The following is a 138,344-nucleotide window of genomic DNA, read 5'->3' as shown; positions in this document are numbered from 1 at the left end:
CTCCCAACTCTTCTACATTTCCACACACTGTAAATAGATGTTTCTATTGTGTTATTGACTGTACATTTGTTTATGGGTAACTCTGTGTTGTTGTTTTTGTCGCACTGCTTTGCTTTATCTTGGCCAGGTCGCAGTTGTAAATGAGAACTTGTTCTCAACTGGCCTACCTGGCTAAATAAAGGTGAAATAAAATTTAATAAAAACAAAAAAGACTAGCAGTGAAATGCTTACTTGCGCATCCTTTTCCAAAATTGCAGAGTTAATTGAGGCTGCCCTCAGAACAGCCTCAATTTGTCGGGCATGGACTGAACAAGGTGTTAAGAGTTCCACAGGGATGCTGGCTCCAATGCTTGACTCCAATGCTTCCTACAGTTGTGTCATGTTGGCTGGATGTCCTTTGGGTGGTGGACCATTCTTGATACACACGGGGAACTGTTGAAAAACCCAGTAACGTTGCGGTTCTTGTCACAAACCGGTGCGCATGGCACCTACTAACATACCCCGTTCAAAGGCACTTACAATACCTTTAGAAAGTATTCAAACCCCTTGACTTATTCCACATTTTGCTGTGTTACAGCCTGAATACAAAATTGATTAAAATGTTTTTTTCTTCTCACCCATCTATACATTATACTCCATAATGACAAAGTGAACAGATGTTTTTCGAAATGTTTGCTCATTTATTGACAATTATGTTCAGAAATATCAATTTTACATACGTATTCACACCCCTGAGTCAGTACTTGGAAGAAGCACCTTTGGCAGTGATTTCAGCTGTGATTTTTTTCTGGTGTTATCAGTTGATGTTATTCTTCAATAACACAGACCCCAAAGCAAATCAAGGGGATTTGAAAAATAGGTTTATTCAAGGAGGACAAATCATGAATGTTATGCTGGGAAGAAGATGGTTCATTCTCCCCTGTCCTCGGTGACTTTATCAACAGAACAAGAAAACAGGGTGTAATTTATGACCTCCAACCCTAGCCTGTGGTTGACCAATTAGAATTCCTTGCAGTAAAATTGGGCCAATGGCCAAATATAAAGTATCCTGTTTCATGCTCAATGTACATACAATTCAGACCAATGAAAATGTGATACACGTAGCTATGAGTCCAGGACTGACATTCCTACACAGATTCTAAACAGATGTTGAACTGAAAACCAACCATTTCCATTGATCATTAATTCCCTATTGACCGTTAGTACACTGCGTTGTGTTTTATCTTAAAATATTCTTACACTGTGTACGTCTCTAAAAGATTTCCATAGATATTCAAGTAGATGTTTAAGTCAAAAATGTAACTCAGCAACTCAGGAACATTCACTGTCTTCTTGTTAAGCAACTCCAGTGTAGATATCCCAGCAGAAAGGTCAATTCATCTCCCAGTGTCTGGTGGAAAGCACACTGAACCAGGGTCTCCACTAGGATTTTGGCTGTGCTTAGCTCCATTCGATTTCGTTTTAATCCTGACAAACTCCCCAGTCCTTAACGATTACAAGCATACCTACAACATGATGCAGCCACCACCATGCTTGAACATATGGAGAGTGGTACTCAGTAATGTGATGTATTGGGTTTGCCCCAAACATAACACTTTGTATTCAGGACAAAAAGTGTATTTCTTTTCCCCATTTTTTGCAGGATGTATGTTTTGGAATATTTTTATTCTGTACAGGCTTCCTTCTGTCACTTAGGTTAGTATTGTGGAGGACTAGGGAGAGCTTTGTTTGCGTCTCTGTGTATGGAGTAAAGGTGCACTAGAGATTTGTTCCCTCTAGTTGCACAGATGAAATGAGGTAAAACAGATTTAAGTTTTCCTGTATTAAAATCACCAACCACTAGAAGGCCCTGTATGGCCCTATATAGGTAGATAGAGGTTATATAGAGGTTTTTGTGCCATCATTGGTGTGTGGTGGTAAATAGATGGCTACGAAAAATATTGATGAAAACTCTTGGTAAATAGTATGGTCTACAACTCTTGAGGTATTCTAACTCAGGCGAACACAACCTCGAGACTTAATATAGATATTAATATTAGATATTGCGCACCAGCTGTTGTTCACAAAGAGACACACTCCCCCGCCTTTGAGTTTACAAGACACTGTTATTCTGTCCTGCCGATGCATAGAAAAAACAACCATGTCCTCGCTCAGCTACGACTCTGTGAAGCATAGGATATTACCGTTTTTTTGGTCCAGTTGATAGGATAGTCTCGAACGGAGCTAGTCTAATTTGTTCTCCAGTGATTGTACAGTCGCCGATAGAACAGAGGGTAGTGGTGGTTTATTTGCTCACCGCCGTAGTTTCATCAGGCTGCCCCGACATCAGCCTCTATATCCCCGTCTTTTCCTCTTCCAAGTGTCAGGGATTAGAGCCTGTTCCCGGGTGAGCAATATGTTCTGCGCCGAGTCATTGAATTAGAATTATTCATCCAAATTGATGTCCAAAAGCTCTTCGGCCATGGGAATCGACGGTGGAGACATTATGTACAAAAAAAGTTTCAATCACAGCAAAAAAAACACACAAAATAACATAATTGCTCAGGAGCCTGCTGTAAAACGGCCACTATACATCCCTGTGTGTGTGTGTGTGTGTGTGTGTGTGTGTGTGTGTGTGTGTGTGTGTGTGTGTGTGTGTGTGTGTGTGTGTGTGTGTGTGTGTGTGTGTGTGTGTGTGTGTGTGTATTTGAGTGTCAGTGTAGTGAGTGTGTGGGTAGAGTCCAGTGAGTGTATAGAGCCAGTGTGCAAGAGAGTCAGTGAAAGAAAAGGGGTTCAATGCAAATAGTCTGGGTAGCCATTTCATCAACAGTTCAGCAGTTTTATGGCTTGGGGGTAGAAGCTGTTCAGGAGCCTTTTGGTGCCTGGTACCAAAAAGCCCACGCCGTTGATCTGAAAAATATAACCATGCAGACACAACACTTGTATCATTGCTGCCATGACTGCACTATGTTACTAACGATAAGTTAAATTCAATATGCAATAACCTTATTAAACACAAAAAGTCAAAACTCAGAGTGAAGTTCAATTGTTTAATACCAAATATGCAACAGCTGTAATGCGCACCCCTCGAGTGGCACAGCTGTATACATACTGTACGTCTCGAGTGGCGTAGGATTTTCTTCCACTCCCCTCCCCCCCAAACTTCTTCAGCAGTTTTCCACTGTGGTTGACTTTCACCATGATTTAAGACCCCGTCTGACAATAGTTTAATCATCATTTGTGCCACATCCTGTTCTCGTCCTACTATTGCTCCAGATAACATGTTGGAGGTCTCCAGTCACCGGGAGTACACAGACATTTTTTTAAACCGACACACTCAATTTCAGCATAACACTATTCTCTTTCACTATGACTTTGTAAGACAAAACATCCCAGAGACTTGAGCCATCATTCTACTTCTCCTTAATCACGCAAAAGCCATTAATCCCACAAACGGCACTTATTTACAATGTATCACTTTCTATAGTCTCAGTAGTGCATAACGCACCATAGTGGTTCCCATTAAGAACCAAAATAATGTGTGGGAAAATAAAGACAGGATTAGGCCTACTTTGAGCTACCACTAGGAGACCTAGGATATGGATTACTGGCATGAAACAGAGTGTGTTGAACTGTCTTACCAGGGAAGCTAACCCCAGCTTACCAGGGAAGCTAACCCCAGCTGTGCTGTTTGTGGTTCTCTCTTCTTCACATCCCGCCCTGCCCCTAATTCTGCTGGCTAGCGGTGCATTGACTCATCAATAACTGGGCCTATACCTTTCATTTCACAGATAACTTTGTGTCTTTTATTTTCAAGGGTGTTGTTAGATTTGTATAGGCAGTAAGACACCCATCTACTGTGAGTGTAAAGGGATAATTGCCTCTGGGGAGTACTGGTGCAATCTGGGTCCCATGACTTCAAACTTCTCAGTCAGAGGATCCCCTGCTGTTACTGCCTGTCCTCACGAACCTTGATCATGAAATTCAGTCATCCATAACTAGAACCTGTTGGCCCAATTCAAAATCCTTAAGCAATAAAGCGCACTACTGTCTTTTGTTCAACATTCCCTTTGTATTCTTGGTATATTCATGCAGAAATCCTTGCTTCTCAAATCCGAAGCAGCAGCTTCTCCACCCTCACCTACTCATCCTCAGTTAGGAAGTTTTTATGGAGTTGCTGTCATTCGCCTTTGATTTCTGCTCTGACATTTTCTCAACTGTTATTGTTTGGTAAGGAGTGGCATAGATGCCAACCCTAAAATGCAATTGTATTATCATGATGAGGAAAGAGATATGCATCCTGCAGTCCATAGGCCCTTGTAACTGTTTACTTTAAAATTATATATATTATTGATTTGCTGTTGCGTTTACTAACAAATTGAAAGAAGAGGCTGGAATATTTCTGGTAGCTATGATTCATTTATCAGTTTTCACGACAATTCGTAGTACAGTGCTCACATATGACAATTCTAATGTACATCTGTATTGAGGCAGTCGTAACTGCATTATGTGCTGATTTTGTGCGAAATCATGTGCGTGATATATGTAATGATAGCCAAAACATGGCAGTCTAAAAGAGCAAGACATCTCAGAGGTCATTGTGGAAGCGAGCGAGTGAAATGTTTTTCACTTCCAATTTACAGCACATCAAGAGACAGCAGGGCCCTGACAGCGTCAATAAATAAACAGAAGGGTTTTACTACCCAAAACACAATATCCTGCCCCGTTCCATAATAGTGTGGCATTAAAACAATATTACCATGTTTTATTTCCAGATTAGATTCCAGCCGTGTGCTGCAGGTTGAGGAGAATGGCATGCTTTATCTCTGTCATCTAGCAGTGACAGCATGCGGTCAGGACAGGCGCAGGGAGGAAGGGCCGCACTTTTTATTCAGACAGAAAACACACATGGGGGATTGATCTAGCCTAACTCTGTGTGATAACATCCAGTCAATTTCCTTTACATCAACTGTGAGTTATTTGCATGGGCTCACCCCTCTTCCCGGGATGACTATTTCTGCTTATTTTGAGGCCGTGACTGTATAAAATATGCCAGGGTTGAATTAGACTACCAAGAATGATACATTTGCTGTGATTATCCATTTCCCCAATATCAATATAATAATTTAGGTACCACCTAATGACAATATTTGATAACCATACACTTTACATAAACACAAACTATTGTTATCTGTGGGGGAAATTTGATCCATTATGAAAATGTCTCCATACTGCTAAGTGCTACTCAATGGGGTATGTCTTACCATGCAAATCATGTAGTATGTTTAAATTGTTTCATTAAACTTTCGGTATTTTTGCCAATATCACATCCTCTGTTTTCATTCCCCCAGCTGTCCGAAAGCAGCAAAGTCTACGTCCAGCTTCAAGGTAAGCTCTGCAGGATGAAGTATTCACTGCCAATAGCTCTGCTTCTCTATCTGTCTGTGGCAGTATTTGCTGTTGAATTAAGCAGCTTTAGCAGTTCTCCCACAATTATAACTTGCTGCAGTAGAGTATTTTGAGTCGCTCTTGCCATTGGCTGTCTGTCACACCACATGGGTCAGCCCAAAGCAGCACAGAGCAGTGTAGGTCTCCAAGCCACAAATCTGCTGAGCCAATAGTGCCCCAGCTCAGCCCCACCGAAACAGACCAGATCTGCTAACCAACTGTATTACCTACTAAACATGTTGGAGTGGCAAAAAAAAACACCCGGAGAAATACCGCAATGACTCATGCGTGTTATACCCCTGTTAGCAGGTAGCAATCCCAGGTGTGTCATCTTACCTCATTTATATGTCACACAGTGGTTGCTAATTCTCATCACCCCATGTGGAGTATGTGTGAGAAGTTGCACGGAGATTCAGAGCACATTAGCCTGTTCATTTGGAGGAGGCTAAGCTGATGATACTGTAACTCTATAATTGTAATTACAATGACCTTTCACAGACACACTATTTTCTTTGGTTCTGAAGCTCAGAGCTTCAGCTGGTGTGAATTTCTAAGGAACTAAGGTGCTGTCCCTTTTTCGCAACAGTTAACCTGGAGACAAACGGGGAAAAAACCATAGATGACACATTTTTAGGCAATGGCGTTCCAGAAGACCTGAAGACCTTTCTTTCTTTCTTTCTTTCTTTCTTTCTTTCTTTCTTTCTTTCTTTCTTTCTTTCTTTCTTTCTTTCTTTCTTTCTTTCTCTCTCTCTCTCTCTCTCTCTCTCTCTCTGTGTCTCTCTGTCTCTCTCTCTGTGTCCCTCTCTCGGTCTTTCTCTCTCTCGGTCTCTCTCTCTCTCTCTGTGCGTGTGTGTCTCTCTCTGTCTCTCTCCCTCTCTCTCTCTCTCACTGTCTCTCTCTGTATCTCTCTGTCTGTCTGTCTCTCGCACTCTCTCTCTCGCACTCTCTCTCTGTCTCTCTGTGTCTCTCTCTCTCTGTATCTCTCTCTGTCTGTCTCTCTCTCTCTGTATCTCTCTCTCTCTCTCTCTCTCTCTCTGTCTCTCGCTCTGTCTCTCTGTGTCTCTCTCTCTCTCTGTCTCTCTCTCTGTCTCTCTCTCTCTCTCTCTCTCTCTCTCTCACTGTCTCTCTCTGTATCTCTCTCTGTCTGTATCTCTCTCGCACTCTCTCTCTGTCTCTCTGTGTCTCTCTCTCTCTCTGTCTCTCTCGCTCTGTCTCTCTCTCTCTCCCTCACTCTCGCACTCTCTCTCTGTCTCTCTGTGTCTCTCTCGCTCTCTCTCGTTCTCTCTTTAGATCTACTCATCTCTTTCTTGCCCCCCCCCACTCTCTCTGTCAGCCCCTCATCTCACCACCATAGTAAATGTATGTCATTACTCAAAGCAGCTTCCCCACGGCCCTGACTTTAAATTTAAAATTGTGGGCCGATTTCCATCCCAGGTACATCAGAGCTCAGAGCTGTTCAGGGATGCAGCTCTCCAACACCCTGTGATTAATAGCTCTCTCATACAGGGCGATTCCTCACCAAGTTTCTACACTGGTGCAAGTAGTACTGTCCACTCCAGGAAGGCCTGAAAATATTTTGGGTTTCTCAGATTGTTCTGGCAATTCTCACATAGAAACTTCATTGGGAGGAAGGATATTTGATATGCTTTTTACATTTGTATCACAAATAATTTGAGAACATACCCACAATATTTTGGGCCTCCCTGGCGTGGAATTACCCAACAGTCACTACCCCAATCAATATACAGTATATGAGAGAAGAGTCTCTGCCAGCTCAGCTGTTGTGTTTTCTATTTAATATAGCTTCTGTATGATTCTTTATAGTGACATGACTGCATGTGTGTTTCTCTGCATGTATGTCTGAGAAAGAATAGAGTACCTTGCAACATGTCAACCAGAATTAATTAACAGTTTCAAATTGGTAAGATTTTTTTTTTGTTCAGTGTCAGAAAGGGAGTTGATTTTAATGCAGTCTTGTGGTTGTTATTAGACCCTTGTTAGATGCCTTTGTGTCCATGTTGTTTACCAGATTAGTTGTTCTAGTCCCTCTTTTGAGCCTTGACACGCGGAGGCCCTATTTCTCCTCCCAGAATAATTCATATTCATCCTTCATAACTTTATTTCTCGGCTCTTCTCAGACACAACAAAACGCGCTGTCAGAATCAACGCCTCCAGTATCAGAAAGAGATCAAACCCTTAGCCTGTCCTGTCAACATTTATCCCCTCCATGTCTTCACACTCAGGCACAGTGGGGGACACTTTCTCATCTGCCTGTTTTCCTTTTCAATATTATTTTGTTTACATTTGTTTTTGTTTTGTTCAGAGTAGATCAGAGCATGTTCTGCCAAACAGGGCTTGTTTTGCCCTCCTGTGCGATTGCGCAATGACACAAAGTATAAAAATGACAGATACCTAAAACTCTTCTCTTGTATTGTAGGCAGGTTAGAATAGGCCCATTTAAGCTCCAAAATGTGGAAGAGTCTTGGCACAGGGAGCACACTCCAAGATACCTCCTCAGTGAAACATGATAGAGGCCCAGGCATCCCAGCTGCCTGATTGAAGAGGTGTCTCTCTCTGTGTTACCCTTTGGTTGTGGTGAAACCTCCAAGGGCAGAGTGTAGTGTTAGGACAATCCAGAGGCTGCAGGTCCATCTAAGAGGCCCGGTATCAGTGGAGTGTGTTGCCCCCCTGCTTAGTGCACTGTGTGGAGGGGGTAGATGGGTGCTGGGCCGGGGAGAGCAAGCTGGTGAGTGACAGGGCCGGTTACAGGCTAGTCTTCTAAGGTGGAGCAGGCTAATCTAGTCTTCTGAGGTGGAGCAGGTTTTAGCAGGTTTTAGAAAGCAGGTTTTATAAACAATATTCTGTTGATTTCCTCCAGTGCTGCCACATCTTGAGAGTAAAAAGTGTGTAAGAGTCGTATATTTCCTGGCAGTTATTGGGAATATTCTTGGTGGAAATCAGTTCCAAGTCTAACTCCCTATAATTTGCCCTAAATTCGGTTTAAATAATATTTGAAAGCTGCAGTGTTTCAGAAGCTCTTATTTAGCCTCTGTGTTCAGTGTCTCAAACTGTGGAAGTCTCCAGGCGTACTGACAAAAGCCGCAGAACACACACACACACACACACACACACACACACACACACACACACACACACACACACACACACACACACACACACACACGCAATGACAGGGAGCTATGCAAAGTGTCCCTCAATATCAAAGGCAGAAGAACAAAACAGTGTTTCTGCGATACAAGGGACAGGAGACAGGCCCAAAAAAACGCTGCTGGCACAACAGACAATTTATCCAATTCGGTTTCTCCCCTTAAGAAAGATGAATAGTTTCTAAATCTCTGAGGAATTCTATTTTCTCTATTTATATTGAGTTCTTCTGCTTGCTTTTACAGACCTGCAAATACATTTTCCTCCATTCTTTCTCTATTTCCTAGAAAATATTTGGCATGGGTCCTCAGATCCTCAAAAAGTTCTACAGCTGCATGATCGAGAGCATCCTGACTGGTTGCATCACTGCCTGGTACGGCAACTGCTCGGCCTCCGACCGCAATGCACTACAGAAGGTAGTCCGAATGGCCCAGTACATCACTGGAGCCATGCTTCCTGCCATCCAGGACCACTATACCAGGCGGTGTCAGAGGAAGGCCCTAAAAATTGACTCCAGTCACCCTGTTCTCTCTGCTACCGCACGGGAAGCGGTACCGGAGTGCCAAGTCTAGGTCCAAAAGACTTCTTAACAGCTTCTTAACAGCTTCTACCCTCAAGCCATAAGACTGCTGAACAACTAATCAAATTGCTACCAGGACTACTTGCAACCCCCCCCCCCCCCCCCCTTTAAGCTGCTGCTAGTCTCTGTTTGTTATCTATGCATAGTCACTTTAACTCTACCTACATGTACATGTTACCTCAATTACCTCGACTAACCGGTGCCCCGGTTAACCAACAAACTGCATTTGGTTAACCTTGTAAGTCAGCATTTCACTGTAAGATTCACACCTGCTGTATTTGATTTGATCTGAAGTTGTGAAAAGGTTATACCCTTTTGTCGACACCGTTTGTCCTCCCCTAAATTGGTGGGATGCAATTCAGCTCAAATCTAACATTGTATCTTTTCTCTATTGCATCATAAGCCTGTGAACATTTCACAAGGCCCTTCGTTACAAGCTCTAAGAAAGTCATAAGAACAGGCTGAGAGAGCGAAGGAGAAACCAAGCATTGCTGCCGCGCCAGGTTTCCATGTCCCTGCTGCAGAGGCCTCTGCGGCACAGACGGGAGATTTTGCTGATCTCACAAACCAATACCCCAGGTTACACAGCTTTTTTTATTGCTTTGTTTTATATTAATTGAAGATGTGATACTGTAGGGTCCTTGCTTCCTCCCTCAGCTCCAGCAGGTCCAGGGTTAGTGGCATGCCTGTCACACTCTGTACTGTCATTTTAAGATGTTCTGTAATAGCGTTAAAAGAGCTGCCTTATCCTCCTGATCTGGCCTTATCTAGACTGGTAGGAAGGGATTTCACTGTAGCACGGTCACGTGTTTACTGGTACTGTGTATGTGCAAGCAAATGTATTTATTTGCTTGTGAGTGAAATCATATTTTATTGTGAGTCTATGTTAGGGGTTAGTATGTACACTGAGTGTACAAAACATTAAGATATCGAGTTGCATCCCCATCCCCTTTTGCCCTCAGAAAACCCTTAATTCAATAGGGCATGGACTCTACAAGGTGTCGAAAGCGTTCCACGGGGATGCTGGCACATGTTGACTCCAATGCTTCCCACAGTTGTGTCAAACCGGTGTTCCTGAGACCTACTACCATACCCCGTTCAAAGACACTTCAATATTTTGTCTGCCCATTCACCCTCTCTCTGAATGGCACACTTAGAAAAAACGTCTCAATTATCTCAAGGCTTAAAAATCCTTATTTAACTTGTCTCCTCCCATTCTTCTACACTGATTTTAAGTGGATTTAACTGACATCAATAAGGGATCATAGCTCTAACCTGGATTCACCTGGTCAGTCTATGTCATGGAAAGAGTAAGTGTCCTTAATGTTTTGTACACTCAGTGTTTGGTATGTGTACTTGAGGTATAGATTTGTTACGAATTGATTGGTAACCTATTATTATCTTATATCCATATTAATGTTTAATATTATATTATGATAATATCTATTATCCATATAATTATATTCTAAATTAGAGAATTAAGTAATTGTAGACAATTATAAACCAAGAGTTCAAGTGTGGGAATTGGAGAATACCTCGACACAGAAATTGAATTCTGGGAATTTCTATAGGTTGTTTCTGGTAAGGGCACTCTCAATTGTATCCTGGGTGCCTGCAACCTATACCTTGACACAACAGTAACCCCCTACCTACAGTCCTGCATTCTCCTGAAAGACTTTGTCCTGAACAACTCATTATACTTACTGTAGCAGAATTTCTACCATTGCTGGTCCCTTTTGTCACATTGAATGACACATGGGTAATGCTACTAGGAGTGTCATACTGTTGACAGAGAGTCACACTGCAGTGCCTAGTAGGCCAAAGTGTGTTATTTAGGGCCAGGAGTTATTTAGGGAAATTGTGTTTTGATCTGCTTGGCAGGCCAAGTGCAGTGGTAGCTGGCATGGAAGTCCAGGCCCACTGCAGGCCAGCCAGTCCCCCACTAATCTGGGGGAGGGGGGGAGCATGGAAGGTGGATGATCTGGGAAAAGAGAAGATTAAGTCTGCATCTCAATTAAGGTCGTTTCTACAAAAACACTGATGTGGTTAGTCTGATATGGAGTCAGTCAAATTCTATTTAGGAATTAAATGCATCAATGCACCAAATTCTGTATTGTACATTTCGATGAAACTGATTTGTCTGTAGTTGTTTTGTTTTCATGACTCACAGCTTGTAGTACAACTTCCCAACTTCCACCACTTCTCTTCTCCGTCGATGTTTCTGCTGTGATCTAAGAGTTATGTTAGAGCATTAGTCACTGCTGTCTCCTTCTCCTCATGACCTTGGCTGATGAATGGCTCTCATTATCTGCTGTGGTAGTTTCGCTGTTCATTATAATGGGTTGTGATACACTCTGCCATCTGTCTGTCTGTGTGCCTGTCTGTGTGCCTGTCTGTCTGTTCCCAGGTGTGAGTGGGGAGGATGTGCATGTGTTCCTGCTGGTCTGTGGCCTGAGGAGGGAGAGAGAGGATCCTTCAATCTGCTGGAGGCAACCTCAGGATTACCCCGTAGCCCCAATATGCTGCCCTAAATAGATCCTCTGCCTTGACTTTCACTGGACAGAAGCCCTGCCACAATTACATTATCTAATCTGGTACCTGAGCTATTCTTATAATTGCATTTCCACACAGAAGCAAAGGGAAAGAAAGTAACTTGAATTCTGGTTGGCTGTCAGCCACTGTCTCTGGTTGATGTCTTTCAGAGTGGCACACTGAGAATCCCCTGGTAGTGCTCATCATCATCGGGCTTAAGGTGAGTGACCATAATAGGATCAGGGTGATTGTACAGCTGAGAGGTCAAGCCTCCTGTGCCTCCTTTACTGTCTGCGTTGGTCTGTTAGAGCAGATCATTGCATGGACTGCAACGTGCCTCCGGAGCCAGGTCAAAGGTTCCTCTAATTGGATGTAGCATAGATAACAGCATTAGCCGGCATTAAACTGGAATAACGGGCGACATTGAGCATCTCCCGAGCTGCACCCTAGGAGCCAGGGGCAAGTTACCGTTTCAGTGCTGAGCTGACCCACCTGCCTGACTCCCTGCCTGTTCTCTCAGAGCAGCCAGCCCACTGTGGAGCTGCAGTGCAACCGCTTGACGAGCCACAGCACCAGGACATGTGGCCCGTCGGGTGTTTCTACCCTGCCTGGGGTAAGGTCACACTCCACTGGGCACCAGTGTCATAAAGGGCAGCATGGGATCAGGCCACTGATGTCACTCTCTCTCTCTGTCACATACAGTATTGTGTTAACTGAGGGAAATGGTATTAATGAGCAGTGGTGTGAAGTACTTAAGTAAAAATACTTTTAAGTACTACTTAAGTAGTTTTTGGGGGGGTATCTGTACTCTACTATTTATATTTTTTACAACTTTTAGTTTTACTTCACTACATTCCTTTAGAAAATATTGTACTTTGCACTCCAAACATTTTCCTTGACACCCAAAACAACTTCTTACATTTTGAATGCTTAGCAGGACACGGAAATGGTCCAATACACACACTTACCAACAGAACATCCCTGGTCATCCCTACTGCCTCTAATCTGGCAGACTCACTAAACACACATGCTTCGTTTGTAAATTACGTCTGAAGGTTGGAGTGTGCCCCTGGCTATTCACAAATTTAAAAAACAAGAAAATGGTGCCATCTGGTTTGCTTAATATAAAGAATTTTAAATTATTTATACTTTTCTTTTGATACTTAAGTATATTTTAAACCAAATACTTTTAGACTTTACTCAAGAATAATTTTACTGGGTAACTTTTACTTTAACTTGAGTCATTTTCTATTAAGGCATCTTTACTTTTACTCAAGTATGACAATTAGGTAGTTTTTCCACCACTGTTAATGAGAGGTCCTGGCACAATCACGCCGAGGGCTACACAGGATGTCTGGGAAGGAGGATAAGTAGAGAGCCTATATATTGTTGTATTGTTGTATGTGTCGAATTGCTATGCTTTATCTTGGCCAGTTGCAAATGAGAACTGGTTCTCAACTAGCCTACCTGGTTAAATAAAGGTGAAATAAAAAATAAAATAAAACATGTTCTGAGATTCCTTTTGGTGGCTTCGGCTGTCATGTGCCTTTTACTGAGGAGTGGCTTCCGTCAGGCCACTCTACTGTAAAGGCCTGATTGGTGGAGTGCTGCAGAGATGTTTGTCCTTCTGAAAGGTTCTCCCATCTCCAGAGAGGAACTCTGGAGCTCTGTCAGAGTGACTTTATGGTTCTTGGTCACCTCCCTGACTTAGGCCCTTCTCCCCCGATTGCTCAGTTTGGCCGGGCGGCCAGCTCTAGGAAAAGTCTTGGGGACCTTCAATGCTGGAGAAATGTTTTAGTACCATTCCCCAGATCTGTGCCTTGACACAATCCTGTCCCGGACAGGTGTGCCTTTCCAAATCATGTCCAATCAATTGAATTTACCACAGGGGGACTCCAATCAAGTTGTAGAAACATTTCAAGGATGATCAATGGAAACAGGATGCACCTGACCTCAAAGAGTCTCATGGCAAAGTGTCTGAATACTTGTGTAAATAAGGCATACTGTTTTTTATTTTAAATAAATATGAAAAATTTCTAAAAAACTGTTTTTGCTTTCTTATTATGGGGTATTGTGTGTAGATTTATGAGGATTTTTTATTGATTTAAACCATTATAAACTCATAAACTTCCTCTCACTGTCAACTGTGGTTATTTTCAGCAAACTTAACATGTGTAAATATTTGTATGAATATAACAAGCTCCACAGACATGTGAGGGGGGGGGGGGGGGTCAAAATCAAAAGTAACAGTCAATATCTGGTGTGGCCACCAGCTGCATTAAGTACTGCAGTGCATCTCCTCCTCGTGGACTGCACCAGATTTGACAGTTCTTACTGAGAGATGTTACCCCACTCTTCCACTAAGGCACCTGCAAGTTCCCAGACATTTCTGGGGGGAATGGCTCTAGCCCTCACCCTCTGATCCAACAGGTCCCAGACGTGCTCAATTTGGATTGAGATCCGGGCTCTTCTCTGGCCATGGCAGAACACTGACATTCCTGTCTTGCAGATATTCACGCACAGAACGAGCAGGATGGCTGGTGGCATTGTCATGATGGAGGGTCATGTCAGGATGAGTCTGCAGGAAGGGTACCACATGAGGGAAGAGGATGATGTCTTCCCTGCAACGCACAGCATTGAGATTGCCTGCAATGACAACAAGCTCAATCCAATGATGTGTGACACACCGCCCCAGACCACGACGGACCCTCCACCTCTAAATTGATCCCGCTCCAGAGTACAGGCCTCGGTGTAACGCTCAATCTTTCGACAATAAACGCAAATCCGACCATCACCCTAGTGGAACAAAACCGCGACTCGTCAGTGAAGAACACTTTTTGCCAGTCCTGTCTGGTCCAGCGACGGTTGGTTTGTGCCCATAGGCGACGTTGTTGCTGGTGATGTCTGGTGAAAATCTGCTTTACAACAGGCCTACAAGCCCTCAGTCCAGCCTCTCTTAGCCTATTGCGGACAGTTTGAGCACTGAAGGAGGGATTGTGCATTCCTGGTGTAACTCGGGCAGTTATTGTTGCCATCCTGTACCTGTCCCGCTGGTGTGATGTTTGGATATACCGATCCTGTGCAGGTGTTGTTACACGTGGTCTGCCACTGCGAAGACGATCAGCTGTCCGTCCTGTCTCCCTGTAGCGCTGTCTTTGGTGTCTCACAGTACGGACATTGCAATTTATCCAGATCTGCAGTCCTCATGCCTCCTTGCAGCATGCCTAAGGCACGTTCCAACAGATGAGCAGGGACCCTGGGCATCTTTCTTTTGGTGTTTTTCAGAGTCAGTTGAAAGGCCTCTTTAGTGTCCTAAGTTTTCATAACTGTGTCCTTAATTGCCTACCGCCTGTAAGCTGTTAGTGTCTTAACGACCTTTCCACAGGTGCATGTTCGTTAATTGTTAATGGTTCATTGAGCAAGCATGGGAAACAGTGTTTAAACCCTTTACAATGAAGATCTGTGAAGTTATTTGGATTATTACGAATTATCTTTGAAGGACAGGGTCCTGAAAAAGGGACGTTTCTTTTTTTTGCTGAGTGTAGAATAAGGCTGTAACTTAACAAAACGTGAAAAAAGTGAAAGGGTCTGAACACTTTCCGAATGCAGTAGAATTGGCCAGGGTTACACCACTGTCTAAACTGATGTTTTACTGGTGCTTCCTCCTCTGTTGTAGTTTGTGTTGTTGTTTGATAAAAAATATTCAGTGAAAGCAGAGCCTTTCGTGATTCATGTAGATGACATCAAATGAACCACAGTGGTGTCTGTGCTCACACTTAGATATGAAAGCAACAACATATCCATCTGTTTTAAACATAACAGTATGCTGGCGATGTATTGCTAATTATTTAATGCAAGATAATGGAGTTGTTTAAGGTTGATCAGGGAAGGGAGGGTATATATGCGTATGATGATGTCTTTCTGCAAACAATTTCACACAGGTTCTGTTATTCTGTCCACTAAAGTTACCATATTGATATCTGTATCATGATTATCATTGACTAGTAATCACTGATGTCATACTTTATATTGTCTCCCTGACCCTTCTATCTTTGTAAATCCCAGCGTTGCTTCTGGACGATGAGTATTTTCAAGTAAGATAATTTGCATGTGATACACATGCGCATCAAATATCACATTTAAATTCTGAACGCGATAAGCATGACAATAAAACAAAGAAAAGAAAACAGCAGCTTGCTTGCAGCGTCTTTGACCTAAATTGCTATGTTGCTAGGACTTTGCAGTGGGCCAGCTAATGCACGCAGATCCCACAGCACAATTAATCAGATTGGGCACCCCACCCTGACCCCAATCTCTGAAAATACAGGATTAATCTCTGAAAATACAGGATTTTCAGAGAATGATTTGGCTATGTTAGAAATGATAAGCTGTGCCATTGTTGTGTATCTTATGGTCATGATTAAGGCATGGCTGTCATTATCTCATGGAGGGTAGAGGTATGGACCCAGAACTGTAAAAAGGTAGAAGTATGCACTATGCAGTACCTAGGCTACTACTCAATTCTAGGTCTCTGTAGCCTACAGTATTCAGTACAGATCAGAACAGTCCTCTTCCCAAGGAAGTCACATATTCCTTTTGTAAAGTGCCCTGCATGTATTTCATCACATTCTTGAAAAATCAACAAATGCTCAAGATTAATACATAGTTGAACAGCATAAAGTCTAACCTGCTTTGACTGGAATGTAGAAACTATTTACCAACAGATTAATCATGTCAAAAGGTAGATTTTAAAATGGTTATTTTCTCAGATTTTTGTCTTAGATTGATTCTTTTTTTTTTATTGAAGAAGTAAAAGCAATCAGTAAAAGGTAAAGCCTTTGAAACTTTTCTTTCATGGTTATCAGTTAAGTAGAACTTTAGGGCTGACTAAAGATATGCCAAACTGATCTAGAGCCTGCCATTTCTGAGAGAAATTCAAAGACGCCCCGCCCGGCTTATCTTACGCTTTATCTTGTGTGACCCAAGAGAGCATGTAAACAAACGTTGCTTATGTCTGCTGTAGTGTTAGCAGAATGCAAATTAAAAAGAGGTAATCTAACTTGTTATCATGCATCATGCCGTGCATCACGCCCTGCCACTCCTCCTGCCCATTATTCACTGCTGTGTGAGCCCCGAGGTGAGTCCTGTGGTGAGTCCCGTGGTGAGTCCCGTGGTGAGTCCCGTGGTGAGTCCCGTGGTGAGTTCCGTGGTGAGCCCCGAGGTGAGCCCCGTGGTGAGCCCTGTGGTGAGCCCTGTGTCACACAGTGCGCTGCTACTGCTGTGTTTCTCCAGGTAAACAGGGGGTCTACCTGTCCCAGGACAGAAGCCCTGGTTAACAGTTCAGTCTCAGAGGGGATGTCCTCGGAGAGTGAGGGATCACTATATAGGGCATAGTCAGGAAACATATTTTTATCATCATAGTCATCATTGTCATAATTTTCAGTGGCATGCTCCGCCCCAAAAATATATCACAATGTATATTTTGTATCCAGCTCAGTTGGTGTAACGTGTAGTTCTTTCAAGGCACCAATATTCATTACTACTCCAACTTGAGGACCTCATTATTTGCTTAGTGTTATCTGACCTGTGCCAGAACAATTATAATAATGAATAGCTTGTCATACTATCTTTTTATTCTTCTCATAGAGAATGGGGTGTAATCCTGTTAATCTGTTTTAATTACTGTAGATTAAAACGATCCACAGAAGGCTTAAACCCTGATTAGCATGTTTCACTTCAACAACCTGCTGAGGGGGTATTACCTGAATTAATTACAATGAAGTCCCAAGGGGATACCTACAAGTAAAGTCAATAAAGGCAGGTAGATATCTAGCTAGCTAACAATAGTAGTTGTCAGGAGTGTGGGGTTTGATGTAGCTGTGTCCGTTTCATGTTCTGTGTTGTTCAGGCAATGGATCTGGAGGTACCAGTGGAAATGCAGAAGAAAGACATAGCCACCAGCTGTAGCAACATAACTGAGCATAGCAGCACTTTTGGCTACTTGGCTACTTAGGTATGAAGAGAGAGGCTTACGACCACTGAGGTGTATCAGACCCACTTAGAATGGGACGGTCTTTCCCCTGACACAGTCTGCTGTTTCTGAGGATTAACCTACTGAACTAGACACACTCTCCTCATGCTACTGTTTTTTGTAAGGCTTAAAATTACAACCATAATTTGACATGTCTCAGAGGCTTAGACTTTCGTGAGAATGTACACTCAGGTGAAAGAGTCAAGATACAATAGTATCCACTGAACTATACAGTATAATGGTGCACATTAGCAACCAAGCATGTGGAGAAAAAGAGAGTTCCTTGAAGGGTCTCTTTAACTGCTCATAGAGAGGTTTGATGTGAAAAGAGTAAAGGTAGGTGTCAGCCGGCAGGGGATACGTTCTCAGCCTGGCGTAGTGGCAGGCAGGAGGGCAACATTAGCGTGATGCTACTATGATGCCATGAGATAAGGGACTGTACATTATTTATAATGAGGGATACCTGGAGAAAATCGGATCTCTCTGAAATGAAAATGGATGGCCCTCTCTTCAGTGAAATATATTTTTATCCGACCCTACCTGAACGCTTGAAAACAAAAAGTGACCCTATCCTATACCCAAAATATGAATGAAAACATAAAGTGGAAAGCAGAGAACATGCCAACCATTTAACCTCACTCCTAGTACAGACCAGAGCCTTGCAGTTTTAGAAACTGTTCTTTGTTTTTTAAGCATTACATGACAAAGTAGCCAAAAGGTTGTGGATTCGCAAACCACCGCGGACAAAGGTGAAAAGATATCCATTAAAAACACTGCATGAATTTATCTTATTTGTGGTCTGAGAAAAAAACTGCCTTTAATAAACGCATTTCATGCAATTATACCTCATTTCACATGACTGGAGACAAGCAGAATATTTTTTTAATACCACAACAGAGCATGACAACAAATGAGCTTATGCTGCAGCGCCGGAGACGTTTTGATATCTATACAGGCTGTTGTTTAAAAAGAGGACAGTCTAAGTTTGGAACAGTGCTAAAGTTGTCTATCAACTTCAAAAATGTAGAACAACAGAACCAGCTACAGATACTGAAGTATCTGATCATCAATGATTTTGAGAAAAAGCCATTCAACACAGCAACCACATATTATCAGGTAATGCACTTGTAACTTTTTTAATTTGGGAAACTATCATTTTCTAATTTATTCTATTTTACTCAATGATATTGTTGTTACAACAGATTTGTGTTGACTGTGATTAGGGCATGGGAATATAAGAGCATCTGCTGGGCTAAATTAACAAACTAGGAATGCATAGCTCACCTCTCCGGGGAAGGTCACGACGCAAGTGCTCAGCTGAGCCATGGAGAAATCACTCTAACGGTGAACCTCACACACAGATGGCTGCAGAGACGAGGGTAAGCTAAACCATGACCTCTACCTAGTTTCAATTGGAACTCTCTCTGGCTGACACAACTTTCTCACACAGGATAATTTGCATGTTGCACAAGCCTTTCCCAGCACTGGCAATGTGTTATCAGCCATTCATTCATTTGTGGTGTTGACTTGTTCATTTGATACACAACAAACACTCCTCAAGAGTGTTGGAAAGGCACTATAGATCAAGCACTTGAATGCCTGGAGCCAGAACAACTGTAGTATATTTATTATAGAGTCCATTGATTATAGCATACTGCTCATAACTTGTCGTTTAATTGTATTGACCAGCAAGATGGCGCCAACGATGGTTGCCCTCTTGCTAGCGCCTAGCCGATGTTGCAGTCTTTTGTTTCAGTACAGGGACATGGAATCGCTTTTCAACAGCTCCGGCGCGAGATGCATGTGGCAAGGACTAGAAACCATTACGGATTTCAAAGGGAAAACCAGCTGCGCGGCAAACACCGATGCCTCTCTCCAAGACGAGCAAAAACACTTTCTAAGCTCGCTTACAGGTAATCAACACTGATCCTCCTACGAGAGCCCCCACTGCTGAAGAGGACAGTGAGCTCTCAATATCTGTGGCCGACCTAAGGCCTTCAAGCGTGTGCATACTCGCAAATCAGCCGGCCCAGACGGTATCCCCGGGCGCGTCGTCAGAGCATGCAAAGACAAGCGGGCGGGAGTGTTTACAGACATATTCAATCTCTCCCTGTAACAGTCTGTGATCACCACATGCTTCAAGATGTCCACCATTTTGTCTATACCCAAGCAAACTAAGAAACTGGTCAAGGACCATATCAGCTCCACCTTATCTGACACCATGGGCCACGTCCAATTTGCATAACGCCCAAAAAGATCCACAGATGATGCAATCGCCATTGCTCTGCACAATGCTCTATCCCACTTGGACAAACAGACACCTATGTGGAATACTGCTCCTCAACTTCAGCTCAGCTTTCAACGCCATAGTCCTCTCCAAGCTCCAAGCTCAGCATGTGCCCTCAGATCCTCAAGAAGTTCTACAGCTGCACAATCTAGAGGGTCTTGGCCGGCTCCATCACTGCCTTGTACAGCAACTGCACCACCCTCAGCCGGAAGGCTCTACAGAGGGTGGAACAGACGGCCAAATACATCACTGGGGGCGAGCTCCCTGCCCTCCAGGACATCTACACCAGACGGTCTGAGGAAGGCCTGAAATTTTGTCAAGGATTCCAGTCAACCGAGCCACAGATTGTTCACTCTGTTACCATCTGGCAAGAGGTATCAGAGCATCAGGCCGTGGTCCAACAGGCTCCGTGACAGCTTCTACCACCAGGCCATCAGGCTGCTGAACAGCTAACCCTAGCTGTCACCTTGCACAGACCTGCACCTTAGAGACTATTTGAACCTTAAGGACTATCTGCACCTTAGAGATGATTTTCGCTGACCAACACCCCCAACCATTACACCCAAACTTACACACAAACACCCACTCGCACACATAAACACCCATAAACACACACACAATAATATTTGGGGCGGCAGGGTAGCCTAGTGGTTAGAGTGTTGGACTAGTAACCGGAAGATTGCAAGTTCAAATCCTTGAGCTGACAAGGTACAAATCTGTCCTTTTGCCCCTGAACAGGCAGTTAACACACTATTCCTAGGTCGTCATTGAAAATAAGAAATTGTTCTTAACTGACTTGCCTAGTTAAATAAAAATATACATGCACTCAGAACTCTTTCTCACACACCACAACACTGGTATTCTGTTACACAGTGCATTCGGAAAGTATTCAGACCCCTTGACTTCATCCACATTTTGTTACGTTACAGCCTTATTCTAAAATGGATTAAATAAATAATGTTCTTCTTCAATCTGATATAATGATGAAGTGAAAACAGGTTAAAAAAATGTTTTGAAACTTAATTACAGAATTATTCAGACCCTTTACTATGAGACTCGAAATTGAGCTCAGGTGCATCCTGTTTCCATAGATCATCCTTGAGATGTTTCCACAACTTGATTGGAGTCAACCTGTTGTAAATTAAATTGATTGGAAATTATTTGGAAAGGCACACACCTGTCTATATAAGGTCCCGCAGTCGATAGTGCAGTCAGAGCAAAAACCAAGCCATGAGGTCGAAGGAATTGAGGTAGAGATCCGAGACAGTATTGTGTCGAGGCACAGATCTGGGGAAGGGTACCAAAACATTTCTGCAGCACTCAAGGTCCCCAAGAACACAGTTGCCTACATCATTCTTAAATGGAAGAATTTTGAAACCCCCGAGACTCTTCCTAGAGCTGACCGCAGAGCCAAACTGAGAAATTGGGGGAGAAGGGTCTTGGTCAGGGAGGTGACCAAGAACCCGATTGTCACTCTGACAGAGCTCCAGAGTTCCTCTGTGGAGATGGAAGAACCTTCAAGAAGGACAGTCATCTCTGCAGCACTCCACCAATTAGGCCTTTGTGGTAGAGTAGCCAGACGGTAGCCACTCATCAGTAAAAGGCACATGACAGCCCGACTCTCAGAGCATGAGAAACAATATTCTCTGGTCTGATGAAATGAAGATTGAACTCTTTGGCTTAAATGCCAAGTGTCACGTGTGGAGGAAACCTGGCACCATCCATACGGTGAAGCATGGTGGTAGCAGCATCATGCTGTGGGGATGTTTTTCAGCGGCAGGGACTGGGAGACTAGTCAGGATTGAGGCAAAGATGAACGTAGGAAAGTACAGAGAGCCTTGATGAAAATCTGCTCCAGAGCGCTCAGGACCTCAGACTGGGGCGAAGGTTCACCTTCCAACAGGACAATGACCCGAAGCACACAGCCAAGACAACACAGGAGTGGCTTCGGGACAAGTCTTTGAATGTCCTTGAAAATATCTGCAGAGACCTGAAAATAGAAGCATGTGCAGCGACGCTCCCCATCCAACCTGACAAAGCTTGAGAGGATCTGCAATAGAAGAATGGGAGAAACTCCCCAAATACAGGTGTGCCAAGCTTGTAGCATCATACCAAAAATATTTGAGGCTGTAATCTCTACCAAAGGTCCTTCAACAAAGTACTGATTAAAGGGTCTGAATACTTATGTAAATGTGATATTTCTTCTTTTTTTTTTTTTTACATTTCTTTGCAAACATTTCTAAAACTCTGTTTTTGCTTTGTCATTATGGGGTATTGTGTGTAGAATGATGAGGGAAAAAAATATTTAAATCAATTTTAGAGTAAGGCTGTAACGTAACAAAATGTGGGAAACGTCAAGGGGTCTGAATACTTTCCGAATGCACTGTATACTATTTGTCATTACCCACTTCATATTTTTAAATACAGTGCATTATTACTATGCATACTACATCTTCCATTACTTCTAACACTTCTGATTTTTGACTTGACTGCACCTTTTATACCTGCTGTGAATTGTGTATGTGACTAATACAGTTTTATTGTATTTATTGCTGGGAATTAATGGCTTCCTCGTATGGCTCCATCTCAAATGAAAATGCCCTCCAAACATGATCACATCACTTGAGTGAAGTGAAACAGCCTGCTGTTCTGGCGTTGGCTGCAGCTCTGTTTACCCACAAGGCTCTTTGCTCCAGGAGATCTTGGCTGCAGTGCCGGAGCAGGAGTCCTCACTGAACGGCTGTGTGAGTCTGTATTATGTTACGGGTCTGGTCCCAGCCTCCCAGGCCACTAAATGAGCTGCCAGAATCCAAAAAGGACCTTATGGGCTCCAAACATTTCCACCGGCGCTCAGGGATAATGTCATTACTCATTTCATAATTGCTTGATATTTCTCCCCATCTCCTCCATCTCCTCCTGACAGCTGGTGTGGCAGGGCCATTAAATAGCATCAGACAGACACGGTTTGTGTTCTGCTCCCTTCATAAGCAAATAGGAAGCGGCAGACATCAGAATAGGTTGCAAAGGGCCATTGCACAGGCCTATTTGGAACTGGTCACAGATATCTCCATCAATTAGCAAGGCAAAGCACATTCAATTTGAGTTTACCTTTCAGAATAGCAACACTCCCTCATGTTATTCACTGCTGTGGTTGTTTACACCTCATAAACTCACTGCTTTCATGGGCTCTTAGAGGCTTGTTTCATAACAATTTTTTTTAGCAAGTAGTTTACTTTTGGGTAAAATACGAGTAAATATTTATACTGAAGCATTGATTTTACTTGTCCCTCCTCCTCCAGGAATTTGTGCATGTGTCCCAGAGGGTGCTGGTAGATGGGGAGCTGAGGGAGCTTTTGGTGAGGAATGGGAAGCGCTATGTTGAGGAGCACCACTGCCTGGACCATGAGAGGGAGGTCTACCAGCGGCTGGTGGACATAATGCACTGAGGCTGAGGCAGCCTTACTGTCTCTCAGGAATAACACCAACGCTGACCTAGACCTTCTCTCCATCTGGGGCTTAACACATCACCGTGTGCTCATATATGAACTCTGCTGCTCCCTAACTACGCAGAGTTACAGCTCGGTTACACTTAAATCAGAAAGTTCAAAAGAGAGGCATTATTTTAATGATCAGGTACACAACATGGCCAAAAGTAAAAGGACACCCCTTCAAATTAGTACATTTGGTTAATTCAGCCACACCCACTGCTGACAGGTGTATACAATAGAGCACACAGCCCATAGACAAACATGGGCAGTAAAATGGCCATGAAGAGCTGATCAATGTGGCACTTTCATAGGATGCCACCTTTCCAACAAGTCAGTTCGTCAAATTTCTGCCCTGGTCAACTGTAAGTGCTGTGGGTCTAGGAGCTACAACAGCTCAGCCGCAAAGTAGTAGGCCACAAGCTCACAGAATAGGACCACCAAGTGCTGAAGCTGAAACACTCACTACTGAATTCCAAACTGTCTCTGGAAGCAACGTCAGCACAAGAACTGTTCGTCAGGAGCTTCATGAAGTGGGTTTCAATGTCCGAGCAGCCGCACATAAGCCTAAGATCACCATGTGCAATGCCATGTGTCCGATCAGGCGGTGTAAAGCATGCCACCATTGGACTCTGGAGTAGTGGAAACGCATTCACCACTTATACCTTGTCAGCTCGGGGGTTTGAACTTGCAACCTTCCGGTTACTAGTCCAACTCTCTAACCACTAGGCTACCCTGCCGCCCCAACCATTAGGCTACCATCTGGCAGTCCGAAAAAGGAATCTGGGTTTGGCGGATGCCAGGAGAACGCGACCTGCCCGAATGCATAGTGCCAACTAGAAAGTTTGGTTGATTAAGAATAAGGGTCTAGGGTTGTTTTCCGTGGTTCAGGCTAGGCCCCTTAGTTCCAGTGAAGAGAAATCTTAACACTACAGCATACTATACTAGACGATTCTGGGCTTCCAACTTTGTGGTAACAGTTTGGGGAAGGCCCTTTCTTCTTTCAGCATGACAATGCCTCCGTGCACAAAGCGAGGTCCATACAAAAATGGTTTGTTGAGATCGGTGTGGAATAACTTGACTGGCCTGCACAGAGCCCTGACCTCAACCCTATCGAACAACTTTGGGATGAATTGGAACGCAGAGTGCGAGCCGAATCTCCCTACACTAATGCTCTTGCGGCTGAATGGAAGCACGTCCCTGCAGCAATGTTCCAACATCTAGTGGAAAGTCTTCCCAGATGAGTGGAGGTCATAGCAGGAAGGGGGGACCAACTCCATATTAATGCCCATGATTTTGGAATGAGATGTTCGACGAGTAGGTGTCCACATCGCTTGTCTTTTTTACAGGTATCTATAAAAATCTACACTGCACAATCAAACCTGATTAGCCAAATGTACTTTAGGTACTGAAGGTGGCTGTTAACTTTTTATTCAGAACACAACAGTAGTCTTATTGAATAACTGGGTGAATTGGTGTCCATTGAAAGAAATATGTTCTGTGCTGCTACTCTATCATGCTTACTTTGCTTGATATATTCCAAGTAGCCTACAGAAAAACAATTTTTACTTATTTATTGACAGGTTGTAATGAAAGTTAATCTATGAAAAATATGTATATTCTGCTTCTTACTGATGTATCATGTTCAATAACATATGGTTAAATGATGCGTTGCTTTTGGTTAGGTGTCTATCCTTTAAAATGAATCATTGAACAAATTGAGATCATAATCAGTCAACGTCTCTATGAAAGTCCTCCATATTTAGGTTGCCAATGGTCCTACAATGTATAACAACGACACTACAGTACCTCAGTGTCCACCTACAGTAGCATACATTTTTCAAAGTGCAGAGGTTTGTGTCGTGCCAGATTACTCACATTCAAAGTCCCTACTATGGATACTCAATCTAGTTCCAAAGGGTAACTGGGCACTAAAGGTCGATCTAATTTATGGTCTGAAATTATTATCTTTCCTGCAAGTCAGAGAAAGGAAAGTTCTCTCATTCGTATGTTTGTAAAATGTATTCATTCATAGAGGACAACACAGAGGTGGCAACATTCATTTTACTTCACTCAAAAGCTTGTGTCCACAATGAGCATACAGAGGAAGTATTGTGTTCATTTAAAGGATCAATCAAATGTCCTTTGCAGAACATCTTAGACAGGGCTTTGGCCTGCCGTAGACTGTCTCAGTCTAACAACTATACTGAACAAAAACATAAAAATCAACATGTAACAATATCAAAGATTTTACATAGAGTTACAGTTCATAATTTAAATAAATTCATTTGGCCCTAATCTCTAATCTCTGGATTTCACATGACATGGAATGCAGAAATGCATATTTTGGTCGCAGACACAAAAACAAAATGGGTCTCACAATGGGCCTCAGGATCTCGTCACGGTATCGCTGCGTTCAAATTGCCATCGATAAAATGCAATTGTGTTTGTTGTCCTTAGCTTATGCCTGTCCATACCATTAACCCACCGCCACCATGGGGCACGCTGTTTACAACATTGACATCAATAAAACGTTCACTCAAACAACACCATACACATGGTCTGTGGTTGTGAGGCCGGCTGGACGTACTGCCAAATTCTCTAAAACAACGTTGACGGCAGCTTATGGTCGAGAAATTAACAATAAATTCTCTGGCAAACTCTCAGTTGGACAGGTAGCAGGTGTGTGTAATGATGGGGAGCAGGTGTGCGTAATGATGGGGAGCAGGTGGGCGTAATGATGGGGAGCAGGTGTGCATAATGATAGGGAGCAGGTGTGCATAATGATGGTTGTCAGTCATGGTGGTTAGTAGACCGGCAACGTCGAGTGCTTGAGAGGGGGAGCGGGAGTAGGCGTAATGGCATTGTGCCATTGTGGATTTGTTTTGTGTGACAAAGCTACACATTTTAGAGTGGCCTTTTATTGTCCCAGCACAAGGTGCACCTGTGTAATGATTATGCTGTTCAATCCGCTTCTGGATATGCCACACCTATCAAGTGGGTGGATTATCTTGGCAAATAATAAACGCTCACTAACATGTATGTAAACACATTTGTGCAAAAAATCTTTAATTTCAGCTCATGAAACATGGTACCAACACTTTACATGTTACGATTATATTTTTGTGCAGTGAATATAAACTCCCTATAGATTTGATTTAAAAAAACGCATCAACATTTACAGTAGCCTAATTCATACTGTGACATGGTGCATGGGGTGAAACTGTCTCTAAAATGTGAAGCTTAAAATAATAGAATTATTCAGGAATAAATCCTGTCTAGAAATGGTCATTCCCAGAGGCCCGATCCCAACCAGATTTGGAACATAATTCCCTTTTATGCACTTCTCTCTCTATGCATATTCTGACCTTGAACTCAAGCATGAGAATTGTGTGCTATTCACCTGCTATTCGTCAATGGAATTGAATTCCCTTTTTATACACAATTCCCTTTTTATGCGCTTTTCTCTATGCTATTCTGACCATGAACTTAAGCATGAGAATAGCATGCTATTCACCCACTATTCGTTTGAGGTGGAAATCAAATAAATGAAGGTCAGGTGGAGGTGTCTACAGATACACCATATTCTGACTTTGACTTAATTCCCTAAAACTGAGCGAGGAAACCATGAATAAGGTCAAGCGAACCTACCGGTTCCAAGTGGAAAAAGCATTTACTTTAGTTTTTCTGATAGAAATAACAGCATTCTCCATGCACTGCAATGTATAAATGGATAAGGGCTATTGATAAGAGCTAGGTAAGTGAGTAATCCATTTGGAGAAGGGGATTGTAAATACACAACATTTGTTTTAGATGACTTTTCCTTATGGTCCCTGGGGAAGAATGTGTAACCAGTCATATGGAAGCAAACTGAAAATCATACCAACATGACATGCATTGCAACCCCTTTTCCACTGTGAAGTAGGCTATAAATGGCTGCACCTTTCTTCAGAACTGTTATTGCGTGCCCTCATAATTTGCATGGATGAAATTTGGACACCCAAGCTACAGTCTTCTGTAGGACTAAACCTTGATGTATGCGCTTTAGAATGTTTTAAGTGTGGCCTATGCCACGGCGTTTCTCAGTTATATTTTACAAGGTGTATAATGTTAAATAAAAGCCACTATCGAGCATCCGTGCTAGAATTAGTGGATCATATTAAGCTGGTGTTGCGCAATGATTTGGGACATGTAGCCTATTTGAATCATTATGGAATTCAGACCACACCTAGCAGGTTCAACCTGAAGACTGTTGCATGGTTCACGACGTCTTACAGTTTCATGATTAGTGAGAATTAGGGTAGATTTATAGGACTTTCTTCCCACCTTCCAATATTTCATGAAGTGAACTTGAAATTGACATCTTTCAGGATCCATCAAACTACTGTATTTTTGATTCATCAATATATTTAATGTGTAAAGTCTCTCCAAAACATTTTTTTGTATGATTTATACTTTACTAACCCTACAATTTGCCTAAATAATCTAATCTCAGCAAAAAAAAGAAACGTCCCTTTTTCAGGACCCTGTCTTTCAAAGACAGGCCTAGTTACGGTAAGGGAGAGCAAAGTTTGATTTATAATAAAGCTAAATCATTTTCTGCTCTCTCTTGTTCCCATTGGGATTCACTCATTAATTTATAACTTTTTGCACAAGATACAGTCACTCACCCACAAGTGGGTCACTTCAAGTGACCTAGTATCAAGAGTAGGAGCATGCAATATTATCCCCAAAAAAGCAGGAGAGTGCTCGCCTTCTCTGTAAATCAAATGGGGTTGTGACAGGTTAGCAGCTCTGCCAATCACCACAGTAGGAGCTGTGCCCTTACATAGGGGGTGGGGTGATGATGTGGGCTCGTGACACAGGAGTGTGATATCGGCTGACACAGCAGTCCCAATGCTTAGCAAGCTGATGTGAAAGGTCAGAAGCTCTGGTTTATAGCAACCTGCTGTAGGCATCGGCACGAGGGAGAAGAGATATACAAACCCACTGGGCACAGACATCAATTAAATGTCTATACCACGTTGGTTTAATGTAATTTAATTAAAATTATGTGCAAACAACGTTGATTCAATCTGTGTGCCCCCCCAGTGGGACAAATATTAGAAACATTAGCCTCGCCCTCGTCAGCGTCTGCAAACAACTGTACAGCAACGAGTCAGTCTTTTTGGGTGGCACTCCAGACATACACATAGAAACAAACCCAGTCTACACAGACACAAACAACATATGTGTCATGTTATAATGTTACATAACATATTTCAAAGTGTCAGACAGAGTCATGTACACAACCTTCCCCATAGTTCTTCAGGAGCCGACAGACACGCTATGTCCATCGTCTTACCTTAGCCCCAGGCCCAGGCCTACTCATGTGACACCAGGCTGTGACCCCGGACCCCTCGTCCCCCTGTTCCTGGATGCCTGGGCGTGATTTGTGGGGCCTGGGGTCTGGTGCATTGGTCAACAAATCAGGAGGGCCAATCTGTTTGTGGCTGACAGCTTTACATTTCAGGGTCCTGGTCACAGATTACAGCCTCCATGACTTATGTCTCCCCCCAACTACTCCTCACCAGACTAGAGCTGACAGGTGTCCATTATAAATGTCCACAAGTTCCCTGTTATTGATCCCACTGAACTTTGTGTGAGTGAGATGCACAACAGGCAAATTGCACCCTTTGCTCACTTGCTGTTTAGGGTATAATGGACGTTCAAAGAAATCCAGCTGTGTACATAGTTATTGTTTTATACTGAGGTAATTTAAGGCGATTTAAGCCAATAACCTTGTCTCAAACCATTTTGTATTATTCTGTACAGAAATCTGAGACACACCATTTTAACTCAGCAAAAAAGAAACGGCCCTTTTTCAGGACCCTGTCTTTCAAAGATAATTAGTAAAAATCCAAATAACTTCACAGATCTTCATTATAAAGGGTTTAAACACTGTTTCCCATGCTTGTTCAATGAACCATAAACAATTAATGAACATGCACCTGTGGAACGGTCGTTAAGACACTAACAGCTTACAGACGGTAGGCAATTAAGGTCACAGTTATGAAAACTGACACTAAAGAGGCCTTTCTACTGACTCTGAAAAACACCAAAAGAAAGATGCCCAGGTTCCCTGCTCATCTGTGTGAACGTGCCTTAGGCATGCTGCAAGGAGGCATGAGGACTGCAGATGTGGCCAGGGCAATAAATTGCAATGTCCGTACTGTGAGACGCCTAAGACAACGCTACAGGGAGACAAGATGGACAGCTGATCGTCCTCGCAGTAGCAGACCATGTGTAACAACACCTGCATAGGATCGGTACATGCGAACATCACACCTGGGTGACAGGTACATGGTGGCAACAATAACTGCCCGAGTTACATCAAGAGCAAACAATCCCTCCATCAATGCTCAGACTGTTGAGAGAGGCTGGACTGAGGGCTTATAGGCCTGTTGTAAGGCAGGTTCTCACCAGACACCCCCGGCAACAACGTCGCCTGTTGGCACAAACCCACCGTCGCTGGACCAGACAGGACTGGCAAAAAGTGCTCTTCACTGACGAGTTGCGATTTTGTTCCACCAGGGGTGATGGTCAGATTCGCGTTTATTGCCGAAGGAATGAGCATTACACCGAGGCCTGTACTCTGGAGCGGGATCAATTTGGAAGTGGAGGGTCCGTCATGGTCTGGGGCTGTGTGTCACAGCATCATCGGATTGAGCTTGTTGTCATTACAGTCAATCTCAACGCTGTGAGTTACAGGGAAGACATCCTCCTCCCTCATGTGGTACCCTTCCTGCAAGCTCAACCGGACATGACCCTCCATCATGACAATGCCACCAGCCACACAGCTCGTTCTGTGAGTGAACTGCAAGACAGGAATGTCAGTGTTCTTTCATGGCCAGCGAAGAGCCCAGATCTCAATCCCATTGAGCACGTCTGGGACCTGTTGGATCGGAGGGTGAGGGCTAAAGCCATTCCCCCCAGACATGTCTGGGAACTCTCAGGTGCCTTGGTGGAAGAGTGGGGTAACATCTCATAGCAAGAACTGGCAAATCTGGTGCAGTCCATGAGGAGGAGATGCACTGCAGTACTTAATGCAGCTGGTGGCCACACAAGATACTGACTGTTACTTTATATTTTGACCCCCCCCCCCTTTGTTCAGGGACACATTATTCAATTTGTGTTAGTCACATGTCTGTGGAACTTGTTCAGTTTATGTCTCACTTGTTGAATCTAGTTATGTTCATACAAATATTTACACATGTTAAGTTTCCTGAAAATAAATGCAGTTGACAGTGAGTTTCTTTTTCTGCTGAGTTTACAAAATCAGAGCGTTTTTAAATCTACCAGTTGGTGCTAAATTTTTAGATGAAGATGCATAGATAGCATTCTTTCATTGATCATATATTCTGAACACATTCTCTCTATGTAGTCTATTGAGGCTGTGGACAAAATCCTAATTAAAGATACACTATTTTTAAATTAAAGGGATGGCTTAAGATACATTTACTGAAAACCCTATTAAATTAAAACTATTAGCCAGAAAATCTGTTGGCCAGCAAGCGGGAGGGTTTTCAGCAGTAGGTAGCCATACCTGCAGAGTGTGAACACCAAATACTGAGAAGTGTGTAGGAAAGGTGTAAATTACTAAATCGGAAATTGCCCCAGACTGCAAAATAAATCACGAGTTCTAGGACTAACAGATTAGTCGAGTGCAGTATCTAGTCTACAATCATCTGATAGATCACATGATCAATACCATAGAACTAAATATATTATAGTGGAACTCTATGGAATACACACATCATTGAGATATATCTTTAATGAAAAATCATATCAGACACAATCAAAAAACAAATCAAACATGAATGTACACAATATGAAGACATAAACAGTGCATATAGAAAAATACCACTTGCTTATGTTTAGTACCTTTAGGAGTGGCTCATATAATCACTCTGGATAAATTGTTTGTAAAGCGTGTCCATTTATGTGTGAGGGGGATACCACCATGTGAGTGTAAAAGGGAAGAGAATAAAAATGTTCACATGCAACAAAGACTCTCTTTAGCCCCGTTTATACTTGGTTCTAACATGCATTCTTTGTCCTGATCTAGTCCACAACTTCTGATTGATTTTCAGACAGGTGTAGACGATTAAAATATGCATTGTAATCTGATCTTCCTAACCACCTCTGGAGGTAGTCAGTGACCCGCTGTTACCTTACAAGTGTGGACGGATCCCGCTTTATAAAATGATTGACGTATGGCATCAATATGGGTCTTAAAATAAATAAATATAATTTTGAAAGAACAGCTGTCAAACTATTTGCATACAGAGAGGGACCAGGAAATCTCGTCACGATGCGGACAGATATGACACACCTTTCAATACCATGTGTAGACATATTTCTGAAAATGTGGGCACAATCAGAATGTGGACAAAGCAGGAAAAAAGACACATGTTAGCACCAGGTATAAAAGAGGCTTTTGTGTCTATAAGCTTGGTAAAAATAAATCCTTCAACTAGTCAAACGGTTAAACCTCTCTCCACCACACAAAGTGCCATCAGTCAGTTTATGACAAGCATCCTCACACGTATTCACAGCATTTTGTCCAATATCTAATATAAAAATGTATCTCACAAACCATTTGAGATATTTACATGTACAATAAGACGCCTTTACAGATATTGAAACGAAGAAGGATCTTTGCATAATCACATATAATGAATAAGTATAACCAGTAGTAGTGATGCTCCTTATGTTGTCTGCTTTTATCCATGAATAAAGGCATTGAGGTGATCGAAGCCACATATACACCCACAGTTGGGGTGAAACGGTCCCGATACGTATTATAAATGGTCCACGGGCTCTGTGATGGGCACTTGGGGTTCAACACAGTTCTCTTCCTTCCCCACCCAGTGGATCCCATGGCCGTTCTCTCTGGGGGGTTGTGGGGAGTGCTGACGGTCCAGAGAGGCAAAGGTGGTGAACTGGACCCTCTTCCTCTTGCTGGTGGGCGAATGGATGGACTCGTTGCGGTTCATGGGCTTGGCCCTGACGGAGCCCCCACAGCCCAGAGGAGAGGAGGGGCTGGAGGAGACTAGGCAGCTGGGTCGCCTGGGCAGAGAGGCAGTCTTATCAGACCCAATGTCTATGACTGTGGTGGCGCTTTGGTTGTCTTGCTGGGGAGGACTGCCAGGCACATTCATCACCAGCTCAGCGTCCGTGCCCAGCCACACCCAGTCGTGCCTGTGCCCCGTGGGCTCCTGGCCATGAGAGGGGGGCTGTTTGTGCCTGAACTTTACCACATAGGAGATGCAGTTCACCAGGAATACCAAGATGGCCAGACAGAAGACCCCCAGCAGGGCGTACATGCCAATCTCCAAGTCTGAGAGAGGCCGGTTGGACAGCATGTCCTCGCTGCCCATGTCCACCCCCATTGGCTCCTGGTCAGGCACCTCCTCTTGATAGGGGTTATTGTAGTTGACCAGGTTACCAGGTGCCTTCACAGTGCTACTGACTGCAACACTACCTATATCTTCAAGTAGCCCACTGTCTGTCCCCTCAGCTGTCCTATAGTCACTAGGGCTACTATAATCACTGTCATTGATAGGGCTGGCAGGGCTGTTGAGGGTTCCAGCATTTAAGAAACTTCCTGTTTCAATGACTCCGTCTACACCGCCTTGGCTGCTTCCATCACTGGACACGCCTGGAGCGGAGTCACGCTCGGTGGATTTGGCGGTGGTGGTGACCTTGCGCATGGCACTCTCCTCCCGCTCAGAGGCAGAACTACTGGGCAGGGTCTGCTGGGGCTTCTGCTGCTTCCTCTCACTGTCCACCTCCTCCCCATCGTTCCCATAGTCACTGCTGCTGTCCTTACTTCTGCCACCGCCACCGCCAACCCCACCTCCACCTCCACCTCCACTACTGCTGCTGCTGTTGCTGCTGTCAAAGCGCCGGCTGTTGACCTGGAACTTGACCTTGAGGCTGCCACTGCCCACAGCAAGGGTGCTCTTCCGTTTGGACTTCTGGCAGGCCTCACAGATGGCCATCTCCACCCTGACCAGTACTCCCTGTCCTTCACCCTCTGCCACCACTGCAGGCGGGGAGCCCTGCACCGACACCACGCCCTCATCCAGAGAGGTCACCGTCACACGGTAGTAGGCAGGGTCATAGATGTCCAGAGGGGTCATGGAGTCATCGCTGAATTGGACCCAGGAACTAACCACAGCCTCCTGATGAGAACAAATAGCAATATTATTTATTACTTGAATTGAATATCATTAAACTCTACAGTGCACCGGTGTCTGATCTGATTGACATTCAAGAAGATCGTAAACAGCACCTGTTTGGGGCTCTGCAGTACTTCCTGTGTGGTTGCCGTGGCGAGGATGGCCCTGTTGCTTCCTGGGCTGAGCTGCAGGGACAGAGCCAGGCCAGTGACCAGCTGCACCCCCAGCTCTGTGATGGTCACTTTGTCATCTACCACCGTCACAGTCTTCTCTGCCAGGATGGAGTCAGACAGCGGGGAGAACACCTGCTCAGGCACAAAACACAGGCAGCATTAGATATCCTATCATTTCAATATACAATGTCACATCTCTGGATGAAGGCCCAGTTAAATATTCAGTTAAACAGGCAATCAGCCATGCTTCCAATCAGACCTGATGGTTACCATACCTGGATGGAGGTGCTCCCCACGTCTCGTCCTGACAGCACCCTGCCTGCCTGCAGTCTGGCGATGTGAGGGTCCTCCACCTTGAGGAAGTAACGCACCAGCCTGGTAACGTCCACCTGCCAGTCTGAGCCCAGGAAGTAGGCCTGTGGCTCCCGGGGGTCCGACTGCTCCGCTATAAAGTGTGTGATCACACGCACCAGGGCATGCTGGAACTGTAACATGCAGCCTTTGCTCTTCTTATCCTCCTCCTTCTCCTCGCTGTTCCAGCTGAGCCTAGGGAATGAAGAGAAACACTGTATTACGTTACAGCACAGGGCACACCTGTCTCAACACACCCGGGCATGCACGCACACAGACTCTTCCCTGTTAATCTCATCACTGTTTGTCATTGTCATTCTCTTACTCTGTAGATCCAAATAAAAAAATAAAAAATTGAAATCGGATCACATTGAGGTATTGTAATACATTAGGTAATGGTATTAAAACACAAGCCTGAGCTCTTTGCAAAGTATTATTTTTGATAAAAATGTAGACTCATTTTAGAGATAAGGCTGCCTTTCAGGCAAGTAGACCTCTATACTGGTCCCTTTACCCACTGTACCTACAGTATGTACGTACACTAGTATGTACAGTGGGTGAAGGTTTTACTGTGTGACAGGAATGGGGGGTGGCTGTTGTGTGGGTCCTACTGTACCTCTTGGTGGTGATGATGGGCACTCTCCACCCCTTGATCTGGCTGAGCTCTGTGTCAGACACCTCGATCTGGAGGGGCAGCCGTGGGATCCACACGTTCATCTCCAGCTGAGCACTCAGGTAGCTGTAGGTGAAGTTCACCATCATCCTCACCTTGCCCTTCATCTCCTTCCCATTCACAAACACATAGTCACACCTATCCGACACCTGTACACAGGAGGAGCAGAAAAAATAACAATGGCTAAATCATCAAAACAGGTCTAACCAAAAACATACATTTCCTGTCATATGATATTCATGGGTAAATACTCAAGTAAAAATACTTAAGTAAAAATACTTTAAAGTACTACTGAAGTAGTATTCATATTTTTGGCAACTTTTACTTCACTACATTCCCGAAGGAAAATAATGTACTTTTTACTCAATACCTAAAAGTATTCATTACATTTTGACAGGAAAATTGTCCAATTCACACACTTATCAAGATAACATTCACACGAAACACAAAGCACAGGTCATAACAAGATATAACATTGCAAATTTATATTAATTCAATAACACACTGTGCTATATTGGACATCAAAACACACAGAAAACACATTCATTACATTTGAATTTAATGTAACCTTGGCGAGTAGTTTCTGTCAGCCCATTGAGAAATCTCATGTGCTTTTTGAAACCCTGGAAGACATCGTGCAGAGTCGGCTTGGTTCTATCAACATCCCTTGTTTTAATCAATTGGATCATTTACGGAGCATTGAAATACAGTTGTCATTGGCTCCCGTAAGTGCTCAGCGTAGCAAGATCAGTGACTTTGACAGACGGCTCAAGGAGGAATGCAAATGACAGAGATTGCTTATCTATCTATTCATGAATTTAGCAATTAGAAGATGTACTGTCAGAGTAATGTCCTGTTGGTTGTGGGGGGGGGGGTCCTGTGACATCCTTTGACAATAATTAGCTTGCACTCATTAACTAAAATGGTGTTCTGGTTAAATGACTCTACCCCGATTCAACATGGAGAATTGAGTTGGAAAGGGAGTAAAAAGGTTCTGCAGCTACCTCATCTAATCAAGCACTTATGTAACATTAGGGCCCACAATGCAGTTATGCAAAATTATGAACAACTGTCCGTGCTATTATGCACTGATCTTTTTTCAATGAGATCATCAAGAGTTTTCATCCAGGCGGTAGACGAGGTCAGACAATCATCCTTAATCTGAGAGCATCTGTTCAGCCTGAGGCTCCCAGGTAAGAGTCCTCGTCCTCTCATCTCCAAAATACGCCATTTAGTTAACGCTCATTGAATCACAAACCCTTCCATATTAACATGGCAACATAATCAAATCATTTCCCAAAAATATTTAATATACACTACATTACCATAAGTATGTGGACACCTGCTCATCGAACATCTCATTCCAAAGTCATGGACATTAATATGGAGTTGATACCCCCTTTGCGGCCATAACAGCCTCGACTCTTCTGGGAAGGCTTTCCACTAGATGTTGGAAGATTGAAAGCAAGTCCCTGAAGCATTCAGCCACAGGAGCATTAGTGAGGTTGGGCACTGATGTTGGGAGATTAGGCCTGGCTCACAGTTGGCATTCCAATTCACCCGAAAGGTTTTTGATGGGGTTGAGGTCAGGGCTCTGTGCAGACCAGTCAAGTTCTTCCACACTGATCTCGACAAACTATTTCTATATAGACCTCGCTTTGTGCACAGGGGCATTGTTATGCTGAAACAGGAAAGGGCCTTCCCAAACTGTTGGCACAAAGTCGGTTGACAAAGAATCGTCTAGAATGTCATTGTGTGCTGTAGCATTAAGATTTCCCTTCACTGGAACTAAGACACCTAGCCCAAACCATTAAAAACATTCCCAGACCATTATTCCTCCTCCACCAAACTTTACAGTTGGCCCTATGTATTCGGGCAGGTAGAATTCTCCTGGCATCTACCAAACCTAGATTTGTCAATCAGACTGCCAGATGGTGAAGTGTAATTCATCACTCCAGAGAACGCGTTTCCATTGCTCCAGAGTTCAGTGGCGGTGAGCTTTACACCACTCCAGCTGGCGCTTGGCATTGTGCATGGTGATCTTAGGCTTGTGTGCGGTTGCTCGGCTATGGAGACCCATTTCATGAAATTCCCGACGCACAGTCCTTGTGCTGATGTTGCTTCCAGAGGCAGTTTGGAACTCGGTAGTGAGTGTTGCAACAGAGGACAGGCAATTTTTGGCCGCTACGCACCTTAGCACTCAGTTGTCAAATTCTGTGAGCTTGTGTGGCCTACCACTTCACAACTGAGCCGTTGTTGCTCCTGGACATTTCCACTTCACAATAACAATTACAATTGACCAGGGCAGCTCTAGCAAGGCAGAAATTTGACCAACTGACTTGTTGGAAAGGTGGCATCCTATGGCGGTGCCACGTTGAAAGTCACTGAGCTCCTCAGTAACGGCCATTCTACTGCCAATGTTTGTCTATGGAGATTGCATCTCTGTGTGCTCGATTTTATACAACTGTCAGCAATGGGTGTGGCTGAAATAGCCAAATCCCCTAATAGTTTTGTATATACAGTGTATATAATAATATATGCCATTTAGCAGACACTTTTATCCGCTTTTATTCACAGTCATGCGTACATACAATTGAAGTACAGTGGTCCCGGGAATCAAGCTTTCTATCCTCCCGAGTGTCGCAGTGGTCTAAGACACTGCATCTCAGTGCTAAGAGGTGTCACTGCAGTCCCTGGTTCGAATCCAGGCTGCATCACATCCAGCCATGATTGAGAGTACCATAGGATGGTGCACACTTGGTCTGGGTTGGCCGGGGTAGGCTGTCGTTGTAAATAAAAATGTGTTCTAAACTGACTTGCCTACTAAAATAAAGGTTACATAAAAAAAACTAAAATCCTGACGTTGCAAGTGCCGTGCTCTACCAACTGAGCTACAGAGGATCATTTTATATCAATGTTGAGTTTTGCAGTGCAGAGCCAAGTCTCCTGCAAGGCTCCAAAGACACAATCTCAACATGGAGCACAGAATATAACTCAGTGTTGTACCATGTCTGAAAGTTACGTTTCATTTGATGTTACTGATAAATGTTTGTGAGTCAAGTGAAAGATGCAAATGAAATTCATCTTGTTGACCTGAAAGAGAGATGATCTCACTCTCCCTTGATACTGAGTGAAGTGAAGAAAGACAGTGTGTGAAGTGATGAAAGACAAGTGGCATAGCAGTGAAAATATCTCTCTTTCAGGTCAACAAAATTCATTTCATCTTTCTCTCGACTCACAAACATTTATCAGTAACTGTGCTGACAGGGTGGATACCAACTGCATGGATTAGTGATCGTCCAAATAACCATCAAAGGTTGCAGTGAGTATACTGTATTCATGACACAAGATCCTAAAAATGTACAGAGAATATACTTTTATTAATAGCCATTTGACATTGTGCTTGATTTTGATGTTTGATGTGCCAGATTATTCTTAATCTCATTGTTTTTCACAAAAGTACCCATTACTCTCTTCACACATAACTGACAAGGCAAATGTTTCCATACTTATTAAAAGCCTCTTTATCATCACAGATTTGACCTTGTTTTGGCATTTCAGCCCAGAATTATTTTTATGGAATAAAGCCTTGCCATTTATCATCTGTAGATCTCATACTTTTTTTCACTTGCATCATAAGAGCAAAGATATCTGAGTAGAGCCGCTAAACCAAGAAGCTTAGGGCAAATGTTGCGACTCAAACTTACTGATATCTGATCAGCAAACAAACACACACAGCTTGGGGGGTCATAAAGGGTCATACATTTTTTGAAATGCATGAACAGTGATTTACATTCTGTTGTCACTATCATAATCCCACTGATCTCATATCTAAAACATTACATTATATTACACAACAGACACTACATATTTCCAGTGGTCATGTACTAATGGGTCTCCTAAAATACAGAATAACAATAAAGAAATGTGTCTTGGATAAGCATTTGTTATATTGTATAATTATACTTATACTGGCCGAATGGCTGTAATAACAAAGTGACATTGTGCAACAATAACAAAAAGGAATATGAGTTTAGTTTTTCCTTTGTTTCCCTGTCATTTCCTGTTATGTGTCCATTTCAGCAGCTGATTGGCTTGACATCACTGGAGTGTCACTCACTCTTTTGTTTTCTGATGTGGTAGAGAGAATGTGGAGAGGTGACTTTGGTACAACTTCTTTGCCTTTAGCAGTCTCTCCTCCCCTCTTACACCCACCCTAAATGGCCCTCCTGTCTCATTGGAGCCAGACAGGAAAAACATACATCCAGCACTATACTCCCTCCTAACCACAGTTAAAACAGTCTCGTCTTCATATGACCTCAAATCACCTCCTTGGTTATTGGACATGTTTGTTCACCCCACAGACCTGCAAAGTACCTGTCATGGCACTGACACCTGTACAAAAAGGTCCCTATAGGAGAACCCTTTGAAGAACCCTTTTGTGTTCCACATAGAACCCTTTCCACAGAGGGTTCTACATGGAACCCAAACGTGTTCTTCCTGGAACCAAACATTTTCTGAGGACAGCCAAAGAACCTGAGAGTGTATCTAAGAGTGTATGTACAGTAAAGTTGTTTTCAGTGAAAGAAATGAAGGTGAATGTTAGAGTAGCCCCAAAACCTCTGTGTTGCAATGCTCTGTGTTTAGCAACTCTCAGTCTGACATCTTCAGGTCTACACGTTGAAGAAACACACTCTCACTTTCTTATTTGTGTGTGTTAAAGTGCCAAGTACTTCCACCACTAAGATGAGGTTTTAAAACACATACACCTTCTACACAACTGTAAATGCTAGGTACCACTGTGGCATCAAGTGGCAGGCAGCCTGCTGTACAGTACCTTCAGGATGTCCTCATCAGTGGAGCTGCAGTCGGTGAAGTCTGAGACATCAGTGACTGACCCATCCTCCTCCACAGCCACGGTCCTGACAGGCATCACCACCTTCTTCCCAGTTAGCACAGCCGTGTTCAGGATCGCTGAGTCCTAAAGGGAACACATCATCAGTCTGGCTATACACTAAGTGTACAAAACATTAGGAACACCTTCCTAATAGTGAGTTGCACCCCATTTTGCCCTCAGAACAGACTCAATTCGTTGAGGTAATGGATTCTATAAGGCATCGAAGGCATTCCACAGGCATGCTGACTCCAATGCCTCCCACAGTTGTGTCAAGTTGGCTGGATATCCTTTGGGTGTTGGACCATTCTTGATGCACACCGGAAACTGTTGAGCGTGAAAAACCCAGCAGCATTGCAGTTCTTAACACACTCAAACTGGCACCTACTAGCATACCCCGTTTAAAGGCACTTAAATATTTTGTGTTTCCCATTCACCCTCTCATTGGCACACATATACAATCCATGTCTCAATTGTCTCAAGGCTTAAAACTCCTTCTTTAACCTGTCTCCTCCCCTTCATCTACACTGATTGAAGTGGATTTAACATCAATAAGGGATCATAGCTGTCAACTGGATTTACCTGGTCAGTCTTTGTCATGGAAAGAGCATGTTTTGTACACTCGGTGTAGGTTTAATGAGATATCAGCCCACTGTAACCTCCTAACTACTGATGCTTAAGATATACAGTGCCTTCAGAAAGTAATCATACCCCTTGACTTATTCCACGTTTTGTTGTGATACAGCCTGAATTCAAAATAAATGGACTCAATTGAAAACATGTTTTCACACATTTTTACTCCTGAATTTATTTAGGCGTGCCATAACAAAGGGGTTGAATACTTATTGACTCAAGACATTTCGGCATTTCATTTTTTATTCATTTCCAAAAACATAATTCCACTTTGATATTATGGGGTATTTGTGTGAGCCAGTGACACAAAATCTCAATTTAATGAATTTTAAATTCAGGCTGTAACACAACAAAATGTGGAAAAAGACAAGGGGTTTGAATACTTTCTGAAGGCACTGTAGGCTTGTTGTATGTAGGAAACGGGAGCAGGGGAGGATTGCGTGTGGAAACATGACCTGATGTTGTGAGTTCCCATCGCTGGTAGAAATATAGATTTTGGAATTAAACTGTGATATCAAAATTCCAGAAACCACATCGGTGCCAGAAAATACAAGCAATCAGTATAAATCCTAATTTTATTAGCAATATAACTGTAGCTCCAACCAGTATTGAACAACATTCAGCAGCATAGTAATGAGTGCTAGATCAGTCTAGACCTAATGGCCCCTCTGGCCAAACATCAAATCTCCTCATGTTTGGCTCGCAGACTGAGGTCACCATCTAATCCATGATTGAGATGGACCATATCAAACAACCTAGTCTCAGAGCATTTTGTATTATTTTGTAGGTAAATCCGAGACTCTCCATTTGTATGTTATGTGTTCGTTTGTGGATGTCCATCATCCATTTTGTATGATGTGATTTAGCCAAAAGTAACATTTGTTACACATTTTCTAAATGTACAATATGTTACAAATGATGATACAAAATGATATGTTATGAATTCCAATTTGTTGTGGCTAATTTTAGCGAGCTGGCTAGTGCCAACGTTAGCTAGCTGGCTAACATTAGCTAGGCTAGGGTTTAGGGATAGGGCTTAGGGTCAAGGTTAGGAGTTAGGTTGAAGGGTTAAGGGAGAGTTAGCTAAAAGGGTTAAGGTTAGGGAAAGGGTTAGATAACATGCTAAGTAGTTGCAAAGTAGCTAAAAAGTAGTTGAAAAGTTACTAATTAGCTAAAATTCTAAGGTTGTCCGTGATGAGATTCGAACATACAACCGTTGGGTTGTGTTCGCGAGACAAATTGGTGGCAGGGTAGCCTAGTGGTTAGAGCATTGGACTAATAACTGGAAAGTTGCAAGTTCAAACCCTCAAGCTGACAAGGTACAAATCTGTCATTCTGCCCTAGAACAGGCAGTTAACCCACTGTTCCTAGGCCGTCATTGAAAATAAGAATATGTTCTTAACTGACTTGCCTAGTTAAATAAAGGTAAAAAAAACATCCACCAAACACCCTCCTTAAGTACCTCTAGTCTTATGTAATCATACATATTATACTAATTTGAGTGTCCCGGATTTCATTTACTATGTTACATATAGTCCATGAGACCAGGCTGTGTCAAATTTCAAACCAAAATCAAGTTTCCAATGCCTTTATATTTCAGTGCCTTTCAACTGTATCATATTCAAAATACTGTCTATTGTATGATACAGACAGAGTGATTCAACGACAGTCAAGGTTTTTACTGTTCTCAAACATTAATTTACAAGTACAGTGCCTTGCGAAAGTATTCGGCCCCCTTGAACTTTGCGACCTTTTGCCACATTTCAGGCTTCAAACATAAAGATATAAAACTGTATTTTTTTGTGAAGAATCAACAACAAGTGGGACACAATCATGAAGTGGAACGACATTTATTGGATATTTCAAACTTTTTTAACAAATCAAAAACTGAAAAATTCCGTGCTCACCATGACAAGTGCGGCTAGGCCCACAAAGTCTCTCTGGGTTGTGCAAAATGATTCAGCCCCTTTACTTTCAGTGCAGCAAACTCTCTCCAGAAGTTCAGTGAGGATCTCTGAATGATCCAATGTTGACCTAAATGACTAATGATGATAAACACAATCCACCTGTGTGTAATCAAGTCTCCGTATAAATGCACCTGCACTGTGATAGTCTCAGAGGTCCGTTAAAAGCGCAGAGAGCATCATGAAGAACAAGGAACACACCAGGCAGGTCCGAGATACTGTTGTGAAGAAGTTTAAAGCCGGATTTGGATACAAAAAGATTTCCCAAGCTTTAAACATCCCAAGGAGCACTGTGCAAGCGATAATATTGAAATGGAAGGAGTATCAGACCACTGCAAATCTACCAAGACCTGGCCGTCCCTCTAAACTTTCAGCTCATACAAGGAGAAGACTGAACAGAGATGCAGCCAAGAGGCCCATGATCACTCTGGATGAACTGCAGAGATCTACAGCTGAGGTGGGAGACTCTGTCCATAGGACAACAATCAGTCGTATATTGCACAAATCTGGCCTTTATGGAAGAGTGGCAAGAAGAAAGCCATTTCTTAAAGATATCCATAAAAAGTGTTGTTTAAAGTTTGCCACAAGCCACCTGGGAGACACACCAAACATGTGGAAGAAGGTGCTCTGGTCAGATGAAACCAAAATTGAACTTTTTGGCAACAATGTAAAACGTTATGTTTGGCGTAAAAGCAACACAGCTGAACACACCATCCCCACTGTCAAACATGGTGGTGGCAGCATCATGGTTTGGGCCTGCTTTTCTTCAGCAGGGACAGGGAAGATGGTTAAAATTGATGGGAAGATGGATGGAGCCAAATACAGGACCATTCTGGAGGAAAACCTGATGGAGTCTGCAAAAGACCTGAGACTGGGACGGAGATTTGTCTTCCAACAAGACAATGATCCAAAACATGAAGCAAAATCTACAATGGAATGGTTCAAAAATAAACATATCCAGGTGTTAGAATGGCCAAGTCAAAGTCCAGACCTGAATCCAATCGAGAATCTGTGGAAAGAACTGAAAACTGCTGTTCACAAATGCTCTCCATCCAACCTCACTGAGCTCGAGCTGTTTTGCAAGGAGGAATGAGAAAAAATGTCAGTCTCTCGATGTGCAAAACTGATAGAGACATACCCCAAGCGACTTACAGCTGTAATCGCAGCAAAAGGTGGCGCTACAAAGTATTAACTTAAGGGGGCTGAATAATTTTGCACGCCCAATTTTTCAGTTTTTGATTTGTTAAAAAAGTTTGAAATATCCAATAAATGTCGTTCCACTTCATGATTGTGTCCCACTTGTTGTTGATTCTTCACAAAAAAATACAGTTTTATATCTTTATGTTTGAAGCCTGAAATGTGGCAAAAGGTCGCAAAGTTCAAGGGGGCCGAATACTTTCGCAAGGCACTGTATCTATTAAATATTTTTTTTTGTAAGTAAATGGACAAACAAATGATCATAAAAGATGGAACATTTTGAAAGATATAATGTTGAAAATATTACTAGGCAGATATTGTAAATCTCCCATGAAAAGAAAATGGCTTAAAAGTCAAGGGCCTTGATTGTCGTAGCACAAAGGGCTAATGGCAGATTGGATATTGTAATGCAAATTGCTCCCACAATTTATAACATTCACTATTTAGTGACAGAGATTATATGATGGATTAATTGCAGGAGTCCTATATTAAAAGATACAACATAGAAAAATTTAAAATAGAGAAGCAGCAGTCAAAGATTGACAACCTCCTGGTAAATCATGTCACAGGCATCAATTAGCATTTCGCTACACCAGCAATAATATCTGCTAAATATGTGTATGTGACCAATACAATTTGATTTGAATGTCAAGAATACAGAGTGCATTACGTCACAGTACCCACATGCTGGAGGCCACATCCAAGACCAAACACAACATTTGCAAATGCAAATGTCACAGGGGAAAATACTATATGCATATGGATGCTAGAAATTAATTGTTAGTCCGTGCTCACCATGACAAGTGGGGCTAGGCCCACAAAGTCTCTCTGGGTTGTGTAGATCCTCATGGAACCTTCTTTCTGTCCCCCATCCCTGGTGTTTGGTGGCAACTCCAGGTGCCATGTGATCACCTGGCTGTCTGATTGGCTGCTCAGCTCCTCTACCTCAAAGTCCATCTGTAGGACCTCCAGTAGACTGCTGTCTAGCCTGAGAGAAGATAGAAGAGTCAGGATCAGACGAGGTATCTCACTGCCAGAGGAACACACTCAGCTCAAGCTATTATCTTTGATACTACATTGAATACATACAGTATGTGATTGTAGTACGGTGAGATAAACATTACAGAGGGACGGGTAGTGAGCATTTAAAAAAAAAGGAAAAGCAGGCAAGGTGGGACAGCCAAGCCCAAAGTAATCAAGGTGGCACAGCAGTGATCCTGACACATCAATCACAGAGTAAACAGAAAAAAGCGAAGCAATAAAGAACAGAAAGTGGAGGGTGGGAGGATCTGGGTTCCTCAGTCAGATATGCAATGGGACACACTATTGGCTGTTATCAATTGTGTATGCTCCAAGGACAGACTGCAAAGCATCGTCCAGGTTGCAGAGGGTCATCGGCTGCCACCTGCCCTCCATCGAGGTCCTGCATGACTGCAGGGCAAGGAAACAAGCATGGAGGCGGAGGTGTGATGATGTGGGGGTGCTTTGCTGGTGACACTGTGATTTATTTAGAATTCAAGGCACATTTAACCAGCATGGCTCCCACAGCATTCTGCAGCAATACGCCATTCTATCTGGATTGCGCTTTGTGGGACTATCATTTGTTTTTCAACAGGACAGTGACCCAAAACACACCTCTAGGCTATTTGACAAAGAAGGAGAGTGATCAAACTCTCTCAATTGTCAATATGCCTTGTATACTGTTGTGCAGGTTAGTTATCATTGTTTTAGTTTACAATGGAGCCCCTAGTTCCACTCTTTATACCCCTGATACCTCCTTTGTCCCACCCCCCACACATGCGGTGACCTCACCCATTACAACCAGCATGTCCAGAGATACAACCTCTCTCATCATCACCCAGTGCCTGGGCTTACCTCCGCTGTACCCGCACCCCACCATACCCCTGTTTGCGCATTATGCCCTGAATATATTCTACCATGCCCAGAAACCTGCTCCTCTTATTCTCTGTCCCCAACGCCCTAGGCGACCAGTTTTGATAGCCTTCAGCCGCACCCTCATACTACTCCTTCTCTGTTCCGCGGGTGATGTGGAGGTAAACCCAGGCCCTGCATGTCCCCAGGCACCCTCATTTGTTGACTTCTGTGATCGAAAAAGCCTTGGTTTCATGCACGTCAACATCAGAAGCCTCCTCCCTAAGTGTGTCTTACTCACTGCTCTAGCACACTCTGCTAACCCTGATGTCCTTGCCGTGTCTGAATCCTGGCTCAGGAAGGCCACCAAAAATTCTGAGATTTCCATACCCAACTATAACATCTTCCGTCAAGATAGAACTGCCAAAGGGGGAGGAGTTGCAGTCTACTGCAGAGATAGCCTGCAAAGTAATGTCATACTCTCCAGGTCCATACCCAAACAGTTCGAACTACTAATTTTGAAAATTACTCTCTCCAGAAATAAGTCTCTCACTGTTGCCGCCTGCTACCGACCCCCCTCAGCTCCCAGCTGTGCCCTGGACACCATTTGTGAATTGATCGCCCCCCATCTAGCTTCAGAGTTTGTTCTGTTAGGTGACCTAAACTGGGATATGCTTAACACCCCGGCAGTCCTACAATCTAAGCTAGATGCCCTCAATCTCACTCAAATCATCAAGGAACCCACCAGGTACAACCCTAACTCTGTAAACAAGGGCACCCTCATTGACGTCATCCTGACCAACTGGCCCTCCAAATACACCTCCGCTGTCTACAACCAGGATCTCAGCGATCACTGCCTCATTGCCTGTATCCGCTACGGAGCCGCAGTCAAACGACCACCCCTCATCACTGTCAAACGCTCCCTAAAACACTTCTGTGAGCAGGCCTTTCTAATCGACCTGGCCCGGGTATCCTGGAAGGACATTGACCTCATCCCGTCAGTTGAGGATGCCTGGTCTTTCTTTAAAAGTAACTTCCTCACCATTTTAGATAAGCATGCTCCGTTCAAAAAATGCAGAACTAAGAACAGATATAGCCCCTGGTTCACTCCAGACCTGACTGCCCTCGACCAGCACAAAAACATCCTGTGGCGGACTGCGCTAACATCGAATAGTCCCCGCGATATGCAACTGTTCAGGGAAGTCAGGAACCAATACACACAGTCAGTCAGGAAAGCTAAAGCCAACTTCTTCAGGCAGAAGTTTGCATCCTGTAGCTCCAACTCCAAAAAGTTCTGGGACACTGTGAAGTCCATGGAGAACAAGAGCACCTCCTCCCAGCTGCCCACTGCACTGAGACTAGGTAACATGGTCACCACCGATAAATCCATGATTATCGAAAACTTCAACAAGCATTTCTCAACGGCTGGCCATGCCTTCCGCCTGGCTACTCCAACCTCGGACAACAGCCCCCCCCCCCCCGCAGCTACTCGCCCAAGCCTCTCCAGGTTCTCCTTTACCCAAATCCAGATAGCAGATGTCCTGAAAGAGCTGCAAAACCTGGACCCGTACAAATCAGCTGGGCTGGACAATCTGGACCCTCTATTCCTGAAACTATCCGCCGCCATTGTCGCAACCCCTATTACCAGCCTGTTCAACCTCTCTTTCATATCGTCTGAGATCCCCAAGGATTGGAAAGCTGCCGCAGTCATCCCCCTCTTCAAAGGGGGCGACACCCTGGACCCAAACTGTTACAGACCTATATCCATCCTGCCCTGCCTATCTAAGGTCTTCGAAAGCCAAGTCAACAAACAGGTCACTGACCATCTTGAATCCCACCGTACCTTCTCCGCTGTGCAATCTGGTTTCCGAGCCGGTCACGGGTGTACCTCAGCCACGCTCAAGGTACTAAACGATATCATAACCGCCATCGATAAAAGACAGTACTGTGCAGCCGTCTTCATAGACCTTGCCAAGGCTTTCGACTCTGTCAATCACCGTATTCTTATCGGCAGACTCAGTAGCCTCGGTTTTTCGGATGACTGCCTTGCCTGGTTCACCAATTACTTTGCAGACAGAGTTCAGTGTGTCAAATCGGAGGGCATGCTGTCCGGTCCTCTGGCAGTCTCTATGGGGGTGCCACAGGGTTCAATTCTCGGGCCGACTCTTTTCTCTGTATATATCAATGATGTTTCTCATGCTGCGGGCGATTCCCTGATCCACCTCTACGCAGACGACACCATTCTATATACTTCCGGCCCGTCCTTGGACACTGTGCTATCTAACCTCCAAACGAGCTTCAATGCCATACAGCACTCCTTCCGTGGCCTCCAACTGCTCTTAAACGCTAGTAAAACCAAATGCATGCTTTTCAACCGTTCGCTGCCTGCACCCGCACGCCTGACCAGCATCACCACCCTGGATGGTTCCGACCTTGAATATGTGGACATCTATAAGTACCTAGGTGTCTGGCTAGACTCTAAACTCTCCTTCCAGACCCATATCAAACATCTCCAATCGAAAATCAAATCAAGAGTCGGCTTTCTATTCCGCAACAAAGCCTCCTTCACTCACGCCGCCAAACTTACCCTAGTAAAACTGACTATCCTACCGATCCTCGACTTCGGCGACGTCATCTACAAAATTGCTTCCAACACTCTACTCAGCAAACTGGATGCAGTTTATCACAGTGCCATCCGTTTTGTCACTAAAGCACCTTATACCACCCACCACTGCGACTTGTATGCTCTAGTCGGCTGGCCCTCGCTACATATTCGTCGCCAGACCCACTGGCTCCAGGTCATCTACAAGTCCATGCTAGGTAAAGCTCCGCCTTATCTCAGTTCACTGGTTACGATGGCAACACCCATCCGTAGCACGCGCTCCAGCAGGTGTATCTCACTGATCATCCCTAAAGCCAACACCTCATTTGGCCGCCTTTCGTTCCAGTTCTCTGCTGCCTGTGACTGGAACGAATTGCAAAAATCGCTGAAGTTGGAGACTTTTATCTCCCTCACCAACTTCAAACATCTGCTATCCGAGCAGCTAACCGATCGCTGCAGCTGTACATAGTCTATTGGTAAATAGCCCACCCATTTTCACCTACCTCATCCCCATACTGTTTTTATTTATTTATTTTTATTTTTCTGCTCTTTTGCACACCAATCTCTACCTGTACATAACCATCTGATCATTTATCACTCCAGTGTTAATCTGCATAATTGTAATTATTTGCCTACCTTCTCATGCCTTTTGCACACAATGTATATATAGACTCCCCTTTTTTCTACTGTGTTATTGACTTGTTAATTGTTTACTCCATGTGTAACTCTGTGTTGTCTGTTCACACTGCTATGCCTTATCTTGGCCAGGTCGCAGTTGCAAATGAGAACTTGTTCTCAACTAGCCTACCTGGTTAAATAAAGGTGAAATAAAAATAAATAAAAAAATCTAATCAAATTGTATTTGTCACATGCGCCGAATACAACAGGTTTAGTAGACCTTACAGTGAAATGCTTACTTACAAGCCCTTAAAATTTCTTTGGGATAGGGGGCGGTATTTTGACGTCCGGATGAAAAGCGGGCCCAAAGTAAACTACCTGCTACTCAGGCCCAGAAGCTAGGATCTGCATATAGTCGGTACATTTGGATAGAAAACACTCTAAAGTTTCTAAAACGGTTAAAATAATGTCCGTGAGTAAAACAGAACTGAAATGGCAGGCAAACCCCCCCCCCCCCCCAAAAAAAAAAATATCCTACCACTGGTTTCAATGACTGGCACTTTTATAATAGGGCGAAATCGTGCCCGATTGCAGTTCCTAGGGCTTCCACTAGATGTCAACAGTCTTTAGAAAGAGTTTTAGGCTGGTTTTTGGAAAAATTAGGGAGAAGAAGTCGTTTTTCACCGGACCTATCCCAAAGAAGTTTTAAACAACAATTCAGTTAACCTCTCTTGGGTAGGGGGCAGTATTTTGACGTCCGGATGAAAAGCGTGCCCAAAGTAAACTGCCTGTTACTCAGGCCCAGAAGCTAGGATATGCATATAATTGGTAGATTTGGATAGAAAACACTCTAAAACTGTTAAAATGATGTCTGAGTATAACAGAATTGATATGGCAGGCGAAACCCCGAGGACAAACCATCCCCCCCAAAACAATTCGGCCTAGCTCTATTTTCAATGGCTGTCACTTTAATTATAAGGCCAAGTCCTCCCAGATTGCAGTTCCTAGGGCTTCCACTAGATGTCAACAGTCTTCAGAAAGAGTTTCAGGCTGGTTTTAGGAAAAATGAGCCAGAAATGTTAGTTTTTCTAGGTGGCTCACATTTTGGCTGTAGTGTTTCCAAGCGTGTGGAAGAGAGTGTATTCTTTGGTATTTGTCTCCGGTAAAGACAATAATGATTCTCCGTCTTAAATTGTATTGTTTATTTACATATCAGGGTACCTAAGGTTTGATTATAAACGTTGTTTGACTTGTTTGGAAAAGTTTATTAGTAATGTTTGGGATTCATTTTGTATGCATTTTGATGGAAGGAAACTGAGGGGATTATTGACTGACGCGCGCCAGCTAAACTGAGTTTTTATGGATATAAAGAAGGACATCGTGGCGGCAGAGTAGCCTGGTGGTTAGAGCGTTGGACTAGTAACTGAAAGGTTGCAAGTTCAAATCCCTGAGCTGACAAGGTACAAATGTTGTCGTTCTGCCCCTGAACAGGCAGTTAACCCACTGTTCCTGGCCAGTCAAAATACAAATGTTGTATTAACTGACTAGCCTAGTTAAATAAAGGTAAAAATTATCAAACAAAAGGACCATTTGTGATGTAATTGGTACCTTTTGGAGTGCCAACACAAGAAGATCATCAAAGGTAAGGCATTTTTTATATCGATATTCAGACTTTTGTGTCGCACCTGCCTGGTTGAAATATGTTTTTCATGTGTTTGTATGCAGGGGGCTGTCCTCAGATAATCGCATGGTTTGCTTTCTCCGTAACTCCTTTTTTAAATCTGACACAGCGGCTGAATTAACAAGAAGTTAAGCTTTATTTTGATGTATTACACTTGTGATTTTATGAAAGTTAAATATTTATAATACTGTAGTTTGAATTTCGCGCTCTGCAATTTCACCGGATGTTGGCCATAACAAATAATTAAAGAGCAGCAGTAAAGACAGTAGCAACATTACAGTAGCAAGGCTATATACAGAGGGTACCAGAGTCAATGTGCATGGGCACTGGTTAGTTGAGGTAATTGAGGTACTATGTACATGTAGGTAGTTAAAGTGACTATGCATAGATAATAAATAGAGAGCAGCAGCAGCGTAAAGGGGGCGGGGCGGCAATGCAAATAGTCTGGGTAGCCACTTGAGTAGCTATTCATGAACCTTTTGGACCTAGATTTGGTGCTCCGGTACAGCGTGCCGTGCGGTAGAAGAGAGAACAGTGTATGACTAGGGTGGCTGGAGTTTTTGACCATTTTTGGTGCCTTCCACTGACACCGCCTGGTATAGGAGGTCCTGGATGGCAGGAAGCTTACCCTCTGTAGTGCCTTGCGGTTGAAGGCCGAGCAGTTGCAATACCAGGCTGTGATGTAACCATGCTCTCAATGGTGCAGCTGTAGAACTTGGTGCAGCTGTAGAACTCTGAGGACCCATTCCAAAGCTTTTCGGTCTCCCGAGGGGGAATAGTGTCACACTCTGATCTGTTTCACCTGTCCTTGTGATTGTCTCCACCCCCTCCAGGTGTCGCTTATTTTCCCTGGTCTATGTATCCCTGTGTTCCCTGTCTCTCTGTGCCAGTTAGTGTTATATTCAAGTCAACCAGTGTGTTTTTTCCCATGCTCAAACTTTTCTATTCTCTTCTACTAGTCCTCCCGGTTTTGACCTTTGCCTGTTTTCTGGACACCATTTCCGCATGCCTGACCATTCTGCCTGCCTTGACCTCGTGCCTGCCTGCCATTCTGTACCTCTGGATCTCTGAACTGGTTTCGACCTTTTGCCTGTCCACAACCATTCTCTTGCCTACCCCTTTTGGACTGTTAATAAACATCTTGGAGTCAAACCATCTGCCTCCTGTGTCTGCATCTGGGTCTCACCTTGTGCCCTTATAAATAGGCTTGGTCATGCCCTTTTCACAACTGTCTTGGTGTGTTTGGACCATGATAGTTTGTTGGTGATGTGGACACCAAGGAACTTGAAGCTCTCAACCTGCTCCACTACAGCCCCGTCGATCAGAATGGGGGCGGGCTCGGTCCTCCTTTTCCTGTAGTCCACAATCATCTCCTTTGTCTTATTCACTTTGATGGAGAGGTTGTTATTCTGGCACCACACGGCTATGTCTCTGACCTCCTTCCTATAGGCTGTCTCATCGTTGTTGGTGATCAGGCCTGTTGTATCATCTGCAAACTTAATGATGGTGTTGGAGTCATGCCTGGCCATGCAGTCATGAGTTAACAGGGAGTACAGGAGGGGACTGAGCACACACCCTTCAGGGGCCCCGCTGTTGATGATCAGCGTGGCAGATGTGTTGTTACCTACCCATCAAGAAGTCCAGGATCCAGTTGCAGAGGGAGGTGTTTAGTCCCAAGTTCTTATCTTAGTGATTAACTTTGAGGGCACTATGGTGTTGAACACTGAGCTGTAGTCAATGAATAGCATTCTCACATAGGTGTTCCTTTTGTCCAGGTGGGAAAGGGCAGTGTGGAGTGGAATAGAGATTGCATCATCTTAGTCCTGATTCAATCTTAGTCCTGCATTAACGCTTTGCCTGTTTGATGGTTCGTCTGAGGGCATAGCGGGATTTGTTATAAGCTTCCGGGTTATAGTCCCGCTCCTTGAAAGCGGCAGCTCTGCCCTTTAGCTCAGTGCGGATGTTGCCTGTAATCCATGGCTTCTGGTTCGGGTATGTACGTACAGTCACTGTGGGGACGACGTCATTGATGCACTTATTGATGAAGCCAGTGACTGATGTGGTGCACTCCTCAATGCCATCGGAAGAGTCCCGGAACTTATTCCAGTCTGTCCTGGAAAACAGTTTTGTAGCTTAGCATCTGCTTCATCTGACCACTTTTTTATTGACCGACTCACTGGTGGAGGAGGATAGCATTATTGGTCAGATTTGCTAAATGGAGGGCGAAGGAGAGCTTTGTATGCATCTTTGTGTGTGGAGTAAAGGTGGTCTAGAATTTGTTTCACTCTGATTGCACATTTAACATGATGGTAGAAATGAGGTAAAACGGATTTAAGTTTCCTTGCATTTAAGTCTACGGCCACTAGGAGCACCGCCTCTGGATGAGTGTTTTCCTGTTTGCTTATGGCTGTATACAGTTCATTGAGTGCGGTCTTAGTGCCAGTATCGGTTTGTGGTGGTAAATAGACCACAACAAAGAATGTAAATAGTGTGAATAGTGTGTTCTACAGCTTATCATGAGATAGTCTACCTCAGGCGTGCAAAACCTTGAGACTTCATTAGATTTCGTGCACCAGCTGTTGTTTACAAATATACATAGACCGCCACCCCTTGTCTTACCAGAGGCGGCTGTTCTATACTGCTGATACAGCGTAAAACCCGCCAGCTGTATGTTATTCATGTCGTCGTTTTGCCACGACTCGCAGAAACATAAGATATTACAGTTTTTTATGTCCCGTTGGTAGGATCGTAGTTAGTCTATTTCATTATCCAATGGTTGTACTTTGGCTAATGGTGCTGCATCAGATGACCTGGCCTCCACAATCACCCGCCCTCATCCCAATTGAGATGGTGTGGGATGAGTTGTCATCAAGGCAAAGGGTGGCTACTTTGAAGAATATAAAATATAAAATATATTTTGATTTGTTTAACACGTGTTTGGTTACTACATGATTCCGTATGTGTTATTTCAATATTTGATATATTCACTATTATTCTACAAAGTAGAACATAGTAAAAATAAAGAAAAACTGTTGAATGAGTAGGTGTGTCCGGACTTTTGACTGGTACTGTATTCATACTGATATTGTAAAATTGCACAACCACTGTATATCCACTGCTCATCCTCTTATAGCTCTATGCTCACTCACCCTAGTTGTATATAATGTATGTATACTTTGTTTAAACTTCCCTGTCTGTATTTAATCTCTAAATGTTGTCAATCACTAGCAGCACCATATCACCAAATAAAATTTGGAGTGTATGTAAATGTACTTGGTGAATAAAGGTGATTCTGATTCTGAAGCGTTGTTTTAACCGAGGAGGAAAAACAGGAGGAATCCAGTTTATTAACCCTAACCTTGCCTCTGTGATAGACTTCACTGCATTGTAAAAGCTTATGTCTTACATGTACCGTATGTTTAGTATAATAAACAACATCAGCATTGTCAAAGTGACTTCCTACACATGCCTAATAAGAAAACAACTAATTTATGATTCTGTTGTTTTTTTCAGTCTGTTTTAATATCCAATAATTACTTATTTCCTTGGTCTTTTGTTCTTCATCAAAATAACAACAAAACACTTCAGCTTCTCACCGTCAGTAGCATAAAACAAGATTATCCACAGAGGGTGTCATTTAATATTCTTTCCCACATTAATGTCCTGTTATTGTAAAGTAATCACATTGTTTGTGCACATGTAAGGTATGACTAGCTGAGCATGTCAAATGAGCATCAGGGATTTGATTGTGAGACAGATTAATGAGATGCACAATCTCTCGGCTCCACTGAAACCTATTACCCCTGAACAGACACACATGTCACTGCAGGCGTCAGGCTGAAGGAGAATGCATGCATGGGCTAAATAGGATAGATAGCTTGTAGCAGCAAAGTTCTCTGATAGCCTGATCCTCTCATTGTATATGATAAAGCCTTGAATAGGACTTGGATAGGATCCCCTCTAATCTGATGAATCGGTTCAAAGTCTCTAAAGCGAAACATCTTTAAAGCATTACTGAAAGTGTTCGGCCTGTTTTAACTGACAGTACTTTAGATCATCATAAACATGGGGATTTACAAGAATGGGTAAGTGCAGTGATGGGTTTAGACAGCTTTTAACTATGGACTTTGAACTCGGAGTCAAGTGAGGTGCAATGAATTCATGAGATCTCCCTTGACTTCTAATATTAAGCAGCTGGAATATTGCACAATTTGCACAGCTGGAACATTGACTATAAAGAATATCCATCCTATCCCAAGCCCTATCCCTGTGAAACACACTACTGAATAGGACCACATCCACTCACTCTCAAGTAAGACAGTCCTGTATCTGGCACACACCCTCCCTTCGCCACATCAAACACTTACACACAACCAACTGTCAAATATTTTCAAATGTACTGTGTGTGTCCCTTCAAAGCCAAATGCAAGCACAAAGCTACTTCTGATGAGTTCTCTATCATTTATTCTCTAAGAGCTTTTTAAGTTCTGCACAACACATGAAAAGACGTAACAAGAGAGATTTACTGTAATTGAATCATCTTAGAATATTGCACAAAAACACACCGAAACACAAACCAACTGTAACAGTGTTTTAGTCAAGTATCAAAACTGTAACGGTTTTCGTCTTCATACGAAGGAGAGTCGGACCAAAATGCAGCGTGTCGATTGCGATTCATGTTTAATGAAAAAAAACACACTAAACACAAACACTACAAAAACAATAAACGTAACGAAAACCTAAACAGCCTATCTGGTGAAAACACATAGACAGGAACAATCACCCACAAACACACAGTGAAACCCAGGCTACCTAAATATGGTTCCCAATCAGAGACAATGACTAACACCTGCCTCTGATTGAGAACCATATCAGGCCAGACATAGAAATAGACAAACAAGACATCCAACATAGAATGCCCACCCAGATCACACCCTGACCAATCAAAACATAGAAAATACAAAGTAAACTATGGTCAGGGCGTGACAGTACCCCCCCCCCCCAAGGTGCGGACTCCGGCCGCAAAACCTGAACCTATAGGGGAGGGTCTGGGTGGGCATCTGTCCGCGGTGGCGGCTCTGGCGCTGGACGTGGACCCCACTCCATGACAGTTTTAATCCCCCTCCTAAACGTCCCTAAATAGGTTACCCACCACAATGATAACATGGGACAGAGGGACAGCTCGGGACAGAGGTAACTCGGGACAGATGGGTAGCTCAGCACTGAGAGGAAGCTCAGCACTGAGAAGAAGCTCAGCACTGAGAGGAAGCCCAGGCAGGTAGTAGAAACTACCAGAACCTGGCTGGCTGGCGGTTTCAGCAGATCCTGGTCGACTAGCGGATCTGGAAGAATCTGGTCGACTGGCGGATCTGGGAGAATCTGGTCGACTGGCGGATCTGGGAGAATCTGGTCGACTGGCGGATCTGGGAGAATCTGGTCGACTGGCAGATCTGAGAGAGTCTGGACGACTGGCAGATCTGAGAGAGTCTGGACGACTGGCAGATCTGAGAGAGTCTGGACGACTGGCAGATCTGAGAGAGTCTGGACGACTGGCAGATCTGAGAGAGTCTGGACGACTGGCAGATCTGGAAGAGTCTGGTCGACTGGCAGATCTGGAAGAGTCTGGTCGACTGGCAGATCTGGAAGAGTCTGGTCGACTGGCAGATCTGGAAGAGTCTGGTCGACTGGCAGATCTGGAAGAGTCTGGTCGACTGGCAGATCTGGAAGAGTCTGGTCGACTGGCAGATCTGGAAGAGTCTGGACGACTGGCAGATCTGGAAGAGTCTGGACGACTGGCAGATCTGGAAGAGTCTGGACGACTGGCAGATCTGGAAGAGTCTGGACGACTGGCAGATCTGGAAGAGTCTGGACGACGGGCAGATCTGGAAGAGTCTGGTCGACTGGCAGATCTGGAAGAGTCTGGTCGACTGGCAGATCTGGAAGAGTCTGGACGACTGGCAGATCTGGAAGAGTCTGGACGACTGGCAGATCTGGAAGAGTCTGGACGACTGGCAGATCTGGAAGAGTCTGGTCGACACAGACTGGCAGCTCTGGCTGCTCCATGCTGACTGACTGCTCCATGCTGACTGGCAGCTCTGGCTGCTCCATGCTGACTGGCTGCTCCATGCTGACTGGCAGCTCTGGCTGCTCCATGCTGACTGGCTGCTCTGGCTGCTCCATGCTGACTGGCTGCTCCATGCTGACTGGCTGCTCCATGCTGACTGGTGGCCCTGGCTGCTCCATGCTGACTGGCGGCCCTGGCTGCTCCATGCTGACTGGCGGCCCTGGCTGCTCCATGCTAACTGGCAGCTCTGGCGGCTCCTTGCAGACTGGCAGCTCTGGCGGCTCCTTGCAGACTGGCAGCTTTGGCGGCATCCTGCAGACAGGCAGCTCTGGCGGCTCCTTGCAGACTGGCAGCTCTATGCAGACTGGCAGCTCCTTGCAGACTGGCAGCTCCTTGCTAACTGGCAGCTCTATGCTAACTGGCAGCTCTATGCTAACTGGCAGCTCTATGCTAACTGGCAGCTCTATGCTAACTGGCAGCTCTATGCTAACTGGCAGCTCTATGCTAACTGGCAGTTCTGAACAGGCGGGAGACTCCGGCAGCGCTGTAGAGAAGGAAGGCTCTAACAGCGCTAAACAGGCGGGAGACTCCGACAGCGCTGGAGAGGAGGAGGGCTCCGACAGCGCTGGACAGGTGAGGCGCACTGTAGGCCTGATGCGTGGTGCTGGCACTGGTGGTACTGGGCCGAGGACACGCACAGGAAGCCTGGTACGGGGAGCTGCTACCGGAGGGCTGGGGTGTGGAGGTGGTACTGGAAAAACCGGACCGTGCAGGCGCACTGGAGCTCTTGAGCACCGAGCCTGCCCAACCTTACCTGGTTGAATGCTCACGGTCGCCCTGCCAGTGCGGCGAGGTGGAATAGCCCGCACTGGACTATGCAGGCGAACCGGAGACACCGAGCGCAAGGCTGGTGCCATGTAAACCGGCCCAAGGAGACGCACTGGGGACCAGCTGCGTAGAGCCGGCTTCATGGCATTAGGCTCGACGCTCAATCTAGCCCGGCAGACACGCGGAGCTGGAATATACCGCACCGGGCTATGCACCCGCACTGGAGACACCGTGCGCACCACTGCATAACACGGTGCCTGTCCGGTCTCTCTAGCCCCCCGGTAAGCACAGGGAGTCTGCCCAGGTCTCCTACCTGGCATAGCCATACTCCCTGTTAGCCCCCCCCCCAAGAAATTTTTGGGGCTGCCTCTCAGGCTTCCATCCGCGTCGCCGTGCTGCCTTCTCATACCAGCGCCTCTCTGCTTTCACCGCCTCCATTCTACGGTAACCTTCCTCGCACTGCTCCAGCGAATCCCAGGCGGGCTCCGGCACTCTCCCTGGGTCGGCCGCCCACCTGTCGATCTCCTCCCAAGTAGTATACTCCATACTGTACTCCTCCTTGGGCTGTTCCTGTTGTTTCTTCTCCCGCTGCACCTTAGTGCGGCTACACTCCCCTGGTTTAGCCCAGGGTCCTCTCCCGTCGAGGATTTCCTCCCATGTCCAGAAATCCTTATTGCGCTTCTCCTCGCGCTGCTCCTGCCTGTTGACACGCTGCTTGGTCCGTTGGTGGTGGGTGATTCTGTAACGGTTTTCGTCTTCATACGAAGGAGAGTCGGACCAAAATGCAGCGTGTCGATTGCGATTCATGTTTAATGAAAAAAAACACACTAAACACAAACACTACAAAAACAATAAACGTAACGAAAACCTAAACAGCCTATCTGGTGAAAACACATAGACAGGAACAATCACCCACAAACACACAGTGAAACCCAGGCTACCTAAATATGGTTCCCAATCAGAGACAATGACTAACACCTGCCTCTGATTGAGAACCATATCAGGCCAGACATAGAAATAGACAAACAAGACATCCAACATAGAATGCCCACCCAGATCACACCCTGACCAATCAAAACATAGAAAATACAAAGTAAACTATGGTCAGGGCGTGACAAAAACAAGATGTGCAAGGGGGTCTCTATCCCCTAAAGTATACATTAAAACAGATTTTGCTGTTTTAATCTGGCATTACAGTGAAAAGGGGGACACCATTATAGCCTTCTGTCATTCTTGTGGGTGAAGCAGTGAAGTACTCCAAACCCCAGATTATTAAAGGGACAGCACTCTCACTAAGTGGCCATCTTAAATCTGATGCAATGTATTGTCAAACAGAGGATAAAAACATTGTTAATATCCAGATAGCCGCATAAACACTCACAGTGTGTTAGGAAGCTAAGAGCCAAAGTCCATAAAAAACCAAAGAGGTGTGACATTAGACAGCCCCTGCAGGGGGTCTAGTAAGTTAAATTACATTTTAAGATGGATTATCCCAAACAAACTATTCTTCATCCACAAATATGTTCACAAAAACCTGTTCGATAAAGAATGGAATAATCCCCATCACATGGGGAAAACAAGAAAATGAGGCCAACCCAATAATAACTTCCTTTTACCAGGTCAGTGTTTCTATCACTCCGTGCTTATCAGTGTGAAGTGTATCCTGCTTGCCACGCTCAATGCAATCATGGACGCCATAATGCTCCAATTAAAATGACAAACTACAAAGATGTCCCACCTTTAAATTCACATGAACATCTCATAGGCTATAAATACCTGGGGCCACAGCAGATCATAAAGGTCAGCCAAGTCACAGAGTTGGTCAATTACATGGAATGTCAATGGAAGGTCCTGTTCCTTCATGGACAGGTTCCTAAATCTGGTCTATTGTCCAGAACTCCAAGGTAAATTGTCCTCAAGCAAGGTAAAGGTTACACTTCAGAAAGAGCACCATGACTCCAGATGTCTTTGTGACAGCAGCAATGGTACCAGAAACAGATCCCACAGGCTTCTAGGAACGGAAGAGGTATTAACAAAGCCACATATTCACATTGACTGGGCACACTCATGTTTAATTAATTGTTAATAATAATAATTGTTTAGTATTTGCCAAAGGTTTTAGCAACATACTGTAAAGGAGACAGAAACACTTTAATATACTGAAAAGGGAAGATAAATACTTTTTAAAATCCTTTATTTAACTAGGCAAGTCAGTTAAGAACAAATTCGTATTTACAATGACGGCCTACTACCGACACTGGGCCAATTGCGCAGCCCTATGGGACTCCCAATCACAGCCAGATGTGATGCAGCCTGGATTCAAACCAGGTACTACAGTGACACCTCTTGCACTGAGATGCAGTGTCTTAGACCACTGCACCACTCGGGAGCCCTTCATGTGAACTATACACAAAACAATAAAAACACCGTCCTAACATTAAGAACCCCCCCCCCCCCCCCCCCCCCCACCCACCACCACCACCACCACCACCACCCACCCACTCTTTGTTAAGAGTGAAAAACCCAGCAGTGTTGGAGTTCTTGACACAAACCGGTGTCAGGAACGTCAAGAATGCATGGCACCTACTACCCTACCCCGTTCAAAGGCACTGTAAATATTTTGTCACCATCTGAATGGCACACATACAAAATCCATGTCTCAATTGTCTCAAGGCTTAAAAATCCTTCTTTAACCTGTCTCCTCCCCTTCATCTACACTGATTGAAGTGGATTTAACAAGTGACTTCAATAAGAGATCCTAGCTATCACCTGGATTCATCTGGTCAGTCTATGTCATGGAAAGAGCAAGTGTCCTTAATGTTTTGTACACTCAATATAGATAAGCAATTAGAGACTTCCAGAGATTTTCTTACAGACGTAGCACTACTTAATGACTTGCGAGGACAGTGGCCTCTTTAAGAAGCAGATTTACTTAAGCTTTTCTCAGCAGTAGACCTGTGCTTGTATAGCATAAGATTTCTTCTCAGGTCAGATAGCCTAAGCCCCAGTCAAAATGCCATCGTGTGTGAGTGCTATTTATTCTGAGTCGTTAGCCTACTCATTGTATCACATATGCAAACTATTTTCAACTTACTCAGGCAAAATGGAAGTAACTAACCCTCTGTATCATGTACACTACTATTAAAATGAATTAACTAACAAACCCATGACATTAACACCTTATAGAGTACAGTAATGTTTATTCAAGAGTATGTGTACAGCTGTCTATGAGCAGCCATATTTGAAGGGTCCAGCCAATGGTTGAACACATAGTGGGTTTAACGGCGTTCGCTGATAGTATATTGGGGGGGGATTGTTGTGTATGTTCAGCAGACTTGCCTTTTTCCAGGTATGGCAGATTTCCTCTGACAAACAACAGCGATGGTGCCATCCGCTCCAGAGTCCAGCGTGATGTCCCACAACAACGAGTTACTGGGTGTTGCTGTGCGAAACGACACTCCTTTTTTTACAATCGCTCTAACAATGGAGACAATAAAAAGAGAGACAGGAATAAGACACATGTTAAACAAACCAAGGTAACTAGAAAGTAAACTCTAAATCCTACACCTAGCAGTAAGTCCAATGGACATGGCTAACATGATGTTGGCTCCCATAGCTTGGGGCCTTGAAATGATTCATTCCTAAGACCTTCAGTCAATCAGAGTCCACTTTGCTCATAGCAAAGCCCTGCAATTTAAGAGGATTGGGCAAATCCCTGGGGATAGGTTTCAATAGACTGAGGAAAAATGCATTTTGAATGTTTAGTATTCCTCATATACTATGGGCCTCTTTGTTCCTGATTCGTACACAAATTATTCATGGTGTACTAATGGCTTGTTGGCCTGCTGGCCTCTCATTTGTAAATGATAAGCATTATCTAATGCAGCTGAACACTTACACTGTTCCAGTAGACAGCCACACTAGGGAGCTGAATGCTAATTCAAACATTACCCTGCAATTAATGACTAGTGTAAAAGGTCCTACAAGGGACTTAGTGTAGCGTAAGAGTGGAGGTAGGTTAGATATATACTATGGATATATACATCCATAGTGTTGTGCAGGAGAGGCATCCCACTGTCCATCCTCTGACACTGTACAGGATTACAACACCGCACTCATTTGTCTCTCTCTAGAGCCATTCAAAGCATGTTTCCATAACAATTGAGCACCACCAAGTTGTTTCTTCATAAAATATTATTATAGTGCTGAATATTATCACTATAGTAGGGTGATTGCTCACAAAACTAGAACCAAAAAGATTTTGGGGATTTTCAAAAACTGTAATCAATAGAAGGAACCTTTGGTGGAAGTATTGTTGACATACAGTATATTTGACATTTGTATCTTAAAGCATAATTGAGAAATAATTTATTGAAGTTGAAACATTTGTGACATTTTGGCCTTACTCAGGCCTCCTTTAAGACTATGTTAAAAAGAAAAATGCTATTGCAACCTCTTTGCAATAAGGAATTGAGACCAAAAGCTCAAGAGAAGTTTCAAGGATACAGTCAGGTAGCAACACATCTGCCACGCTGATCCTCAACACTGGAGCTCCCCAGGGGTGCGTGCTCAGTCCCCTCCTGTACTCCCTGTTCACCCACGACTGCATGGCCAGGCACGACTCCAACACCATCATTAATTTTGCAGACGACACAACAGTGGTAGGCCTGATTACCGACAACGACGAGACAGCCTATAGGGAGGAGGTCAGAGACCTGGCCGGGTGGTGCCAGAATAACAACCTATCCCTCAACTTAACCAAGACTAAGGAGATGATTGTGGACTACAGGAAAAGGAGGAACGAGCACGCCCCCATTCTCATCGACGGGGCTGTAGTGGAGCAGGTTGAGAGCTTCAAGTTCCTTGGTGTCCACATCAACAACAAACTAGAATGGTCCAAACACACCAAGACAGAGATCCTCAAAAGGTTCTACAGAAGCAACATCACTGCCTGTATCACTGCCTGGTACGGTAACTGCTCGGCCTCTGACCGCAAGGCACTACAGAGGGTAGTGTGTACGGCCCAGTACATCACTGGGGTTAAGCTGCCTGCCATCCAGAACCTCTACACCAGGCGGTGTCAGAGGAAGGCCCTAAAAATGGTCAAAGGCCCCAGCTATTTGCATTGTGTCCCGCCACCCACCACCCCCAACCCCTCTTTTACGTTACGCTATTTTGTTAGAAGAAAATAAATCAACAAATAAATAAACATTTTCAATATATTGTTGCACTGTATACTCTACGGGCATTTCAAAGCTCCAGAGTGGGATCTCTGCTACTTTTAGAGTTATGCTCCAATTTGTAAGCATTACCAAAAGAGTGAACTTGAAAATGGATTCAAAATGGTCGCTCTCTGCTGGTAAAAAGATGGCTGTAATTGGTTACGTTGGCTACTATGCTAATTTATCTGTTTAAAACAGCCATATATGTTAAACTAGCAGAGATCCCACTTTAGAATTTTGGAGTACCTGTAGTATATTATGTTTGACAATGTATATATATTTAAATAAAATCAAAATTCAAAATTGTATATTTTCAATATTCATGTTTATATTTGTCAATATTCATAAAATAAAGTAGGAAAATTGTTATTAAATTCAAAATACTACTCATATTACAGAGCAAGCGGTAAAGCTTCATATGACACCAACAGATCAATCATTATGGAGCCTTAAGGAGGCCTGGGTATGGCCAAAATGTCACAAAACAATTAATCATAATCAACAAATCATAATTTCTCAATTATGCTTTAAGATACAAATGTCAAATATGAATGAAAGTTATTGAAAATCCCCAAAATCATGGTCTTTTTAAAATGTATTTTTACCCCAGCTAACAATTTTAGGGAGAAAGAACGTTTTTGTAATGTTTCTCATAATGTTCCACTAATGTTTGAGTGTCCATGTTTCTGTTAGTTAGGGGAACATTATATCTATGTTAGCAAAAACCTTCTGAGAAACTTTATAGCATGTTCTGGTGTTAAAGTTAGAACATTATCTTAATGTAAAGCAAAATATACCTAGAGCGTGGTTACACTGTTCTCAGAACATGCAACATTAATGTTGTAGATTAGTTTTATGGGACATGTCCAGTTAGGGGGTTAGGAGAATATCCCATCCACATTCCACCAAACATACACAGAACATTGTTGCCATGTTCTCACAATATGATATATTAATGTTCTAGACATGTTTCGTGGGAACCTTGCAATATTTCAGTAAACTTGTTACTGTTGCCAAGCCCATCAAGGCTGACTGGTCAACTAGTCAATAGTCAAATGATCTTTCACCTGACTGGTGAAACACTGATCCATTCACAGCTCTGTTTGAGATGTTCACATAGAGTGCTTTTAACATACAATGTTTTCAATTGACATATTTGACATACATGATTATATTGTACGTTTTCATAGTCATTATTATTCAACATGTCCTTAACTGGGATTTGAACTCACAACCTCTTGGTTCACAGATTCCCAATCTTCCTACTATACCACCCTATCCGTGTAAGATATCAGATCATTTGACTATTCTCTCATTATTGATTTGATTGACTAATTTCAACAATTTAAGGGCTTTCTGTATAGCTATTAACAAAAGGCCAAGCTTGAGAGCCAATATATTTATTTCATTTCATTTGTGATTTTCATGAATAGTTAACGTTGCGTTATGCTAATGAGCTTGAGGCTATACTTAAGATCCAGGGTACGGGATTGCTCGTCGCTAGAGGTTAAATGTTGGTGGAGAATATTAATAATATTAATTCTAATGATTAATTAAAGTTTTTCTTGACTGTAGTTTTAACAGAGCTGAGATTTACTGAACTTGACGCAATGTTTTTGCCAGGATCCCATGAATTGTGTCTAGAACATTCAAATATTCTGTTCTGAAAACATGGCAACCATGTCCCGTGTATGTTTAGTGGGATGTTGACGTAATAGTCCCTGAAGAAGGCTCAGTGACGCAGAAACGTTGGTGGTTTACCCAATACATTACTGGGAGCTTGTATATAGAGTGTGTAACTCAGTTTACTCACCGTTAGTCAGCAACTCTACACAAATATTTTCTGGGTGTGCGCCAGCTCATGCTTTTTATTAGACTGAAAACTTGGCCACCATGTTCTTCTGTATATTTGGTGGGATGTTGATGGAATATTCTCCTAACCCACAGAAAACTGGACACATGAATGTTCTTGCAACGTTCCCATTTAACGTATCTAGAACATTAATATCTTATGTACTAAGCACAATGTTACCACGTTCTGGATAAATTCCATTTGACATTAAGGGAATGGTCTCTGGGAAACATTCCTTGCACATCACGGGAACATTCATATGAACATTTTAGCAAATGACCTAATGCAACACTTAACATTTGTTGTTATCTGGGACTCTATATTGTTATGTGCAACATCATGTGTAGCCTAACGCTTCTCAGGAGTTAATCCCAGACTCTTCCATGTATACGTTATGGCAGTAAAACTAATTCTGAGCGCATTATGGGTCTCTCGGGGGGGGGGGGGGGGGTATAATCTACAATATAAGCATCCATCTGATCTTCCCTACTTCCCCTCCTGGTTGAGGGGGGGAGTGTACATTCAAGGTCATAGACAGATGCTCTACTCACGCTACTGCCATGCACAAAAACCAATGTACTCATCCCATTTAAAAACAAATTTGAGTTATTGTAATTTGCCTTTGTGTGTTTGTGAGTGTTTTGTGTGCATAAGTGTGCATGTGGTGTGTGTGTGTGTGTGTGTGTGTGTGTGTGTGTGTGTGTGTGTGTGTGTGTGTGTGTGTGTGTGTGTGTGTGTGTGTGTGTGTGTATGTGTGTGTCTATGCATATTTGTGTAAGCATCTGCACATACAGCTCTTCCTAGATGAAATCTGATGCACCCGTTGAAAGCTCAAGGGAGAACTAATCTTGGCATGGAGGTTGCTGAAATTGTCCTGTGATGCTGCCACATGGCGCACTGAAATGACCCAATGCCTTCGGCTCTCTCTCTCTCTCTCTCGCTCTCTCGCTCCGTGAGGGGACATACTTGTGAGACAGGGACTCAGACATTCCAGCAAAATTTCACTGATCCTTCCATGTTACTGCTACAATCTCTATCCAACAAAGTGCTAACAGTACTTACTAGACTGGCAAAGGTTAGAGGAGAATTACACATCCCCAAAGGGGCTGGATAATGTAAAAAGAGTTGCAAACAGCAAAAAATTCAGTTTGGGCAAGACAGTGAAGGTGAAGGTAGAGTAACCAACACAGTTCTCAATGTGGGTTTGTGCATGTGTCTGTCTGTCTGTCTGTCTGTCTGTCTGTCCGTCCGTCTGTCTGTCTGTCTGTGTGTCTGTGTGTGTGTGTGTGTGTGTGTGTGTGTGTGTGTAGGTGACCTGCCTCTCTTTGTACTGTCAGAGAGGGGCCCTCACTCAATTGTTAGCAGGAACCAGCAGGTTCTATGGAGGAAGCAGGAACAAAGGCACAGGGGACTGACAGGCTCTGAGGGGAAAGGGGAGAAGAGGAGCAGAGCAGCAGCCTCTGATTAACAGGGGGACAGGGACTGTGAGTGGGGGTGACTGGGTTAAAGGGGACATGCTGAGTCACTGGCTTACTGGTGCTCTTCCATGCCGTCCCTAGGAGGGGTGCATCACTTGAGTGGGTTGAGTCACTGACGTGATCTTCCTGTCTGGGTTGGCGCCCCCCCCTTGGGTTGTGCCCGTGGCGGAGATCTTTGTGGGCTATACACGGCCTTGTCTCAGGATGGTAAGTTGGTGGTTGAAAAAATCCCTCTAGTGATGTGGGGGCTGTGCTTTGGCAAAGTGGGTGGAGTTATATCCTGCCTGTTTGACCCTGTCCGGGCGTCTCATCGGATGGGGCCACAGTGTCTCCTGACCCCTCCCGTCTCAGCCTCCAGTATTTATGCTGCAGCAGTTTATGTGTCGGGGGGCTAGGGTCAGTCTGTTATATCTGGAGTACTTCTCCTGTCTTATCCGGTGTCGTGTGTGAATTTAAGTATGCTCTCTCTAATTCTCTCTTTCTTTCTTTCTTTCTTTCTTTCTTTCTCTCTCTCGGAGGACCTGAGCCCTAGGACCATGCCTCAGGACTACCTGGCATGATGACTCCTTGCTGTCCCCAGTCCACCTGGCCGTGCTGCTGCTCCAGTTTCAACTGTTCTGCCTGCGGCTATGGAACCCCGACCTGTTCACCGGATGTGCTACCTGTCCCAGACCTGCTGTTTTCAACTCTCTAGAGACAGCAGGAGCGGTAGAGATACTCTCAATGATCGGCTATGAAAAGCCAACTGACATTTACTCCTGAGGTGCTGACATGTTGCACCCTCAACAACTACTGTGATTATTATTATTTGACCATGCTGGTCATTTATGAACATTAGAACATCTTGGCCATGTTCTGTTATAATCTCCACCCGGCACAGCCAGAAGAGGACTGGCCGTCCCTCATAGCCTGGTTCCTCTCTAGGTTTCTTCCTAGGTTTTGACCTTTCTAGGGAGTTTTTCCTAGCCACAGTGCTTCTACGCCTGTAGTGCTTGCTGTTTGGGGTTTTAGGCTGGGTTTCTGTACAGCACTTTGTGACATCAGCTGATGTAAGAAGGGCTATATAAATACATTTGATTTGATTTGATGCCTGTCACCATACATCTTTCCTGACCACAACAACACTCCCGGAGCCAGGAAGACCTTGAGGTAACCTTGAGGCCTCTACAACCTCTGGGATAAAGGTATAGTACTAACTAACCAACAGTACCTGAAGATAAAAATGCTATTAAAAATAATTGTATAACTGGAGATAAAAAACCATAACATCCTGCCTCCACATGAACTTCTGTTAGTTTAGCAGTAACTATAGGAACAGGTCACAGCATCAGTCTGTCTCATAAGGATTTGCTGGAATCATAGTGGTAATACCAACAATGCTATTATTTGCCATCACTGAAACGGCATGTATTACAAAAAAAAAATGTACTGATGACACACTTCTTGTCTTGTAATAAGAAGTTAGAAAACCTCTGAGAACAGTTCATCTAGTAATGGCATTCTAAATCCACTCATGCTATTCGTGGGTTGTACGTTTTGTCACATTAGTTAATAGGACTGAAGCACGACTGAGCATTCTACTCAACGCAGTGTCAATTGGCGCTGATGAAGATTGAATCTAAAGTGCATTACGGTGGCTTGGAAATACAATTACATTCCTAAAGGAGGCAAATAATTATTAGGAAAATCTTTTGTCGTCATTGTGATGTCACCAGATTGACTTTAGATGCAGTATAACTTTAGCTAGCTAGCTAAGATTGACCACCGGATTTTAGCTATCTAACGTTTGCATTGCCAGCTATTTTTGATGAACTTTGCTAGCTATTGACAACATTGCCATCTGTCTAAAGTAAATTTGACGATTGATGATTAGTTGACAAGGTGAATCAGATGTACTTGTCCAGGGCTACAACAAAAAATATGTGCTGTTGGGGGTACTTGAGGACTGGAGTTTGTAAAAAAAAAACTGGTGTGGGATTTACTTAATAAAAAGGGATTGTTACAAGATTACCTATCTGAAGCCTTTTCTCCTCCAGGCCCTCTGGGCTCTAAGGGTGGAGGGGTTTTTGCAGGAACCATAGCAGTCAGTGGCTGTGGTTAGCCAGCGCTGACTGGAGAGGCAGGAGGAAGACGAGGCACCGAGGCACCAGGGCAGGGAAGATAGATTGGCCCATAGACTGGAACTGACAGTGTGTGAGAAAATCAGCTCTCAGGTGCTGCACCTACCATCCATCTCACTTCTCTCCAAGTGAGGTTTGGGTGGCGGACTAATGCTGTGTATTTTGCATACCGGTTCCCCACCACCCGACCTCCCCGTAACCACACTGCCACAGGAAGCCATGACCTCCCTCACCTCTGTCACACACACTCATGGCCCTCGGCCCCTGGTCCGCTCCAGTCAGAAACCCCCTCCCTTGTGCTTGTTTTCTCTTCTCTATAAGCCTTATTTGTCTCAGACATAATAGAGAGAGTGAATAATGGCTAAGACCTGAAAATCAAGCAAACAATCTTAAATGTAGCGCTGATATAATTTGCCATATAATTCAACATTTTAGTTGCTGTTTGTGAGTAATGAAATGCCACTCTTCGACCAATAATACCAATATTGTTGTTAAAATACCAATAACACAATCATTAAATGTAAGTATATGATTCTATGGATGATTGTATGAATATAAAAAAAAACATATCCTAATCAGCATCAATCAGTATGGGCATGATGCTCCCCATCATCAATTGACCTGGTCTTGAGGAAACCCGAGAGCAGTGTTCCCAGTAAGACCCATTCTGCAGGCAGGCCCACCTGTTCTACTGCTGCCCAGGGGTTACAATCCCCCCCCGATTCACTCTGCCTTCACATCCCTGGCTCTGTACAGATGAATCACTGCAGAGACATGGGGCCAATACTGAACGCAAATGCAATCTCAAACAGATGCAATCTTTAATTATGCAAGCAAATAACCATCGTTCAGCCACTCTGATGCTCCGCCAGTCATCAATGACGTGCTTGTCATTCTTATGGGGCAGTTTAGGGAGTTAGAGAGACTTTTAGGGCAATGTTAACGCCAGATGGCCAGGAATAAAAACACAGTAAATGGGATGAAAAAGTCCTATTTGTCAGACAGATGAATGATCGGTAGCCCACTGACCGCATCCACTGGATAGCAAAGCTTATTGTTTTTTATCCATGAGGCTGTCTTTGAATAGAATACATGTTATCAGAGAAAAATGTATTAAATGGTGTTTGATCAGATATCATCACGTTTTAATCATTTAATCATTTAATCATTGCCTAAAAAATAATCTGTGATCTGGGGTTTTGCCAACTCAATCTGTATACTAGCTAGCTCATGGTGCACAGACTAAACACATTTCCTATAGCAATCTGATTCCCCCTCATGTAATTGGGGCTCCCGAGCGGCACAGAGGTCTAAGGCACTACATCGCAGTGCTAGAGATGTCACTACAGACCCTGGTTCGATCCCGGGCTGTATCACAATCGGCCGTGATCGGGAGTCCCAAGAATTTGTTCTTAACTGACTTGCCTAGATAAATAAAATTTAAAACAATAATCATAATTTGACTATGCAGCATAGGGAGGTGATGGCATGGCATTACATTGTCAATATGACCGGTAATAAAGCTGTAATAGAGAGTTGACAGCTGCAAAAATAACATCTCATGGAAATCTAATGAAACTATCAGGTATGGTTTGACCATGTTATCACACTGATTAGATCCCTGGTCCTCTTGTCACTAGCTATCACCAACACTGGGATCATCATGTTGACGACTGAGCATTAAGCCTGACTTAATGGGACACTTGAACAGTGACAAAACAGCCAGACAGCTGCTGAGGCCCAGACTAGAAGAGACACTGGCTGCGTGATGATGAAAAGGAGGGCTAGAACACGGGCTGTGTTGGCAGGGTGGTGAACAGTACAGAGACAGACACATACACATACACACATACAGTGGGGCAAAAAAGTATTTAGTCAGCCACCAATTGTATAAGTTCTCCCACTTAAAAGGATGAGAGAAGCCTGTAATTTTCATCATAGGTACACTTCAACTATGACAGACAAAATGAGAAAAGAAAATCCAGAAAATCACATTGTAGGATTTTTAATGAATTGATTTGCAAATTATGGTGGAAAATAAGTATTTGGTCAATAACAAAAGTTTATCTCAATACTTTGTTATATACCCTTTGTTGGCAATGACAGAGGTCAAATGTTTTCTTTAAGTCTTCACAAGGTTTTCACACACTGTTGCTGGTATTTTGTCCCATTCCTCCATGCAGATCTCCTCTAGAGTAGTGATGTTTTGGGGCTGTTGCTGGGCAACACAGACTTTCAACTCCCTACAAAGATTTTCTATGGGGTTGAGATCTGGAAACTGGCTAGGCCACTCCAGGACCTTGAAAAGCTTCTTACGAAGCCACTCCTTTGTTGCCCGGGCGGTGTGTTTGGGATCATTGTCATGCTGAAAGACCCAGCCACGTTTCATCTTCAATGCCCTTGCTGATGGAAGGAGGTTTTCCCTCAAAATCTCACGATACATGACCCCATTCATTCTTTAGTTAACACGGATCAGTCGTCCTGGTCCCTTTGCAGAGAAACAGCCCCAAAGCATGATGTTTCCACCCCCATGCTTTACAGTAGGTATGGTGTTCTTTGGATGCAACTCAGCATTCTTTGTCCTCCAAACACCACGAGTTGAGTTTTTACCAAAAAGTTATATTTTGGTTTCATCTGACCATATGACATTCTCCCAATCTTCTTCTGGATCATCCAAATGCTCTCTAGCAAACTTCAGACGGGCCTGGACATGTACTGGCTTAAGCAGGGGGACACGTCTGCCACTGCAGGATTTGAGTCCCTGGCGGCGTAGTGTGTTACTGATGGTAGGCTTTGTTACTTTGGTCCCAGCTCTCTGTAGGTCATTCACTAGGCCCCCCCGTGTGGTTCTGGGATTTTTGCTCACCGTTCTTGTGTTCATTTTGACCCCACGAGGTGAGATCTTGCGTGGAGCCCCAGATCAAAGGAGATTATCAGTGGTCTTGTATGTCTTCCATTTCCTAATAATTGTTCCCACAGTTGATTTCTTCAAACCAAGCTGCTTACCTATTGCAGATTCAGTCTTCCCAGCCTGGTGCAGGTCTACAATTTTGTTTCTGGTGTCCTTTGACAGCTCTTTAGTCTTGGCCATAGTGGAGTTTGGAGTGTGACTGTTTGAGGTTGTAGACAGGTGTCTTTTATACTGATAACAAGTTCAAACAGTTGCCATTAATACAGGTAACGAGTGGATGACAGAGGAGCCTCTTAAAGAAGAAGTTACAGGTCTGTGAGAGACAGAAATCTTGCTTGTTTGTAGGTGACCAAATACTTATTTTCCACCATAATTTGCAAATAAATTCATTAAACATCCTACAATGTGATTTTCTGGATTTTTTCCCTTCATTTTGTCTGTCATAGTTGAAGTGTACCTATGATGAAAATTACAGGCCTCTCATATTTTTAAGTGGGAGAACTTGCACAATTGGTGGCTGACTAAATACTTTTTTGTACTCTTCTGTTTATGAGAGGCAAGGTGATTCAGGTTAAAGGGGAGAAATGACTTGAGGGAAAGGAGAAATTACTTGAGGAAGAGGAGAGGAGAAATTACTTGAGGGAGAGGAGAGGAGAAATGACTTGAGGGAGATAAGAAATTACATGAGGTAGATGAGAGGAGCTCCTACCATTGCTCCTGTTCCTTTACTCTACTTGTTGTTGTTATGTGACCATTGACCCCATGAGGCAGAGACTGTGAGCAAGAGGCAATTTGAATTCAAACTAAAGCAAAGGGGATTAAGATACATGGGCACTGGGGTGGGTGAGCGAGAGAGCGAGAACCCAGGGAAAAGGCTTATTTTCAGCCCCACTGCTTAAGTATACATAGATTCCAACACATGAGAGTAGAACAGGAAGAGAGAGGCAGCTGTTAACTTGATTTAAATTAATCTCATTCAAATGAGTTGCCACACAAATGAGTTCGACATTAGAAAAACATAAGATAAATAAATAACTAGAAGTAGTAGAGAAACACATTTTTATCGAAAAACATTTACATTACTAAGACATTTACATTACATTTAGCAGGCTCTCTTATGGCTCTATTTTACTCACGTTAGGCTGTCAACCATGTACAATCACTGAATTTGCACGTGCAAGCCAAGCACCACCACTACTATCAGTAGCACTGTCAAAGCTGTACAAAAGTCTGCAAACAAGCAAACACCGGCCACGAACGATGTGTTTACAATACAGTGTTGGTAATAAAGCATTATTTGTTCGACCGCAACTTCTGAGGTAGCTAGCTTTAGCTTGGTACCTAGCTAGCACCAATACAACCAGCCTGAAGACAATGACCAGTAGAAACTGCAGTAATTTTCATTATTCTTAGCAATGATTTAGGAATCCTTGTGTGTAAGTATTGCGGGACTCTGAAACAACTGTGAATTGAGCCATATTTATTGTCAACCTATGTGTATTGAACACAATTCCCAAGGAAAAACAATACTGTGTGGATGTTTTGGAGTCTGATAACTCTGAGGAGGACGTTGGGAAAAAATATATTGGGTATTGAGTAGACTGATACCCCATTTCATTGATCCCCAATCCTTAAGTAAAGCTGTACAGTGCAATATGAACATCAATACACACAATAGGCTGACTGGGGAGGTGATTTCACACTGTCAATTTAACTAGGCAAGTCAGTTAAGAACAAATTATTATTTACAAGGATGGCCTATCGGGGAACAGTGGGTTAACTGCCTTATTCAAGGGCTGAACAGTTTTACCTTGTCAGCTCAGGGATTCAATCCAACAACCTTTCGGTTACTGGCACAACGCTCTAAGCACTAGGCTGCCTGCCGCCCCAAAGATAAGCGATAAGAGCTACAACATAATATTTGCGTAAACTCTTCACAGTTATGCTCTGTGGATGTCACCGGGTAGACTGACACCCCATTTCCTTGCTTCACATTCCAACCTTGTTTAACATTAACTAGTCTAAATATGGCATGATTCCACCAATTGTAACCACAAATTCCACTATTGTGCCTAATCCTTACTGTGGCTAGCTTCACAACACATAACCCGGTCCGGCCGAGAATCATTAGCCAGATGAAGCTAGCTGGCTGCTTATAACTTTGGCTTTGGGCAACAGGGTTAAATAGCTGGCTAGCTATTTATTTCCATGAACTGAAGTTCAATTTCAATAGGCGAACAACAAGTGGCTACCTCGCAATAAGAGCAACGCTAATGTTCTCTGGGTGTCACTGAGTAGACTGATACCCCATGTCATTGATCCACAATCAGATTTTTGTCAAATTAACAAATGTATGGTCTTTTGTTGATTTCATATAACCTCATTCCAACCTCGTTTAGCATGATCTATTCAAGTATGACATAATTCTACTATTTGTATTCATTTGCATCACTGTCAATAACTTACTTTTATTTTGAAGGCTAAACGCAAAGCCCACTATTGTGGCTAATCCTTATTGTGGCTAGTTTCACATAGATGGGTCCGACCACCATCAAATAAGAACTGTCTTGTAAATTAGGGTTATTTTAGATGATGACACCTAGCTATATAGTTAGCTAGCTTCTGAAACAGATTATGTCGTTTTGCAATGTTTTTGGGGAAGAACATTGTTTGCATCCATGAGCTAGCTAGGTTTTTAATGGCCAGCACTGTAGGTGCGCGAGACAACTTTACCAGCATCATGGCATACGGATCGATGAATCGTTGTGACATATGAAATACGAGTGCTGGTGTAATCAATGGGTAATACTTACGTAAAAAATGTATAAACACGTTCAATTATTATGTGCCGTGCAGTGATATTCAGGTCCCGATTGGTCATCAAGCTTATTTGACACGTCAAATAGTGTTATTTGACACGCAAAGACCCAAACGGTGTTCCATAGTATAAGAAATCCTGGTTGAGAATGAAACGACTGAACAAATTAACAACGAAACAGCACAGCTGGATGTGATACAGCCTGGATTCGAACCAGGGACTGTAGTGATGCCTTTTGCACTGAGATGCAGTGCCTTAGACCGCTGCCTCCATGTGTGTGTGTTAACTATTTAACTGTACTAGAATGCTTCAAGGGACGCAAAAAAATTTAATATTGGATATCGGTATCGTTTTTTTTGGGCAAGGAAAATATTGGATCGGTATCGCCCAAAAATGTCATATCGGTGCATCACTACTCCTGATACCATCAAATAAACTCCAGAATACATGCAACACAAATAAATAATTGCGACATATTGAGAAAATAGAGCTTTGGAACCCCTGACATGGCCATAATTTACCACATACAGTAGTGTGGTTGAAATATAGTAGCAGGGGGGATGGTAGGGGACGCCATGTGCGACTGACGTGTTTTCCGTTTGCTCCCGTGGTATTCTTAAAGTTTGTGAATTCTGCAGCAAAACCGTATTTATTTTCAAATATTAATTTGGTGATCCCTTTCCGTAAAAACCAAGACTACTTTGCTTCCGAATGTCAGCATGTCGACCAAACATAAGGCCAAGAACATGACTTTGAGAAAACCCGGCCTACAAGACCCGCTCTCATCACCGCCCTCTCCTGAGTCTGAGGGCCCGGGACGCACACTTTACCCGGGGGCGCGGCTTGGCCTGGCGGCGCTGAAATGAACATTCTCGAGGCCATCAAACTACTACGCTCTGAGATAGTTTAAATGAAAACACAGGTGGTTGCTACGATTGAGGCCAGAATACAGGAGGTTTCTGATACTTTAAAAGCAGATTTAACCATCCTGCGGAACGAGACTGTGCCGGCAATTACATCACTCAAAACAACAACTGCGTTAAACGCCTAGCTGCGGATTTGAAAAAGGTGAGGGAGAGCTGTGTGAGTTTAGAGGGATTCTCTCGCCGCAATAATCTGAGGCTTGTATCAGTCCCAGAGTCCGCGGAAATGCATCGCGCCACGAATTTTGTTTCAGGGCTGCTGAAGGATGTTCTTGCCTTAGATGAAAAGCCCCTGATTGATCGAGCCCACCGGTCGCTGCGCCCAAAGCCCCAGGATGGGGAGAGGCATGAGAAGATGGAGATCCTCCGATGAGCCCGCAATACCACTCTGAGCTTTCAAGGACAGAGCTTTTCCATATACCAGGACTACTCCCCCACTGTTTCCAGGCAGCGCGCAGCTTTCTGACAGGCCAAACGAGTACTTCGGGACCATCCAAGTGTGAAGTATGGACTGCGATTCCCGGCCCGTTTATGGATATCTCATGAGGGTAAAGACCACACATTTGAATCTCCGGAGGAGGCTATGGCTCACATTCAACGTCACATCAAGAAGTCTTGAATATGCTCACAGTTTAGCAACTGTTGCTTGCGAACTGTGGATAGTAAGTACCCCACTTGTGGTACAATTATGTTTAGATATAACAGGCTAGTCTTGTATAGTTGGTGAAACTATTCAGGCCTATTTGATGTGATCTAATGTTTTGATCATCTTGTGTGCGTGCCTTATCTCGCTCACCTATTTAGTTTGTTTACACATTGTCTCAGTGACTCAAAATATTTTTGGTTATTTGTTTACTGCATCCGTTTGCATTGACCCAGTAAACAGTAAATGTCTCCCGAGGCTACACGGTTTCTGGGGCCTCACTTTAATTTGAAAAGTTTTGAGCGTCATTTAAGCCCAGCAAACGTTCAACGTTGCGCAGACGTAGTTTTTTGGGATTGGTTGTAAGCTGTCTCAGCTTCAATTAGACTACTATTATAATTACTATTATTTTTGATTGTCTTACTACGATTTCCTTACTTCAAATTAGATTTTTGGCTGAGAGCCTTTATACATTTTATTTATTTTCTCTCAATGCCTGTTATAAGACAGGGAATACAATTATATACATCTACAAGTGGTGCTTTTGTCATTCCGTTTGCACAGGGGATTCGCCTTTTTTTTATTTGAAAAAAATACATACAAATCTTTCTTTTTGCTGCTTGATCCACTAACAAAACGCGACTTTAAAGAGCGGGACTGTGGGTTTAGGTTTAAGACCGCACTCTCACAGACATACTGTGCGACGAGAACATGTTCTATTTAGGCTTGTACCTCGTTTGGGGAGGTATTGTCTGGGATGGGGGGAGGGGGTGGGGGGGCAGGTTGAATTGTTCAGTTCTAATGTTGTCATTCTGTCTTTTTAGTTTTTTTTCTGTTTTTTTTTCTGTACTTTTTCCAAACATTTACCACCGTACATTATTACTCTGAGACAAGTTATTCTGGGGGTTTTGGGCGCTCATTGCTTTTCCATTCTATGCTCTAATGACAGGGTTGAATAACGGGAATGCCCAGAATAATACGATCAAGTACATTTCTTGGAATACCAAAGGGGTTAACAACCCGGTGAAGCGTAAGAGGGTGTTGACACACTTAAAGGGTTTGAATGCAAATATTGCATTTCTACAAGAGACTCACTTGAGGACTGGTGAGCATTTTAGGATGCGTAAGGACTGGGTTGGTCAAGTGTTCCACTCAAACTTTCATATTAAATCAAGAGGTGCTGCTATTCTGGTTGATAAGGCTACTCCCTTTGTAGCGTCTGAGGTTATTACTGATCCTAAGGGACGATACGTCATAGTAACCGGTGAACTGTTTTCTACCCCTCTTGTTTTGGCTAGTGTTTATGCTCCCAATTGGGATGACACAAGTTTCATTTCTTCCTTTCTGTCTGCTATTCCCAATTTAGATTCTCATTTGTTGATTTTAGGGGGGGATTTCAACTGTAAAATGTCCCCAGTTCTTGACAAGTCTTCACAAAAAAATACAGGCCCATCTAAATGTGCCCTACTTATTCAATCCTTTCTTCAGAAATATGCTATGTTTGAGGCCTGGCGTTTCCTACATCCTACAGAGAGACAGTATTCCTTTTATTCTCATGTTCATCAAACATACTCCCGGATTGATTACTTCTTTTTGGACAAAAAACTTCTGCCTAACCTTCGGCAGTGTACTTACGAGAGTATTGTTATCTCTGACCATTCACCATTCTTGCTTGAACTAGAGTTTCCCCAGCGACCTCCTAGGTGTTATCAATGGCGTCTCAACCCCATTTTACTCTCAGATAAGGAGTTTGTCAATTTCATTTCTTCTGAAATTACCTTATTCCTAGAAACTAATTCAACACCAGGTATGTCCTGCTCTACCATATGGGAGTCTCTCAAAGCATACCTACGTGGCCAAATTATTTCTTATACAGCCAACCAAAACAGAGTTCGCTCCCAGCGACTTCGGGACCTGAGCGAGTCCATAGCCACATTGGATGAGAAGTATGCTACGGATCCTTCCTCTGATCTGCATAAAGAGCGCCGACTACTCCAATCTGAATTTGATGAGCTTTCTACCAGGCAAGCTGAACAGTTACTCTTGCGAGCTCGATACAAAGTCTATGAACAAGGCGACAAGGCCAGTAAACTCCTTGCACATCAGATCCGTAAATCTGAGGCCTCACGTCTAATCCCACAAATAAGGACCCCGTCTGGTGCCACCACAGTTATACATAAAGAGATCAATGATCAATTTAAACAATTTTACTCTGCGCTATACACCTCTGAATCCCCTCAAGACCCTTCGCTGATTGACTCCTTCTTTAATGGCTTGAATATGCCTTCAATTGATACAGACTCCCATGACTGTCTAGAAGAAGAATTTACGCTTGAGGAGATTGCAACAGCAGTGTCCGCAATGAAAAGTGGTAAATCACCGGGTCTGGACGGTTTTCCAACCGAATTTTACAGGACGTTTTCTGGTCTGCTTTGCCCATTCTTGTCCCGACTATTTGCAGAGTGCCTCAATACTTCAAAGCTGCCGCCTAGTCTTTATCAGGCTTCAATTTCATTACTACTAAAGAAAAACAAAGACCCCCTGGAATGTGGATCCTATCGCCAAGTCTCGCTTTTAAACTGTCATTACAAAATCCTAGCTAAGCTTTTAGCCATCCGTATGGAAGGCTTGCTGCACCAAGTAATACACTCTGACCAGACTGGCTTTGTGAGAAATAGGCATTTATTTTTCAATATTAGGCGCCTTATGAATATACTGTACTCCCCAGCGTCGGGGGACCCGGAGGTGGTGGTCTCACTTGATGCCGAAAAAGCGTTTGACCGCGTTGAGTGGGATTACCTAACAGCTGCCCTTTATAGATTTGGCTTTGGCCCCAAATTCATTGCGTGGATAAAGATTCTTTATTTTTCCCCCATGGCTTCGGTACGGACCAATAACTTGTCCTCTGACTATTTTCCCTTGCACCGTGGATCCAGACAGGGTTGCCCACTCTCCCCCTTGTTGTTTGCTTTGGCAATCGAGCCTCTCACCATTGCACTACGCTCTAATGATGCCTTTCAAGGCATAATCAGGGCGGGCTGGGAGCAGAAAGTCTCGCTATATGCTGACGACCTCCTTTTGTTTATCTCCAACCCCGATACCTCATTGCCACGTGCCCTATCTGTTCTTAAAAAGTTTGGATCAATCTCAGGGTACAAGCTGAATCTAGGCAAGAGTGAGCTCTTTCCGGTAAACAAGGCTGCTTTAAAGTGCTCTTTCACAAGTTCTCAGTTTAGGATTGTCCGGGATCAATTCACTTACTTGGGAGTAAAAGTGACAAGGAAATATTCAAATTTGTTTCAGGAAAACTTTATTGCTCTAGCAGACAGATTGAAACAATCTTTTACTTTTTGGAATTCGCTACCCCTTTCTCTTATCGGAAGGATTAATGTCATTAAAATGAATGTGTTGCCCAAATTTTTATATTTATTTCAATGTTTACCCATTTTTATTCCAAAATCTTTTTTTATTTCACTGGATCAAACATTCATGCATTTTATTTGGAATGGCAAGGTACCACGGATTGGTAGAAAACATTTACAGAAGCCTAGGTCATTGGGGGGTTTAGCTTTACCAAATTTTCAGACATACTACTGGGCTGCAAATTTCAGAGCCGTTCTGTACTGGCTGCAGACTGATCCTACTGGCCCTAGACCACTCTGGGCCCAGATGGAGTCTGAATCGTGTAAACCTGCAGCACTTCCCTCTGTGCTGTGCTCGTCTCTCCCAGTGTCCCTAGGCAAAAGGTGTGCCAACCCAATTGTAAAGCAGTCTCTTAAAATTTGGAATCAGTTCCGTTTAGCCTTTAGCCTCAGAGGCTTTTCTCTATCAGGCCCAATCAATCAGAACATTTTATTTCCCCCATCTTTGAATGATGGGGCTTTTGGCATTTGGCACTCACTAGGCCTTTCCTCGCTAGCCCAATTATTCTTTGATGATACATTTGCCTCTTTTTCTCAGCTGCAGGAAAAGTTCAATCTCCCCCAATCCCACTTTTTCCGCTATCTCCAGACTAGAAACTTTGTCAGGGCTAACACACCTGGATTTCCCAATAGGCCTGCGAATACTGCTATAGAGAGCATCTTGGAGCTGAACAAGCTTCCTAGAGGCGCAATTTCAGATGTATATGCAATCATTCATGACCTACAGAACCCTTCTCTGGTTCCTTTAAAGACTCGATGGGAAAAGGATTTGGGGGAGGAACTTGGGGAAGACGCCTGGAAATCTGTGCTGCGCAGGGTACACTCGTCCTCTTTTAGCACTAGACACAGCCTCATTCAATTCAAGGTGGTTCATCGTATCCACTGGTCGGGGGCCAAACTTGGAAGAATATTCTCTGATTTTGATCCTACCTGTGTCAGATGTAAGGTGGAACCAGCCACACTGTTGCATATGTTTTGGGGCTGTCATAAACTGTCAGGTTTCTGGGAATTAATATTTAAATGTTTCTCTGATATATATGACACTGTTATAGATCCGTCTCCCCTTACAGCCCTTTTTGGAGTACTGCCCATGGGTACCCCCCTATCAAGAATCCAGTCGGACACTGTTGCTTAACTCTTTTAGCTAGACGGCTAATACTACAGAACTGGAAGATGGCAGCTCCCCCATCTTATAAATATTGGGTGAGGGATGTGTTGTGCTCTCTGAAACTAGAAAAAAATCAATTCAATTCACGTGGGAACCCCAAACTGTTTGATGAGGCTTGGGCTCCATTCCGGTCTTACTTTAAACAGTCCATCCTCTGATGGCATTCCAATTAATACTAAAATAAGTCTGTGAGTTAAGGGTTGGAGGAGCTTCTCTCTGTGTTTTTGCTGGGGGGGGTATTAAGGTCCATGTGCTTATTGATTGTGGTCCGCAGATGCCTTGTTCATCTTGCCCAGGCAGAGACTGAAGTGTTAGCTTGTTTTTCCCAGTTATTTTTACATTTTGTTCACGCCTACATGAATAATAATTTTTTATTTTTTATTTTAAAGCATTGTAAACTTTTTTTTTGTCCAGTGGATGGTCGTTCTGTGGCCATGACTCTCTGTGAGTGGTTGCATTTCTCCACCCTTATCCCTTGACTGCTTACAGGAACAATGGTGAGGTGTTTGCTCTGTCCCTGTACTATAGATTGCCCTTTAACCTCTGTAGCCTTCTGCCTGGTGTGTTTAACTTGTCTAAAGTATGGTATCTTTAAAGCTATTTTTTTATTTGTATTTTTATTTGTATTTTTTTTTCTAGTTGAGTATATTATTTATATTGCTTTGTCTTGTCTGTGTGTGTGTATGTTCAAAACTTAATAAACAGAGTTAAAAAAAAAAATAAAAAAAATATAGTAGCAGCAGAAAAAGTACTATCTCTAACGAAGACAGCGTAAATCTCCACCTGTCTGTGTTGACAGCAACCCTTGATGAAGATAGCTACAGTTGAAGTCGGAAGTTTACATACACATAGATTGGAGACATTAAAACTCGTTTTTCAACCACTCCACAAATTTCTTGTTAACAAACTATAGTTTTGGCAAGTCAGTTAGGACATTTTCTTTGTGCATGACACAAGTAATTTTTCCAACAATTATTTAACTCATAATTCAATGCATCACAATTCCAGTGGGTCAGAAGTTTACATACACTAAGTTGTGTATGGATGTATTTCAAGACCTACAGTGCATTGCGAAAGTATTCGGCCCCCTTGAACTTTACGACCTTTTGCCACATTTCAGGCTTCAAACATAAAGATATAAAACTGTATTTTTTTGTGAAGAATCAACAACAAGTGGGACACAATCATGAAGTGGAACGACATTTATTGGATATTTCAAACTTTTTTAACAAATCAAAAACTGAAAAATTGGGCGTGCAAAATTATTCAGCCCCTTTACTTTCAGTGCAGCAAACTCTCTCCAGGAGTTCAGTGAGGATCTCTGAATGATCCAATGTTGACCTAAATGACTAATGATGATAAATACAATCCACCTATGTGTAATCAAGTCTCCGTATAAATGCACCTGCACTGTGATAGTCTCAGAGGTCCGTTAAAAGCGCAGAGAGCATCATGAAGAACAAGGAACACACCAGGCAGGTCCGAGATACTGTTGTGAAGAAGTTTAAAGCCGGATTTGGATACAAAAAGATTTCCCAAGCTTTAAACATCCCAAGGAGCACTGTGCAAGCGATAATATTGAAATGGAAGGAGTATCAGACCACTGCAAATCTACCAAGACCTGGCCGTCCCTCTAAACTTTCAGCTCATACAAGGAGAAGACTGATCAGAGATGCAGCCAAGAGGCCCATGATAACTCTGGATGAACTGCAGAGATCTACAGCTGAGGTGGGAGACTCTGTCCATAGGACAACAATCAGTCGTATATTGCACAAATCTGGCCTTTATGGAAGAGTGGCAAGAAGAAAGCCATTTCTTAAAGATATCCATAAAAAGTGTCGTTTAAAGTTTGCCACAAGCCACCTGGGAGACACACCAAACATGTGGAAGAAGGTGCTCTGGTCAGATGAAACCAAAATTGAACTTTTTGGCAACAATGCAAAACGTTATGTTTGGCGTAAAAGCAACACAGCTCATCACCCTGAACACACCATCCCCACTGTCAAACATGGTGGTGGCAGCATCATGGTTTGGGCCTGCTTTTCTTCAGCAGAGACAGGGAAGATGGTTAAAATTGATGGGAAGATGGATGGAGCCAAATACAGGACCATTCTGGAAGAAAACCTGATGGAGTCTGCAAAAGACCTGAGACTGGGACGGAGATTTGTCTTCCAACAAGACAATGATCCAAAACATAAAGCAAAATCTACAATGGAATGGTTAAAAAATAAACATATCCAGGTGTTAGAATGGCCAAGTCAAAGTCCAGACCTGAATCCAATCGAGAATCTGTGGAAAGAACTGAAAACTGCTGTTCACAAATGCTCTCCATCCAACCTCACTGAGCTCGAGGTGTTTTGCAAGGAGGAATGGGAAAAAATGTCAGTCTCTCGATGTGCAAAACTGATACCCCAAGACATACCCCAAGCGACTTACAGCTGTAATCGCAGCAAAAGGTGGCGCTACAAAGTATTAACTTAAGGGGGCTGAATAATTTTGCACGCCCAATTTTTCAGTTTTTGATTTGTTAAAAAAGTTTGAAATATCCAATAAATGTCGTTCCACTTCATGATTGTGTCCCACTTGTTGTTGATTCTTCACAAAAAAATACAGTTTTATATCTTTATGTCTGAAGCCTGAAATGTGGCAAAAGGTCGCAAAGTTCAAGGGGGCCGAATACTTTCGCAAGGCACTGTACCTTCAAACTCAGTGCCTCTTCGCTTGAAATCATCGGAAAACCAAAAGAAATCAGCCAAGACCTAAGACAAAAATTGTAGACCTCCACAAGTCTGGTTCATCCTTGAGAGCATTTTCCAAATCCTTGAGAGCATTTTCCAAAACGAGTCCTATATTGACATAACCTGAAAGGCCGCTCAGCAAGGAAGAAGCCACTGCTCCAAAACCGTCCTAAAAAAGCCAGACTACGGTTTGCAACTGCACATGGGGACAAAAATTGTACTTTTTGGAGAAATGTCCTCTGGTCTGATGAAACAAAAATATAACTGTTTGGCCATAATGACCATCGTTATGTTTGGGGGGGGGAAAGGAGGACGGCTTGCAAGCCTAAGAACACCATCCCAACCGTGAAGCACGGGGGTGGCAGCATCATGTTGTGGGGGTGCTTTGCAGCAGGAGGGACTGGTGCACTTCACAAAATAGATGGCATCATGAGGTAGGGAAAATTATGTGGATATATTGAAGCAACATCTGAAGACATCAGTCAGGAAACTTGGTCGCAAATGGGTCTTCCAAATATACTTCCAAAGTTGTGGCAAAATGGCTTAAGGACAACAAAGTCAAGGTATTGGAGTGGCCATCACAAAGCCCTGACCTCAATCCTATAGAACATTTGTGGGCAGAACTGAAAAAGCGTGTGTGAGCAAGGAAGCCTACAAACCTGACACAGTTACACCAGCTATGTCAGGAGGAATGGGCCAAAATTCACCCAACTTATTATGGGAAGCTTGTGGAAGGCTACCTGAAACTTTTGACCCAAGTAAACAATTTAAAGGCAATGATACTAAATACTAATTGAGAGTAGGTAAACTTCTGACCCACTGGGAATGTGATGAAAGAAATAAAAGCTGAAATAAATTATTCTCTCTACTATTATTCTGACATTTCACATTCTTAAAATAAAGTGGTGATCTTACTGACCTAAGACAGGGAGTTCTTAATAGGATTAAATGTCAGGAATTGTGAAATACTGAGTTAAAATGTATTTAGCTAAGGTGTATGTAAACTTCTGACTTCAACTGTATGTGTTTATCAGTGAAAATACATTGGTCTAGGCGGGGGTTTGGCTGTGAACAAGGATGATGTGGAGATATTGAGGGCTGTGTGGAGACAATTTATACTGCACACACTATAGACAAGTCTATGAAAATGCTGTCAGACACACCTCAATCTAAATATGATAAACCAGGGAACTAGAGAGAGACCACACCATCCTTATTACCTCTGCCCTGAGAGTCCTTGAAACAATAAGTTTCAATGCATAGTGTAAAGAATCAATAGGGTCAGGCAGTTGTGTGAACATAGCCACGGGAAGTAGGGGTGCTGTGGGTGCTGCAGCACCACCTGAGAAATCTAAATCAAATATTTTTATATTCCCACCAAATTAGTGCACTAGTCCTTTATTACTCCTGTATGAGCGGAGAAAAATATTAGTCAGACAAAAAGTCTCAGCAGTATGGATATAAACCCTACATGCATGGCTGTCACACTATGATGTTGAAGTTATGTAGTGTGCAGGTGCTCTGTCCTCGAGTACAACCGGGACATTTAACATAATGAACGAGCACTGCCTTGAAATGATGAAATTGGGCTTTGCCTGTAATCCCCACTATACACATATGCAGTCATTATAATAAGACGCACAGCACACTGTACGCAATCCTTTGACATCAGTCAGATATTGAGCCACTAGAAAGCCACATCTGAGCACACTTTATCTCCATCACAGTGACACAGAGACGCTTGATGACTGCATGGGAAGTTGAAATACAGTGGCAAGAAAAAGTATGTGAACCCTTTGGAAATACCTGGATTTCTGCATAAATTGATCATAAAACTTGATCTGATCTTCATCTAGGTCACAACAATTGACAAACACAGTCTGCTTAAACTAATAACACAAAAACAATTATACGTGTTCATGAGATGTTAGCATGTTCCAGAGATTTCTGTGAGTCTTTGGCTGAACGGCCAATCCCAGGGAGAGTAGCAACAGTGCTGAACTTTCTCCATTTATACACATTTTGTCTTAACGTGGACTGATGAACATCAAGGCTTTTGGAGATGGTTCACATCAAGCAATGGTTCTTGTGAATAGCAAACTCAAATTTAGTGAGTGCTTTTTATAGGGCAAGGCAGCTCTAACCAACATCTCCAATCTCGCCTCATTGATTGGACTCCAGGTTAGCTGACTCCTGACTCCAATTAGCTTTTTGAGAAGTCCTTAGCCTAGGGGTTCACATACTTTACCAACCTACACTGTGAATGTTTAAATGATGTATTCAATATAGACAAGAAAAATACAATCATTTCTGTGTTATTAGTTTAAGCACACTGTGTTTGTCTATTGTTGTGACTTAGATGAAGATCAGATCAAATTTGATGACCAATTTATGCAGAAATCCAGGTAATTTTAAAGGGTTTACATACTTTTTCTTGCCACTGTAGCTCTGAATATCATTACTCTCAACTATTTTTCAATTTAACTTCAATAATCTGCCTCAATTCCCTGTAAGAATGCTAAAATCTATCATATTTTCAGATAAATATTTTAATCCACTTCAAATCTCATTGGATATTTCTAACGGACAGGGTTTGGGCATGTGTGGCTAAATCGACGAGATAAGTAAGGCTACTGTGCAATACATTGGCAGTACTTCAGCAAATAGGGTTAACTGTTATTAACCAATTATAACCACAGTGTGCTGCAGAACAATTATTGGTCTGATAGGCACTTCACCATAGTTGTTCCTTTATTTAATGGGTAAATAGTTGCATTTGCATTTGGAATTCTGAATATTCAAGATAACTAATTGTTTTATAATAATTGACTTGACATAATAAAAAGTCAAGTTTAGTATGAGTGAAAACATCAAACATGACATCTGAAACTCACCGCATAGTGAAGTTTTCCAGGAAGGAGGAGCTGGCCGTGAGGATGTAGAAAGTGGCGATATCTGTCTTCTTCAGGGGTTTGGAGGAAGTCTGGATGACAACAGCCTTTCCCAGCTTGAGTTGAGACAGAGATGGAGCTCCCTTTGGCACCTGAAGGAGGCGCACACTGCTGATCCTCTGCATGGGAGTCACAGGGATGTACTCAGCCTGCTGCTGCTCTGAGCTGCCCCAGCGATCCCAATCGCCCTCCCTGCACTTCCCATATGCACTGGGCCGGGCCTGGTAGTACAGCTCTACTGTGTTTACCTCTGTTGGGTCCAACCTCCCCGGGCTAGAGCTCTCTGCTGCGGGACTGAACCAGCCGGCTACAGGCTCCAGCTCAGCCATGCATGTGCCCCTCAGACCTCCAAGGGCACAGGAGCCCCTCACCTCCTGAGTCTGCCAGAAGGCAAACACCGTAACACAGGGCAACTCATCCTTTAGCCCATCTGCTCCCCTGTCCCAGTCCCTCCCAGCCACATAGAACAACACCCGCACCTTGGGCATGGATGAGTAGACCCGGGGGGTCAGCACAAAGGACTGGACCTTCCAGTTGTAGGTGAATACCCCCGGGGCCCGGAACAGCTGCACAGACTGTACCAGGTCTAGAGGGACAGGCTGCTCTGTGGACAGGGGCCCATAGCTGGCGTTGACAGCAGGAGGCCGGCTGGCTCTCAGGATGACAAATGGCTGTGTCTGTGTCTGCATGCTGGAGTTTCTCATGATGTCCTGACCGGCCTCCTTCAAAAAGAAGTAATCTGCGTCTTTCACCTGGTAGTTCACTGGAAGGAACACAGGGAATGGCAGAGAGCTCTTAGTGTTGTCTGACATCTCCCGGCTGTCCAACTCTGTGGGAAAGCAAGAGACAAAACATTACCCGTAGGTTAACAGACAGTGTTGCTTTGATGACATGTAGAGGAAATTCATGTTCATCATTTTGGATGGACTACTGAGTCACTAGAGACCCTTAACCTCTGCTAATAGCCTACAGCCTGGCATTAACAAACCTTCCGGCTACTGGTCAGTTTCTCTCAACTCTGGGCTACCAACCACAATCAGGGTCAGGAGTTTCATAACAGGATCCATTGTTTCATGGTTATATGAAGTGGACAGGAATAATAGCTGGCCTCAATCATTAAGTACAAAATCATAATAATTACCTGAGTACAAAGATATCCCAATAAAATATTAGTTTAACGGGAATTGCCAAAAAGAAACCATCCAGAGATTTCCAGGAACTAGACTTGAGTCAAGCTGATCAACTAGATGGGACATCATCATTAAAGTGACCATTTACTTAATCTTCAAATTCCCATAGTATACAAGAGGGTCTTTATATTAGAAATCATAGCAGAAGCAGCTAAGAGTATTACTGCGTGTGATGCAGTGGCAAAGGAGCACTGGTGGGACAGCAGCAGAACAGACTACATTCCCTTGATATCATCCATCATCCAAATCAAGTCAATCCCATACCCAAATGAGAGTGATTTCTAGTGAAAATGACCAAAGTGCGGGACGGACTACCTGTCATGAACACTTGGTGTCATGGTTCCACCTGTCACCAGAGGGAGGCAGAGACCATCCTAGAGACAATTATGACACTCAGGTGTGTTCTATTACTCATGATTTCCCTGTTAAAAGAGGTGTGTTTTCTGTTGTGCTTTGCAGAAGTGACTTAACTTTCATCCTCCCTCTTCTTTCAGATCAAAACTTTTATGTAAAACCAAATGGTAAAGTAGCAAGCAATAATATCTGCATGATCTGATGACATGCATGAAAACACAAATTATTTATTGGCAGATTTTACTGTATCAGAGATGAATTAAATGGGATTACTCCCTGTAAATGATGTAATTCCAGCTATATTGACTTGTATGCCTTAAAACAACTTGACCTACCTAGGTGGTGGCTGATCTGGTCCTACACAGGGCAGCATGTTCATGGTGTGTGTGTTTGGAGTAGGGTGAGGGTGTCAAGGGGGACAACAGCATTAGAGCCCTCTGATCCGGCATAAAAGCATGAGGGGTATGACACAACTGTCTCTCTGGAAGTGAACTGAGCCGCAGGTCCACAGGCCAGCATCCACTCTCATTTGCCCCCATTTTGATAGATTACACATTATGGCTGCTGACCTGAGGCTGCACTGTCAATGGGAGGCTAATTGGCCTACTTGGTGGGAGAGAGAGAGAGAAGCAGCCTGGTATGTGCTCATTAACTGAGATGATCTCATACTCAATGGCACTCAACAGCACTCTGGCTTTGCTAATAAACTGTCTGTTAGAAAAAGTGTGAAACAGTCTATTCTCCACTTAAGTGTAGACCTATAACTTGATTTTGACACAAAATACAATCAGTTGCTTGTTCATGACAAATTGCCACATTCTATTCTGCCCAGAGGACAGAGACTCTGAGCCCTGTAATGTAACAGAATTTTATTAATCATGAACTATGAACTAATACACAATGCATGTATCTTATGTGCCAGTGATGAGTTTGTAGCTATAATCAAAAATGTCCCTCTTTACTACTGTTGATCTTATAACTGTCATAAACGTGTCCTTACCACAGAGTTTAGAGAGATTCCCCCCCAAAATGTCCATAATATTCCTTTCCTATAATGTTATCTGCATGTGTAGTGACACACCTTTCTGTTCCATTGGTCAAATTATGACAAAATATGTCAGAGAGAATGACATGTCTGTCACTGGATTGTTGTGGTTATTTTTCCTGAGGAGGAGGAGGGCTTGGAGCTTTTTGTAAAGTAAGTCTAACTAAGTCTTGTCCCTCACGGTTTGTGGCGTGTGACAGGTCTCTACATCATCCCTCCTTCGACCTGCTTTTATCACCAAGCAGACACCTGTGCAGTGGTTGGAGAGCTTTACACAGTCAGGGAAACAGTTTGTGTGTCACAACGGAGCCAAGTCTACAGAGTGACCCCCAAAGAGAAACACAAATGGATGTTTTTATTTTTCTCACACGGACATGTACAGTATCTCAATCATCTTCCTGGACTGGGACAGGGGCTGTCTCCCCCTTAGCTCCACCAGTGACCATTGACAGATGTGCTGTTTAATACCAGAGCTGGCAGTATTTCCCACCACTGTGAATAAACACTCACTGGGCCTTTTCTGCTTTGGCATCTCTGCAGGAGGGCGATGTGCTGCAACTGTGGCAACACATATCACAGGCTGTTATATCTTTCTCAAGCTGTCTTAGACTGGTCATCTGTGCTCCCCAATGTATTTAAGAACACTTGAGTTAGCTCTGAAATCTAAGAGGGGTGGTACAATTGTGCTCAATGCAAATAATGCACTAGTGAGTATATACTGTATGTTAACAGTCTCATTTGCTGAGACAATAATCACTGATTGTCCACTGTGTAGGGAAGCTACAGTATATGTTTGAGTATGTACTGTATTTCCTCTCTCGCCATGATAAACGCTTTGCATCCAGCTGATAAAGAAGGAGCCAAATTCCTCCACCAGCTGTTTCAGCACATAGCTGCTCCAATCACCCAACTTGGAGACTGACATCTTTGACTTTTCTATTTCCCTGTCCAGAAGAACAATATCTATTCTGGTCTGCAGAAATGCACTTGTCTCCAATGACATTGTTGTTTTATCTTGGATCATTCTATATCATTTCAATCACGTTTTGACTACACCCCTTTTTTATTTGAAGGAAACCTTCCATACTTGGTAGAAGTGATCGGAAAATGTTACTTTTTGGACCTGAATGCCAAAACATTTAGGAGATAAAAATTGCTCAAAGTTGACCCACTTTGCATTCCCCACGCTACTATGAGACATCCAACGCACAACTGAATCCATATGCCCAGCACAACAAAATATGCTGTTAATCAAATCTATATTGCAAATTCTACAGTTGATTCCAAAAGAAAACATCTGTGTATAGGTTACATTTGTACAATAGGATAGTCTATATTTCTTGAGAATATGAAACTGCAATTGCATTAAGCAATTTAAATATAGTATATTTGATATGAAACAAGGAGGGAGAGGGAGAGAGATTTTCAGATCTGATTAAACAAGACTGAGGCGACCTTTAAACATAATCTTCAGGTCCCTTTTCTCAGAATAAGTCACTACTTGTGGGCCTGTTAGAAACAGCACATAATCAAGGCATTAGAACACAAGGAACAGGGAGAAGGACAGGACTACATTAGGCCCTATGTTCTAAAGTTGGGGGTAACAACAGGGTTACAGTACCAATAGGATCACTGGATACAGTCAAACAATTAAGGCCGCTAGAAAAGTGAGGAGACTGAGGCAAAAGCTAATTAATGACATGGTTATACATGTATGTAGGTCGGCTTGGCATTGTTCCCAGTAGTGGTAAAGCTGCCAGCTGACCAATGTCTGGACAGCACAGGATTGCTCACTTAAGAGTATAAGCTCTGTACTTACTGTAGGCTACTGTGCAATTACAGTAGGCTATTTGTTGTTACTAGGAAACAAAAGATTACCCATGCTGTCATTCGATGCTATTTTTAGCAGCATTATATTGAGACCAACAAGTATACATGTCAATGTCTCTTTTAATACAGAATTATCTATCACGCTCTGACAAGCTACTCAACTTGAGTTTGTCTTGATGGAACCCACGGATTTAAGATGACCACAAACCAAACAAACCTGGCCTATGCTGCGTGGTGTTTTGAAAGAACAGTAACAGTTCAACTCCATGCATTCTAATGTGCTATAATGAATGTTTATATTCGTGAAGAACAGCCTGTGCGTGATCCGACTTCAAATGGCATGACAGAGACATGACACAGATGTCTCACTTATTCCACTTGAAGTGTTGAATAGAGTCTGTCATTTTAGGTCAAGACGTTGTTTACTTCCATATTGGCTGTGTCCTCTCCCCAGAGGAAAAGTCAGGCATGACCTAAGTATTTTAGGGAGAAAGCTCTCCTAATAGCAATGGTTTACTTGTTGAAAAGACCCTATGTCCCTGCAACCGCTACATAAAGATAGAAACTTGATAGAGCACTGATCATATGTGTACAGAAAGGGAGAGGAGGAGGGGAGGGAGATGCTTAGGCCTGTGTGGGGATTGGTAGGGATTGCTATATCCAATGAGACTCTTAAAGCTGGTTTTATCAGGATTTCTCCCTTTTTGTCCTCTTTATCCAGTCTGTTTATTATAATTCAGGGAGGCCACATCGTCTGGAAATAGCTGTCTTTGAGGCAGTTAAAAGCTTTTCAGCAAATGCCTTTGTGATGTGGAATATTTATAGTCCACAGGGTCCTGTCCATTTCATCACTGAGGTGAATGAGTACAGTAATGTGTTCTGGACTTCTGCTAATATGCACCGAAACTCCTTTTAAGCTCTGCTGCACACTGAGACTAAACTAAGGAAATACAAATGTATGTCCATTTCATAAGTGGAACTTAATGACAGTGCCAAATGTCCCATAAAGTACTGGTACACAGTACATAATCAAAAACATTCTCATCCTTATAAGGTTTGCGAATCGAAATGCAAGTTAGATCAGCACTAACCCTCAATGACATAAACTCTAACTAAAAATCAAGCCTTAATAAGATTTGATTAGTCTTAACATGCACTTTGGAGTAATTAGACTAAGGTGGACCTCCTTGGCCTACTGTACCTGTATACCAGTATTCTCACAAATCTGAGTGGCACCTAAACTGGACTAGGCACACTCATTTCAAGCCATTGTCTTATTCACTGGACAAATGGGACTTTTTGTGTCATATAGGGGCAGTTGACCACAACAACAAGTTACCATGGTGAAATTGCAGTCTGTAACTATGTTGCAAAGCCAATTGACTGATGGCAGTGTGCGTATTGCATTCATAAAAGTACGGCATAACATTTCAGAGGAAACTATAAAAGTTAAATGCATTTTCAACCACAAGGGTATACTGTCTATCTCATATCAGCTCCTTGATCATATAATAAACTCGTTTGTTGCACATTGTCTAATGGAATACAAATAATCCTAAATACTTATGTATACTATTTCAACATCATAAAGAGTATGCAATTAAATATGTACCAAACAAAAACATACAAATAGAATATAATATACAGATAGTCACTCAGGCTGATTGTAACCCTTTTTGTATGGTACATACCTTGCGTGACAATTGTGACAATCGTCGCTAGGAATATCTGTAAAATCCTCCAGATATGAGAGTAAACACTCATTTTGGCATCCAACTGTCACTTTATTGCATGTAAATTCCCAGGCTCGGAGTTTCAACAAAGTGAATAGGGGTATACTTCATTCATTTCTACCCAGGAAGAGAACTTGCCTAGTGTAGCCTACAAAATCACACCTGTAAGAAGAATACAGCCGTGTATCACTCCGTGTATCACATAAACTATGCATTGAGCTATCAGATACGGTCTCAATGTTGGAAAAGTTCTGCGTAACGAGTTTGGAGACGTCCTGTCCAAGTCCTTGATCAGATTGCGATCAACCTAGTTTCTTCTTTGTTTTCCTTTTTAACTTTATCCCTTATGCCGCCATATTGAATGCGATTATTTGATAGAGAAACTCCATCGGATTCATTTTGAAGTCCTTGCATCCGCTCCCAGACTCAGACGTCTACCCAACTTTGACCATCGTCGGGAAGCCGCTGCAATGTACAGTGAGATTCACAGATCATCGACTCCCTTGTGCACAATCCTTGGGGCACTAAAGGCATCATGTCATCCGGTCAGAGCACGTCCTATGCGGTGGCGACAGGATTTAACAGCATCTGTAAATTAAAAACAAAACCATGATAATTTGGGATTCCACATCCATGATGAGGAGATAGATGGACTGCGGATCATTTACACAAATAGCCTGACTACTGTACATGCTGCTAATTACACTGACCAGTCGACTATAGCCTGTTAGACCAGAACATAAATTACTTATTTGGGGTTTTGACAATATCCCATTGTAGGTTTTAGAGTAGAGGGTGCTCTTTAAAAATTAAACTTTTCTCCAATTATTTGTTCAATTATTTTAGGGGGAGATGTTCCTTCCTGTCCAGTTTTGAATCTGGGTGGGATATAACATGACATATTGCCATAACTTTCATCAACTTTTATAAGTGGGGCAATACGAATGTGATGGACATGGTGGACATGATGCTCTCCATCTCTGATTGGCTCATCTGTAAATGCATGAGGTAAATGAGGCTAAACCTTGCTGTTGTGAACGCCTACTGTTAATGCTATAGTGGTGGAATTCTAGTGCCCCCTGTTGGCTATAGATGAGGAATTATAAGAGTAGTCCACTGTATGTTGGTGGATTTGGAGTATTTCACATGACTATATTCCTTACAGTCAGTTACATCAGCAATTATCAGTGTTTGGAGCTCATTGTCTAAAGGGTTGTCATGTCATTAGAATACAGAGAACTCTAGAGTTTGACAAAGTTGTCAAGAGTAAGACAGGTCTATGCCATACTGCATGGAAGTTAAATATTTGTGTCAACCACAGTAATGTTGATATTCTCCTAAAGCTTTGGCAACAGTTTTAGACTGTGGGTTAACCCAACAAACATTGTGCTCGGGGTGTGCAGATATTGGATTAGGATATGTAACAAAGTGAACAAAGCTTCAAAAGCCCTCCTTTACCTCTCATGTTGTGTTTTTTCTTCCCTACGCTGGCAAGATCTTGCAGCAAGAGGTACTGAAGTTTTCAACACTGCTGTAACTGCTGTCGCTTGCAGCTGCACTCCCCTGTATTGGAGCACCCTGTGAGCAGTGAGGGGCTTGTTCAAGTCAAGCATCCTAAGCAGAAGCCAGGGAACACACACACACACTTCATATTTATTCAGGAATTGGGTTGGGGTTGAGGTGCTCCACTATGGCAATAGCTAACAGACTCTCTATGGCCACGCTTAAATAATTGTGTACCAGACTTCATGGATAGAGAGTCAGGGGGAAGATGCCACAAGCAACATTGAGCTACACCTCCCCCTCGCTGCAGCTCTGTCATAAACTGTGTGGTGGTGGTATGATGGTACAGTACCTGGGCTCTGCTGCTGTAGTGCTGTGTTGCCATAGGGTCATTTAGATCCTCTATTTACCTACTCAAGCTGCACCATGGAGTACAAGCTAACTACAAGGTGTACAAGCACATAACAACAAGGTGAGTCCAAAAATGTCTTGTATGTTACTGCATAAATGATGTAATATGCCACAGAGATATGTATACTGTAGCTAAGAAAGTAAAATTAAGTGTATGTTGTGTAGTAAGCTGTTAGTAGCCCATGTGCCTCACCCTGTTAATTTAGTCTATTTTCCTGTTCTGACTTGATGGTGCACATGTAGCCTATAACCGGTTTTAGAGAAATATAATCATTGAATATTATAAGAGCTTTCACCGTCTGCTTACATGCCCCCTTTATGTATCCTACAGTTCTGACTTGGTGTACAGAGAGAACGCTGTAAGAATGGCCCATGTTCTGAATTCTCTCGCTGTACATTTCAAAAGTGCTGAACAAATAGTTATATTGACTACGTCCGTCCTAGCTCATGTCACATCTGCTGTTGGGACTCTGCTGTTGGGACAGCTTTATGTAGGCCCAAACAGTTTGTGGGCACCATTTTTCACCGTTATAGTACAATTAATGTATTTTTTATTGTTTTGTTGTAGCTTTGCTGGCATGCATCCCCCAATGTTTGTTTTTGTTTGCCCCACCAAGATTTACATGCTAAAATTGCCACTGATGGGTTCACAACTTAATTGAGATGTGTGCTGGTAATTGTACTCATGTCTATGAGCTGAATAATTCTAGATTGAATTTCATGCATTATGAATGGTAATTTATCATTGTATGATATGGCTGTTTCTCATTAGCCAATGCATTGTGGGTATTCCTATTTAAACCATGTCATATCTTTGTTTGTGTGAGAGAGAGAAAGTCAGGGTAAGGTTGGCATGCTGCCGGGTGTTCAGGCATTATTGTAGCCTGGGTTTTCTTTTGATAGAGCTCAATTTATTTGATTAAGTTCAGTTTGGCCTTAAGTTTTTTTGTCCTGTTTATTGCATTGAAAATACCTGTACAGTTTCGTGGCCTTTCAAATGAAAGACTCACTCTGGGCAAGAAAAAACACGTCTACTTCGTGAGCCTACTCCTTGTTAAAATCCTACCGCATGGTCAACCTCACATCCTTGCATAAGAAAAAAGCGACACTGGAGAAAAAAACTTTGCGAAAACAGCAGTGCCTCAGGAAATACAACTTAGTTGGGTTCTATTGTCATTGATGGATGTCAAAGCTATAGCAGCAGAGCTCTGCCAGAGTGGGAACAGAATAGTGTCCATAAGCTGCTGATAGATGTGGATGCCAAGGGAAACAATGTGTTTTCAATGTACAGTATATCATTATTCTATTTGACAGATGGAGGTAGCTGATGTTTGGGAGTGCCTTCCCACGCACCTTGTTCAAGTGTTGAAACTCATTTCCGTGTCAATGTCAGAGACTAGACACATTAACTATCATTGTCACTGACTACAGAGAGGGGTGTCTACCTTGGCTGTATTGTTTTGGGCAAACTCATATATCAAAAATACTGAGTGGATCCATCAATACAGAATATGAAGACGATTATGAGTCTTGTATATTTATTTGAGCATGTTGTTTTCTTTTACGTACCCTTTACTCTTGCAGTAGGGGGTTTCTTATAGCTATGTGATTGTGAACTAACCCAAACTGGGCCATAAGAAGACAGTCCCCATCCTCTAGTCTAGTTGTACACACCCTGAGAGCTGAGGAGAGAGCTTGTTCAACTTCTTAATCTGTACTGTGTTTGTGATGGGTGACTCCTTCTCCCCCTGCTGTCCTGCCCATGTAATCTGATGTTGATTCATTTTAAGCCGCAGTGTACCGGAGGTTTGGAGTTGGGACTACATGATGATGGAAACTGTCATCTCTCCCATCGATGGAAGCTGCCAATGTGGCGCCCGGCAGAAAGCCTCTTTCTCTCACACTCAACACTTATTGAATCTATCCAAGAAGATGTGTTCAATGCAAACAGCTCATTCGGAAAGTATTCAGACCGCTTGACTTTTTCCACGTTTTGTTATGTTACAGCCTTATTCTAAAACGTATTAAATTGTTTTTTTTTCCCTCATCAATCTACATACAATATCCCAAAATGAAAAGGCAAAACAGGTTTTCATGATTTCAGCAATTTTTTAAATTAAAATCTGAAATATCACCCTTGGATATGTGTTCAATTACAGGCTCGATTTTTCTTGGGTATGACGCTACAAGCTTGGCACACCTGTATTTGGGGAGTTTCTCCCATTCTTCTCTGCAGATCCTCTCATGTTCTGTCAGGTTGGATGGGGAGCATCGCTGCACAGCTATTTTCATGTCTCTCCAGAGATGTTCCATCGGGTTCAAGTCCTGGCTCTGGCTGAGCCACTCAAGGACATTCAGAGTCTTGTCCCGAAGCCACTCCTGCATTGTCTTGGCTGTGTGCTTAGGGTCGTTGTCCTGATGGAAGGTGAATCTTCTCCCCAGTCTATCCTGAGCGCTCTGGAGAAGGTTTCATTAAGGATCTCTCTGTACTTTTCTCCATTTAGCTTTCCCTCGAACCTGACTGGTCTCCCAGTCCCTGCCGCTGAAAAACATCCCCACAGCATGATGCTGCCACCATCATGCTTCACCGTAAGGATGGTGCCATGTTTCCTCCAGATGTGACGTTTGGCATTCAAGCCAAAGAGTTCAATATTGGTTTCATCACACCAGATAATCTTGTTTCTCATGGTCTGAGAGTCTTTAGGTTCCTTTTGATAAATGCCAAGTGGGCTGTCATGTGCCTTTTACTGAGGAGAGGCTTCCGTCTGGCCACTCTACCATAAAGGCCTGATTGGTGGAGTGCTGCAGGGATGGTTGTCCTTGTAGAAGGTTCCTCCACCTCAACAGAGGAACTCTGGAGCTCTGTCAGAGTGACCATTGGGTTGTTGGTCACCTCCCTGACCAAGGCCCTTCTCCCCCGATTGCTCAGTATGTCCGGGCAGCCAGCTGTAGGAAGAGTCTTGGTGGTTCTAAACATCTTCCATTTAAGAATAATGGAGGCCACCTTGTTCTTGGGGACCTTCAGACATTTTTTGGTACCCTTCCCCAGATCTGTGCCTCAACACAATCTTGTCTCAGCGCTCTATGGACAATTATTTCGAACTCATGGCTTGGTTTTTGCTCTGACATGCACTGTCAACTGTAGGACCTTATATAGACAGGTGTGTACCTTTCCAAATCGTGTGCAATCAATTTAATTTACCACAGGTAGACTCCAATCAAGTTGTAGAAACAATTCATGGATTATCAATGGAAACAGGATGCACCTGAGACCAATTTTGAGTCTCATAGCAAAGGGTCTGAATACTTATGTAAATAAGGTATTTCTGTTTTTATTTGTAATAAATTAGCAAAAATTCAAAAAAGCTGCTTTCACTTTGTCATTATGGGTTATTGCGTGTACATTAATGAGGAAAAAATAATAATTTAATCAATTTTACAATAAGGCTTTAACGTAACTAAATGAGGAAAAAGTCAAAGGGTCTGAATACTTTCCGAATGCTCTGTATATATCATTTACAGTAGAAATATTTAATCAAGGCGAAGGGTGGCTATTTGAAGAATCTCAAATATAAAATATATTTGGATTTGTTTATCACTTTTTTGGTTACTACATGATTCCATATGTGTTATTTCATAGTTTTGATGTCATCACTATTATTGTACAATGTAGAAAATAGTCAAATGAAAAAGAAAAACTCTTGAACAGGTGCTTCTACGCCTGCATTGCTTGCTGTTTGGGGTTTTAGGCTGGGTTTCTGTACAGCACTTTGAGATATCAGCTGATGTACGAAGGGCTGTATAAATAAATTTGATTTGATTTGATTTGAACGAGTAATCGTTCTAAAACTTTTGACCAGCAGTGTATGTACTGTATGGTAATTTTGATTCTGTACCAACAATAACCAGTAATAATCATATGCGAGTACACAGGGTACTACATCTCTGCAGGTGATCTCTATCTGGTCGAGATCACTGACACAGGTCCCTCCCCACCCTCTGAGGATATTTATAACTTAATATTAAGTCTCCAGAGAAACATTGATTCAAATAAATTGTTTTTTAGATTTGACCTAGAATAACTTTTGGGGGGAATACAAACCAATTCCGCTCTCTGTGTAGATTCAGAGCATATCTGAGTTATGTATTGCAGTTCTATCAATTATGTATACCATTGGAAGACTTTCTATACCATTGACAGATTTTTAAATGCACAAAAAATAAGGTCATTTTGATTTTGTACACAGCTATACAATATGTGGTATAGAAAAGTAAAGTCTTAGGAAAGTACATTGCAAGCTATATCCATAGCCACGGGAAGTAGGGGTGCTGAGGGTGCTGCAACACCCCCTGAAAAATCAGAAGAAAAAATGTATATTCATAAAACAAAAATAGTGCACTGGGCCTTTACTAGTATTAGCAAACTGATATAGACATCTGTACTGCTGGCAAAAAAAATTTTTCAGCATCTCCGCTTTGGCCCAAAATGTAGTTGTATAATTAAAAACAGTATTATGCAGGATTCAATAGTTGGAATGGTAAGATTTGTTACCCTGTCCTTTTCTCTGTGATTGTCATTCTAATGGAATCAGAAAGAATACAATTCTGTCCTCAAATATTTTCATCAAAAGGTGCAAAGTTATGGGCAAAGACACAAAACATCCACATAAAATGTTAGATTTTTCTTAATCAAATAACATGGAAAACATCCACTTTTTGTGCAGTATTAATTTACCACCCTTACAAACCAGTTAACATAAATGTATGTTACTGTATTGTACATAAGCTGGTCATCTAGGTTTGTACCTGTAGACTTTCCATCACCATGAAGAAAAACTATGCACAATACAGTAATTGAGTTACATTGAGACATCAAGTGGTTTGTGATGTCAATGTATAATGTGGCTCAGTTGGTAGAGCATGGCACTTGCCCAAGTCCTGTCTTTGACATACTGAAACATTTCTGTGACACTGCTTTCTGAAGCATGCCCCTCGCTGACTTTTATGCCACGTTACCTCTGACTGGGGAACAGCCTGTTGGCTCAGACTGAACAGGGCATTGGAGGTTGCTGAGGACTGTTTGAAGAGACAGAATAAGAGTGTTTAAGACCCATCTCGAGAGCTCAGTCATGTTCCTCAGATATTGCCCTGATGCCGAACTGTCGCTTATTTTTAAGTTGCAAGCCATTACAGCGGTGGACCGCCCCAGCCATCAAAACATTGAAGCAAGAGGTTGTTGCTGTCACGCCTCCCACCATGCCTGCTGTTAGACCCGCCACTGTACCACCTAACCCGGTGCCTTCCATAGCCCAGGCTACTCAAGGCTCTGCTGAGCCGATGGACCGTATCCTTGCAATGCTGGAGCGTGTGCTGGAGCAGAGGCCACAACTGTCTAACCGTCAGTTCCAAAAAGGGAATAGGAACAAAGTGAGGTTTTATGGGAACACACAGAGACTCTCTAGTTATGATGATTTATTTTATGTCAAAGTGTTAATAGGAGGCAAAGTGGAAGTGAGAGCTATGTTTCACAGTGGGTCGATGGCCTGTACCCTGAGCTCTAGTGTCTTACCGGAGCTGTTGCATGCAATAGTGTTGAGAAGCTCGTAATTGAGTCCTACAGAGCCGGTTTTGGTTGGTTGTGGTGAGTCGAAGACGAGTCTTTTGGGAGTTTGTGAGCTGGAGATAAGAGGTGTACGGCTGTAGTGTCGCCATGCATTCATTGGTGGTTGAAGGCTAGATTGAAGACCTCATCTTAGGCAGTAATATCCTAAAGCACTTCCTTCACCAGCTGAAGACACCTGGTGACTTCTGGAAAAAGGTGTCCACTGCTGAGAGTGACAGTGGTGAGGAGGGTAAGCTAATCAGCATGATGGCTAACATGGAGAGATGGAAAGACGGTGAAGTACCTGACAAAGTTGGAACTGTTAGACTAAAGGGGGCTGTGACTCTTGAGCCTATGCAGGAGCACTTAGTCTGGGGCAGACTAGGAAACACAGAACCAGATGGCATTGCTGTCATTAGTGAGCCCAGCAGTTCAAGGTCAACAAAAAGGTCAGTCAGGACTGTAGCTCTGTTGCGGGGGGATGGGTGGCTTCCTGTTAAAGTGATAAACCCTTCTCAGATTACCGTGTCATTGAGAAAAAATGCTACACTAGTCAATGTCTTTCCCTTTATGGCTTTAGAAGACTTTGACTTTGACTGTTTGCATGTGACTGATGATTTCCCCAGCAGTTTTGCAGCAACACGTACAGAAAAGACCTGACATTCTCACTGACGGCCAAGAAGACCTGACTATGACTGATGACGGTTCTAGTTGACTTGACAATACTGACGGACCTGACAATTCAAGCAGTCCTGGTGTTTTACGTGACTTAGGTTTGACTGATATTGACATTGACTCCTGTCATGACGTTGGCCTGTGGGTAAGGTTTATGACCCCCCCATAAATACCTTTCTCCCTTCCCTCTCTCTTGACTCTACAGAGGGACTCTTGAATAGCCTTTGTTAAACAGAGAATCTGGGAACATCAAACAAGTGGAGGGAAAGGAACCATATTTCGTTAATAGAACCAGTTGAAAATATGCGTTGGTACTTAATGAATATGATGTCAGTTCGGTTGTCATGTGAGACATTATGACTGATAACAGGACGACATAAACTGTATCTGGGGAAGTCTACACATTATATTTATCTGATTCACATGGAATTGTTGTGCAATTCAAATGTTTAAATATAAAATGATTGGTGAAAAGATTAAATGTAATTTTTTCCAAATGAGAGATTTGGGCTCTGTTCAATCAGTGGCCCGCCCCTGTGAAGAGACATGGGCTATAAACTATGAAACACATCCTTCTCCCTCCACTATATAAGCCCTTGACGAAAATGTAACCTCCTGTTCCGGGTACATTAGGATAATGATCCAATGTCAGAAGGATTCAGATAATAACTACAGAACGAAGCCAACCTCAGCGTGAACTTTGGTTGCGAATGGTATGAACTTTGAACTCTTATTCGCTACAGAAGTGATACCTCCTAGCCGTTGAGTTAGCAGCGGCCGCTGTAAACGTGGGCTAGGAAAGGACGGACAGAGTATCCCGTCTACCACACAATGACGACACTGGAACATTTCTCGTTCACCACCAGAGACACTCTTCAAAGGACTCAGTTGGGCAACACGGCCTTCCATCTAGCACCAACCTATTGAAGCGCAGCTCAGAGTAAATATTTACTGCATTTTCCTTTTCCTAATGGGCAGTAATTTAGAATGCATAAGATACTGTATTTACGATAGCACAGCTTCTCCCTGTGTCCCTTAGTCTTCCCGCTCTTTCACTCAAACCCAGCCCTTTTGTGTAACCAGTTGTCAGATCTGTTCAGCCCGCTAGGGACGTTTTCCTTTATGACCTAAATTGTAATCAAGTTATGATTAATTATGTCTGTATGTGTGATTAGTTAGGTATTTAGTAAATAAATAATTAAACCCAATTTTGTATTGCTGATTCAACTTGTTAGCCAGGGTTCGTGAAGATAACCAAGCATTTACAACTTTCAGATGAGGCTGAAATAAGGTGACGATTAATATTGACTGCTATTGATGTAAAATAATACTAGGTCTTTCAGAGTTTATTCGGAAGATAACTGCTCTATAAATATTATTTCGTGGTGCCCCGACTTTCTAATTACATTTACATGATTAGCTCAATCAGGTAATATTAATTACAGAGAAAGGATTTTATAGAATAGCATGTCATATCACTTAATCCGGCATAGCCAAAGACACGACACTCCTGTCAAGTGTCTTCTGCTGGTAAGGAGAAGCTTATCCAGCTCATAGCTCAGTCCATCTTTTCCAGGCATAAATTGGATTGTGGAAAAGCTACTGGCTGTTTTTATCACATCCAACTCAGTGACGAGAAACCTTTTCGGATGCCATACTGACGCCTTTAACCTAATCAATATGAAAAACTCAAGAAAGCATTGAACGTAAAATCATAAGGAAGTCCAGTAGTGAGTTCGCATCACCCCTCAACGCTCAAAGACACTCACCCACTCCCTCACCAGGCTGAAGCGCTGGCTGCTTTATGTGGAAATCATTATGATTCACACCTGGACTCCATTACCTTCATCATTTCCTCCCCTTTATATGTCATTCTCCCATGTTCACTCACCAGTTGGCATTGTTCTCGTGTATGTTAATGTTGTGTTCTTGGTTTTGTTGTTTTATTAAAACCTTGCACATGCTTCCGACTCACCGCCCCATCATTACAGAATACCAACTACAAATATGGAAGCAGCAGGACAACCGGGATCTCCCAGATGATCAATGAACAAGGTGGCCTTCTTCGTCAACACCATGATCAGCTGGCTCAACTTTGGACAGCCATGGAAGATGTTCTTGCAAGTCTACAACGTTTCAACATTAGAGGATATTGTAAAGCCAGTCTACCCAACTGGTCAGCACACCAGCCCATTCAGCAATCCACTCAGGTCAGCGATGCCCGTCTACTCCTGGAGAAATATGACGGGACACCATCCAAATGCCGTGGCTTCCTCCTTCAGTGCTCCCTCTATTTCGCACATCATGTGGGAGCTGCCACCACCGAGAAGTCTAAGGTTGCCACGGTTATTTCTGTGCTCACTGGGCGTGTATTGGAATGGGCTATAGCTGTCTGGGGGAGAGGCGAGGAGGCGCTCGAGTCTAATGAGAGGTTCATGGCTCTGTTTAAATGTATTTTTGATTATCCTACAGAGGGCAGAGAGGGAGGTGAGCATCTGCTTCAGCTCCAGCTGGGGAATCAGACGGCTGCTGAGTTTAGAAGAGGTCTGCGCGAGGAGGTCCAGACGGAACTGGCCTGCCAAGATGACAAGCTCACCCTGGATGCACTCGTTGTTATGGCCATCCATCTGGATTACCTCTTCCGGGAGCGTCGGCATCTCCATCACTTCTCTCCCTCCTTCGGTGAGTGTACGGATACAGCTGGGGCTCTGTCTGTACTGTGGCCAGGGAGAGCACAAGCACCAGCAGTGTCCATTACTTCCGAGTCTGTGATCCACTAGAGCAGAGGGATGGTCATGTGATGTTACATCCCCAGGATCCAGAGTGAGTATTCCATCTACTGCTCTCCCTGTTAGACTTTTTTTTTAGTGCCCATCACTCTGGCTGACAGTCCCTCATGCCCTGTCTACAGCTTTTGTGGATTCCGGTACCCCGGGAACTTTATGATCAGACACTTGCCTTCTTTCTCAATATTACTACTCGCTCTCCTCTCCTTTTTCTCCTCTCCTTTTCCTGTTCAAGGTCTTGACTGTCGGCCTCTAGGATCCAGAACCATCACACACATCACCTAACCACTCACCCTCACTGTGGAGCCCAATCGCCAGGAAAACATCCCCTTCATCACCAGTGCACCAGTTCACAAGATCATTCTCGGCCTACCTTGGCTTCAGCGCCATAACCCCAACATCTCATGGTCGAGGATGAGAATCACAGACTGGTCACCTGAATGCCGGAAGACCTGCTTTCCTGTCCCCTGTGGTTCCACGTCGGTTGAGAGTCCCGTGGTTGCCCTCCAGCCCAACATCCCGGAGGAATATCCGGATCTAAAGTAGGTATGACCCACTCTGACTGTCTCCCTCCTCATCGCCCCTGGGACTGTGTGTTTTTCCGGTGTTACACCCCCACGCAGACGCATCTACCCTCTGTTGGTGGCTGAGACCCAGGCCATGGAGGACTACATTCAAGAGGTGCTCCAACAGGGTTTCATCAGCAGGTCCACGTCCCCTGCATCGGCTGGTTTCCTCTTTGTGGCAAAGGAGTGAGGATTACGCCCTTGTATCGATTTTCATGGACTCAATGACATCACCACGAAGTATCAGTACCCTCTCCCGCTGATGCCGTCAGCCATCAAGCAGCTCCGCGGGGCCTGGTTCTTCACCAAACTGGACCTACGGAGTGCCTACAATCTCATTTGCATCCAGGAGTGGGATGAGTGGAAGACGGTGTTCAGCAAGTCTGGTCACTTTGAGTACTTGGTTATGCCTTTTGGCTTAGTCAGTGTTCGTGGCATTCGTCAACGAGGTGTTCAGGGACATGCTCGGATGTCAGGTGATTGTGTACATCGATGGCATCCTGATCTTCTCGACCAACCTGGAAGATCACATCACTCACGTTCGAGCAGTCCTGGAACGCCTCTTGGCTAACCACCTGTTCGTCAAGGCGGAGAAGTGCCAATTGAGGATGAAGGACAAGAAGGTAGATGCGGTAAGGTCATGGCCAGTCCCAACCACCATCAAGGGGTTACAGCGTTTCGGTTTAAATTTTACCCCCTTTTTCTCCCCAATTTCGTGGTATCCAACTGTTAGTAGTTACTATCTTGTCTCATCGCTACAACTCCCGCACGGGCTCGGGAGAGACGATAATCGAAAGCCATGCGTCCTCCGAAACACAACCCAACCAAGCCGCACTGCTTCTTAACACAGTGCGCATCCAACCCGGAAGCCAGCCCCACCAATGTGTCGGAGGAAACACCATGCACCTGGCGACCCGGCCCACCACAGGAGTCGCTAGTGCGCGATGAGACAAGGATTTCCCGACCGGCCAAACCCTCCCTAACCCGGACTACGCTAGGCCAATTGTGCGTCGCCCCATGGACCTCCCGGTCGCGGCCGGCTGCGACAGAGCCTGGGCTCGAACCCAGAGTCTCTGGTGGCACAGCTAGCACGGCGATGCAGTGGGTTACAGAGGTTTATGGGGTTTGTCAACTTTTACTATCGCTTCATCAGAAACTTCAGCGCCGTCGCCGCCCCTCTCACCTCCCTCCTCAAGGGTGGGCCTCGTAGGTTGGTTTGGTCTCCAGCAGCCAACGAGGCCTTTCATCTCCTCAAGGGGCGTTTCACCTCCACCCCCTTGCTAAAACACCCAGATCCCACTCTACCTTTTGTGATAGACGCATTGGAGGTGGGTGTGGGGGCAGTTTTGTCACAGAGACAGGGGAACCCACTAAAATTGTATCCTTGTGCTTTCTTCTCTCAGAAACTGTCCCCCGCAGAGAGGAATTACGACGTCGGCGATCAGGAGCTCTTGACGGTGATGTTGGCATTAGAGGAGTGGAGACACTGGCTGGAGGGTGTCAAGGAACCATTCGTCATCCTCATCGACCATCAGAACCTTGAGTACATACGGACAGCAAGGAGACTGAATCCGCGCCAAGCCAGGTGGGCCATCTTCTTCACCAGGTTTTCACTTCACGCTGACTTATCGCCCAGGTTCTAAGAACATCAAGGCCAATGCCCTGTCCCCTATCTACGATTCGGAAGAGGCTCCAGTCCAGAGAGCACCCCATAATCCCATCCTCCCTAGTCATGGGTCCAGTAGAAGCCATGTGGACATCCGCCAGGCTCCAGAAGGGGAGCCTGCACCCCAGAATTGTCCTCCCGCATGCATTTACGTTCCCACAGGGATAAGGGATCGGCTGCTGACCTGGGCACACACATCTACGTTCCGACAGGGATAAGGGATCGGCTGCTGACCTGGGCACACACATCTACGTTCCCACAGGGATAAGGGATCGGCTGCTGACCTGGGCACACACATCTACGTTCCCACAGGGATAAGGGATCGGCTGCTGACCTGGGCACACACATCTACGTTCCCACAGGGATAAGGGATCGGCTGCTGACCTGGGCACACACATCTACGTTCCCACAGGGATAAGGGATCGGCTGCTGACCTGGGCACACACATCTACGTTCCCACAGGGATAAGGGATCGGCTGCTGACCTGGGCACACACATCTACGTTCCCACAGGGATAAGGGATCGGCTGCTGACCTGGGCACACACATCTACGTTCCCACAGGGATAAGGGATCGGCTGCTGACCTGGGCACACACATCTACGTTCCCACAGGGATAAGGGATCGGCTGCTGACCTGGGCACACACATCTACGTTCCCACAGGGATAAGGGATTGGCTACTGACCTGGGCACACAGCTGGCGTCGCTGGACATCCAGGTATTTCTCGCACCATCCATTCCATCACTGAGAAATACTGGTGGCCCACCTTGATGCAGGATGTTACGCGGTATGTCAACTCCTTTTCTGTGTGTGTTCAAACCAAGTCGCCCCAGAATGCTCCAGCATGGAAACTCCTGACGCTTCCCGTGCCTCTGCGACCTTGGTCCCATCTATCCATTGACTTTGTTACTGATCTTCCCCTTCTGGTGGTTTCCACTCCATTCTGGTGGTAGTGGATAGATCCTCCAAGTCATGTTGATTAATCCCTCTTCCTGGTCTTCCCACTGCTCTCCAGGTTGCTGAGGCCCTCTTCCGGCATTGTGGCCTTCCGGAGGACATCGTCCTGGACCGTGGCCCCCAATTCACACCCCTAGTATAGAGGGCCTTCTTGGAGAAGCTCAGGGTCATGGTTAGCCTCACATCCGGGTATCGGCCTCAGTCTAATGGGCAGGTGGAGAGGATGAATCAGGAGCTGGGGAGGTTTCTGAGGAGTCACTGTAAGGACCGCAGTGAGACCCCTGTGTTCCATCCTGGGGATCGCGTCTGGCTCTCTACCAGGAACCCCCCACTCCGCCTGCCCTACAAGAACTGAGCCGCCGGTTTGTGAGGCCGTTCAAGGTTCTTCGGAGGGCCTATGAGGTGACATACAGGTTACAATTACCCAGTCACTACCGTATCTCACCCTTTTTTTCATGTCTCCCTTCTTAGGCTGGTGGTTCCTAGTCACCTAGCTGTTAAATCAAATCAGATTTAATTTGTCACATACACATGGTTAGCAGATGTTAATGCGAGTGTGGCGAAATGTTACTGTTCCCCACGACACCTCCACCCCCCCGGACATCGAGGGAAGCCCGGTGTATGCTATCAGATCCCTACTGGACTCCCGACATCGTGGGGGTCAGCTCCAGTATCTGGTGGACTGGGCGGGGTATGGCCCAGAGGAGCGGTGTTGGGTTCCGATGTTCCCACTGTTCCTAGGCCGTCATTCAAAATAAAAATTTGTTCTTAGTTAAATAAAGGTAAAATAAATAAAAATGTATTGCGAGCGGATGAGGATCTGTGGTGGCTGCAATGAATAATGTGCTGTTTCCCATCAGATATATTTGTAAAATTATTAGCGTATTGTAGTTTTCATGTATTCCTGTTAACTACTACCAGTCAACAAGCACCACACCAGTGCATACAGAGTTGGATGATGATCTGTGGTGGCTGCATTGAATACATTGCTGTTTGCCATAAGATAATAAATCCATGACTGGTGCTACATGCTGGAGTCCTTGTTGATGATTGTGCACAACACAAGAATAGTACTATTACACACCCTCTGGTATTGGTAACTTGTTATTATGTCTCCAGAGAAATGTAGATTCAAATAAAGGTCCTAACTATTAAATTACTATCGACATAATTAGGTGTTTTTGGCTGGGGTCAAAATTACCTACCTTTTTTTTTATTGGGATACAGACACGTTAAACAATGATATCGATTTATTAAGTTGATTGACAAGGTCATGATACATTTTAAGAATTGAATAAACCACCTCTGGGCAATTCCTCTGGGGTCAAAATGACCCCAGTTCATAGTATAAGTGTTAAATCATTCACCCATTATAAGGTGTGATGTGACAAAGCGAAACTCCTAATGCAGTTATGTGAAATACAGTATATATTTTTGGGGTACTTTGTCAAGAGTGTTTTCCATCAAGGCAAATATGCCTAGGCTATGTATAGAACACTTGTATATGGTAATTTCTCATGATTTGACAGTATGCCATTGCTGACCACAATGGTTCCTGTGCAGGTCTGTCTGGCGGTAGCTCCATTAGTGATGTGTTTGCATCCTAAGTTTGCAGCATTAGATTTGACTGCTGCGGGCTGCGAAGCGACATGACAGATAAGCTTTTCCCTAACCCTCCAGGGGACAGAGTCGGCCATGATGGACGGAGTTGGCCATGATGGAGAGAGTCATGAGGCCCTGCCATCCCCATGGATACACATCCATAACCTCAATACTGCAACACTCTTTGGACAAAGTAAGAAAGAAGACTACAGTTACACATGCAAGAGCATACGCTAACTCTCATATGTTCCTGCTAAGTAGATATGTGTTTGTCAACTACAGTGGCTACTTGTCATTGTCAGCATCACAAACTGGATGGAGACATTGCAGTTTTTCATTTGAAACTGGACTCAGTTACCGTAGTACTTGTACACCAAAAAAATTGTTCATCCCAGAACATTATCTTGGACTCATCCTCTCACTGGGAGAAGCTACTGTACTCTGTAGAACTGGAAGGACTCTAATCTTAAACCCAGTTTGCCCACAGCAGAGAGACAGGAAGCTGCCTACCAGAAAGAATTACCTTGCAAGCAGCTACCAGGTCCAAGGGATTACCAGCCAGGGAAATTCAACATTTATTTATTTATTTCCAGAGTGACTTAAGCCTGGTGGAAGTCAGAACGTGACCATAATCTATCCCATTTTTCCCCACATGCATGCTCACCACAGCATGACATGCCAGCCAGGCAGTTAGTCATCCATGTTATTAGATTTTTTTCTCAGGACAGATGAGTTTGCAGGGCAGGAGGAGTTATGGGTCAATAAATATGACAATCATGCAATGTACATACATTGGCAATGATGTGAGCATCAAAGCACTAAATTGTACAGATGTGTTCACACAAATAAGGATGGTCATCAACGTGTACAGGCACAGAAATGAAATTGAATTGAATGAATGAGTGGACCTGCAACAGTTCGGTAAATACTGCCATCTAGTGGTAAATAAATACATTGGCCTGCCTATTGAATTGAGTCCTGGGTCTTTGTGGGCTATACTCGGCCTTGTCGGCCTGGTCTCAGGATGGTAAGTTGGTGGTTGAAAATATCCCTCTAATGGTGTGGGGGCTGTGCTTTGGCAAAGTGGGTGGGGTTATATCCTGCCTGTTTGGCCCTGTCCGGGGGTATCATCGGATGGGGCCACAATGTCTCCCGACCCCTCCCGTCTCAGTCTCCAGTATTTATGCTGCAGTAGTTTATGTGTCGGGGGTTAGGGTCAGTCTGTTATATCTGGAGTATTTCTCCTGTCTTATCCAGTGTCCTGTGTGAATTTAAGTTTGCCCTCTGTAATTCTCTCTCTCTTTCTCTCTTTCTCTCTTTTTTTCTCTCTTTCTTTCTTTCTTTCTTTCTTTCTTTCTTTCTTTCTCTCCCTCGGAGGACCTGAGCCCTAGGACCATGCCTCAGGACTACCTGGCCTGATGACTCCTTGCTGTCCCCAGTCCACCTGGCTGTGCTGCTGCTCCAGTTTCAACTGTTCTGCCTGCAGCTATGGAACTCTGATCTGTTCACCGGACATGCTACCTGTCCCAGACCTGTTGTTTTCAACTATCTAGAGACAGCAGGAGCGGTAGAGATACTCTGAATGATCGGCTATGAAAAGACAACTGACATTTACTCCTGAGATGCTGACTGCTTGCACCCTCGACAACCACTGTGAATATTATTATTTGACCCAGCTGGTCATCTATGAACATTTGAACATCTTGGCCATGTTCTGTTATAATCTCCACCCGGCACAGCCAGAATAGGACTGGCCACCCCCCATAGCCTGGTTCCTCTCTAGGTTTCTTCCTAGGTTCTGGCCTTTCTAGGGAGTTTTTCCTAGTCACCGTGCTTCTACACCTGCATTGCTTGCTGTTTGGGGTTTTAGGCTGGGTTTCTGTACAGCACTTTGTGACATCAACTGATGTAAGAAGGGCTTTATAAATACATTTGATTGATTGATTGATACTAACAAGCAGGGGGACAAGAAGCAGCAGGGGGGAAGGAAGATGTCATGGAAACCTGTCACCATTGGTGACATGCTGAACAAAATGTCCTTGGTGATTTACATGGGACTGTTAAAGGTATCAAGATTAGTTGACAACTGGAGCAAGTCCCCACTCTATCAGTTTGAGTTCCCGACTTCCATCATGAGTGAAAACCGATTCATGGCCATCAAGCATATTCTTCACATGAGTGACCCACAAAAGGATCAGGAGAATGACCAGAAGAAGGGGGTTACAGAGTATGATCATCTTGCAAGTCAAGCCCCCTTAATCATGACATGGTGGAGGTAGGCAAAACTTAATTCCAGCCTGCTCACAATCTATCTATCTATAGATGAGTGCATGGTTACCTCAAAGGCTCGAATTGGCTTGAAGCAATATGTGAAATATAAGCCGACCAAATGGGGCTACAAGCTTTTTGTGCTACCCATTTCAGCCTCTGCCTACACGTGGAACTTTTTCATCTATTATGGCAAGGTGATCACATCCACTGGGAAGGGCCTTAGTCCTAACAGAATCGGTTTCCCCAAGACCAAGGTAAATAACATGACAAAGACAGCGGAGAGGGGGACCATACGTTGGATCAGGACTAACAAGCTGCTTTTTGTCAAATGGAAGGACATTAGGGAAGTAACCACACTGCATAAGGCATTCAATAACGACCATGTCTCAAGGAGCGTGAAAAATGCCAAATGGGGCATGGGTGAGGAAGAATGTCCCCATTCCTGTTTCTGTGAAGGATTACAATGCCAGCATGCGGGTGTTGACCTAACTGATGCTCTTATAGGCTACTACCAGGTCCTCCACAAGACCTGGAAGTGGTATAAGAGTTTTTTTCCGACTTAGTGGACATTGCTACAGTAAATGCTTTCATTCTCCACAAGCAGATGGCCAAAGCAAAAGGTCAAACCCCTTTCTCCCAGTTGGCCTTCCAAGAGCAGCTGGTGTTGGAAATTGCTGAATTGGGGGCCCAAAGCAACCTCACAACCATCACAAGACCCCCCCCCCCCCCCACCCTAGGTGAGCGCAAATGTCCAAAACACATGCCAAAAGACAAAAGGAAGAACTGCAAGCATTGCACAAAACACAGGGGGAAATGCCAGTTCGCTTTTTGTTTCCTGGCAGAGGGACTGCTTCAAAGACTATCATGACATGCACAAGCTATGGTGAAAGTGAAATTTAATCATCTACACCTGGGATGTAAAATGAACACGAATGCCATTTGTAAGTAGTTCAGTTTATTTCTATTTTTGCACCTTTTTTAGTGAAGGACACATCTGTGACCACGTTTGTGTTTGATAAAGACAGTTGTATATTTTTTTTTATGTTTATCTGTTGCTTTTAAATTGTTTTTGTAAACAGGTCATTTGTATGTGGGAACAATACATTGAACATGCTTAGTCTAAACGTTCAGGCCCTTTGGAGAGGTTGAAAAAACACTTGGATAACCCCTGTATGTCCCCTGACACCACCATAATGTTTGAGAGAGGTTGGTGTTGTAGAAAGGCTGTATTTATAGTGAACAATAACTTTTAGGCACATCTTGTGTGCAAAAACAGTGCAATTACCACAGTCTGACACTTTGGAGCGGTTGAAAGGACACTTGAATGTACCCTGGATACCCCATAACCCCACCACAATGTTTAAGTGAGGCTGATATGGTATAAATTGTGTTTTTATACTGAACAAATAGCATTTAGGGATTGCAAATATGTAATAGCACTGGAATGATCTAATTTACAAACATATGCTGCATTGAAGAGGTTTAGGGACACTTGGAAACGCCAATCCCATTTCTTTCTGATATTGTTCACATGTTGTGGAAGCCATCTGATGTGTTTCCAGCTCTAGTCATCAATAATTCACTTATAGCTTGTCAATAAAAGATGACTTTCAAAAGAATAAAAAAACAGTTATTTGTGTGTGCTTGATCTTGTGTATTCTGAACTATGTAACTCCTATCTTCTGATCATTTTCTCATAATCTCCCAGATGTCGTCTTTCCAAATATACCAAGTTTTTGCATGTCAGAATCATGTAATTACACATGAATAGCAGTTACTTTTGGGTATGTCTACTTAGGCGGAAATCTACATTTTGGCATTACATTTAAATTATTCAAACCACCGATTTTCAATGGGGTTTAAGTCCGGACACTTGGCCATTGCTAAATGTTAATTTTTGTGGTCAATTAACCATTTATTTCTGTATTTTGACGTGTTCTTAAGGTCATTGTCTCGCTGGAAGATCCTGGCAGAAGCAACCATGTTAGGTTGTCCTGAATTGTCCTGGAACTTTTGGGGCTCCCTAGTGGCGCAGCACCTCTCAGTGCTAGAGGTGTCACTACAGACCCTGGTTCAATTCAAGGCTGTATCACAACCAGCAGTGATTGGGAGTCCCATAGGGCAGCGCACAATTGGCCCAGCATCGTCCGGGTTAGGGTTTGGCCGGGGTAGGTCGTCATTGTAAATAATAATGTGTTCTTAACTGACTTGCCTGGTTAAATGTTAAAAAATACAGAACTTGGTAAAGTTTATGATGCAGTTGATTATAACAAGGGCCCCAGGACCAGTGGAAGCTAAATAACCCCATAACATCAAAGATCCTCCACTATATTTTACAGTAGGTATAAGGTATTTTTCTGCATATGCTACTGTTTTTTATTTTTTGACACCAGACCCACCACTGGTGTGTGTGGCCAAAGAGCTCTATTTTCATGTCATCTGACCAAAGCACTGGTTCCAATCCAAATTCCAATACCATTTAGCAAACTCCAGGCGGTGTTAACCAGAGTGTTCTGCATTTGTCTTGAAGTGTTGCATGTGCAACGTGAGTATACTTTTTGGTGTTCTGATATGTAATTAAAATACAAAAATCCTAATGTTATCTCCACCACTGTTAAGATGGTAAACTATACTTTACAAACACTTGATAGAACAGTGCATATATTGTGTCATACAGTGCCTAGTGAAAGTCTACACGCCCCTTGCACAGATGTCACATTTTGCTGCCTTACAATTACATCTAAAAAGGGAGGGTTTCATTTTTTTACTGATCTATACATTCTGCTCCACATTTTTATCCTCTGCACACGGGCATGAAAATCACTGCACCAGTTTAAGCACCGCCATCGCCCAATCCTGATTCGCCCAAATAATGAATGATGAAAACCCAAAACCAGGAACTACTGCTGCTCGGAATCATATAATTCTACGTGAGCCTTGTCAGATTCTCACCATTTCACCAGTCCACGAGAGATTAGGTATTCAGAAGACTTGAGGCAGGTTTTCCTAAAACTTTTTACCTGTGCTTTTCTCCTTTCATATATTTATTTTGATCCTGACAGTCGATTTGGAACATGTTGGTTTAAGTGTGGACATTCAGATGAGTCCTATAATGTAGTCCCTATGCTGTAGTTCAAACGACTCCTATACTGTAGTTTAAATGAGTTCTATACTCTTAACACTGCAAGTACCCTCTGACCAATTATTCTGTGTGGTATTCCATATACAAGAGCTATTTCCAGTTGGCATGGCCAGTGCCCCCTTGTTTAAAGTCTACGAGTTCAATGATCAAGGTACAGTATGGCCAGGATGAAACCTATAGGCTAATGTACAGAAACGACCAAAGCTCCAAGCTTTACTCCCCACATATAGAAACCAAGCTACTGCAGCTTTGTGTAGGGGAACAGTGCAACAGTATAGTAGGTAGGTCATATGGGCTCAGGGGACAGTGGTATGGTCTCAGTAAATTATATGTAAAGAGGGTCGAACACAAGTGGGTTGGAGAACTGGTTGGTCATTTGAAATGATGGGTTATTACTCACCTGTAATCACATGATAGTGGAATGCTGCAACTTCAAATTAGAGATGAATTCCAGCATCACTGCTGAGGAAAGAAGACAAGGGACATGCCGTGACAATATAAAAGATGGTAAGATGCTACTTTGTTATACATGTTACCACATAAGCAAACTTTTCACCAATGTCCAGTTGATTTATGGAAGAAATTTCACATTGACGGACAGTCGTTTTGGTATGATGAGCTTATTCTATTTGTTAGGGTTAGGGTTAATGAGTAGATTAAAAACAACTAGTGAGTAGCAGCAGCGTAACAGAAGGGTCTGCGTAGCCCTTTGATTAGCTGTTTAGGAGTCTTATGGCTTGTGGGTAGAAGCTGATAAGAAGCCTTTTGGCTTATATATAGTTTTCAGAGTGTTAGTTCACAAAAGGCAATTTGGTTGTTTTTATTTTGTTTTACATCTCTTTTTCAAGGTCCTGAATGTTCAAGGCCAACGGCGTTTATTTATGATATCTACTAAACTAACATATGGAATTGTTTAAAGATAGTAATACAGTTGTCCATCTAGCTGCAAAAATATATGCAAAAATTATTTGATGAAATATTGAATTGAACGTTATTAGCCCATAGAAATGCATTGAATAACACACAAATACATCAAAAAGAGCTGAGAGTCTCAGCTTTTTAGAATGGGTCATAATAGTTTGTAGCTCAAACTGTTCTGACGTTTTTGTGAGAATAACTGTTTTCGGGATCATCCCTTGTCTCAAAAACAGTGCTCTAGCAGCCCCCCACCCATCACAAAGGCCAATGGCCTACATCAGCGGATTCAGCGGATTGAGAGACATCCACTGCAGGAATGGAGGGTAGTAGAGTAATATTCATTGTATACAGCACTGCTCTGTTTTCATTATTCCTCTCTTAGCCTCTGCGATCATCTTAATGGTGTAGTAGCTTCCTTCATTCTTCATGATCATCTCGCTGAGATGTCCAAAGGTAAAGAGCACCATTGTATACTTTCTTGCCTGCCCACTGAAAATTGTCTGAAGGATTTTCACTGTTTCCTTCTCCTCATGTGTGTATCCCACAGAATGACAATCAGGAGCATATAAGGAAAAGCACTGCTTGATCTCTGCCTGTGCCTTTTTGGTATGTTTATTGTCAAACATACCTGGAGTTTCCCATCAACGAACCCTTTGGCATTTCTACAGTCTGATGTCTGAAAATCATTTATCTCAAAAGCTTCTACCCCCAGCTTCTATCCTGCTGCACTCTTCCCAACTCTAACCTTCCCAACCAGCATGACACGGACCTCCTTCATTTTTGTTGGATTACAAGGACACTGTTGTTACTTTTGACATAAGTCTAACCTTGATGCTATTCCTGTTAGCACATTTGACAAACAGCACTTTTTTTTGTAAAATAGTTGGCTGGCTCCAGCTCACAGTAGCTGGTGTGGTGTCCACCAAGCAAACATTCAGCTTTTCTGGTGCAGGGATTACTAATGGGAAAATAGATTACTGTCAGTGCTACAGTTTAACTCCAGAAATAGCAGAGGAAAGCTATAATAAGGCCAGGGCTGATTTTGATATGGGAAGAAATAAGCTAAAACAGAACATAAGTCACACAACTGAAGTAGGATTTGTAATATAACAAAATGTCTGTTCTATACTTAACAAAACATAAACGGAACATAAATACTGCATGTGAAACCTGTCCTATTTCGCCCCATGGAGCTGGTTGGCAGACATTTTGGAAAACTGCTGCCCTAAAGTGTAATAGGTTAAATCTGCATTGTCACTATAGCTAGACATCTTTTTTATGGTATAATCATAAAGGCATTTTGTTGAAATGGGATACCTCTCTCCATGCTGGAAATAATGCATTCAATCCTATGCGATTTTACCTAGAGTGAGGGCAGGTTTCATCCTACTTTTCTTACAGGACACTTCATTTAATATAAAAGGCTTTTAAAATGCAATATTGGTGCACAATTTCCTACTTAAAATATCAAAGGGATGCAAAAGACAGTAATTTTGTGGAACAACTCTCCTGCAGATGTGCAGTAGAGATTTCACACATATATCCTTGCATTTTTTTAAATACATTTTTATTTAACTGGACAAGTCATTTAAGAACAAATTCTTATTTACAATGATGGCCTACCCCAGACAAACCTCAACCAATTGTACACCACCCTATGGGACAATCACAGCTAGTTGTGATACAGCCTGGAATTGAACCAAGGTCTTACACCTCTAGCACTGAGATGCAGTGCCTTAGACTGCTGCGCCACTTGGGAACACACTTGGGATTTCGGATTATTGATGATTTAAAAGCGATGAAGTCAGGTAAGTATACTGTATATAAGACCTTGTTCTAGACCAGTAGTGCCCAACCATTTTCGGTTACTGTACCACCAATTTTGCTCTTCCCGGACTTCCCCTGACTACCCCTTGTGCATTTTACCAGTAAGCCTATGGGAACCACCCTTCTAAGGCTTACCACCAGTTATTCTGTCTTCCATGGGCCCTGTCCTGTAGCTTACAGGGATGTATATACACAGACAGAGATGAGTGGAGCAGGGAGATGCAGTGGCCCACTCATCACTGTACATAAGAGCGATGGATGTCCAGGGAACAGAGATGCACCATGAGCTGAGCCACACACTGTTATCTATCCATCAGCCAGGCAGGACAGAAGATGAGCAGGCCAGAAATGTAGAGGTCCCCTCTCTCCTCCTCCTGTCATCCCTCACACCATCACTCAGGCTCTCTGGGGTTAAGAGTCATGGGCACAGATTTTAAGAACCTGTGAACAGAAGAACAATGAATGATGAGAACAGGCCAGGCAATGCAGCAGCCTATCTATTGTCATCATAGAACACAGTGTGGGGCAAAATGGTAGGCCTATAGGACAAACTCCTGTGATACTGGTTATAATCAAAGGCAATGTGACCTTCCCTTTAACCTCATTAGTGCCTCAGATGCATATTAAGCTACATATTATTGTCCTTTTGTTTGGCCAAATGATTGGCACATTTAAAAGGCAGTAATTCACCCTTTTGCAATACTGCAAGTGGATGCTTCGCTTACATTTAGTTCATTTCCATATAGCCATGTGTCCTTAGTTTGTCATTCCAGCCTCTTGGAGCTCCAGGTCTCTCAGTGAGTAAGTTTGATTTTCTAGTCCGGCTTACCCCGGTGGGAGGAGTTTTCACTAGGTGAAAAGAGATTGCATTAGTTTTGGAACCAGGCTGCCTCCCAGGTGTGAGCCAAGTGACCCATTTAAATGGTGCTTTGAAGACAACTGGGAAGTCTGAAATAAACAAGGTAAAATCATGATATGAGTGATCTTCTGGTCAGAAAGTTGGAGCTCTAGAAAGATGCCTGAGTTTCCGACATGGAAATCCGAGTTGGACTACTGTTCAAAAATATTTTTCCCAGTCTGAGCTAGTTCCCAGTTGTCTTGAATACACTGAAGTCTGATATTTCCCAGTACCCAGTTGTTTTGAACTCGGTGAAGTCAGCTCAAAACAAAAGTGATGTAGCCTAGGCTAGATTAAACACGTGGAGTAATTAATAGGATTTTGTGTTTTCACATGCAAAAGTGAATGCTTTTGATAAAAACACTTTCTGCCATCCCAATGAAATGTTTTATGGAAAAGATGTATCTCATGCATCCCATAACTTGACAGAGCAGATTACTGTTCTATCACACGCCATTTGGTACATTCTAGGTACTCTTTACAATTCATGTGCCGCATCACAGCAAAAACAATCACTCTGCACATTAGCTTCTTATTCTGTGTTTTACTGCTGGTACCCCACAGCAAAGCTGTGTTGAAAATCCAACACGTGACACACTGCACGCAGTGCCACAGCACTGCAACCTAGTCCAGCAGTGAGTATTGCCTCTGGAATTAATGGACATCAACCAGTGTGCAAGCCTTGTGCATACCGTTTGCTTCAAACTTTATGCTTTCTGGCGGAAGTCCATTCATTTCAATGGGAGGCAATCCGCACCCCTGCGACTCATCTGCCGGACTAGGTTGTGCTGTGGCACTGTGTGCAACTTCTGTGTTGCTTTGCCTTGTGATATCAGGAATGGAAGTAAATAAACCACTTAAGAAGGCTATGTACAATGTACCATATGGCAATGTAGTAATGCAACCTCTGCACGTGGGTTAGGTTACTACCCAACATCCGGCCCCAACTACATGCTCCGTCAAGGTGATTTTGTTGAGTCAATGCTAGAACCTGCTTTGTAAGCAATTGTACCCTCACGTTGCAGAGTATAATTTAAATGTCTTTGAAACAAGACCTTAATGAGGCAGACAACATGTAGGACTATTTTCGTTTTGATGGATGATATGTTCATCTGAGTAATGCAACTGAGCAGTCCGTTGCAAGTCCATGGAGCAGTGAACTGTAGTGATATACTCTCTCTGGTTGGTGCTTTCTCACAAAACTGAGCACAGCAAATCAAATCAAATTTAATTTGTCACATGCTTTGTTAAAAGCAGGTGTAGACTACCAGTGAAAGGCTTACTTACGGGCTCTTCCCAACAGTGCAGAGAGAAAAAAGATAAATAATAACAAGGAATAAATACACAATGAGTAACAATAGCGATATCGCTCTCATGACAGAGAGAGGGAGAGTGACAGCGGGAGGGTGGTTGTGGAGCTGGACTCAGTGGAGCTGACATCTACATACGACAGATCTGTTGTGGTTTATTTCCACAGTAGCTTGGCTGTGGACGCTGCATGGGCAGGTCAATTTGGTTTGGGATGAGGATGAGGCGCAGTTCTGATTTATAAGAGCTGGGGCCCTATGTGTTCTCCACACTCCGCTACCCCTTTTCCTGACCCTAAGATAATATTATCAATAATATATCAATATATAAGTGGTCAGATGAAGCAGATGCTAAGCTACCGGACTGTTTTGCTAGCACAGACCGGAATATGTTTCGGGATTCTTCCAATGTCATTGAGGAGTGCATCAATAAGTGTGACATCCCCACAGTGACTGTACGTACATACCCCAACCAGAAGCCATGGATTACAGGCAACATGCGCACTGAGCAAAAGGATAGAGCTGCCGCTTTCAAGGAGTTGGACTGGAAGCCTGGAAGTCTACAAGAAATCTCACTGTGCACTCCGACGAACCATCAAACAGGCAAAGCATCAATACAGGACTAAGATTGAATCATACTACACCGGCTCCGAAGCTCGTCAGATGTGGCAGGGCTTGTAAACTATTACAGACTACAAAGGGAAGCTCAGCCGCGAGCTGCCCAGTGACACAAGCCCACCAGACGAGCTAAATTACTTCTATGCTCGCTTCGAGGCAAGTAACACTGAAACATGCATGAGAGCATCAGCTGTTCTGGATTACTATGTGATCACGTACTCCGCAGCCAATGTGAGTAAGACCATTTAAACAGGTCAACATTCACAAGGCCGCAGGGCCAGACGGATTATCAGGAGCATGCGCTATCCAAATGGCAAGTGTCTTCACTGACATTTTCAACCTCTCCCTGTCTGAGTCTGTAATACCAACATGTTTCAAGCAGACCACCATAGTCCCTGTGCCCAAGAACACTAAGGTAACCTGTCTAAATGACTACCGACCCATAACACTCACGTCTGTAGCCATGAAGTGCTTTGAAAGGCTAGACATGGCTCACATCAACGCCATTATCCCAGAAACCCTAGACCCACTCCAATTTGCATACCGCCCCAACAGATCCACAGATGATGCAATCTCTATTGCACTCCACACTGCCCCTTTACACCTGGAAAAAAGGAACACCTATGTGAGGATGCTATTCATTGACTACAGCTTAGCGTTTAACACCGTAGTGCCCTCAAAGCTCATCACTAAGCTAAGGACCCTGGGACTAAACACCTCCCTCTGCAACTGGATCCTGGACTTTCTGACGAGCCGCCCTCAACACGGGGGCCCCTCAAGGGTGCATGCTCAGTCCCCTCCTGTACTCCATGTTCACTCATGACTGCATGGCCAGGCACGACTCCAACACCATCATTAAGTTGCCGATGACACAACAGTGGTAGGCCTGATCACCGACAACAACGAGACAGCCTATAGGGACGAGGTGAGAGACGTAGCCTGGTGGTGCCGGGACAAAAACCTCTCTCTCAACGTGATCAAGACAAAATAGATTATTGTGGACTTCAGGAAAAGCACGCCCCCATTCTCATCGACAGGGCTGTGGTGGAGCAGGTTGAGAGCTTCAAGTTCCTTGGTGTCCACATCACCTACACACTAACATGTTCCAAGCAGACCAAGACAGTCGTGAAGAGGGCACGGCAAAACCTATTCCTCCTCAGGAGACTGAAAAGATTTGGCATGGGTCCTCTGATCCTCAAAAGGTTCTACAGCTGCACCATTGAGAGCATCCTGACTGGTTGCATCACTGTCTGGTATGGCAACTGCTCGGTCTCTGATTGCATGGCACACAACGGGTAATGCGTACGGCCCAGTATATCACTGGGGCCAAACTTCATGCCATCCAGGACCTCTACACCAGGGGGTGTCAGAGAAAGGCCCTAAAAATTGTCAAAGATTCCAGCCACCCTAGTCATAGAATGTGTTCTGTCCGCTACCGCACGGCAAGCGGTACAGGAGCGCCAAGTCTAGGTCCAAGAGGCTTCTAAACAGCTTCTACCCCCAAGCCATAAGACTCCTGAACATCAAATCAAATGACTACCCAGACTATTTGCCCCCCCCCCCCCCCTTTTACGCTTCTGCTACTCTCTGTTATTATCTACACATAGTCACTTTAATAACTCTACCTACATGTACATATTACCTCAATTACCTCTACTAACCGGTGCCCCTGCACATTGACTCTGTACCGGTACCCCCTGTATGTAGCCCCGCTATTGTTATTTTACTGCTGCTCTTTAATTATTTGTTACACTCGATTTCTTATTTTTTGGGTATTTTTCTTAAAACAGCATTGTTGGTAAAGTGCTTGTTTGTAAGCATGTTGATTTGATTTGTTCTAAAACCTTTGACCAGTAGTGTATTTATATACATATACTTAGCTCCACATCCAGGACCAGTAGTGTATTTATATACATATACTTAGCTCCACATCTAGGACTAAATCCTTACCTAAATGCACTCACACAAGTACCCGAGTATGCGCATAGAGCTTGCAGTCACCTTAGCCACCAGCCCTAATAACCCAATATTATACATTTTTTGTTGGTAAAAATGCCCTTTCAGGTGGTATTTAAATTGGACGCAATTTCATTTAAAATACATATATTTGGAATGCAGTATCAAAGAGTATTCAGTTGTGAGTGGTTTTACTTTATAATTGAGTATTTCATATAGAGCTCTTTATAGGATGTGTAATACATTCTTAATACCACCAGATAGCACTAAGATCCAATAAACAGTGGTAAAAAAACTCAGAGGGGCTGCATCCTATCACACATCTGAACATATGTTTGAGACAGATGTGGGTTGTTAGCATCAAATAAAAGTTTCATATGAAGGCAGAAATGTATTCTGGATTAATGATAAAAAATAAATGACACACTTCCTTATTTGATTAGGATCACAATGGAGACAGGATTTTTTTTTTTTACAATCACAGATATCCATAATGAACCATATTTCATAGTCACATTGGGTATAGTAAAGGCCCTTAAGCCTTTGTGGTGGAAGGGTTCCACTGTTGACTCTCTCCATTATTAATCAAAACAATAAAACAGGCGCGCTGTCTGCTTCAAAACCCAGAGCTCCTCCTCCACATGCTCACACTGTGCCTAGCCCAGCTCTATCAGATCTAGCCAAGCTGGTCCTCGCTTCGCCTTAGCCTCTCAGAACTCCTGGGTTTGATGTGGTCAAAGTGCTGCCTGTTGAGAAATCCCCCAAAAAGTCTGGCCCATATCCCAGCAACCCCCCCCCCCAGGCATTTCACCACCCCGCTCACCTCAGCCGATCAGCCTTTAATCCAGGCTCCACATCAGGATCAAGATTAGGATCAGGATCAGTCCGATCTGGATTCAAACAAGTCACATCGACATCTCACTCATCCTCCTCTAGTCCTCCAAATATGTATCATCTTATTTTGAGCCTGGACTTTTTCAAGCATGTCATGATGATTCATTACATTGGACCTCTATCAGACGGTCATGTCCTCATAAGCACTCACCTTATGCTTAAGAGGTTATTTATAAAGGATATTCTTCTTTTTGCCAACATCGTCTATAGGAGGATCTGAAACATAAAATAGATATTCAATAATGTATTTTAATTAAGAAGTCGTTGTAAATCATTGTAAGAAATGCACTTTGGCAATGTGCCATGAACATAACTCAGTCGCTGTCACTAGCTGGATGCTTTCCTAAACTTTCCACAACCATAACATAACACTGGTCTACCAGAGACATGTGATTTATGGATGTTCTAATGAGAGGAAGTTTACATGTTACATTTACATTTACATATTACAAAAAACTGTACCTATAATCCGTTACGTTACCAGCTAAAATATTGTAATCAGATTAGAAACTTTTGAAAAACTAGATGATTACTCCAAGGATTACTTTTAAATTCAGAAAGGATGTTTGCTTGAATTTGACACTTTTCTGTTATCTCAATGACATTCAAATCAGCATTGAAAAAAAGGCGCAAGTTCAAGTTTGTTCCACCTGGGCGAGTCTGACGAGACGTCAGAGACCACTATGATGACACACCAAATGTGTTTGATGGACCGCGGGAAAAGAGCAGGAATAGGCTTTTGTAGGCTACAGTCCAAGCTGTCTTCCAATGGTGTGACTGCTGTCGGCATCCAAAGATTATCCAATTTGAATAAATGCTTGGAAGTAAGGATGACAGCAGTGGTGTAGTCTACGGCGATACGGATATCACTTATTGTTTATCTAAATCAAATCAAATGAAATGTTTTTGGTCACACACACGTGTTTAGCATATGCTATTGCGAGTGTAGCAGAATGCTTGTGTTTCTAGCTCTGACAGAGCAGTAATTTTATTTCACCTTTATTTAACCAGGTAGGCCAGTTGAGAACAAGTTCTCATTTGCAACTGCGACCTGGCCAAGATAAAGAAAAGCAGTGTGACACAGACAACAACACAGAGTGGAGTAAACAATAAACAAGCCAATAACACAAACAAGTCAATGACACAGTAGAGAAAATAAAGTCTATATACAGTGTGTGCAAAAGGAATGAGGAGGTAGGCAATAAATAGGCCATAGGAGCGAATAATTACAATTTAGCAGATTAACACTGGAGTGATAAATGAGCAGATGATGATGTGCAAGCAGAGATACTGGTGTGCAAAACAGCAATATCTAACAATTTCACAAAATATCCCCAATACACACAAATCTAAGTAAAGGATTGGAATTAAGAATATAAAAATATATGGACGAGCAATGTCAGAGCGGCATAGACTAAGATACAGTAGAATGGAATAGAACAGTATATACATTTGAGATGAGTAATGCAAAATATATAAACATCATTAAAGTGACTAGTGTTCCATTTATTAAAGTGGCCAGTGATTTCAAGTCTATGTACTGTATATAACAGCAGCCTCTAATGTGCTAGTGATGGCTATTTAACAGTCTGATGGCCTTGAGATAGAAGCTGTTTTTCAGTCTCTCGGTCCCAGCTTTGATGCACCTATAATGACCTCACCTTCTGGATGATAGCGGGGTGAACAGGCAGTGGCTCGGGTGGTTGTTGTCCTTGATGATCTTTTTGGCCGTCCTGTGACATCGGGTGCTGTAGGTGTCCCGGGAAGACTGTACCACCCTCTGGAGAGCCATGCGGGTGCGGGTGGTGCAGTTTCCGTACCAGGCGATGATACAGCCCGACAGGATGCTCTCGATTGTGCATCTGTAAAAGTTTGTCAGGGTTTTAGGTGCCCAGCCAAATGTCTTCAGTCTCCTGAGCTTGAAGAGGTGCTGTTGCACCTTCTTCACCACACTACCTGTGTGGGTGGACCATTTCAGTTTGTCAGTGATGTGTACGCTGAGGATCTTGAAGCTGTCCACCTTCTCCACTGTGATCCCATTGATGTGGATAGGGGGGTGCTTCCTCAGCTGTTTCCTGAAATCCACGATCATCTCTTTAGTTTTGTTGATGTTGAGTGAGAGGTTGTTTCCTGGCACTGCACTCCCAGAGCCCTCACCTCCTCCCTGTAGGCTGTCTTGTCGTTGTAGGTAATCAAGCCTACAACTGTTGTGTCATCTGCATACTTGATGATTGAGTTGGAGGCGTGCGTGGCCACGCAGTCATGGGTGAACAGGGAGTACAGGAGGGGGCTGAGCATGCACCCTTGTGGGGCTCCAGTGTTGAGGATCAGTGAAGTTGAGGTGTTGTTTCCTACCTTCACCACCTGGTGGGTGGCCCGTCAGGAAGCCCAGGAACCAGTTGCACAGGGCGGGGTTCAGACCCAGGGCCTCAAGCTTAATGTTTAGCTTGGAGGGTACTATTGTGTTGAATGCTAAGTTATAGTCAATGAACAGCATTCTTACATAGGTATTCCCCTTGTCCAGATGGGAAAGGGCAGTGTGCAGTGTGATGGCGATTGCATCATCTGTGGATCTATTGGGGCGGTAAGCAAATTGAAGTGGGTCTAGGGTGACAGGTAAGGTAGAGGTGATATGATCCTTGACTAGTCTCTCAAAGCACTTCATGATGACAGAAGTGAGTGCTATGGGGTGATAGTCATTTAGTTCAGTTACCTTTGCTTTCTTGGGTACAAGAACAATGGTGGCCATCTTGAAACATGTGTGGACAGCAGACTGGGGTAGGGAGTGATTAAATATGTCCGTAAACATGCCAGCCAGCTGGTCTGTGCTGCTTGGGATGCCTTCTGGCCCGGGAGCCCTGCGAGGGTTAACACGCTTAAATGTCTTACTCACCTCGGCCACAGGGCCACAGAGAAGGAAAGCCCACAGTCCTACATAACGCATTAATGTGAATCCCACTGTTGCTCTCTAATTTAGCTATTTGCGCCTTACGGATTGTGGTTGTTGTGGATTGCTGTTCAAAAATCAAAATGTGTATTTGAATCCAATAATGGTTGAATTCAAGAAGTTTAAGCTGCCTACCTGTTTTTGAAACCAGTGAACAGCCAGTGAAAAATGAGCTCTTGCAACAGCTGCATAGTGCGGATTCCAGCCTATGGAATATAAGTGGGGCTTTTATTGTTCAATCTAATACATGCTGATAAAAAAATACATCCATAGGCCTAATGGAGACATGATCAGACTGGCACACATTTGATAGATTCAAAGGGGCAATCTGTAGTTGCTACATCTATTTTTGGACTTATAAATGATATATATTAATGTGAAGATATCATTTAATTGGATTATTACATGTAGTAGAAAGCGATGGGTTAAAATGTTACATCTTTATATGGCCAGCTATGTAAACTTTGACATTGATTTATCCTGTAATAGATGTCGTTCAATTGGTAATATACATTTGTATCTTCTTCTAATGCCTCTTAAAGGGAAAGTCATCTAAAAGTGTAATCAGATTACGTTACTGATTATTATTTTGGATAGGGAACTAGTAACTGTAACAGATTACATTTAGAAAGTAACCTACCCAACCCTGGTCTCAGTCTATCCCCTCACAGAACAGTGCATTCCAGACAAAGTATGTGTAAAGAGGGAATCCATCCCCAGAGCAATACCTGACCCCTCTGCACACACCTTGTCAGCAGGTAGGGCCTTATCTTGGGCTGGCTCAGTTGAGGCATTGAGCACACACTTGACCTTGTAATTATCCTGTACCTGGTTTTGTTTCCACACCCTTTTCTTCCCATTTATTTCCTCTCATGCACTATTTGAACAAAGATAAGATGGTCTCACTCTCTTGATCTCTCTTTTTCTCTCTCTTTCTCTCTCACACTCTCTCACACTCTCTCTTTCACACACACTTTCCCTTTTGCTCCTCTCTCTCTCTCTCTCTCTCTCTCTCTCTCTCTCTCTCTCTCTCTCTCTCTCTCTCTCTCTCTCTCTCACACACACAACAGTACATGCTCTCTTTGTTCATGAAATAAGCCCTGTGAATGTTATACAGGAAAGGCCCTTGGCTTAACCATGACCCTCCTAGCACTGAAATGTTTGTCCCTTTGTCAGGCAAGTCTCTCAAGAGGTAGACCCAGTTTTAAACTTTTCTCCTTCGGTAGTTTTTCCTGCTGAGAATAAATATACTAGACACATACTGAAACGTTACATTCAACCTGACTCTCATTGCTAGTGATCAGCACACTGGTGACCTTACATTATCTCTGTTAAAGTGAAGCTCTCAAACATGGCATTTATATCTCTTAAGCCGGTTTTATTGTACTCCCTTTCGTCATCTAAAATAAATTGATACATATTTAACTCTATTCTCTTCAGATGAGGAGAATAAAGTGATCTTGCCTGTGGTGGTTTAGAAGCCTTTCTGGCTTTTGAGGGATCCGATCTGGTTGGATTTCAAAGTCATTTTTGGAATAACAATCAGAAGAGTAAGATTTGTGGCATATGCTACCCATAAAGTAAGCTGGTCTGTATCTGGCCATCAAAAATGTATTCACACACAGCTCTAGGAGTGACGGTGTTGCCCTTTGATTTTAATGCTAAGAGCATAATTTATGTAAGATGTCTGAATGGCTTTTTAAGAGAGAATAGATTAAAGAAAGTTCCATGTTTGAGGTCTAAAAATTCCATGCAAAGCCGTGTTTTTTGGGGGGAGGTTTTCAAACTCTCCTGGGGCTGCAATTGGGTTGACAAACGGGGCGGCTGCAAATGGTTATTAGTTCACACCATTTACTAAGCGATCAAAAAAGCTTGCCAATCAAGGCCATCCCCTGAGTTTTATTTTTTTTGTAAATATGAAAGGCTTCATCACAACAGTCACTTGAAACGTGGCAGCCCACATATCGGGCCACGCTGTCTGTCGCCCTGAGCCAGGCCCTCTGCAGATCAAAACCCTCCCGACAAAAGGAGCTCTAGGTGGCGTAATGAGATGCAGTGCTTCTTTCAACTGTGTGTGGAGCGAGAGGCTCTCTGTCTCTTCACTTGGCACTCAACCTCAGCTCAGCTCTGGGCCTGGAGCAGCCTGGACAGTGGAACAATCGTCCTGTATCAACACCCTGCCCCTTGGACAACACCCACTCTCTGCATCTCTGACTTATGCAGTACCAGCTCCCCTGTGTAAGATAGCAGTGGCTGGGTAGGTTGTGTAGAGGTAGTCACACCCATAGACTTTTCTCAGACAGGGGAACATGGGAGTAGCCTGTTGGGTATTTTAGGAGGTGATGAGGGCTCCTATCAGAGGATTCGTGTGATGCCAGAGGCCTTGGAGCATGCTGCCCTACGACCACCCTTCACTGGGGATGGAGATAAGAGCACACAGAGGGTGTGTGGACAGGCTGACACGCTACCGCCTCCTCCACCCCTTATACTCCACCCCTTACACTCTCCTCCCTAAGCCCTAGAGAAAGGTCGACAAACAGCCAGTTATGTCCATTATATCATCCACAGGCATGCCTCAACACTCACATAGACGGAACCTTGGAACTAGAGTCTTCACGGAAGCATTCAAACATCATGTCACAACACAGCAAAAAACAAAAGACCGTTCTCTTCTCTCGGTAAGCACACAAAGCAAAGGGCCTCTATTCACATCCATACACCGTTTATTCACCATTCACTGCCAAACACAATTGGACTGGTGGATTGATAATTAATTATGTCTTAGTTATTGTCATCCTATTACACATTTTTTAGTGTTTACTTGGAGCCCGAGGGTACTAGGCTTCCTATTTTCAACGGCCGTTGCATTACCTCAGAGCCGTGCGGTGCCTAGCTAGCTGCCAGAGAGAGAGGCAGGTATTGTTTTCGTGACAGAGATCAGTAGATGGGTGAGTGTGCTTTAATTCTGCAAGAGCTCCTCTCCCAGGCTAATAAATGCAAGCCTCCCTGCTGACTCAGCTGTCGTGCTAAACCCAGCGGGGGTCAGCCTTTTTGTGTTCCAGTGCCCAAATTCTGGAACCATTAATACTCTCCCTGGAACCCGTCAATAGAAGCTCACTTTCTGGCTGAGGGGAGACCAACTTCAAGGCTAATCTGGAGAGAAAAAAGTCCTGACACATAAGAACCTGATCTAGAAATATATTGTGAAACAAAATTGGTAGAAATAAAACTGTGTTACATATGTGAAAATATGTTAAAATATATATTTTTTAAATGCTGCACTTTAGGAGGAGAAAATGTGGTACTTTGTTGTGGCTTAGGGACCCACAAATGTGGAAGAGAGTTTATGTCAGATTGAAAACATCCTTCTGAATACTCTTACGACTGAGGAGTCTAGATTGTGAAAAATAATTAAAGAGTTACAGTATGATGTGAGGAATAGAGTTGGAGCTTTAATTTGTTGAAATAATTTGTTTGAGCAAATTATACATAATAGCATTTATCAATTTTCATCATCCACTGTACCATGTTAAAGTGAACTAAAGTCAATTTCACCATCCTGGTGATCATGTAGTAGTGTGCCCACCCTAAATGGAGTGGATAATACTTGAGATTTAGATTGATTAATGGTCTGAAAGGCATGTGTAAAGTTTCTAATTTATCTATTCCAATCTTTTTTGATTGATAGAAACGTTTATAAGGACATATACGAAAGTTTTAAACAATAGTGGTTTGTGGGAGCTTTGAGTGTAGGGCAGGCAATAGATCACACCATGCATGCCTGTGTTCCCATACTGCCTTGCTGCTAGCTTGTAGAATCAAGTGAATTATTAAACATCCGGCTTCAAATAGCTTGTAAAATTCTGCCCTCCTCAAAAAAATTGAAACTTTTTTCTTTCTCTCTGACTCTCCCTTTCTCTCCTTTTCGTTGGCTTCTCTAACATCAAGTTGTCTCCAGATTTTCAAACGGGTTGAAAAATAAGAGCTTCCTCAGCTTGTGAGCGTATTCAAAGGGCTTCTTCAGATGTGCCACCTTGCAGCGTGTTGGTGGCGGCGCATGAGCAGGATAATTCAGATATGCTAATGACTCAGCGGGGTAGCTCCGAGCACGGCTTACCGCGCTTTAAATAGACAGCTGCCTTCTCTCTTTCTTTTCATGCCCCCCGCTCACCCTCCCTCTCTCATTCCCACTCTATATTAATAGCAGGTTGGCATTTTATAAGCATTTAATTTCTACTAATTAGATAGAGAGTAATTAGCTCAGTACATGTAAAGCTAGGTTTTTAAATATGTTGGACATAAAGAGTGCAGTAGAGAGGTTTGGGACTTGGTAAAAGGGTCTATGTCTCAGGCCTGGCATAGTGTAATGATATCACGCTACAACACAGAGAGCTGGAGATAATGGAGTCAGTCAGTGCCCACCACCCCTCCCCTCAGTAAAGTGGCCCTCTGTCCTAGAGAACCAGTGTCTGAGCTGTTAGTATTGCCATAGAAAGCCTCAGTCCCACACTCTCTCCGGATATCTATTCTCTCCAGCAAGAGCCATGCTGCGCAGGAATCCTGGGTGATTGGGTTTCTTTCAGAGGCCTTGTAGTCAGTCATAAATCGGAGGGGATGCTGCCCGGCCCCTCTCTCTCACCCCCTAACCCTGGCTCCAGCTGGCAGGAGACGATTGTTGGAGAGCCTAGGTCACTGCGGGGTCGCTCTCTGTGGATCTTTTTAACTCCCCTGGACTTTTTCTCTCCCCCTCCTCTCCACTTCTTCTCCTCTTTTCTCTCCGTCTGTCCCCTAACTGGGGTTGCTAGGGCCTGGTATTTTTTTTTTAAGACCATGCTGTAATTACAAAGGAGCCCTCATCCCCCTGCTGCCTTTGGATTACTCTCCTCTTTTTAGCACTCTTGATTGGTGGTAAGAAGCTATGCTGTTCCCTCTGCTCTGTACACACAGTGCGGATTCATTCACATGGACTAACCTTTACAGAAACCAGAGGAGGACATGGACAGACCAGGTGGCCACTGGAGACCCTCAGGCTGGAGCTATACAGGAGCAGAGGTGGTAGCTCTGTGGACCTAGTAGAATAAGCTACTAGGTCCTCGTATGTCTGTGTAAGAAACAACTTTTACTTCAGCGTCCTGAAATCGGAGTAAACAATTGGATGTTTACGACCCCAAAAAAGAGAACAAAAGTGACGTGAGTGTAAAACGTGTTGACACAGGTAGAGGCCACATTTCTCTGTCATGTCTGGGCTCATAGCTGCTGGCTGGGTGGTGTGGGAACAGAACAGAACAGGGGCCATGTTTACTGTGAGGAGCCATACACCACAGGAAACATCACAAGAGAGATGGCTCTACTGAGGGATAACATCACTCTGAAAACATCTGGGGCCATAAAACACATTGAAGATCAAACGTTGAGAATGAATAGAACACAATAATGACAACAAGCAATTACCCCAATAGACAATAGATAAGAGTTCCCTCCAGTTGTAGTTTGACCAGTTGGGAGATGCTTTCCATCTCTAGAGAAGATTGCAATAACCAATAGCTCAATTCTTGACTGTAAGGCTTTATATTGAAGGCAACTAACATTACAGAAGCTCAAAGGAGTAATCTGGAAGATGAAAGTATTTGTTGTAATGAAATAAAAGGCTTGTGGAGTGTTAGCATGTTAATTACTTTGAATGAGAGTCCTAACAGCATGTTAACTTTCACTCCCCATTTGAACTGAATGGAAATGTTCAGCTGACAAACTGATGTATTTCAGATTGTAACATCATCTTGAGATAACTGATATATCACTACATCACACAATGACATCCAAAAAATAGAAATATCTGATACTTTGTCCTTTACGTATGAGAATTTCCCCAATAGAGTTCAAAGAAAAAAAAGCCCAGAATATCACAACAAAGCGTATGATGTGTGTGGCCCTATAGGAGCAGGCCAAGTCTTTCATTTGGATTGAAAAGTTCCACAAACGGAGCATTATCCCTTATGAAATAAGAGCAGGCTTGGTAGAGCTATTGTTCTATTTCTGTTTGTTTGAGTCTCTTCTGTTGTGTGTTGGCTCTCTCCAGAACCGTTCATTACTTCTGACGAACAGCGTCTGCAACAGGGACTCTGCTTCCTCCCATGGGATAGACCAAGGAACAAAATAAATATCATCTGTTCAAATAGATAGGACGGTAATAATTGTTGGCCCCATCAATTGAAGTATGTTCCTGGATATTCGTGGATAATTAAATTAATCATTTTAAGGGTTTGACTTAATGGGCGCCAATGAAGACAGATGAATTGTCTGGCAGTGCTCAAATCACTGGTTGCAAGGAATACAACTTATCAGAGCACAGGCTTATTGAATACCATAACATAGTATGGTAAAAACACCCATTTACCATCAGGACAACCTCCTGTGTGCTGGATAGACTAAGTATAATTATGAAATGAACTGCACACTGTTTCTCATAAAGTAAACAACCTATTTATTACATTATAGAGAGCCCAATGTAAGGCGATCCTACACACCTTGACTACAGAGTGAAGCCTGCATCCCAAGCGACATATCACATGCCTAACCAAAGCCAAATGTCAACATTGTGTAAACAAACACCAGTAAACAGCAAGCATAACAATTACAGCTGGGTGTCTTTGTTCCCTGGGGACTTCCCCTTGGTGTTATTAGGTCCATTCTCTTTGACGTTGCCACAGTGGCAGTTTACCAGCCTCCCTCAGTATATTGTAGTGGCTTGCAGTGCTGGATGAAAAGCCCTAACTAAAATGTGTTAATGGAAACCTCCTGACCCTGAGAAACCTTCCTCCCTGTCAAAACCACTGACAGAGAAGGTGAGAGATGGGGAGAGGGGAAGAAGGTGTGTGAGTGTGTGAGTGTGTGTGTGTGTGTGTGTGAGAGAGAGAGAGAGCGAGAGCGAGAGAGAGAGAGAGAGAGAGAGGGAGGGGGGGGGGGGGGATTCTGTGCACACCCCTGTCAGCCCCTCACATAGCCCTCCTGACAACCCCACGACACCCAGTGAGGACTTACACAAGCCACAGACTGTACTCCTTATGGACTCAAACTTGAAATATATGCAAGAAAATAAACTTTTTCCCAAACGCACATTGTCTAAACTGTTGTGCCCAAACACCCAGTGCGCCCTAGACCTTTTATCTGAGGACCAACTAAGGTCACCCAGCCAGATAATAATACACACAGGCACAAAGGACCTGAGAGCACAGTAGGAAATGGTGACCACAGCACTAAAGGGGGTGATTGAAAAAGCTTCTTCCACTTTCCCCAGCACACAAGTGGTTATCTCCACCCTGCCACCACAAAAATACTTTTGCCCTGCTACCATACAAATCAAATCAAATTTTATTTGTCACATGCGCTAATACCACAGGTGTAGTGAAATGTTTACTTACAAGCCCTTACACCGGGAAAATGCAAGTATTTCCCGTGACTGTGCACGAAACCAAATGTTTACCTGACCCACCACTCCACCCTGGACAGCCTTTACGACCAGGTCCACCTATACAAGGCATCGATAAAGACCCCTTCACTTTTTTCACATTTTCTTAGGTTTCAGTCTTATTATAAAATTGATTAAATCTTTTTTTCCCCCTCATCAATCTACACACAATACCCCATAATAACAATGCAAAAACAGGTTTTTAGAAATGTTTGCTGGTCTGGCCCCTTACCATAAAGGCCTGATTGGTGGAGTGCTCCAGAGATGGTTGTCCTTCTGGAAGGTTCTCCAATCTCCACAGAGGAACTCTGGAGCTCTGTCAGAATGACCATTGGGTTCTTGGTCACCTTGGTCACCAAGGCCCTTCTCTCCAGATCTGTGCCTTGACACAATCCTGTCTCGGAGCTCTACGGACAATTCCTTCGACCACGTGGCTTGGTTTTTGCGCTGACATGCACTGTCAACTGTGGGACCTTATATAGACAGGTGTGTACCTTTCCAAATCATGTCCAATCAATTGAATTTACCACAGGTGGACTCCAATCAAGTTGAAGGAACATCTCATGGATGATCAATGGAAAAAGGATGCACCTGAGCTCAATTTCGAGTGTCATTGCAAAGGGTCTGAATACTTAGGTAAATAAGGTATTTCTGTTTTAGGTTTAATAAATTCAAAAATAATTGTAAGAACCTGTTTGCTTTGTCATTATGAGGTATTGTGTGGGGATTGCTGAGGAATTTTCTTTATTTAATCCATTTTAGAATAAGACTGTGACATAACAGGACCTGTGTTTACTTTGCTTTGTTCCAGGATAATGTGGACCGCACTGACTTTTAATGTAGCAACTGTTTGTTTGCGGAGGACAACAGGAGCAAAGTAGCTACTCTTAGCAAGCAAGTAGCAAACCTTGTGTGTGGTGCACTTGCCGTTCCAGGCGATGATACAGGATGCTCTCGATTGTGAATCTGTAAAAGTTTGTCCGAATTTTAGGTGCCAAGCCAAATTTCTTCAGCCTCCTGAGCTTGAAGAGGTGCTGTTGCACCTTCTTCACCACGCTGTCTGTGTGGGTGGACCATTTGAGTTTGATAATACTTGATAATGTATGTGATATCAACAGAGAAGTGTATTTTCTGGGTGATTTAAATATTGACTGGTTATCATCAAGGTGCCCACTCAGGAAAAAACTTCAAGCTGTAACCAGTCCCTGCAACCTAGATCAGGATGTCAGTCAACCTACCAGGGTAGTTATAAACAGCACAGGAATTAAATCAATGACATGTATTGATCACATCTTTACTAAACGCTGCAGATATTTACTTTAAAGCAGTATCCAAATCCATAGGAGGTAGTGATCACAATATAATAGCCATATCATAGAAAACCAAAGTTCCAAAGGCTGGGCCTAATATAGTGTATAAGAGGTCATTCAATAAGTTTTGTAGTGATTCATATGTTGATGATGTAAAGAATATTTGCTGAGGAGGAGAAGCAAACAGACGCTGCACTTGAAGCATTTATGAAAGTACTTATTCCTGTAAAAACTGTTAAATCCCCTTGGAATGATGAGGAATTGAAAATTATATGGTTGAGAGGGATGAGACAAAAGGTATGACAATTAAGTCAAACGTACCTCAAATTAAGAAATCATGTGACTAAACTAAATAAAAATAAACTACACTATGAAACAAATGTAAATTACATAAAGAATGATAGTAAAGCTTTTGGGCACCTTAAATGACATTTTAGGGGGGAAAAAGCCAACTCGGCTCCTTCATTCATTGAATCAGATGGCTCATTCATCACAAAGCCCACTGATATTGCAAACTACTTTTTGACTTTTTCATTGGCAAGATAAGAAAACATAGGGATGACATGCCAGCAACAAACGCTGACACTACACATCAAAGTATATCGGACCAAATTATGAAAGACAATAAAGTGAGTTTGGAAGAGGTGAAAAATCATTGTTGTCTATCAACAATGACAAGCCACCGGGGTCTGACAATCTGGATGGAAAATTACTGAGGATAATAGCAGACGATACTGCCACTCCTACATCTTCAATTTAAGTCTACTAGAGAGCGTGTGCCCTCAGGCCTGGAGGGAAGCTAAAGTCATTCCGCTACCCAAGAATAGTAAAGCCCCCTTTACCGGCTCAAATAGCCGGTAAAAATTGGAAAAAACCTCTGGAAAAAATTGTGAATGACCAGAAACAATGGTATTTTACAGTAAACAAATTGACAACAGAATTTCAGCATGCTTATAGGGAAGGATACTCAACAAGCACAGCACTTAAACAAACTATAAAATTATTGTGGGGGCTGTCTTGTTAGACTTCAGTGCAGCTTTTGACATTATCGATCATAGTCTGCTGCTGGAAAAACATATGTGTTATGGCTTTACACCCCCTGCTATAATGTGAATAAAGAGTTACTTGTCTTGCAGAACACAGGGTGTTCTTTAATGGAAGCCTCTCAAACATAATCCAGCTAGAATCAGAAATTCCCCAGGGTAGCTGTTTAGGCACCATGCTTTTTTCAAGTTTTACTAACGACATGACACTGACTTTGAGTAAATAGTCTCTATGTATGCGGATGACTCAACACTATACACGTCAGCTACTACAGCGACTGAAATGACAGCAAAACTCAACAAAGAGCTGCAGTTAGTTTCAGAGTGGGTGGCAAGGAAGAAGTTAGCCCTAAATATTTATAAAACTAAAAGCATTGTATTTGGAACAAAAAACTCACTAAACCCTGAACCTCAACTAAATCTTGTAATAAATAATATGGAAATTGAGCAAGTTGAGATGACTAAACTGCTTGGAGTAACCCTAGACTTGTAAACTGTCATGATCAAAACATATTGATGCAGTAGTAGCTAAGATGGGGAGAGTCTGTCTGTAATAAAGCGATGCTCTGCCTTAACAACACTATCAACAAGGCAGGTGTTACGGTGCGTGAATGAGGACCCAAAAGCGAATTAACTTAAACAGAGCTTCTTTAATTACCAAACATAGGTAGGCTCAGACGGACCGGCAGATTCCGACAGGACAAGACAAGGTTACAGCAAACATGACGACAGTCTGGTTCAGGCATGAAACACAACAAACAAGAATCCGACAAGGGCAGGAACAAAAACAGAGAGAGATATAGGGGACTAATCAGAGGGAAAAGGGGAACAGGTGGGAGAAGGGGTGACGAGGTAGTCAAGAGGAGACAAGGAACAGCTGGGGGAAAGCGGGGGAGAAAAGGTAACCTAACAACGACCAGCAGAGGGAGACAGGGTGAAGGGAAAGGACAGAGACAAGACACAACATGACAGTACATGACAGTACCCCCCCACTCACCGAGCGCCTCCTGGCGCACTCGAGGAGGAAACCTGGCGGCAACGGAGGAAATCCTCGATCAGCGCACGGTCCAGCACGTCCCGAGAGGGAACCCAACTCCTCTCCTCAGGACCGTACCCCTCCCAATCTACGAGGTACTGGTGACCACGGCCCCGAGGACGCATGTCCAAAATTCTACGGACCCTGTAGATGGGTGCGCCCTCGACAAGGATGGGGGGGGGGGGGGGAGAGACGAGCGGGGGCGCGAAGGACGGGCTTGATGCAGGAGACATGGAAGACCGGGTGGACGCGACGAAGGTATCGCGGAAGAAGAAGTCGAACTGCGACAGGATTAATGACCCGAGAAATACGGAACGGACCAATGAACCGCGGGGTCAACTTGCGAGAAGCCGTCTTAAGGGGAAGGTTCTGAGTGGAGAGCCAAACTCTCTGACCGCGACAATATCTAGGACTCTTAGTTCTACGCTTATTAGCAGCCCTCACAGTCTGCGTCCTATAACGGCAAAGTGCAGACCTGACCCTCTTCCAGGTGCGCTCGCAACGTTGGACAAAAGCCTGAGCGGAGGGGACGCTGGACTCGGCGAACTGAGATGAGAACAGCGGAGGCTGGTACCCGAGGCTACTCTGAAAAGGAGATAGCCCGGTCGCAGACGAAGGAAGCGAGTTGTGGGCGTATTCTGCCCAGGGGAGCTGTTCTGACCAAGACGCAGGGTTGCGAAAAGAAAGACTGCGTAAGATGCGACCAATAGTCTGATTGGCCCGTTCTGCTTGACCGTTAGACTGGGGGTGAAAGCCGGAAGAGAGACTGACGGAAGCCCCAATCAAACGGCAAAACTCCCTCCAAAATTGAGACGTGAATTGCGGACCTCTGTCCGAAACGACGTCTGACGGAAGGCCATGAATTCTGAAAACATTCTCGATGATGATTTGTGCCGTCTCTTTAGCAGAAGGAAGCTTAGCAAGGGGAATGAAATGAGCCGCCTTAGAGAACCTATCGACAACCGTAAGAATAACAGTCTTCCCCGCTGACGAAGGCAGTCCGGTGACAAAATCTAAGGCGATGTGAGACCACGGTCGAGAGGGAATAGGAAGCGGCCTGAGACGGCCGGCAGGAGGAGAGTTACCGGACTTAGTCTGCGCGCAGACCGAACAAGCAGCCACGAAACGACGCGTGTCATGCTCCCGGGTGGGCCACCAAAAACGCTGGCGAATGGAAGCAAGCGTACCCCGAACGCCAGGGTGGCCGGCTAACTTGGCAGAGTGAGCCCACTGAAGAACGGCCAGACGAGTAGGAACGGGAACGAAAAGAAGGTTCCTAGGACAAGCGCGCGGCGACGGAGTGTGAGTAAGCGCTTGTTTTACCTGCCTCTCAATTCCCCAGACAGTCAACCCGACAACACGCCCCTCAGGGAGAATCCCCTCGGGGTCAGTGGAGGCTACTGAAGAACTGAAGAGACGAGACAAAGCATCAGGCTTGGTGTTCTTAGAGCCCGGACGATAAGAAATCACGAACTCGAAACGAGCGAAAAACAGCGCCCAACGCGCCTGACGCGCATTAAGTCGTTTGGCAGAACGGATGTACTCAAGGTTCCTATGGTCAGTCCAAACGACAAAAGGAACGGTCGCCCCCTCCAACCACTGTCGCCATTCGCCTAGGGCTAACCGGATGGCGAGCAGTTCGCGGTTACCCACATCATAGTTACGTTCCGACGGCGACAGGCGATGAGAAAAATACGCGCATGGGTGGACCTTGTCGTCATAGAGGGAGCGCTGAGAAAGAATGGCTCCCACGCCCACCTCTGACGCGTCAACCTCGACAACGAACTGTCTAGAGACGTCAGGTGTAACAAGGATAGGAGCGGATGTAAAACGATTCTTGAGGAGATCAAAAGCTCCCTGGGCGGAAACGGACCACTTAAAGCACGTCTTGACAGAAGTAAGGGCTGTGAGAGGAGCTGCCACCTGACCGAAATTACGGATGAAACGACGATAGAAGTTCGCGAAGCCGAGAAAGCGCTGCAGCTCGACGCGTGACTTAGGGACGGGCCAATCAATGACAGCTTGGACCTTAGCGGGATCCATCTTAATGCCTTCAGCGGAAATAACAGAACCGAGAAATGTGACGGAGGAGGCATGAAAAGTGCACTTCTCAGCCTTCACAAAAAGACAATTCTCTAAAAGGCGCTGGAGGACACGTCGAACGTGCTGAACATGAATCTGGAGTGACGGTGAAAAAATCAGGATATCGTCAAGGTAAACGAAAACAAAGATGTTCAGCATGTCTCTCAGGACATCATTGACTAATGCCTGAAAGACAGCTGGAGCGTTAGCGAGGCCGAAAGGAAGAACCCGGTATTCAAAGTGCCCTAACGGAGTGTTAAACGCCGTCTTCCACTCGTCCCCCTCCCTGATGCGCACGAGATGGTAAGCGTTACGAAGGTCCAACTTAGTGAAAAACCTGGCTCCCTGCAGGATCTCGAAGGCTGAAGACATAAGAGGAAGCGGATAACGATTCTTCACTGTTATGTCATTCAGCCCTCGATAATCTATGCAGGGGCGCAGAGACCCGTCCTTCTTCTTGACAAAAAAAACCCCTGCTCCGGCGGGAGAGGAGGAGGGGACTATGGTACCGGCGTCAAGAGCTACAGACAAATAATCCTCGAGAGCCTTACGTTCGGGAGCCGACAGAGAGTATAGTCTACCCCGGGGGGGGGGTGGTTCCCGGAAGGAGATCAATACTACAATCATACGACCGGTGTGGAGGAAGAGAGGTGGCCCTGGACCGACTGAACACCGTGCGCAGATCGTGATATTCCTCCGGCACCCCTGTCAAATCACCAGGCTCCTCCTGTGAAGAAGAGACAGAGGAAACAGGAGGGATAGCAGACATTAAACATTTCACATGACAAGAGACGTTCCAGGAGAGGATAGAATTACTAGACCAATTAATGGAAGGATTATGACAAACTAGCCAGGGATGGCCCAAAACAACAGGTGTAAAAGGTGAACGAAAAATTAAAAAAGAAATGGTTTCACTATGATTACCAGAAACAGTGAGGGTTAAAGGTAGCGTCTCACGCTGAATCCTGGGGAGAGGACTACCATCCAGGGCGAACAAGGCCGTGGGCTCCTTTAACTGTCTGAGAGGAATGTCATGTTCCCGAGCCCAGGTCTCGTCCATAAAACAGCCCTCCGCCCCAGAGTCTATTAAGGCACTGCAGGAAGCTGACGAACCGGTCCAGCGTAGATGGACCGACAAGGTAGTGCAGGATCTTGAAGGAGAGACAGGAGTAGTAGCGCTC

At 43.6% G+C, this 138,344-nt stretch overlaps 1 protein-coding gene across 1 annotated transcript; it reads right to left on the bottom strand.

The window, feature by feature from the left end:
- Positions 1–31,308: 31,308 nt before the first annotated feature.
- Positions 31,309–92,580, bottom strand: LOC110525720 (transmembrane protein 132D). The gene is made up of 9 exons (XM_036979718.2): positions 91,640–92,580; positions 85,473–86,358; positions 60,623–60,760; positions 44,414–44,606; positions 39,768–39,911; positions 34,874–35,079; positions 34,182–34,452; positions 33,847–34,038; positions 31,309–33,736 (listed from the first exon to the last, which is right to left on the bottom strand). The coding sequence occupies exons 1-9, from the start codon at positions 91,710–91,712 to the stop codon at positions 32,351–32,353; spliced, it is 3,489 nt and encodes a 1,162-aa protein (XP_036835613.2). The 5' UTR covers positions 91,713–92,580; the 3' UTR covers positions 31,309–32,350.
- Between the last annotated feature and the right edge of the window lie 45,764 nt (positions 92,581–138,344).

Source organism: Oncorhynchus mykiss, chromosome 6, assembly GCF_057628025.1.
Source record: "Oncorhynchus mykiss isolate SJ-2025 chromosome 6, ASM5762802v1, whole genome shotgun sequence".
NCBI classification, from domain to species: domain Eukaryota; kingdom Metazoa; phylum Chordata; class Actinopteri; order Salmoniformes; family Salmonidae; genus Oncorhynchus; species Oncorhynchus mykiss.
This window is presented reverse-complemented; position numbering and strand designations above follow the sequence as displayed.

What these genes read in the sequence shown, in the direction of transcription:
- LOC110525720 (XM_036979718.2), bottom strand. Translation starts at nt 91,712, where the DNA reads ATGAGTGTTTACTCTCATATCTGGAGGATTTTACAGATATTCCTAGCG. An exon ending in CCCATCATCACCACCAAGAG is followed by an intron (nt 34,453 to 34,873) that starts GTACAGTAGGAC and finishes TTCATTCCCTAG; the next exon opens with GCTCAGCTGGAACAGCGAGG. An exon ending in TGGGGAGCACCTCCATCCAG is followed by an intron (nt 34,039 to 34,181) that starts GTATGGTAACCA and finishes GTGCCTGAGCAG; the next exon opens with GTGTTCTCCCCGCTGTCTGA.